The 144,179-nt window shown below is 46.1% G+C and overlaps 3 protein-coding genes across 3 annotated transcripts; all 3 read left to right on the top strand.

The window, feature by feature from the left end:
• The first annotated feature begins 48,660 nt into the window (after positions 1-48,660).
• LOC8028013 (phospholipid-transporting ATPase ABCA3) lies at positions 48,661-117,255 on the top strand. The gene is made up of 6 exons (XM_040217427.1): positions 48,661-48,812; positions 61,560-61,815; positions 65,282-65,469; positions 73,617-73,790; positions 111,288-111,507; positions 116,902-117,255. The coding sequence occupies exons 1-6, from the start codon at positions 48,661-48,663 to the stop codon at positions 117,253-117,255; spliced, it is 1,344 nt and encodes a 447-aa protein (XP_040073361.1).
• Positions 117,256-129,402: 12,147 nt separating this feature from the next.
• On the top strand, positions 129,403-131,523 carry LOC120845841 (MFS-type transporter clz9). The gene is made up of 2 exons (XM_040503513.2): positions 129,403-129,591; positions 130,189-131,523. The coding sequence occupies exon 2, from the start codon at positions 130,193-130,195 to the stop codon at positions 131,450-131,452; it is 1,260 nt and encodes a 419-aa protein (XP_040359447.1). The 5' UTR covers positions 129,403-129,591; positions 130,189-130,192; the 3' UTR covers positions 131,453-131,523.
• LOC115313569 lies at positions 131,513-132,265 on the top strand (the record flags this gene model as incomplete). The annotated part of the gene is made up of 1 exon (XM_040217410.3): positions 131,513-132,265. A coding segment is annotated over one exon (753 nt), but the record flags the coding sequence as incomplete, so codon positions are not given.
• Positions 132,266-144,179: the final 11,914 nt, after the last annotated feature.

The raw sequence follows: 144,179 nt of genomic DNA, 5'->3' as shown, positions 1-144,179 counted from the left end.
TGCGAAGAAGACCCACAATTAGCAGAGTAACTCAGAACATCTTTCTAGGTCGATGATCTACCGCTCGGAGCCGACGATATTGAGGATGCTGTGAGGCTCTACCACACTTCCAGGAACGTCATGAAGCAGGCAGCAATGACACTCCGGGAATGGACTGCGAACAACGAGCAACTGCAGGAGCAGTTCAATAAGGAGGAGCCAAAAATTATGACCGAAGAAAAAAGCCTCTCACCTTCACCAATATTCAAGGTACTTGGATTGATGCGGGATCACGAATATGACTGCTTTATTTACGAAGTTGAAGCTTTGCTTGAATTCCTCTCAGTAAATGTGGACACTAAACGGTTCATCCTCAAGGAAGCCTCAAGAGTGTCTGATCCCCTTGGATTGATCGCGCCCTTCGCCCTAACAGCTAAGCTGCTATTTCAGAAGCTATGGAGATTGGGAATCAGCTGAAATGAAGAACTCCCCGCTTATTCGATCATTGAATGGCACGCTTGAACGGCGGACCTTGCTCAACTGCACTCGTTAAGAATACCAAGACATGTCAAGCGAGGCATCCTGGCAGGAGCCAACAAGGTACAACTACACGTCTTTGTAGATGCTAGCACTAAAGACTACGGATCTTGTGCGTACTTTAGAACAGCCGATGACTAAGGAAAAACAGTTACCATGTTAGTTGTTGCGAAGAGAAGGGTGGCACCGATAAAACCTTTATCGCTGCCTAGGTTGGAGCTGATGGGGGTGAATATTAAAACCAGACTCCTACGATACATAAAGCAGCCATATCATAACGTGGAACTAGATTACATTATGTGGACCGACTCAACGGTTGCCCTCAGTTGGGTGAGAGGAGTCGCAGAAAAATGGAAGCCATTTGTAAAAAAACAGGGTGGCAGAGATACGCGTCATGACATCCCCGGAACAATGGAGGCACTGCCCCGGTCAAGACAATCCGGCGGACTTCTTGGCCAGAGGACTAGGCGTTCAGGAGATACGTACTAACTCTCTTTGGTGGAAAGGGCCCCGTTGGCTCAGTAAAGAACCTTCAGAATGTCCTGAATCTTTAGTGTTTTTGGAAGACACTCTTCAACTCGAAGTAAAAGAAGAGACACATGCGCTGTTGGAGAAAGACCAAGAAGTTCCATCATTTTTCGACACCGGAAGTTACGAAAATTACCAGATGGTTCTAAGGATCACTGCCTGGGTCATTAGGTTCGCTAACAACGCTCGGAAGAGAAGTGACAAAATACGAGGTGGATTAATTGCAGCAGAGTTAGACAAAGCAGAGCAGTATTGGATCAGGCATATACAAAACGAGAGGTTTCAGACGGATATAATGCTCCGCGAGAAAAATATGACGGAGGTTAATCCAAGACTCGCAAAGTATCATCCTTTCATTGTCGAAAACAAAATCATGCGGGTCCGGGGACGACTGCAGAGGTTGACTGAAAGTGTCGATGTGAAACATCCAGTCCTATTACCGAACGACCATAACTTTGTCAAGCTAATTTTGATGCACGCTCATTGTAAGGTTATGCACGGGGGAGTAACAAGCACAATGTGTTATCTACGAGAGAGGTACTGGATAATACGTGCTAGGCATCTGACCGACAAGGTAATAAAAAGTTCCCTCGTATGTTCACGGTTGAATGCCAACAGGAGGCCAACTGTTGTTGAGCAAGCTCCGCTACCGACAGATCGAATCAAGAAGGCAATGCCGTTTGAGATAACCAGAGTCGACTTCGCGGGGCCGCTGTACGCAAAAAGAGACGACGGTAGCTGCAGCAAAGCGTACATCGTACTTTTCACATATGCCTTCACTCGAGCAGTTCACCTGGAGCTCTCAACGGGCCTCAGTGCGGAAGCTTTCTTGCTTGCATTCCGGCATCATATAGCAAGAAGATGCATACCACTGGACATATACTCTGATAATGCACTAGCCTTCAAGAGAGCATTAAAGGCATTCAGAAGGCATTGGGTGCACTTGAGCAAGAAGTATTCAAATTATACATTGCAGAACACAGAATCAACTGGAAGTTCATTGGGGAGGCCACTCCATGGTAAGGCGGGTGGTAGGAAGGGCTCGTTCGGTCTGTCAAGACAGCACTTAAGAAAGTGTTGGGCAGAAGCAGCCTATGCTTCGAAGCACTGACGACTGTCCTTGCAGAGGCGGAAGCAATGATGAACTCAAGACCACTGACATATCTCTACTCGGGAGTCGGAGAGCCATCAGTCATCAGGCCAGCACATTTCTCAGTCGGGCAAAGTTTGACAGTTCTACCAGCAACAAGCTTGTCTAACGACCGCCCAGGATGCGTGAGACAGAAGAAAACAGCTCGCCAGTTCCAGTATCGAAAAATAATCATAGAACATTTTTGGAAACGCTGGAGGTCTGAGTACCTGTTGGAGTTGCGGTCAGCTCATCGATATCCCGTCACCAATACTTGCTCCCTGAAAGTGGACGACGTAGTCATAGTGGAAAATAACAGAGCATTCAAGCTGTTCTGGGAACTGGGAAGAATCGTAGAGATGTACCAAAAACTGACGGAGTTTTTCGCGCCTGTCTCGTGAAAGAGCAAATAGAGAGACCCCCGCAGAAACTTTATTTGCTGGAAATTCGTCAAAGGTCAACTTCAAGCTCGGGAAGATGTTGCAACCGCACGATGAGAAAGAAGAGGAGGGGCGGGAGCTCATGTTTTTTGTGTTTTTTTTTTATCACTGAAAAATGAGCAGTATAGGAAAAGGTCGCACCGACCGATTTGTCTAGCGTAATTGCCTTTGTATTCCTTGGTTCCTCAACAGTTAACTCACTGGCTCGATTTTACCGATCGCATCATAATGCTCGGACGTGACTGGGCCTAACATCGGATAAGTTCGCTGTCTTCGGGAAATTCAGGCATCACGTATAGTTGCAGTTCGGTTCCAGTTGGCAAAATCTTAATACACTCTGAGCTCAAGGCTTCCTTCAAAATGCCTGAAACGACACATGTGAGGATCAATAAAAGAGCGAAAAAAGAAGCGGGCACAACAGGAAGAAAGACACAGAGTCATTTCTGTCCCCGCCTACATGAACCGTATAGTAGAAAGTCCTGCACTATTACTGCATTTAAGTATTTTCTGCTCTGCACCATCATTGTCACTCCCCTTGAAATCCCGCGTATTCGTCGTTTAGAAACGAACAGAACATATTTGTCGGTTAGCTTTGCTTGGGAGTCAGCGTTATTTCGGATTGCTTTTACCTTGAGTAGAACACCAATATTTTATACATGCTGTAAAACTAGGTCTGTGCAACTTCTGCTGCTGGTCGTAGTGATGCCGGGTCGGTTGTGCAAGACCAGCTAGAATCGCTAGTACATCAACCCCGGGAGCCACAAGTGCCTGTGATTCCGGACGTCGATTTTAAAAGGGACGCCCAGGATTATGGGCATCCCGTTGTTCCCGGAGTTTATGCACGAGGGATTCGAGCTCGTCATGCGAAATCGACCCGGCATGTCGACATCCAGGTTGTATGAACATAGTCTTCGGGAGATCGCGCGACGCTTCGCTTGATGTAGGACGTTTCCCACACGGCGGACGGTAACGTCAGCTGTTTCACGTGCTGCCATATCGCGAGGGTGGTTTAGAGGGTGGAGGTTCTTTGCGCCTTCTGTGCGATCCATTGCTTGGTGCGCGAAGTCCTGAGCTCATACACCCGCTGCATTCCTTGCTTGTTAATTAGGAACCGCACCGTGACGTCGGGAAGTTATATCGGGATCTAAGCTTCGCCATTCTGCATCCAGCTGAGCTAAGCATGACTCACGGTTCGCTGCTGTCGCAGAATCCACGAGGCAGTTGCTTTCGCTTCCTTTCGATCCCTAGTTTGCACCGAGCGAAGGCCTCGGGATGCAGATTGCATGGTTCGGTCTTCGATGTCCGGTGCGCCGCTCGGTAAATCACGCTGATTGTTATTATGTGTAATGATTTGTTACAAAGTATGCTTTTATATGCTTTGTGTGCTGGTGCATTGCCTCCCATAGCCTGGTATGCTATGCGATGCCTTGGCCAACGTGTAATGACGTTTTCTAAACTTTCGTGCAAAACCTGTGTCGCATGAGATACAGCCCATGAACACATTTTTTTGCTAAACATCCTAGGTCAAAAGCGAAAAGCTGCATTCGTAGAGCTCAGGAAACAGGATTACGCCAAAGGCATCTGAAGCTGTTCACTTCAGAAGTTCGGAGCTGTAAAATATTGTTTGCTTTGCCAAAATAAAATTACGATACTGAGGGGACAGTAAAAAGCAACGGGATGCTTTCTGCAGCATGTTTCTTCTATAGTCGCCAAGAACTCAGAATCCACCGGTAAACATTTGCAGCCAAAGATATAAAAAATATTTTCGAAATGAATTTACAACTCCCTGTAACGCCGAATTAGAGCGCAGCTCTTGAGAAGGAGGAGGAAAGCGCACTGAGGGTCAGATGTGCTCGGGGGCGGGGGGGGGGGGGGGGCACGTGACCTGGGGGGTCATGTGACCTCCCAGCGAAATTTTTCGCTAGATTTAGCAGGGAAATTTTTTTGCTAGATTTAGCGGGGAAATTGTTCCGCTAGATTTAGCGGGGAAATTTTTCCGCTAGATTTAGCGGTGAAATTTTTCGCTAGATTTAGAGGAAAATTTTTCCGCTAGATTTATCGGGGAAATTTTTCCGCTAGATTTGGCGGGGAAAATTTTCCGCTAAATTTAGAGGGGAAATTTACCCATGATGCACCGCGCGGTTATGCCGACGGCAACGGCGACGCCGACGCCGACAGCGACGCCGACGCCGCTCAAGTCGGAAACGGGTGCCTAAGAGCTGCGCTCTAAAATATTTTCGGAATGAATTTGTGACACCTAAGTCGCACATATATAGGGAACTACACATGGTATGGGTAATAGCAGTGTTGACGAGAGCACGTTACAAGTAACGGCGTTATCGGTAACGTGTTTTTTTTTCGGTAAAAAAGTAACGTTCTCCTTACTTTTTCAAATCAGTAACAAGTAGCGCACTTATGTTACCTATTTCGAGTGACGTGTAATGAAATCGCGTTACTTGCTACATATTCTTCCCAAGACTTAAAAGATTTCACTTCAATTTTTTTCGCGTTTCTAAACACCAAGCCATATAAATATTTGAGTTATTTGCAATTGTCTTTGCGTTATTATTCTCGTGAGTATCTAGGTGGAATCTTGAGAAAATAAGGTAATTATGTTCAGTTTCAGGGTTCGCATAATGTTACTTGAAGTATGGCGCTTTACATACCTGTGGCGTCAAAAGTGTATAACGGGTTAATTTAAAAATGATTAAAGTAACGCAAAAGTAACGTGCGTTACTTTTAAACGATAACGGTAACGCGTTGCTCTTAGTTTGAGGTAACGTAAGCCGTTGATCGCATTCCTTTTGTTTTCGCAAGTAACGAGTGACCTATTTCGTTACTTTTTATTAGGCAGCGCCTACAACACATGGTTAATACGTAGGCGATACGCAACCAATAGAGCTCACAGCAGTAATAAACCAAACAAGATGTAAACAAAAAAAAACTCACAACATATCTAGGATTTTATAATAGAAAAGCTACTAATCAACCATGCTGCAAGTTCAAATAAGCGATAGATGCTATTGCAATCATTATAGTTACTTTATATGTATCTCACGGCTGGTGTTAAACTTTTTATATTTCTTTTAAACACAAACACATGCGCGTGTGTATTTGTGTAAATGCGTGCGTGGGGGTCCCACGTGAAAAAAGATAGCTTAGGATCAGACGCCGAATCGATATTTTCCCGGGCTGGGTGCTGTGTTTTTAATATTAAGACGATGGTGACACACAGCACGCCGCTGCCACGGGAACATGGAAGTGGAATTTTATTTCAACATTCGTTAGAAGTAAGTGAATCCATACCGGGCTGCATTCACGTATTGCGCAGAATTTTGATGAAGAGACACTCGCTGGTCCAGTGGTAATTTCCATCAACGGTTTTTGAAGTTCGGGGCTATCGAAGGTCAGTGTAAGACAAACCGAGAGCCAAACGTGCGTCGTCCGTCCCAGCCATCTTGGTGGTCCTGTTCATGCTGATGCTGCACATGGCCTACTACGAGCAGGCTGAGAATGCTCCGAGCCGGGAACTGCTGGAGGTCGGCATGACGTTGGCCCGCAGCCTCCCGCCCGTGGCCCTGTCCTGGGGCCTGACGCGAGCCATGTGGCTCACCTCCCTCAACGACATCTGCCACCTGGAGAACGACATGGACTTCATTCAGGTGCGCCCGGTAATACTCTGCGCCGAATTGGGCAAAAGCCTTAGAATTAGTGAGTCACCCACGTAACACAACTATTAGAAGACATGTATAACAAATCAGTGAAAAATGGCTCTTGTGACTCGAGTAATAATTATTTTATTCCAGTTATATTTTTTAAGTAATTTGCAAGAAAAATATTTGACCCGATTGAAAGCATTTTACTATAGGTCGAATGAAAAAACCAGCGCGCGATGATAAAGACACAAAAATGGAACACTAAAAAGGCACACGCGTGCTGTGTTTGCTTTGCCCTAATTTATCTACTCTAAGAAACCCTCGGATTTGCATCGGAAATGCGTGAACAGCACACACACTAAGGTAAAAATAAAAGAACCCGCTTTCAACTGCCCAAATGCGAATGAGAAAATTAAACTACCTGACCACCCTTACCTGCAGTAAAGTGCGTTTAGATGATCTGCTACGAGATGAGACCGAGATAGCCGCTACAACAGCATCTTGTAGCGGCCGTCAGTAGACGTCCTAAACCCTCGTCGAGATTAACCTTGAACATTGATGCGGAATGGACGAAGCATACACTCTAAAAAAAAAGGGAGGAGAAAGGGAGGAAAACAACGATGTTCCTCCCTGTCGCCAACGGAAGGGAGGAAATCGCCCTTATTCCTCCCTTTCACTGATCCACATGCAGCGCTACCTAGTGGCGCTTGAAAAAGGGACGAAAATTACTCCTCTATATTCGTGGCGGCAGCGGCGGTCGAACCGCCGCTGCCACCGCAGACATGTTTAATGGCGGTGACGGCAACTTGAGCGCTTGGTAGCTTGGTTGCCGTCACCTCCGCGAGAAACGTATACTCTTGAAATAAAGCGTACGTACCATACAGCGAAAGGTAATCCGTGAGGCGTTTATTTCAGTTCTGTATAAAACAGAACAGCATATCCAGTCGATAGGAACGAGCACTGCGTTGCGGCGAGCGACTCCGTCCGACACACGCTGTAGTCCGTCCACATCGGAAAAACGACCGGCTTGCGGGAACACGCGTTTTTCAAAGACCATATCCCCGCACAAGAAACGACACTGCAATGACGATTCGGGGAAGGGACGAGGCAACGGATCCGGAAAGCAAGGTCAACTATGCATTCGGGAAGAGTCCACTTGGAAGAAAGGGTAGTACAGACATTCCATTCTCGTTGCGGGGCAAAGTGGGGGCGGAGGGCAGATCCGCGGGCTTGAAGAAACGCATGATTCGACAGAGCCCACGGTTCACCGCTGCTTCTTTTTAGTTTGCGCTGCGCCCCCATCTCCTGCTACATGTCAAAACTCGCACTAAAAAAAGAAAAGAAAAACTCCGTTTTTTACGTTTTTTTTTTAATTTTTATTCGGCTGACTTAGTCTATTATCACGCGATCCCTTTTGTGTCGCAAAACGAGCGCAGCTAACCCGGCGTCAACAACCTGGATCTCAAACTCGTCGCAAACGTACTGGACGTACTTATAAAGGAAGCAAACATGAACATAAGCACTCGATAATAAATTTAAATACTATTTAGATAGAGACATGAATAGAAGATTACTAACAATTGCTTTACAAACCTCTATTTCAGCTTTAGTGTCCGAAAGAGTTCCGTTGCGTTATACCGAATTGAGTTGCTGGGCGAGTTGGATAGACATCTTGACTTAAACAGCGCAAATAAGTTACGTAAGGAAGAGACAACAGGAAGGAAAGAGCGTTGCGTTAGCTTTCGGAACGCTCTATTCTGCACCGGGCTGCAAACGCTCTACTAGAACACGAAAACGCGGCTCCGCTACGGTATATATAGCGGAAGCCATAACGGATTGCGTATGGAGTTGCGGGAGTGACTAAACGATCTATTAAAACTCTCAACACCGGCTTTTTATTTTTCTGACTCGGGCAATGTGATGTTTTCAAGCGGTTGCATTATATCAGCAAAGACAGTCTTATTTTAGTTGTCTGCTGAGGATACCAAAGTCATGGTTCGTGGGCCTTTATCACGCCCGGTACTTACTTTTTATAGGAAAAACGCTCCAGATTAGTAAATTAAAACAATTATAAATTTCTGTAACACCGGTGACAAAGCACGAACCAAGATATCTTCTCTGCTGTTTCAAGAAGTCTTGTTAAAATCAGCAATCTTGCTTGGATGAAAATCCGTTGAACTTGTGCAATATTTAAAATGATTAATTACCCCACCAAAACTGAAAATAATTACACTGGCACTGAACACCGCAATCAAGCAATAGCTTGATTGCGATGTTTAGCACAGTGTACTGTATTTCAGCACTGCATTGTCAAGATAATTCATCAAACTTATTGAGAAGAAAATTATTAAATTTTAGTTAATTAGCCTAATGATCTACATTTGCTTTGCTCGGGGTGTTGAATTAAGAGATGGGGGCTATTCCACAAGACAATTCATAAAATGTATTAAGTAAGAGTAATATTTACTCCACCTTTCCGCGTTTATGTGCCAAATGATAGCAGTCACCGAAAAAGTCGGATTCAAAAATAAGACTGCCATATATAGAGCTAGTGCGAACTTGGCGTACGTAGAGAGACGAGGGGGCCCGGTGTTGCTGCGTTGTTGCTGTTGTGTGCGTGGTTGATCTATGTGTGTCCGTGTAGTCTGTATGTTCAGTAATGTATGTGCATCTCTACCATGTGGCGTTCGAAAGTCGGCGAAGCATAAAAAAAGAAGAAAAAAAACGCCTCTCGGACTTTTTTTTTTTTTTGCCGTTTTCAGCGCCATCTGTTGAAAGCTATATCACTTACACGAGGGGAGGAAGTTTCCTCCATTGAGAGAAAAAAAGGTGGCAATTTTCCTCCCTTTTTAGGGGAGAAAATTTCCTCCCCGTTTTGTAGGAGGAAATGTCCTCCCTTTATAGAGCAATATAAGGGACACGCGAGTTCCTCCTTTAAGGGAGGAAGTACTACTCCCTTTTTTTTTAGAGTGTAGATTCAATCAACTTCAAATAACGCAGACTTTTAGATATATGCGATCCAGGGATGGGCAAAATACATGCAAATACGTATCGAAATACAAATACAAAATACTTCGTAAAAAATGTATTTAATTACAAATCTAATTACATTTCCAAAAAGCATTTAAGTACAAGATACAAATACAACCAAATGTATTTGGTCTCCTCCAAATACTTTTCCAAATACATTCCTCAAAATTTGCGTCAGCGACTTCAAGGCACCTGCAACGGGTTTCTGGGTATCTCATTTTATTTTGCATCGCACACTCGGGAGTTAGTGTGCGAGGTTCTATAGTCCGTTACAGGTTAAAAAGGTAGTGGCAAATGCCCCTCAAATGGAATCATGTATCCCTCCGCCACCTCCGCATCCAATAGTGTCCCATCGTTTCCGTGACGTCGCGGCCAACGCGCGAGGAGGGTCTTGCCTTTCTGTACATATTTGCTTTCTCTTTCGACTTTGACTTAGCATTGTGGAAGCCACGAGAGGGAGATTAGAGTTTTCCCCCTCCGATGGAAACAAATACGACTTTCAGGGATTAGCTTCCCCCATCGATGGATACAAAGGCTGCTTTCAGGGGCTCGGTGCCCCCTCCAATCAATACAAAGGTCGCTTTCTTAAAAAGTAAGATCGGAGACAAGTTGGAATCCATTGAAGCGGAACAAGGAGCGTTTCCAGTGAACTCTTCTTTCGACTGCGGAGAGATTTGAAACGGGCGCATCACGCTTGTGGAAGGAGCTTCTCCTACCTTCTTGACTTGTAACCGACTATAGTAACGCAATAGAAACGTTATCATAAAAAATATGTAATCAGCTTGGACGTAATAAATTAAAAAAGTACAGAATTTCAAGCAGCTTTTTTTTGTCGATTACACTTTGGTATAGACCAACAAAGAACCGAGACGACCAAGACGCGCAGCACTAGCTAGAGAATTTTTTTATTGTTGCAACTCTCACCAGTTACAAAAATATGGACGGCCCGTGCATTTACATTGTTCCAGGCAAAAATATGGATGGAAATCAGGCTGGAAAGCATTACAAGTTGTAACGGGCACTTATTTAGCCAGTCTTCTGTGAACGTCAATTTCGTCACTATTCTTGTCCTGGACTAGCACCGTAATCACAAAGTCACTAAACACTCGTGCTTGATTGAGACGAGAGACACTGCATTCGGTGCAAAACGTAGTTTTCTTCCTGCTCTGGACAGCGACAATAAATTTGAGGAATGTATTTTCCTCCACAAAATTGTATTTAATTACAATTGTATTTGAAATTCACACGTTTTAGTATTTAAATACACACGTCAAATACATTACCCAATTTTTAATTAAATACAGATGCAAAATACTCAAAGTATTTGAAATACGTATTTCAAATACTTGTATTTGAAATACTGCCCATCCCTGATGCGTTCACACCTGAAGAAAATGTTAAGATCACAGCAAAATAATTGCTAGTCTCGCTGCCGGCCATTACTTAATTACATTATTCCTCGATACGCCACCATCGATGTTTGCGATGCGCACGGATAATTAACGCGGACATTTAAATTCGCAATTTTGAGGTAACGTGAGGTTTCACTGAAAAAAGTTAATGAAGCTTTAATTATATAAAAGTATGACCTTGATAGTAAAAACTAATGTTTGACGTCGTATATTACAAATATCAAACGACGTTCCAAATCAAACAGGGCGGTTGGGTGGTGCTGCTTACAACCCCTGATCCGCTCCTGCGCTGCGAAATTATACAATCTTACGAGAACCTCAATGGGCGATCCAACCTCGGACGCGACGTTAAAACGGCACCAAAAAGGAGAAACCGCTTACCTCCTCTTGCACAGAATGTGGGCGACCCCCGATACACATGGCGTCTGTACGCCCGGCTGAGTGGACGCCGCAGCCGCCGCACTCCCCCTACTTGCCCTTCCCCCCCCCCCCCCCCCCCCCGCGTTTACATAAAAAAAAGCTCCTGGCTACGCCATTGGTAGGACCGTAAATCAATGTTTTGAATATGCACTCGCGCAAACACCAGTAATTCTGATGTTCGCGATGAAATTTGATTGTCCACACACTGTGTTCGTCCACGCCACACACGGATGTCACGGAACGCTCCACGCCTCCAAACCAAACTTGGGCCCCTTTTGTTACTCGAAAGATGTAATGAATTACAGTTACGAATTACCGAGCCTCATATGTAATAGATTACCGTTACAAATTACTTTCGCTGAAAAGTAACGGATTATTTTACTCGTTACGTTATAAATTAATTTCACGTTGCGTTTCTCGTACACATATCAAGGAGACAAAGGACGCAATTTTGATGTTTTAAAGAACGTTCCGATACTACTTTCCGTTTCTCAAACGCCCATATTATTGTAGTCATTGTAAAGATAACTTATTTAAGAGAAATAATGTAGGTGCACGGCGTTCACCGCCAAGCTGACGAGGCGGCGAAAACTGCAACCGCACCCGCCATCTTACGGCGACCGGAAATAATCCCTGGAATTCCGCAGACCAAGCAAGCGGTGCGCATGCTCAGTAGCCGCGTCTACCTCCGCTAGGAGAACATGAAGACAACTCGGCGTTCTCTTTTTGATTTTTGTTTTTTGCAAGCTTGCATGCCTTGCATGTTTTTTATAGTAATTCTAATAACTAATTATATATAAAAAAAAGTTTTTTTGATAGTTTTCTTTGCACAATGTTGTCTATTTTGTTGAGCTTGCTATCTTTATGCGGCTGAATTGCCTGCTCATTTTGCTCCAGTTTCTCTATTAGGTTCTTATTTCTAAAACGTAACGCGTAATTAAAGTGATCCGTTAAAAGTATTGTGTAAAGAACTTACATTACAAATTACTGCCGCAAAAAGTAAGGCGGCAGTTAGAAAATTACATTAAAAATGACCGCATCTCCATGTGGTAATTGATGTTGATTGGGGCCAACAAAATAGAGGGGCTTAGAGCGATAAACCGGGGTTCTGGTTTGCACTCAAAAGTGACCCCCATAAGGCCGCTGCCATTGTACGCCAATTTGACCACTAGTCACATGACCAAACCAAATACCCAGGAAAGACGGCAGCGCCCAGGCAGCGGCTAGACCCAGCTGGGCCGGAGGTTGTCGGATGCTTTGTTCGTTGTCAGTCGCCTCGGCGAGTTGATTTCAGACGCGGAAGCCGTCATATGAGGGCGGTCGAAAGCGACTTCAGAGTTCAGCGTGGTGTCTGGTGTAGGTATAACGTGAAAATACGGAGGATCCGACGGGGATATTGCCACGAAAGAGACAATCGGCCCTTCGTTGCTCGGACCTCGGATTGATTCGGATACTGCTAAAATAAATTTTAAGGCGACGTTTCTGCGCTCTCGCTGACCATCGGAATCTTCGAGGTCTGCAGTGAAGCGTGTGCAATGTATTTGGATACACAGTTCAGCGACGGAAATTCCGTGAGTCGTGCTTTGCAGTGTGCAATCGTGGTGCCGCTTCGTTCTAATGACCGAAGGCTCACTTTGGTTGTGCGATGCACCGGAGAGCTGTCTTCAAGCTGGTAGTTCCTGTGCCGTGCTTTAGGTGATGCTGTACTGCTTCCTAAATTGTTCTGTCGTAGACGTGCACTTTACGGAGCACAGGTGTAGCAGTTGGTATTGATTCCGCTGGTCTGTCGCACGTTTCGTCGACACAAAAGTTTCATCAACACTCGTTACGCGAATTACAAGCTGTATGGACATTTCATCGCGCGTGTTACCTATTCAGTCCACCCGTTCACGCCGCTTTGCGACGACAGTCTGCAGCGGCTCATTACAAAAAAAGTGGTCCCACATTCATTTCAGTTCAGCTCGTTCACGGCAATTGCCAAACCCTGAAGGCTCCCTTCTGTGTGTTCTGTTATATTGTCACGGATGCTTGCTCCAGCCCTATTTTCTATCAATATTTACTATTCTGGAATATTTACTATTCTGGAAAGTTCCAGGCCATGTTCAGCTCTCATCGTATGTTCTGGTGGAGGTGCTGCGCACTTTACCCATAGCCCTTCATTCTGTGTGGACCCTGGCGGCTCCTCAGCCGAGTCGCCCGATAACAAGACACGGGTGGCAGATTATCCCGCGTATTAAAACACCAGCGAGCCGTGAACAAACTCCCAACACGAGCGCGGCACAAAAACCGCAAGACGAGCCAATACCACCAGGACGAAGCTCGGAAATACACCACGAACAGCCTGAAATCTGAGCCAGTCGCTGCTACCAGCAAGAACCACAGGAATTGTCTTTTGCCAGAATAACTGAAGCTGACAAAGCCAACAATGACATACCTGTAGCAGCAAACCGCGTCCGCTTCCACCATTGTTTGCATGCCCGTCGCACCTCGCACTCCGACGCCATTTCACGCAAGGTGTATGAAGACGTCGAGGGCTGGGTTGAATAACATGACCGTGTCGCCCGGAACAGTGGGTAGATGGATAACCAGCTGCTGCAGAACCTATACTTCTTGTGGAAGAAACCGCCAGGCACTGGTTTGAGAACCACGAATCCTCCTGAACGTAGTGGGAAGTTTGCAAGGTCGAGCTTAAGTGCACATTTATAAGCCAACATTGACGAGAGAGAGCGGAATTCCTGATTCTGTCCAGGACATGGCCCCAACGAGTGCGGCACTGCCTTCGTGAACGATGTTTTGCGCCTGATCGAGCACCCACGCCAACCCTGATGCTACAGGAGACAAGAAAGCTAAGAATCCCATGTCCCTCATGTGAGGGACAACAGCTTCGTCAGCCTTTTCATTTCATTTATTGGTATTCTCAGGGCCCGAAGGCATTACAGAGGGGGTGGGATTATTACGTACAAGTTAATAGAACACTCAAATCACAAATCAATCTTGTCCGCAACCCCGCGACAACAATCAAAGGATTCATATCACCGAGGCTTCCAGCGTTGAATGTACACTGCAGGCCCGAGCCTGTCACTGTCAACAACTTCCCGGCGTCTCGAAACTCAAGTCGTCCAGCTGCAATTTCGGCGCCAGCCCCCCATGTATCCGCGACATCATTCACAACGGTGTCCGGGAGGAGATAAGGAAGTTAGTTTCTGCCATCAATTGCCCGGCTTTTATTATGATTGCCTAGATTGTTTCGGAACAAGTTCGACAGGCATTTCAACTGGAGACTTCTTCGAGCGAAGCGGCATCTGACGAATCGAGGGCGACTTATGCCAGAAGTCACAACAACCAGTACCGGCTACCTGTTACTATTCAATGCCAATTCAACGAGACACCCCAACGCCGAAGCATTCCCGACATCGGGAAGAACCAGTGTAGGTCCGCGCTGAACAAAGTACACCGAGGAAAACGGAGGTGCCGCGAATGGTCGACCGAAAACCACTGTGCTACCACTGCATTAGGCCGACCATGTCTACTGGAGGTGCGCATACCAATGAATTGGCCTGCAAGGATTCGTGCTGAACGACCCTCGACCACGTCTCGACGAGCATCCGCGAAAGGTTGAAGATTATCTTCGGTGGTCTTTGTCCCTGGTGCCAACATTACTCCGAAGCTCGTGATCCCCTTCATCTGGACGGGAGTTAAGCACGACAAAGCAGGTGAGCTGCAATGCAAGGACAGTTGGTTCGGTGTCGATTGTCGTTCAAGGACAATACCTAACAATTTGTTGACACCAATTATCTGTGTCCACACAACGAAGCACACAATTACCAACTTTGAGGGATAATACCGCTGAGTGACTTTAAGAAATAGAATGGTTGGTTGCTCTCAAAAGTGGACTGCAAGCATCACCAGACTTCACTTTGCCACGCAAGACTTACACAAGTTGCAGTGGTCGCGGGATGCAGAATAAATCGCCATTATGAAATGGAAGTGAAATGGCTTGTTTAGCAAACAAACATTGTTGCCAGCTATCAAGTCAACGGTGCAGCAAAAGGCACAGCCACGTAAGCAATACATGCCCGAGCTTGCTGCATTGATGCAGGAAACTACCAGGAAAATTTGCGGATTAGAAGCCATTCCTGCAGCTTCAGTGCATCAGATGTCAGTGGCCGCACATGATGTATGTATTACGAGACGGCATCAGTGGGTCAAAGTTGCCACTCGACCAAACTGAACACCGACATGACAGGAGCGTCATCCGCGGGCTGATTAGCTCACTCGGAAGGGAGACGTTACGGCAGCGAAATCATAGACTGTCAGACTCTCCCCAGATATGGCTCTGCTGCAATGGAAAGATATTCCTACCCTCGTGCTCAGCGAGTGTCGACTGGCGATACAACTCCAGTTCATACGCTCGCTGAACATGAGGGTAGAGTGTACCAGCAGAGGGCAGGTGTCTGGATAAAAAGAGTTTAGTTGGCGCATTAAGAGGCTAACGAATAAAAATGGGTACTACTCTGAGCAAAATGCCGAAAAAGCGTGGATCTAGGCTTGACACTAACAGCGTCACACAGTATCTATTTTACTGACAAAGGGGTGCTAAGTAATTATTTTCAGCTACCTAATCAAACTAAATATTCTTCCCGGCTTGCTTTTTAGGAAAATATCTAAATTTACAAGAACGTTTAAAACAACGGCTAAAAAAAAAAAGCAATGGCAAAACCAACAATCGAATTCGCCTGCCCTCCAGTAGCACATCTATGGCAGGCAGACCTGCAGAATGAGCAAGCAGTTTAAAAAACAGAGTATATTCTATATATAATTTTTTTTTCATGCTGCAAAGCAAGTGCTGGAAGGAGGTTTCACGACATTAACGAAATTTCTTGCAATCAGTTAAGAACAAGTTAGGGCAGTGAACTTGTCCTTGCCCCTGGCATAACGTTTTAGTGTTGCCCATGGAAACTCACATAAATTTGTAAATAAAAACAAAAAAGACTAACCTTCATAAAAAAATCTAACTTTGGCAAAGAAAAGTTACCTTGAACAAAATATGTGCGATACAGTTGTACAGCATCCATTTGTGTGCTTAACCAATTTTGAGGCAAATCGGCGACAATGAAAGGAAGACGTTTAAGTACAATTAAGGGAAAGACAGCAACGATGCAGACCTACAAAAAAAAATTTAGAACGACCACGGGCAGGAAACTTTGGTGAGGCTCTCGGAGCGACTCCCTGCAACGGGCCTGCGCAGACCACAGAACAAGATCGGTCAGAGCTTGCAGCCATAAGGTGCTTCATACCATGAAGTTACAAAAGCGGGTGCAATTGGAAGCAAAGTGCATTTCATTTCTCTGCAGAACAAAGAGTTTAATAGCTAGTATGCATTCATAAGGTGATACAGTAATGAATGTACAGACTTTTCAATGCAGCACTATATCACCAATTTGTTAACTATGCCGGGCAGCACTAAAAACCGAGGGCATTATTCCAAACTATCTCAGCTTAAAGTTAACCACGACAGAACCTTCAAGCCATCCTTGCAAATTCAGAGCACAAAGCAAGCCATGTGACCTTCTAGTTTTACGTCATGGTACGTCGAGCTTATAATCATGTGTCACGCTGTTTTTGCTGCAATGGCTTGTAGTGGTCAAAAGTGGAACAGCTTAAAGAGACGCAAAGTATAGACGTTTGTGAGTGGGGCCCTCACCTAGTCTGCAGCTACATTGCGAGATAGGACGTTCCGACCGGGATGTTTGCTGCCTGTAACCACACGACCAGCTTGTGCCCAGCGATTGTTCGAGCTGAGTATATGTCCTCGACAGTACCATTATTTGACACGCATTTTTATGAATATTAAACATGGATGACTTACAAAGAGACTCCACCTCAAAGACTAATGACTTGGGATACCTAACTCAATACTGATATGTCAACTAAATGCAAAACAATTACCTGGCAGGCATTAAATTATTCAAGAGGCTGGGTCGAGTCCGCATTAAGTTGGAGGAGTCGATGCCTAATAGGACAATACAAACAAAATTATGCCTTAGAATTCCATTGCACCCCCAAAATGATGTGTTTTTGAAGGTAACGTAAACAATGTTCTTGATTCAGAAAGTGCCTCAGCTGTACAAATGCATATGCAATAAGGGCAAAGCCTATTCTACTCAGCTCTGTGCAGGTTAAGCTAAGTTAGAGTATAGAAGTACACGCTCACTGACACCATGAGAAAGGCAGGGAGAATTCTCCGTTGTTCCACTTCCAGCCCGTCTGCTACCTTCGATGACGTTTCTGCGCTTCATGAGCCTGGACCGAGCACATCTGTCCAAAGCGGGATGAAAAGCACAAGCACGTGCTGGAGGACGCCCAGCCATTCTCTTTTTGTCATCAGCTATACTACATATTTTTAGTAAGACATATTTTTAAGTGAGAAAAAGTATTGCAAATATGCAGTCCACCTTAAAGATAACAACAGTTGTCATTCACCATTTTCCAAATAAGTTCCCCCGCCTATCGGAACATCTACACGTGTGGTGCGTGAGTGGGTTCAGGACTGAGAGGCTAGAAAACGAAGCGCTCACAAGGCTTGTCTGGCCCTTCCAACTATGTCGGTAAATTCGTCGCAAATCCCCAATTTCTAGACAAAATGATTTAGAATTAGCAAATTTTTTCTACGCCCGAGGTCGGACATTGAATTGTGATTCCCCCATATTGTGCGAACCATCCTTCAAACAGCGGTACCACCTGCAAAAAAACTATGTTGTGCTGCGGCACGCGTCCATGCTGCCTGCTTCAGAGGAAAACCACTGCTCGTGTTAAAGACGACATCCCACAATCTACAGGCAACAATGTTTAACAAACTAAAATAAAATTGATAACATCCAATAGACGCAGATAGGCTCACAAAGTGTCGACACCATGATTGTTGTTGTTGGTTTTACTCTTGCATACAAAGAAAAGTGACTTCCTCTTTCCTCCGATGTACAGTAAAACCCCTTTATCTTGGTGGCCCCTATTCCTTCTCGAATCGGTCACAGAGGACATAATCGCAGCCACTGAATTCCGCAAAATTAAAGGCTCCGAAAATGAAAGGTTCGATGTAAAAATTAAATAGCGCAGAGGTTAGACAAAGGACAAAGGACAGAACATGTAGACAGGACAAGCGCTAACTGACAACTGGCGTTTTAATAGAAAAGAAGAGAAAGAAGCAGCATAGAAATACGCCGAAAAAGGAAGAAAGATGATTTATAATAAAAGGAAAAAGTGAAAGGTATATACAAGAATGAATAAAAGAAAAGAGAAGAAAATTAAAGAAAGGGGAGCTGCGTAACTAAATTAATTCCTGGGGATATATTGAAATTAAGAAAAGGCTGTAGCTTAAAGAAAGAAGAAGTTGAGAAGACTAGAAATTCCCGCTGAATCAACCTCAAGTTGGCCACCGAAGGTAAGTTAATTCTGAAGGTGCACTCACACAGTCATCTTCCTTGTCTTTGATGGTTAAGGCCTCGTAGATTTCTCGTGAAGTTTTATCGCGGAACCGTCGTAGGATTTTCGTTTTTGTCAGGATCGGTTGGCATTTGCAGTCTCTAAAATGTACTGCGAGATGTCCCGCTGGAGTTGAGTGAGGAGGCGTGTTCCCGCAACCTGGTGTTGACGCAGCGGCCTGTCTGCCCGACGTATATCTTGCCACAAGTGAACGGTATTTCATAAATTACCTGGCTTTGGCAAGGTACATATAATTGCTTGTGTTTGACGGTGCACGGTACTTCTCGATCTTGCGGATTATTTATCTTTGGAAACAGCTTCTTGAGCTTGTTAGGTGCAGAAAATATGACAGGGATGCTATATCTAGACGCCACCTTTTTCAGGTTATGCGACACCTGGTGAATATAGGGTATCACTGCAGGACGCTGTCTTGGGGGTTTTGTATTTTCCTTTCCCTTTCGAGGGCGGATCATTCTTTCAACTGCCTCACACAAGAACATCTACTGCGGAGCCGTGTTTGGTCTCAAGTAACTCTGTGAAGGATTTGAGCTGTGAACTTTCGCTGTTTTTGAAGTTATTTTCTGAGATACCCGATTGGTGGCAATATTTGCTGGATAGCACATCTTCAACGTGCAGTCAAGAAATGTTGCGCCCAACTTACATTATTTAGCCGCATTAAACGGTGAATCCAAGACCAATTTTATTAGATCGCGGTCAAGGAATTCGTTATGAACGTGTTTAATGTCTCTGTCTACTTCTTTCTGCCTTCCACTGTAACATCCACGCAGATAATTTTTTAGACAAAACCGGCGAGACTGGGGGGAAGAAAGGACAGCACAACACGAAGCCCGTACATTGTGCAGGTATTTTTTTTTATTTCAGCTCTTGTCGTGCGATTATATGTACATCTCAAAAGACAAGTGTTGAAACTCATGAGCAGTGCAGTAAAATATAATTAATGTCATTGGGTTCACGCAAATGCAAAGCACATAAAAAGTAAATATACTGCTTCTGGTAGGGACAAAGTTTTTCCTCCCAATCATGTGGAGCCATGCCTTCTGCCTCTTCAGATCGGCTTTCCGAAGCGGGACGGCAAACTTTTTTCTACTACCAGAACTCTGGCTGCACCCAAAAGCGCTATACCTCGTCATCTAACACAAAAACTTACCAGTTGACTTGCCTCGTTACGGTCCAGCAACACAAGGACGTAGAGCTAAAGTCGTCGGCGAGTATCACGTAACACGCGAGCGGACGGAGCAGCCGAGCAGCTTGGAAGCAAATGGCGGACGGAAGTGGTGACAATTCCGGAAATCACGTGACATCGCTCTCCTCCAATAGAAACAGATGTCGGCGCGGCAAAGAATGACGGTACTTGTAAAACGCAGTGAAAAAACATCAAGGGACTTTATCCCGGTGTCTTGCTCCTTGACCTCACCGTCGCCCCCTTCCTCCTCTATGGTCGGCTCTGTCACGTGACCAGATAGAGGGTAGGGCACGCTCCACGCTGATAAGCATAGCCAGATCCGGCTGCGCGCGCGTTGACAGTCGCTTGTTTCTTTGTCTGCTTGTTTTCCGTTGCCACTTCGTTTGTCCTGCCTGCTTCGATCTGCCGCCTTTCCCTGCGGTCTTACGAGAATGTTTCTGGACAACGTATGGGATGTGCACCAAATGTTCGAAAAGTCATACGCGTATATCGGCGACAAGCGATTCTTCAAAGAAGTCAGGAATTCTTGCGGTTTGGCTGGGTTCGGCAGATGACAGCTTGTGCGCCGCATCGTGTTGAAACTTTAACGAGCCTTCCTTCTCGTTTTTGTGTTTGTGTGGTTGTCCTGCTTCGACTGTGACGACAAATATCTATCACGGATTACATCTGTCAAGTCCGCTATTATTATGGTAAGTGCACTGCAAAATACGTGTTGGCAACGATTGACCGCTCTTCTACGCGTACTCTTCCAGGTTATTCGTAGAATTATGCAGCGCCTATTCACGCGGCAGGCGGGAGAATAATTTCCCCGAAAGTGTAGCTGTATAGTCTAGAATTACCTCGGTTCTTGTTTGCTCTGCAATCTTCTCAGTTGTATAAAAGCTTAAAGTGCCTCGCACATTTCACGTTTGTACTTGTCGTCAGAAGAGGCAATAAACTTCGAGGAGAATCGAAAAGAATCCTTTGTGTCTGTTTTCCTGTCCATTTGCAAGCACCTACGCGAGCGCATTTGTTCTACGTGTTTTCTCCGTGTTATAAATACGTTTATGAGTTTCGGGACGTCTTAAATAAGTTTAAAATAACCAACCTCCCAGACGATACCCATTTAGGGCTAGCGAATCCGATTGGCACGTCCAAACGTGTGGTCACGTGCCAGGTCGAACGGGCACCGGTATCAAACGGGCACCTGTATCAAACGGCAATCCGTATCAAATGGGTACCGTTTCGAACGGGTACCGTTTCAAACGGGTACCCGTATCCCATAATAACGTTTGATTCAAACGGATCGACAGGTTTGATTCAAACGGGTCGACCAGTTTGAATTTCAAATGGTTTTTTTCAGTAGGGTCTTCAAACCTCCCTCGTTTTGGGTCAGTTCTGGGAAGTGCAGCTTTAGAAGTCCAAAAGCTGGCCTTCATGGAGCTGTCCTGTTCACTCGGTAGTGACATCAGAGTAGACGCTATGCGTGTTTGAGGTCAATCATGTCTCCGGTTAGGGTCCCGTGACAACTGTCTCGAGGCTGGTGATAACGCTAAACACGGCACCTGCCTTAAGCCCAAGGCCACACATAGCATCCACTGCACTATCCACTTTGGCTCGAACTGTCAACAGGATATAAGTGACACATTCTCGCGTTGTGTTCATTGTTGGTATGCCCCTGAAGATTAATTAGTCTTTGTGATCGCAACCCCGTTCTGCCCTTGAAGGAGCTCTGCTTTTCAATTGCTCTGTTTTCTTTCTCTCCCTAAGCTGAAAGCATTGTAGAAGGTGCGGACTCGGCGGACCAATCAACCGTAGACTTTTTTATCGCTTCACTCCGCTCTCTGTGCGCATATAACGGAAGGAGCGTGATCACGTGGTTACGGATGACGCATTAGCAGCTGCCAATCCCGGAATGAGGCTGCTTGCGGACCTAGTTTCGCGTGTCGTGCGGCCCGCCCCTAGTAAAAAAAGTCATTTGTATGAGAAATTTCTTGTGTCCAATAAACACATATGAATCATACAAGATATATAAGAACATATAAGGACCATTTAAGAATTATATGAGAACTATATAAGAATTATATAAGATATATAAGAACCATATAAGAAACTTATAAGAAACTTCACACTACTTTCTTATATGGTGCTTGTATGTTCTTATATATCTTATACAGTTCTTATATCGTTCTTATATGGTTCTTATACGGTTCTTATATGTTCTTATATATCTTGTATGATTCATATGTGTTTATTGGACACAGAAATTTCTCATACAAATGAGAATTTTCAATAGGGGCGGGGCTGCTGTGGATTTCGCTTCTATGGTAAAAGGCATCCCGATCGAAAAGTCCTACCCGTATGTCGGCAACAAGCGATTTCTTCAAAGAAGCCCAAGACATTCTTGTGATGCGTTCAGTGTTCGATTCGGCAAATGAGAGCTGTGTTACATCGTGGTGAATCTTCACGGATCCCTTCCTTCTCGGTTTTGTGTTTGAGTGGTTCGTCTGCAGTGCCCGTGTCGACGTATATTTTGGATTACATCTTTCAAGTCCGGTATTTTGAACGTAAGTGCGCTGCACCCTACTCGGCGACAATTGACCGCCCATACAAAAATGGTCTATGGTCGGCTATAGAAAATCCTTTGTATGGCCGGCTATAGAAAATTGGCCCAATTAGCTATAGCCGCTTCTATGGCTGTCTATAGCTTTTCCTATGGTCTACCCTATGGTTGTCTATAGCTTTTTCAATGGAAATTTGGCTATCGAATTTTGTATGGTTTATTCTATGGGTCGCTTTAGAAAGGATGCTATAGCCGCCTATGGCTTTTCTTTTGGTTCCTTTGGCCGTCTATAGCTTCTTGTAAGGTCTTCTATAGAAAGCTCTATGGCTTACTTTATGGATCTCTTTAGACACCGTGCTATAGCTGCCTATGGCTTTTCCCGTGGTTTCTTTAGCCGCCTATTGCTCTTTGTATGGTTCGCTATAGCTCATTTTATAGTTCGTCTTATGGTTCTCTCTACCCATCGTGCTACGGCCGCCTATGGCATTTCGTATGGTTCCTTTAGCCGCCTATAGCTTTTTGTATGGTCTGCTATAGAGATCTCTATGGCTTACTGTATGGATTTTTTTAGACACTGTGCTATAGCTGCTTATGGCTTTTCCTATGGTTTCTTTAGCCGCCTATCGCTTTTTGCATGGTCCGCTATAGCTCATTCTATAGCTCGTCACATGAGTCTCTTTACCATCGTGCCATAGCTGCCTGTAGCTTTTCTTTTTACCGCAATCGTATGAAATGTGAAACAAATTATTTGTTGTCACTAGACATCTTTAAAAAAAACCTTGTGAGACGTGCCGAACTTCATAGCCCCATTTAAAACAAAGAGCTAACATTTCAACAAAACAACAACAAAAAACAAATGCACTCACTCAGGTGTTTGCAAAAGCACAGGTAAACAGACACAAGGTATTGTTTTCAAATCTCCTAGAAGTTTATTACACACAGCCCATTCTGTAGACAAGCACACACTAAGCAATCTCTACTATCTGAAGAGGTACTACTGAGCTGTTATGCAACTGAGAATATTGTAAAGCAAACAAGAACCAAAGGCAATTCCTCGGTAGTGTCTAGTCCCCCGGCAGCCGGCCGAATTTCCCCCCCCCCCCTTCCCCCCGAAATTCTAATGCCAGTCGCCACTCATTGGCGCTGCAATCAGTTTATCAAAAGACGTTTCATCGAGATCGTTTCATCAACACGTGACGTTTATAAACAACTCAAAATATGTTTTTTTTTTTTTGTAATGATTTGCCAAGAAGTGGCGTGAACGGGTGGGCTGAGTCGGTGAGCACGCACCTCAGGAATACAGGCGCGACGAAATGTCCCTGCAGCGTGCAATTCGCGTAACGAGTGCCGACTAAACGTGTGTCCATGAAGCGTCTATCCACGAAAAGGTGTCCATGAAACGTCTTTTCACAAAACGCAGAGAGAATAAGAATGTCAGTATTCTAACTACAATTTTCACATGATTTCAGAGAGCTAATGGCAGGCGACTGCGGTAGAATTATGGGGAAATTATTCTCCCAGCTGTCAGAAGATAGGCACTGCCAGGAGATAGACTCTACAGAACGGTCAATTGTCGCCGAGTAGGTTGCAGCGCACTTACGTTCAAAATACCGGACTTGAAAGATGTAATCCGAACTATACGTCGACACGGGCACTGCAGACCAACCACTCAAACACAAAACCGAGAAGGAAGGGATCCGTGAAGATTCACCACGATGCAGCACAAGCTGTCATTTGCCGAACCGAACACTGAACGCATCACAAGAATGTCTTGGGCTTCTTTGAAGAAATCGCTTGTTGCCGACATAGGGGTAGGACTTTTCGATCGGGATACCTTTTAACATTGAAGCGAAATCCACAGCAGCCCCGCGGGCCGCACGGCACGCGAAACTAGGTCTGCAAGCAGCCTCATTCCGGGATTGGCAGCGTCTGTTACGTCATCCGTCAAACCACGTGATCACGCTCCTTCCGTTGCATGCGCACAGAGAGCGGAGTGAAGCGATAGAAAGTCTACGGTTGATTGGTCCGCCGAGTCCGCACCTTCTGCAATGCTTTTAGCTTAGGGAGAGAGAGAAAACAGAAAAATTGAAAAACAGAGCTCCTTCAAGGCCAGAACGGGGGTGCGATCACAAAGACTAATCTTCAGGGGCATACCAACAATGAACACAGCGAGAGAATGTGTCACTTATATCTTGTTGACGGTTCGAGCCAAGCTTGATAGTGCAGTGGATGCTATGTGTGGCCTTGGGCTTAAGGCAGGTGCCGTGTCCAGCGTTATCACCAGCTTCGAGACAGTTGTCACGGGACCCTAACCGGAGACATGATTGGCCTCAAACACGCATAGCGTCTACTCTGCTGTCACTACCGAGTGAACAGGACAGCTCCATGAAGGCCCCCCAGCTTTTGGACTTCTTTCTAAAGCTGCACTTCCCAGAAGTGACCCAAAACGAGGCAGGTTTTTAGATATCATATTTTACGCCGTGTAGCCCACATTATAATTTAAAATGAATAATTAAGGGCGAATACTTTTTCTTTGCGCAGGATGTCCACAAACAAATAAATAAATAAATAAATATACATATATATATATATATATATATATATATATATATATATATTTACCAAGCACTTTTGAGTTATGTGTACACTGTTAGGTTCGCATTTTTAAACGTCAATTTTGGGAATCTTTGCATCGTTGTGGCATCTATGATTGCGTGGTTTAAGAAATTTGTGCCGTAATACGTTTTTCATCCGTGAGTTCAGTCTATATCACTGCCATCAATTACAATCTCTGAGCACCATGATGACTCATGGTGGGGATGTGTGCTCCAAAAAGCTTCAATGAGTTTAATGTCTCATAATTTAAAGAAAAAGAAGAGAAATTAGCCACAGCGCTTGCTGATTTGTTGAATTCGCAGGACAGAGAGATAATAGGACGCACCTAGGGTAGAGCGTGCCTAATGATATTACTTTTTTTTTCGGCTGTTATTTTTGTATATTTCGCCGTTCTCGACATGGGCGTTGACGGACATTGCACCGCTGCTTACGCCCCTGCCGGGGTAAGCTTTTTTGTTGTCCCGACACTCTATCGCGCTATAGACGCGTTGATTTAACGCTCATGAAGTCTCGAGAGAACTGTCAATTGTTTAGTCAGAGCAATGACGCAGCAATCGCGAAATGAGAGACGACTGCGCCTCACTCTGATAAAATGTGAGCGTGGGACTCTCGAGCAGCGTTAACTTGCTGATGATGCAGGGCGCTGCTTTATCGTTGAGATTCTTTGTCCTGCGAACGCCGGCGAAAACGTTCCAGTGCTCGGCGTACCCTAGGCAGCAGCGCCTGTCAGCGATCGCCCGCGCAGCATCGCAACCTTTCTGGAGCCTACTGGCAGTCTGCGAGCGCCGACGATTTATCGTTGCGACTTGAATGAGAGCATTTTATGAACTCCTGCGGTGAACATGAAACACCGCGACCATGAGCTCCCGCGAACATAATCCCCGCGACGGCGAACCGCCGGCGCTCGCAGACAGAGGGTTCCGATGCTGTGCGAGCGGTTGTTGGAGGACGCTGTGTAGGGTATACGCCGGGCGCTGGAACGGCTTCGAAGCCATTCGAAGGGCAAAGGATTCGCGACGATCAAGTAGTGTCTTGCATCTTCAGTAAGCTAACGGGGCTCGAGAGTCCCAAGCTTACATTTCCACAGAGCGAGCGCGGCCACGATCGAGACGCAATCAACACTCGCGTCGCGATTGCTCCGTCGTTGCTCTACCTACACCGATGACATGTGCACCGGCATTCGAAACCGCCCTCTCGAGACTTTATACGAGTCCAATAGACGGCTTTATAGCGCGATAAACCGTCGTGACAAGAGTAAAGCTCACCTCTGTAGTGGCGTAAGCAGCGTTCTTGACGCCGCGTCAAGAACGACGAAATATACACAAATAAAAACATTAAATATATTTAACACAGCAGGCAGAAAGAAATACAAACATGGCAGGGACACGGACAAAGTAGAAGGTGCCCTACGAAATACATATACTTACAAAATACACTGGAAACGACCGATAATTAGAGCTAAAAAACGGAAGATTGTGATGACGTCAACGCCGAATTAAGGCAATGCGCAGGGAAAGCAGCCGGCAAAACTGCAATAGTCCTATAGGCAGCTAAGGACGCTTTTGTGATCGCGGGCGTATAGCCTCGGCGACGTACGCCCCGTTAACCTGGCTGAAGAAAATTCTCGCCCCGGTCGAGCGCATGAATGACTCTCTTCCACCTTCGTACATCTCAATAAAAAAAAAAAAAGGGGGGTTGCGGGCCTATAGCCTAAGCAAACCAGTGAGCCGAGTAAAAAAATTGGATGGTCGCGAGTCTATAGCTCGGGAGACATACATCCTTCTATAGCCGGCTAAAGCACATTGTAAGGTCGGAGGCTATAGCTTTGGTGACATAGAACACTATTGAGTCGGCTAAAGAAAATTCAATGGTCGCGATTCTATAGATTTAGGGACATACACCACTCTATAGTCGGCTAAAGCACATTGAATGGTCGGAGGCCTATAGCTTTGGTGACATAAAACACTATAAAGACGGCTAAAGAAAGTTTGATGGTCGCATTCTATAGATTTAGGGACATACACCACTCTATAGCCGGCTAAAGAACATTGAAAGGTCAGAGGCCTATAGCTTTCGTGACATAAAACGCTATAGAGTAGGCTAAAGAAAATTCAATGGTCGCGATTCTATAGATTTAGGGACATACACCACTCTATAGCCGGCTAAAGCACATTCAACAGTCGCAAATCTATAGCATCAAGGACATACATATTTCTATAGCTCGCTAAAGAATAATGAATAGTCGCGAGTCTATAGCTGCGTAGTCATAAATTATTCTATAGCCAGGTATGGAAATCGGAATGGTCGAGATTCTAAAGCTTTGAAGACATACATTTTTCTATAGGTGGCTATAGCCTGTTTTATGGTTTCTAATGGCTGACCATAGAGGGCCATAGAAGGTGATAGCTCACCATAGGATTTTCCATAGACGTCCATAGACCATTTTTGTATGGGTATAGCCAGAAATAGGTATTGGGACACACAAGCACCCCCCCCCCCCCCCCCCCCCCACGTCTCATACCGCGGTAACCTGGCAGTAGCCTGCTTGCGTTTCCACCATTTTCAAAGTGCACAGAAGCACCAACAAAGGGTTAGCGCAAACAGAAGCCTCGAAACATGACGGAATTATTTCTCCTCCCGAAACCCGCAGAAAGTGAGAGAAACAGCTAAATTTTCTATCTGGCTTCAGTGCGGAAAGCCATCTAACCTAACTGTAGTAATTACTTGGAATATCTACATGAATGGTTGAATGAAATCTGTTTCCAGTTTCCTTCCTTCCATTCCCACTCGCATTGTCCTCCCCTCTACACACAATAGCGAGTTTGAAATACTCCCCGCCGAAACGAGGAGGGTCTCCCTTTTAATTAAAAGGAAAGGAGGAATCGAAAGAGAGTTTTCTTCCTTTCTGCTTGTAGGTCGGCTTTTAAGGCAGCTTTCAGCGAGGTCAACTTGTAAGTTTCTTCTGCAATTCCAGACGTAGCCGACATTAGGTAGTTTTAGCAGGTCGTATCCACACGAACGGTTCGCCCGTGAACGCATCGGCGACGCCACTGTGCATGCGCGTGCGAGTTGTTGGGGGCGTCGGGAGGCTCTTCTCGTTCGTTTCCCCCATTCTGGCCGCTGGAGTCATCACCGCAACGCAGCCAGTACCGTTCACGACTCGGGGGACAAAAACGATGGCGGTCGGTTTGGCGATTTGCTTCGTTAGGCATAGGACAGCGGGAGGAGGTTTTCCATCCTGTTTGTCTGCTTTATTTGAGAGGTTGAACCAAATCATTTTTAGGACTGCCCACAATGGTAAGCGATCGTGAAGGCTGTAAACTGTACATGCTAGTAAATTTTTGCAATATGCGGGCAGACTAGCTGCCATGGCGACCGCGAGCAGACGGAATGATTAGGTTCGACGGCACACAGCGTGGACGATCGTTCGCGCTCAAGATGACGGAGACGCACCATATAGGGAGTATTCACTGAGGGCCATAGCTGTGTGCGCGAATGCTGAGCGCGTGCTGATGGCGAGCTTCCACAGTTATTTTGCAACGTGCCGGCCTTTGCAGGCCGGTCAAGAGTGCCGGCCTTAGCAGCCTATTGATGTGAGCTCGTTCTGAGCATGCGCTTTAAACAGTACCCACAAATATGGCGTCCAGTGAATACTCCCTATACCTTTACGGTTGTTCAGAAACATTTTACTCTATCCATTTATTTCTTCTTTCTTACCTTTATATTTCTTTTCTTCTTTTTCTTAAATCTATAGATCTAGTCTGTACATATTTTCTTCCTTTTCTTCTTCTTCGCTTTTCTTTGTTTCTTTTATCTTTTCTTCACTTTACGTGCGGTCCAATTTTCGTGGCTTCTTTTACCTTCTTTTCTCTTTCGAAATTAATCAGTTGGGAGTCAGTGCTCTTTCGTTCTACTGTCCTTTTCTCTTCCGCCGACTTTTTGTGCGCTGTTTAATATTAGAGATGTACCAACTAGCTCAAATTACCACTTTACTACTCTATCTAGCTTCGCAGTTCTTGAAATTCTGACCGGCATTTGCTACGTCGGTTGTCTTGTTTACATCAGTCGTACGCCGGAAACACAAGCCGGCACGGATTTACACGTTGCAGAATGTTTCACATGTTACTAGAAGATGGCGCCACCGTCAAACACAATCATCATCCTCGTTTACACAGTTGCGCCAGTTTCACGACTCGCTAAAATTTGTCAAATTTCACGTATACGGTTTCACGGAACGGACCAGCTGCACCGTTCGTGATTTCGGAACCGTGTGCTCGAAAAGCGACTCGCTAAATCTCCCTGATACGAGGTAATGGGACCGATCAAGCAGCGTCAAAAGCGCGTCACTGGGCTTTTCTGTTTATGATTCGTTCAGCAACAATAGGATGCGTACAGGAAGATGACGAACACCATGATTGTGCACTTTGAACACCCTCTGATTGGTGCCATCAGCTCGTAGCGTCGGCCACGTCTGCACTTAAGGTAAAACGAAATATAGACGTAACCATGAACACTTTTACAACGAAGCTGTATATGATTCGCAGGTGGGACTTTTTCCGTGTCCGTCGACAAATAACCCACACGCGCGCCTTATCATTGATCATGCGGTTTTGAGACTTGTTTCAATAAAAAAAAAAAAAAATTGTCAAAACCACGTGATAGATTATAAGGCGCGCGCGAACGATGATAAGCACGTTGCGCTCCCCGCATTCGTTTCTCGGTAAATATTGCGGTTGCATGAGCTGCAGCGCACAGTCTTTCATATACAGGCTGTTTTCTTTTTGGTTTCTTTTTTTTCTGTTTAAAAAAAGCCGTGAAATTTACACTTACGCGGTTTCTGCGGCTGAGTTATACGGCCAGGGGGGCACTATGTAGGTGGCCAATGTTGAAGCTCGTATTTGGGGGCGCACCAAACTTATCACTCGTGAAGCAGGCGCAAAGCTTGAAGTGTGGGAACGCGATGGTAAAGTCATCCACGTTTTGCCACTTCTAGCTTTGCGCCTGCTGCATGAGTAGTAACTCTATCGTGTTCCTTAGTTCCCCTCGAGCTGCAAGTCGTTCTAAAAACAGTTGGTTTAGTGGTTTTTGATGGCCCTCAATAAGTTTGTAATTGGAATCATACAACTATTTTCACTAATTAAAAAAGTTAATTAACGAATTTTTAATAATTAGCCGATTTATCGCAAAGATTACCGCCCACATAATGTCCCCCTGACCGTATAAATCAACCGCACAAACCGCGTAAGTGCAACTTTCACGGAATTTTTTAAACACATCTCTAAATATTAGAAAAAGAACGAAAAACTTATAAACAGGTTTCGGTACAGTGCATTTGCTTTTCTTAGGTTATTCATTTGGTATAGACCCTTTTGCTATTTACCAATAGGAACTGCCGCTTGAGTCCCTCCTCATGCCTCCTCACTCAATTCAACTCCAGCGGGACATCTCGCAGTACATGTTAGAGACAGTAAATGCCAACCGATCCTGACAAAAACGAAAATCCTACGACGGTTCCGCGATAAAACTTCACGCGAAATCTACGAGGCCTTAACCATCAAAGACAAGGAAGACGACTGTGTGAGTGCACCTTCAGTGGCTTTAACTGAAAAATAATTAACTTACCTTCGGTGGCCAACTTGAGGTTGATTCAGCGGGAATTTCTAGTCTTCTCAACTTCTTCTTTCTTTAAGCTACAGCCCTTTCCTAATTTCAATATATTCCCAGGAATTAATTTAGTTACGCAGCTCCCCTTTCCTTAATTTTCTTCTCTTTTCTTTTATTCATTCTTGTATATACCTTTCACTTTTTCCTTTTATTATAAATCTTCTTTCTTCCTTTTTCGGTGTATTTCTTTGCTGCTTCTTTCTCTTCTTTTCTATTAAAACGCCAGTTGTGAGTTAGCGCATGTCCTGTCTACATGTTCTGTCTTGTGTCCTTTGTCTAACCTTTGCGCTATTTAATTTTTATATCATGCATATCCAACTAGCCCACCTGAATATCTTAGTGAAAGGTTCGCCAACATTAAGGGGTTTACGGTTCTTCCGTGTGTCACATGATGTTAACATTTCAAGGAGGCTGAAGGTATTGCTTTAACAAAAAATTGACCTATGAAAAAAAAAATGCCCTTCTCCGGGTTAGGCACGCGAGGTTCTTTTGCACTACCTATAAGGTGGCAAGTTTGTTTCGGCAGAGCTTTTGATGAAACGGAGTCACAAAAGTAGCTATACTTGGCGTCAACTATTTTCTGCTGCATTATAAAGCTAGAGTAGATTCCACAGTGCTTCAGCACAGCACTGTTTGTTGCGAGAGCATATGTGGTTTAGTGTTGCATCCCATTTGCATGATCTAGAGAAACTAGCGCTGACAGCGTTGGAGCACTTCAAATAATAACAGCCGACTGTAGAAGCATTGAGAGATGCACACACGCGAACTGTGCATTTCTTAAAAGTGGATTCGAGCAAAGGTAAAAACAATATGTATACTTACGGCGGCCATACTTGCCTTTGCGAAGCACTACCACTTTTCCCTAGGTAGCACCATCCAATAAGAAGCACCAGCAACACGCCCATGAGACGCCGCCGACTCCTGGATTGAATGACGACCCGCCTGAGGTCTTGGAAGGAGATCCGGAACACTGCTTTTAGCGCGAGACACATGTACGACGAAACCTTCCGATCCGACGTGCGGACTGCCGGAATCATCTTGGGGGGCGAGGGTTTTTGTAGCATCGGAGAGCGTTGAAAACCCTCGCCTCCGACCGTCGTATTGCGTGGTCGGACGTCGGATTGGACGGTTTCGTCGTACATGTGTTTCGCGCCTTAGGCCAGATGTTGTATCTGGTAGGGCAGGGACTAAAAGTAAAAATCAAAAAATTTATCTGATGCGCTACATTCCTATAGGATAGCAGTATTTTTTTTAGGACAGTGATGCGTTTTAATTAAACACAAATGGTTGGTTTATATGTTAAACCAGCAGCCCCTATTTTGCTTAAGTGTAACGCAGTGTCTAACGTTACGTCCGACGGAACCCGAAATAAAAAATAGTTACGCCCAACGTAACTGTCAAGCATTCGAATTACGTCCGACGTAACCCAAAATAAACATTAAAGTTACCGTATTTACTAGAAAATAGGTCGAACCCTAATTGTTGGATTCACCGAAAATAATAAAAAAAAATTCAAATATAGGTCAACCCTTTTGTTATTTTTAAGAACAGGGGATATTTTGGGCAAAAGAAACCAATCTTTATTTACATCACTCTCAGCTAAATCACGGGGCGATGCCAAAAACTTAATCACCATCAGAACTTCTGGACATGTCATCGTCATCCGAAGCTTCGTCAGCTTGGTAGACATCCTCGCGAATTCGCAACAATACTTCACTGACACCGTTGTAAAATGACGACAAAAAGAAACGAAATAAGGTGCGAAGCGACGAAAGACAAACTACAAAGACGCAAGCAAAGCCGCCGTGTCGCCATGAGCAACACGCGAGCCGAGCGTTGGCCGAGCCACCTCAAGCAACAAACAAAAGTAACCTCCATTTTATTTTTATTTTTTTTTGCGCGTTTGCGAGGATGGGGGGCAAATTGCATGGCGTATCGCGTTCCTCTCCGTCCCCGTTGCCTAGCAAGGGGAACGCTAGTGGCTAGAGGCGCGATGGCGAAACCAGACGCCCGAGAGATGCGCGCGATAGCGGCACCGGCCACCGCGGGCGGGCCATTTCGGTTGTCTTCATGCACCAAAAGCTTTTTGAAACAAGAAGTGGCGCGGCTCTACGGCAACGCCGGCTCGGTGACTCGATAGCTCCATGCCTCCGGTAGGGTCGGAAAATTTGGTCGCGAATGTAGGTCGAAATTCTTTGGTCACGATTTCCGAAAAAAAAAAGAAGGTCGACTAATATTCGAATAAACACGGTAGTCAGCCGTGCGACGGGACACAGATTATGAAAGCGATTGGTGCGAGCGACCAAGGCGATGAGCGACCTTTTCTAGAAGCCCAAGAACTGAGCGGCGCAAGCAGCGAGAGTGAAAAATCTTCGTCGCTCGGCGCCGGCACTCGTAGCTTCTCGCCGCCGCTCGTCTCGTTGATCGCCATGTTGCTTACATGCCGTTCAGAAAGGCGCTCTAAGTGCTTACCATTGCATTGGGACCAGCCTCGCATCCAACCGTAACCAGTCTTGACTTTTTTTAAAGCCGCCCAGGTAGAAGTTAACATCAAGTACATACATCGTTTTCAAGCATGGCTCCTCGTTCATTGCTCGATTTACATTTTCGGTAAATGACAAACCGCAATGAAGCACAATTATTCTAGTTCAAAATTGTCACAACACTTGGCACACATGCTTACACTGTAGCGCACCTAACGTAATTTAAAAGTAGAACGAAAACGGGACGAGAATTGCTTACCGCTTCACGGAGACAGCCGCCTTCGGATCCTAGGCCTAACGGCCGAACTTGGAAGTCGCCTGCGGTACGGCGATCGGACGAATCGAGCCGGCCTGACCCAGGCTGACCACGCCTGGTTGAACTATGAGAGGCGCCGTCGAGTTGAGAGCCAGAGACGCAGTAGAAACGGACCGTAAAACATCTGTCCCGTAAAACGCAGAACGAGCCAGCGACGCCAAAACCGCTACGTCGCCATCTCCTTGGCGACCGGAAGCGTGGAAGCCGGGAAGTTAGAAAAGGCTCCGCAGCGGAAGCCACTGGGCGGACGTTTCGGTTTCGCCTTTCTCCGACGCCGGCAACGGCTGCGGGCTGGTGGGTTTGCGGCTGGTTGCGACGACGCGAGGGGCCACGAAAATACGCCGAGTTGGCCGAGTACGAGTCACGGCCCACGATACGAGCAACGTGCCGTTTGCCGGTGTCGACCGGCGATGCGGTATCCACGGCTTGGTGTCACGATCGGTTTGTTGCCGTGCACGTTGACTCAAAGCTCGAAGTTATGCAGTTCCGTTCCGGCACCGGCCGCACCACGTATTCCGGTGCATCACACGTGGAGGCCTTGCGACGCATTCAGTGAAAGTAAAGATCGTGCCCGCTGTCTTCGGTGGTGTGGAAGAAGTTGGGAGACGGAAGAAGCATCAAAACCAAGGGGTTTAGGACTCCAGGCCGGGCCGCCGGTTCACTCTGAACGAGAGGCGACGTGTGTGTGCACGCTTTGAGGAAGCCTACGCGTTTTGCTGCGCCAGACCTCGCCGATCGCGACCGGACCAACCGGACCCCGAGTCCGAGAGGCTCTTGCGCAGCCAGGAACGGCACCGAGGTAGGAGCGCCTCGTTGTGCGCTACCATGCAGTGCTCTACAGGGCTCGGAGCTCTCGGTGTCATTCGTGCTTGTACTGAAGCCTTTGTGATCCCTTCGGACCCGCAAGTCGTACTTCGCAAAGGTTTGGACGGGGTCGCCCTCACCGAGCAGCTCCGCTATATTCCGCTTACTTTTGATCGAAATAAAAGCTTGCGTTTGTTTTAGGGGAAAAAAATTGCGGGACCGCTCTCCGCGCCGCCGACGAGGTTGGCCGCCGCCATGTTTTCAGCTGTTCACTCGATCCCGCAGCGAGCGCCTTGCGATAATCCTCCCCGTTCTAAAATACGATGCGCTTTGCGCATTATGCCGTTTACATGACCGCATATTGAATGCGGCAACTGGATTCAATGCGACTAAGTCGCATTCATGTAAACGCGGATTATGTTCTTTTTCGACATGTATGGTTTATGTAACGATACCGGTGGTGAACGATGGACGTTTTTGTTGAAAGATGGCGGTCGTCTTTCTGCATGTATGATTTGGTTATACCGGTGGTCCCGTGGTATAAGCGTTTTGTAGAAAGATGGCGGTCGCCTACGGACATCGGACGCAAAATCATACCAGCCACACCGAATCATATCGGCAAGCAAACTGGCTGCCAGTATAGACAGACCCGGAGCCATAGCGGTGCCGGTATCTCCAAGTTATGCAGACCAAACCAAACTAGCTGCATCAATAATAACAAGAAATTATGGTGGTGTCATACCAGAACTGTACAAGCAGCAGGTTTGTCTCTTGTACGTTTTTCCAATAGGGTCTTATCCAGGTAATTAGAACATTTAAATAATTGACCGACTAATACAATAGACTCTTGATGGAAAAAAGTATTGCTCTAATAAATCCTACGAAAGAGAAAAATGTGCAGTTAATTTATGCATACACCAAAACAGTTGTTCTTATAGCACGTCGAATAGCTTTGAAGCAGGTGCCTGCAACGATTTATTCATCCCCACACTCAATAAAACGTCATCCTCGTAGCTTAAAATAAGTGTGCACTTCGCACTCACAAAAAGAAAAAGGAAGAAAAGTGATGAATGTACAATCGTCGGTCAGCACAAAATGTTAAAGATCACAGGAGCTTCCTCGCTAAAAGTTGCTGTGATTATGCTGTTACATAGGGCTGAAACAAAATCTCGTAGACCTTACATCCGACGCATGCATTTCGCGTCGATTTTCAGGCATTTCAGCGTTCAAACAAAGCTAAGCAAATGCGAAAATTTCATGCACTCAAAGTTCTATCGATTCTCAAGCACATCCCGGAATCCGAGCACCGGTACGGCCATACGGCTGATGCTGTCTCACAGGTGTTAATATCTAGATAATCCAGGGCGATCTTGCGCAAAAAGGGTATAAAGTCTCATTCCTTCATATTTTCACATTATACCTGCGTCAGCGAGCACGAAAAAGCCCGAAGTCGTCAGAAAGCAGCTGCACATAACGGCTACCGCGCACCGAACAAACTCGCATCCGCCAGCTCTGGGCGCTGCCATCTTATCTGTGACGTCACGGCTCTTGGGAGGTCACGTGACGAGTGGTCACATTTGCGTACAACATGGCGGCAACCGGGGGGGGGGGGGGGTGTCACTTTCGAACTTCCGGTTTATCAATCTAAGCCCCTCTACCTCGTTGATTGGGGCGAAGCTCTCGTGGAGCTTCGCCCCAATCACCAAGAGCTTATATTAAATGGGCTACCAGTATCAGGAACGCCGCTGGCTGACTCGTTCAATAACTTTTTTGTATCACTGGCAAACAGCACACATAATCCACTCAGCCTTGAATACTTAAATGCCAGAAATCGTGAAAGCGCGTTTCTAAGTCCTACTGACGCTGACGAAATTCATCAGATATTTCTTTCCTTTCAAAACAGTAGTTGCTGTGATGCCGATGATTTGCAAATTCGCCCAGTTAAACACGTCTTAGATATAATTTGCCCTGTTTTAGAACACGTTTATAATCTTTCGCTTATGTATGGCGTATTTCCAAAACATATGCAGGTAGCTAAGGTGAGCGTCCTATTTAAAGGGGGTGTCAAAAATGAATTATCAAATTATAGACCAATATCAATTCTTCCCGTTTTTTTAAATTGCCTTGAAAAAATTATTAATCTTAGAATGACTTCATTTTGTGAAAAACATATTATAATAACAGACTCTCAGTTCGGCTTCAGAAAGGGTCGCTCAACAGAGGCAGGACTTCTGACTCAAAAAGAACTTATTATCTCTGCAATAGAACAAACATTACTCACACTAGGAGTATTTATAGACTTTTCGAAGGCGTTCGATAGAATAAACCACGAGACTCTACTAAGAAAAATCGAAATTTATAGTTTTCTGGGAATACTTTTAGATTTATTAAGAAGCTATCTTGAGTATCGCTGCCAGAAAGTTGTTATAAACAATAAAACGTCAGGTATTAAACCCATTCATTCTGGGGTACCCCAAGGTAGCATCCTTGGACCGTTGTTATTTAACATTGATATAAACGATATAACCTACATTTGACAATAATACCCAATTCGTTATTTACGCTGACGACACTAGCTTATTTTTTAAATTTACAAATACTAAAGGATAAATTGATCATGCAAATAATGTACTAAGCAAGCTAGACAAATGGAGCATACACAAGTCCTTAACCATAAACACATCTAAAACTAAGGCTGTCATTTTTAGGTCTAGAAACTGGAAAGTAAATGTTGAAACCAATCTTATGATTGGCACCTCGAATGTGGATATTGTTCCTTTAGTAAAAAACCTGGGAGTGGTCTTTGAAGAAAACTTAGTTTGGAATAAACATATTGAGATGGTTGCAAATAAACTTGCCCGCGTTGTTGGAGTTCTGACAAGGCTGCGATATTTTCTACCAACCAGTATAAAATTGATTATTTACAACTCACTTTTTCTCTCGAACATCACCTACTTAGTTTGGGGGAACACAACCGTGACAAACACTTCAAAAATATTCTTGCTACAGAAAAAGCCGTTCGCGCAATCTCTGGTTCAGCCTACGATGCTCACACAGAACCACTTTTTAAGTGTCTTAATGTTTGTGCTGTACAGTTTTTATATAATGACTTGCTGCTCAAGCGATACTATGCGGAAAAAAACAAAATAACAATTTTATTGAGCAATTATCGAAATTAAAAAGAAACGCTAGCAGCTATAACTAGGGTGTGTACTTTCCGGTGTTTATTTGTGAGAAAAATCGGCGGATGTTTTTCGGTGTTCATTTATTTTAAAAACACCGGTGTATTTCGGTGAAACGTCTCGCGACGAGGCTAAAATCGGTGAATATCGGTGAAAAAAAAGCGATTGATCACAGACAGAGAGTTCCAGCTTTATTCACATAGTTCATACACTGCTTCTCTAGGAAGCAACTATTTCTCACACACAGTTATTATAGGGTGATTTCAGATAAGATCGACCAAAGGATGGCTAGTCGACATTTTCAAATCAACTGATGTTTTTATATGTTATTGTCTAGTGTCTGGTATGAACGAATCCAAACTTAGTTTTGACTAGAAAAAATACTTGGGGACAGGAAAAATCGTAAGGCATGAGGTGGTGGACAGTTGCATTAACGCGCACTGATGGAGGGGGCCCGTTTGAGAGTGAATAACTAAAGCGATAACATTAGGAGAACTCTAATAAGTTTTAGGCGCAAACTATGGGTATAGCTTGCATGTAATATGAAGTAATCATATTTATTTAAAATTTATTTATTTTTCTAAAAATTGACAAACATGCCTGCTCGAACGACAAATGGCAAACTTTGGAGGTCTGTATCTCATGAAATAATTTAATCATTATGATATAATTTGCAGATATTATTTTACTAATATATAGCTAATATTTAAAAAATAACTAAGGTATCTGTGTGATACAATAGTTAGGATATATTTAGTCAAACATGGAAAAAAAATCAAACAAAGAAAAATTCCGATGTGAATAAAAAAAAAACACCACCCTCGATTTTTTTAAAATTTAGGTAACCTGTTATACTCTATTTTGGCATTCATTTCCATTAAAAATATGTTGCATCATTTTATTGAGAAAGAAGATACAACTCCCCAAATTAGGGTCCTTTTTCAAAGCCTACACTTAGCAGTGTTTTATACAAGAACTGACTCTGAGTTCCAGTTTCATGAAACCAACACACATCTTTTATATATTTTTATTCAGATGAGGCCAATGATAACTAAAGAAATCGTTCACACACTTAAATTAAGGAGAAACTACTGTGTACAAAGAGGTATCATATTACGGACTAGTGATCCGAGAAAAGATCATGCAGCCATCGGCCACTAGGAACTTTGTTTACTTTATTCTCCTGCGACACTATATGCTATTCCCTCTTCCGCTCTACCTTCATCTCTCTCTCTCTCTCTCTCTCTCATATATATCCCTGATATATATCCAGAACAAAAACATGTTCCAGCATTCCCTTTCTGCGTGGTAGTGTTCCGTGGCTAGCAAAAATCATTTCCTCGCTAAGCTCACGATTATGGCAAAATAGTTGCCGGAAACCGCAGACGACACTCGTCGCTAGTTCTGGCAAAACGGCCGATACAATCTTTTTTTCGCATTTCCCCGCTCGCTGTCAAGGACAAGGGGGTTCGCTTCAACCAGCAAAACATGGCCGCCGACGCCTGTTTACTGAGCAGTCATGCCTGTCGCCATCTCACTCGCTGGCGTCACGGGCGATAATATCAGGCACAAAGGGGCACACCAACCGGCAGCATTATCCCCAAATACTCGAGCCTCGCGTAAATACATAGAGTGTAAACGCTGTCGCCATGTTATCGTAGTAAGACCGCCCCCCCCCCCTCCCCCAACGGGGGACTGCAGTACGCGACGGCGTACTAACACAACGGCGACGATATCGACATCGCGGGCTCCGAATTTTCCCATAGTTCTACTCCACGGGCATTTCTCGAAACGCTTGATATTGTGTACGCCCGCCTGGAAGGATTTCAGGCGCGTAGTTAAGATAAGGCGGTTCTCCGCGGCAAAAGAAAGCAATTTCACAAAAGCTTAAAAGCGGCGGCGACGCGTGTGCGGTGGACGCTTGTAGTTTTGGTGTAGACAGGGTGTGTGTGTTCTCGTTGTTGACACCAGCCGGCGATAAGGCACTGCAGGCGGTAGCTCAGTACAGCAAGGGCTAATCCGAGTGACCATCAACGTAACCCCACCGCCAACCCCTCGCGAACCGGTCGCCGACATGGCTCAGGCTGTGTCATGAACCACGTGGTAGAAGCTCGGGTGCTTTCATATCAGCGCGTGGAGGGACGACAGTGCGATTCCGAAAAGTCTTTTTCGAAGGCCGCTGACCACAATTTTTTGTCTGGAGACTTTCCCTCTTTCTTCCTTTGACGTGGATCAAGCTTTGCCGACAGCCTCAGTTGTGACCTCTCTTTTCAAATGTACGTTTGCAGTGAGAGAGCTCCTCAGCCTCGGACTTGTCACTTGTGCACCCAGTAGTTCTTTCACTTGGCAATTATATGTCATCAGTTGGGGTTTAATTTCTATTATTTATGTATACATTATGAAGACGTTTTGGAGCTCCGAACGAGTGTTTTGTGCAGATTACTTTTGCAAACACAAAAAGACTATACCAAAGCAGCGGAATTTTCGAAGTGCTGGCGAGTTGGACCTAAACTCGTTGAAGCAAATTCTTCCGCCTGACTGTTCCACCAAAGTGAGTGCGACGGACTGCCTGTGCTACCATTGCTTCATGCACATCACTAAGGAGATCTCGATGCGAAGCTCAGAGCAGTGCCCTGACATATTTGTGCCAGCTGAAGAAGCAATTGAAGATCTAAATCGCAGCATACTACCTACAGATGTGTCGCCGCTGAGACAACCAAGCTTCGTAAGAAGTCGGGACAGGCCTGCCTATGTCAAGAGAAAGCAGACAGAACTGGAGCAGGTTGCTGTCAAGAATATACGCTCAAGGCTACGTATTGCGTACGACAGGGACGCACCATCGGGGTCGTCCGAACCAACATGCTCCACATGCACTGAGTGGGTGGACAACTTTCGGCAGGCCTTTGAAACCGCCACCTCTCTCCGGGAACGTTGTCAACTGCTTACACTCCTGCCGTCAACACTGACGAAGAGTGAGGTTCAAAAGATGATTCCACAGGCTTCAATGTACCTCATCAGTAAATCCCGAAAACTCAAGGAAAAGCATGGCGTGTGGTATGAGCCGGATCCTTACACGAGGTGCAAGGTGAGCCCTGAGAACCTGTCTGCTGCCCTAGAGTACTTCACGAAAGACGAGCTACAATGTTCGCGCCAAAGTCCCAACCAGAAGGACGTCATCTCTGTCATGCTCCACGGAGAGAAAACGTTCGTGCCAAAGCGCTTCATGACACGCTCAATACGAGAGGCCTTCCGTATACACAAAGACAAGCATCCCGATTCCGGCGTTGGGCTAACGAAATTTTATTCGTTGCGCCCTAGATGGGTCCAATGTATTCCACACCAGGAAGTGTGCGTTTGTGTGCGCTGCGCCAATTATTATCTTTGTATTGCCGCTCTAGAGAACGTTACAGGCTCAACATTCAACACTGGTGAAATGAACTCGGCATTTCTGTGCGACCCAGCAACAGAACTGTGCCTTCAAGGAGACTGTGATCACTGCCCAAAAGGCCAGTTTCTTACACTCCAGGAACTTGATATCCCGGAGGATGAAGAGATTGTGCTTGCAACATGGGAGTACGGCGACCTTGTGAAAAAAACTTTGGAACCTGAGACTTTCCTAAAAGTCATCCAAGTGACGGTTGGAAGTTGGGTACTTCACAACCATATCCGGCAAACGCAAGGTAAAGCGATCTACGATGAAAAACAGTGCATGCAACGCGGGAGCATTGTCTTTCATTTTGACTTTGCTGAAAACTGGACCATCGTGCTTCCTGACGAAGTGCAAGCATATCACTGGAAAAAAAAACAAGTTTCGATATTTACATGTGTAGTGACGACAAGAAAATCTACAAACAGCTTTGCCATCATCAGTGAGGACCTGTGTCACGACGCCGCTCACGCTTGCTTGGCTCTAGAAAAAAGTGAAGGAGTCAGTTGAAGACAACGTTGCGGTATACTCGTACGTCACGTACGTAAGTGACGCCGCCGCCAGTCATTTCAAGAATCGCTACCAGCTTCACCAATTTGCAAAGGACGATTGCCCACAAGCCCAGTGGTTATTTTCTGCATCTGGACATGGGAAAAATGCATGTGACGGAGTTGGCGGACTCGTGAAGCACCAGGCCACGCTGAACAACCTGAGAGAACGTTCAGTAAGCGCAATTCAGACGGCCAGGACAATGGTGAGCGTTCTATCAAAGAAACTGAAAGGCGTGCATCTTGTATATCTGGACGAAAATGAGGTTGTTCGGTATCGTGAACAAAAAAAAGAAGAGTGGCTGACGGTGCGCGCCTTCCCTGGCATTCAGTCTTGGCACGCGTGGCGGCTCAGCAAGTCATCAACAGAAGGGACCTGTGGCGTATATGTAGCACGGACAGTCGGATCTGCTTGGAAGCAACTTTATTAAATGGGTACAGCGAGGAAAACCTTAGCGTAAAGTGCCGAATTTGATTTCCCAAGGACTGCTCATTTTGAATGCAGGGACATCTTATTTATCACATTTTTCTTCACGGGGTATTTAACCTACTGCTTTTGTTGGTGGTTACTAATAATTTTTATCTGATCACTATAAAAAAAATCCCAAAATGTTATCCTCGAGCAGGATAAAATATATCGGCTTGCCACGATTCATTCATACACCGAGAGCATCGAAGCTGCTCCAGTTAGGCACTATGGCATCCGTCACCTGAAATTGTTTGTAATCGTAAATACACAGCCAACCTAAATATCTTACTATTATATCTTTGTTTTTGTGTGTGGAAGTAAAGTTATTTATTTTACTCTAGATGTAAAATATACCGGAAGGTACAACTTGACACTGCATCATCTTTTCTCAAATCATTAGTCTCTAATATGATACCACTTTGTACGCTTATGTAAAATGCTGTATATAGTTTCTCCTCCCTTTTACTGTGTGGCCGATCGCTCTTTTTATCAATGACCTCATCTGAATAAATTTATATAAAAGATTTGTGCAAGTTTCATGAAACTGGAACTCAGAGTCACTTCTTGTATAGGACACTGCTAAGTGTAGGCTTTGAAAAAGGACCCTACTTTGGGGAGTTGTTTCTTCTTTCACAGTCCAATGATGCAACATGTTTTTAATAGAAATGAATGCCGAAATAGAGTATAACAGGGTACCCAAATTTAAAAAAAATCGAAGGTGGTGTTTTTTTTTTATTCGCATTGGAATTTTTCTTTGTTTGATTTTTTTTCCCATGTTTGCCTAAATATATTGTAACTATTGTGTCACTCAGATACCTTATTTATTTTTTCAATAATAGCCATATATTAGTAAAATAATGTCTGCAAGTTATGTAATAATGATTAAATTATTTCATGAGATACACATTTCCAAAGTTTGCCATTTGTCGTTCGAGCAGGCATGTTTGGCAATTTTTAGAAAACTAAATAAATTTTTAATAAATATTATTACTTTATATTACAAGCAAGTTGTACCCATAGTTTGTTTGTAAAAAGTTTTAAAATTCTCCTAATTTTATTGTTTTAATTATTCATTTTCAAACTTGCCCCTTCCATCAGTGCGCGTTATTGCAACTGCCCACCTCTCCCTGCCTTACGATGTTTCTTGTCTCCAAATTTTTTTTCTGGTCAAAACTAAGTGTGGATTAGTTTATACCAGACACTAGACAATGTCATATAAAAACATCAGTTGATTTAAAAATGTCGACCAGCCACCCTTCGGTCGATCTTATCTGAAATCACCCTATAGTAGATGCAAGCATACTTCCATGCTTGCATCTACACGCAAAGAACGTGCTGCCGTCATGGGAGCACGTTCCTTGCGGTTCGCAACCCGCAATTATGAAAACGCACGCTCCTGTGCGACACGGACGTTGGCAGTGTCTTCCAGGAACCACAGCAACCTCTGAATATATGGCTTGCACCGACATCACTTGGCCAGACACATTAAGGAAAAGGCACGTGAGAGCCTACCCTCCACTGTGTTAATTTTTTTCACAAAAGGGGGCCATGGGAGACACAATAAGGGAAAGGTGTATGAGAGCTTAGCTTCCACTGCGTTCACTAGAGCTTTTGACCCCCAGAAAGGAGGGCGGACTGACGCCACCTGCAAGCCATGTATAAACACGGGAAGAATGCAGGATCCACGAGATAACACGTTTGACGAACCTCTATGGGGAAAGAGTTGCGCTAGGTCGGAAACTAGCAACGACCGGTGTTTTTCGGTTTTAAACAGGGCAAAAATATCCAACCACCGGTGTTTTTCGGTTTTAGCCGATTTTATATTTTCGTAACCGACGGATGTTTATCGGTGTTTTTCGGTTAAAACCGGAAAATACACACCCTAGCTATAACACACGTCACAGTGAAATGTGGAATATACCCTTTGCACGTACAAATTACGGTACTCAATCAATTCTTTACACACTGGCATCATTACTCAATTCCTACACTCATTAGAAAGTAGATGTGTTTTTGATGTTATTATGTTTCCTTTTATACAACCTTGTTTTTCCGGTTTTTGTTTTCACTGCATTGTTGGCCTGACATATGCTAAGTTCTGTTTTGCCAACTGCTGTATAGATTGTTACTTGTTCCTTGTTTACTATTGTATAATAGCCGCTGTCGCTAATTAGATCAATCGGGGGCACAGACCTCGTCAAGCCACACTCCAGTGGCTTTTTGTCTGTGCTCCCGACATCACCATTCTTGCACGATGTGGTGTCAAATAAATTTGATTTTATTTGATTTGATTTGGTGCTGATGATACTGATTTTGTTCATATGTAGTGATGATGGTGCTGATCTTTTTTTATTGCTCATAGGTAGCGCTGAGTTCCGGGTTGCGTTTCGACTTCATTATTACAGCTTTATGGTCGGTCAAATGCAGAGCCAGTGGTTGTTCTAGCGGATCAGCTTGAATCCGCTAGAAGCCATGGGAACGCATCTCCACCGCTTAAGCCAACGGTCCATGTCAGAAAGAGAATGTGTGGTATGGATCCTGGTTATATACGCAGTTGAGCGTTTGACCGCAGCGCCCTCTCGTCTATAAACGTTGAGCCAATGCATTCAAAGTTTAACGCGATTATATACGCATTTGACCGCAGCGCCCTCTCCCGTATAGACTTTGAGCGGCTGCATGCAACGTTTCACCCATGACATCCCCAGCCCTTGAGTTACTACCATATTTCAGATCCCCCTACTCGTCCCGCAGTCGTGGCCTAGTGAGTAAGGCGATGGACTAGAAATTCATCGGGGTCTCCCCGCACAGGTTCGAATCCTGTCGACTGCGCAAACATTTTATTTTTATTTTTTTAAGAAGACAGATGGGATGGCAATCGATGTGAGCACGGACGCCGGACGGACAAGGCTAGACACTAAGGAGCTTCGCCCCTACAAATACTGGATTACAAGGAATCCGTTACTTGTAAAGGATTACTTCCCAAGTCGGCTTCAAACGTGCAAACATGTCCGCCAACCCTTTGTGGCGCCAAGACGGGGGTCCTCTTCGCGGGGCCGTCTAACCGTATCCAACAATCACCTGACAGATCATTTACATACCTGCTTACGATAGGGTGCGCACTATTTGGATCTTCGACAAAACTGAATCCTGCGCTTTCAGTGACTTCATAAGACGAGTGTGAATTGAACAAAGCAATGAAGCTCGCTCCTGCGCTGGCACGCCTCGTTCGAACGTTCGAATTCTACAAAGAAAGACCGTCATGACTCAACCTCGTCGGTAGCCGGTCAGGCGGCTTTCGTCGGACGGGCGCTCGCCCACGCATGCGCGATGAACGACAAGCGCCTCGCGAGTCATACGCGGAGACCAATTAGCAATCTCGTGTGCGCCAATCAAAGCAAATCACAGCTGTCAAAACTTGCGGCACCATGACAGAACAGCACACGGCAAAACAGCACGCGACAAAACAGCACGGTCAAAACAGCACGCGTCAAAACAGCACAGCGTCAAAACAGCACGGCGACAAAACAGCACGCGTCAAAATAGCACGCGACAAAACAGCACAGCTTCAGAACGGCACAGCGACAGAAGAGCACATGCCAAAAAAGCACGGCGTTAAAACAGCAGAGCGTCAAAACAGCGCAGCGACAAAAGAGGACAGCGTCAAAACAGCACCGCGACAAAAAAGCTCAGTGTCAAAACAGGACATTGATAATATAGCTAGGGTTTGGCGTTTTCGGTTTCTATTGTTTTGAAATTCGGCGAACTTTTTTCCGTTTTTATCCAAACAAACGTTTTCGGCTTATCGCGGTGAATATTTGTAGACTCATAAACTTCTCGGTCCTTTTCGGTTTATTGACGAAAATCAGGATACTGACGAAAATTCAATATGTAAAAGCGTTTCTTTGAAATGTATAGTAAGTAAACTAGGTACTGGTTTTGTTCTTTGTTGCTGTCTGTGGCAGCCGACGCACTGGCAGCCGACGCACAATCACGACAGGGCGCAAGACGCACTTGCGCCCTGTCGTGATTTGACATTATCGTCGTATGCTCATATTTGTATAATGGACTACCACTTCGGTCGGAGAGGCAAATATCAAAATGCAGAAATTTTCAAGCATTGTACTCAGTGCGTTTTTTTCCCCGATTTTCACGACTGCGAGAGGTGGTAAATTTGTGCCGACCACAGAAACGACAATAAAACAATCGTATTTATGCCCTCCTCTAGTAGATGGAAGCTAGGAGTGTCATAAAATGTGCGGCATTTACGGATGCCCTTGATTTTCATTTTTCAGTTCACGAATAAACTCTTTTCTTTGAACAAAGAATTCGGCACACAAAACTCAGGTGAAAAGATTTCGCCTTGAAGACCCTTGCGCCTCCGGAGCTTTTGTTGAGAGTTAAACTGATCTCGGAGACAAGCTGAAAGCTGCGAAAGGAAGTGGTCATACGGTCATTAATAAGTCACATCCCCCCACCCACCCCTCCGAACGCCGTAGAAAATAATAACCTTTTTCAGTTAAAACCGAATTTGGAAAATTAATTCGGCGTACCTTTACCGGTTTTATGCGGTAAACGCTGAACCCTAAATATAGCGTATGGAGTTAAAAAATACATGTTTCAAAGTAGGTACTGTAAAGAAATGAGGGGTCTCGGCCGATTCGTCGAAAGCCAACACGTCGACGGCCAATTTGTCGAATCCGTTCTGTTGGGAGCAAGTTCGGAGTGGGGAGTATACTCGATATGGTGGCACGTGAAGGCTTTCTGGGCAGTACCGAAGCCTCCGCTGGTGCGTATTCTGGCTATTTCTCGAGCAGTTCCGCTAATTTTGGCGCGCAAGTTTGCTGGTGATGTCGTCTACAGTAAATAAATCATTCGCACGGCATGTTGCTCTCGTTAGTTAAAAGAAAAGAGAAACAGAAAGCGTCTGCGGCAACGATGCGCTCAGCACATGCTGTAGGGCAACAGCATTGAGGCTGTGGCATGTTTCTGCTTCACCGGTTTTCACTTGATCGATGCCTTCGGCGGCAATAATCTGTGAATTTAACTCAAAGTAACTTCTCGCCTGCAAGCTGGAGCCGCGTGTTTCGGGGACATTTTATTCACGGCGAATGAACCCTGCAGAATCAGTGCCCATGTCCACCTTGAATACGCTCAACATTAAAGTGCCTTATCTTACCGGTTGTACCAATGCACCTGCAATCAACGCATCTCCCACTTTTCTACTCTTTTGTTGTTTTTTGTGTTTTTTTAAGGGGGGGGGGAGGGGCGTTTTACGCTTAGGTGGTAATTATGAAACAGCGAGTACTACGGAACCTCACCGGACCGACGCAAACCAGGCGGTTCATAATTTGAACTTATGGATTTCTTTTTCCCAATAACTTTTCCTCTTTCGCTAATTCTACAAAAAAAAACAAAACAAAAAAAAACAAGACAACGCGGCTAACATCGCCACGAAGAAATCACCTCTAACTACCCAATCTCTTCAGAGATCACCGTAGTTAAGTAGTGGTAGTAATAGGCTCTCATCCTTTACAACCTAGCGACAATAAATGAAAGCGTCAAGGAGGTTCGAAAGTATTCGCGCAGAGAGAGGTGAAGAGCGAGCTCGAAGTTGATAAATGCGTGCTGTTTTGTCTCCGTGCTGTTTTGGCACGTGCTCTTCTGTCGCTGTGCCGTTTTGACGCTGTGCTCTTTTGTCGCGTGCTCTTTTGACGCGTGCTGTTTTGTCGCCGTGCTGTTTTGACGCTGTGCTGTTTTGACGCGTGCTATTTTGACCGTGCTGTTTTGTCGCGTGCTGTTTTGTCGTGTGCTGTTCTGTCGCGTTCCCAAAACTTGCACCCTTTGGGAGGTAATATTTTGCTTACTTTTAGAGCCCAGGTCACGCGACACCCCCAGGTGCGGGCGTCACGTGACCCCCTCCACCCCCCCTCCCCCCGCGAGATCACGTGACCCCCGTGAGGGGAGGAGGACGGGGGGGGGAGCAGGGAGGTTGAGCAGGGGGGACGAATCGGAATTTTCATTACTCCGAAAAATGATGTTAAAAGACTTATCTCTTGTCCCTCGGCCGGCTTCCAACCGGAGCCCTTTCGTTCAGGAGTAGCAGGCAGGATCACGAGGGAGGAGAAGGATGGAGGAATATACCCTCCCCTCAGTACCCTTCAACCCTCCTCCTCCGCAAGAGCTGCGCTCCAATTCGGCGTTACGGGGAGTTGTAAACGGTTTTCATTTTTTACTTCGAGCGTTACGGCGGTAATGGACGCTAAGAGGTAAAAGTTCGCCTTCCCCTCTTTTTCGTACTCCTTTAAAAAAAAAAAAAATGAAGCAGAGCCGAGAAAACGAGCTCATTCGACAATTTTTTAAAAGCAGTTCTTTCTAAAGGCTTTCCAAGTGCCCATAAAATAGGTGTACAGCTTTCCCGTTCGACAGGCTTGTTAATTGACATGTTGGCACAGAAACTTACAACGACTAAACCGAGACACGCTGTCCACAGGAACCTCTTTGTGGAGGCGAAAATCTTTTTCATAAAACAAGTTCATATAAAGTAAGGTCAAAAATGAAAATGATCGAGACGCAGCCTTCATCAAAGCGCACATTGAGAAGGAAGTGGGCTTCTGGCAGGTGTGCCGCATCCTGAACGTCTCCGACAGCCAAGTGCGTGTCGCGCGGCGCTACTGGTTCCTGGCCCGCTGCTGCAACCGGCGACTGGCGTGCATGTCGGGGGCTGCATGCCACTGGCCCCGGACCTACCTGCTGGGTTGGAGCCCCAACTCCCTGTGGCCGGAGATCTTTAGCATGTGCCTGATCGGGATGATGGCCCTAGCCGCAGTCTGCCTCGCCGAGACCGACCTCTGGAAGATGCTGAGCCGCGTCTTCTACAGCACGCCGCACCTGTACGTGTCCCGCACGCCCCTGCATTGCCTCCTCTCCACAGAACAGGAGCGAAAGTGAGTATAGCGCAGACACGCTTTGCGAGAATACGCGTGCGTATACCTGCCAAAGAGGTCGAAAAATAATGCAGGAACTGAAATTGCACACCTTTTTATGTAATGTTTTTAGTTTACCAGTCACTTCGTACTAGCCATGTCTTACAGATGTCTGCAGCTCGTGGCTGCAGGATAGCTAATTGAATGACAATCTCTTAAGTGGCTGCATAATAGCTAGTTGAATGAGTGTGTCCTAGCCTAATAAAACAGTTTTCGCAAATTCCGTCCACCGACCGCTTAAACGTCATCCTTTCGTTCCTACGCATGACCTTAGAGAGAAGGCAAAATTGATTCCATTCTTCTGCAGGCGTCCAAAGAAAAACAAAGTCAAGGCGGGCAGAATGAATTGAGTTTCGTCATAGGGCACATTGCAATATTCATTGACCGCCCAATTTTCGGTTAATTGAAAACTAGATAAATGGGTGACTCCAATTGTACACGCGACGAGTGATATAATGGAGTGTCAGTGAGAAAATAGGCAGATCTGTTACCGCCGAAACCTCATGGCCATTGATATGTCGGATTTCCCCCTCGCTGGTGATGGCGCTTAAAGTAAGCATTAGGGATTTTCATAAAAGTGGACACTATTTTAAGAATATTTTTTTTTAGAAAAACATTTATGTATTGTGGTTCCACACCCTCTAAGTCGACAAGACCAGCCATGAACACCCAGTCGTCGCAGACCTTGACCGCACCATCTGTCGTCTGTATGCCCGCCGCCCCAAGAAATCTGACGCCTTTCCATGATGAGGCCCACGAGGATGTGGAGGACTGGCTTAAACATTATAAACGCATAGCCCGTCATAACGAATAGACTACGGAACAGCGCCTACAAGATATTTACTTCTGCCTGGAGGAAACTGCGAGGCACTGGTTCGAAATCCACGAGTCTTCGCGGACGTCGTGGGACGGCTGCGTCACCGAGATGAAGCAGAACTTCATGAATCAGCATTGTATGCAGACTGCCACATATCATCTCCAGGCGAGGTCTCAAGCACCCAACGAAAGCGTCACGAGCTCTCTTAAAGATATTCTGCGGCTGAGTACCCGTGCAGGTCGTTAAGCCACCGAATAAAAAATACTGCGCGTCCTTATAAGAGGCCTCGTCCGAAAACCTCCAACGGCAGTCGATGGGCTTGTTTCAGAAGCAAGAAATATCGAGCGGGCGCTAACGGTCCCAGCTTACCACTATCGTCGGCTCAACGACGTATCAGCTATGGCTTCAGCCCGCTCAGAGCTCAGCGCCAAAGCCGACGAACTTTGCGAGATCATCTGCGACGTTGTTCGCGAGGAACTCAAGAAACGTCTGTTGGCAGTGGTCCCTCCAACATCCTTGCTCATCGCCGAAGTCGTGCGAGAAGAGCTTCAAAGAGCCAACGAACCACAAGCTCCCTATCAACCCTGCGCCACTCGAGCGACCGGCGCTCAGCTACGCCACCATGGCACCACGACCGCTGTCTGCTACCCGTAAATACCAGTCGCTGTCCCGACGGGAGAATCCAACACTGCAGTGCCCGCGACACCAGGAAGAACAAGTCTTGTGCGTCTGACCAGAGCGTCCTTCACCGAGAAAAACCGACACGTGGTGAACGCCGACAAGCACCCGCTTTTCTACCATTGCGGGAAAGTCGACTACATCTACATCCCATGCCCCTAGCGACCACGGGGCTGCGCGTATTCCACCCGAGCGACCCGCACCCAAGTTACGGCGAACGTCCTCGCGACATCCATGAGTACCTCCGACGCTCACCACCCCTAGCCCCGTCTCTCCGCCGTGAATCCAACTCACTATCGCAACGACGTTCAGCGTCTCTAGCGCCACAAACCGTATACGAGAAAAAACTGCCTCCACTGCGGCACTGGAAAAACTAAGTGCGACAACGCCTGGAGGTGGCGTTGCCGATTACGATCGAAGAAAAAAGTGAAAGCCGTTTACAACTCCCTGTAACACCGAATTAGAGCGCAGCTCTTGAGGAGAAGGGGGGGAAGGTTACTGGGGGGGGGGGGTGAAGTGACCTTGGGGGGGTCAGGTGACCTTGGGGGGTCACGTGACGATGCCGATGATGTCACCAGTGACGTCACTGATGACGTCATTAGTGACGATGACGATGCGGACTCCGATGACGTCATCAGCGATGATGACGATGACGATGCGGATGTCGGTGATGTCATCAGTGACGTCACTGATAAAGTCATCCGTGATGATGACGATGCGGATGCCAGTGACGTCATTAGTGACGTCACTGATGACGTCATCAGTGACGATGACGATGCGGATGCCGGTGAGGTCATCAGTGATGATGATGATGCGGATGCCGGTGAGGTCATCAGTGACGTCACTGATGACGTCATCAGTGATGATGACGATGACGATGCGGATGCCGGTGACGTCATCATTGACGATGACGTCACCGGGGAGGTCACGCGACCTCGGCGGGGGGTCACGTGACCCTGGGGTGGTCACGTGACCTTGGGGTGTGTCACGTGACTTCGGGGGTGACCTTGGGACCACCAAGGTCACCCCAAGGTCACGTAACGCCCAGAGGTCACGTGACCCCCAAGGTCACGTGACACCCAAAGTCACGTGACCCCGAGGTCACGTGACGCTGGGGGAGGGGTCACGTGAACTCTGGGGGTCACGTAACCTTGGGGTGACCTTGGGGGCCGCGTGACCTTGGGATGACCTTGGTTACGCCGACGCCGACGCCGCTCAAGCCGGGAACGGGCCCCTAAGAGCTGCGCTCCAAAAACTGCCAAGAACACCGGAGCGCTCTCACACTCTCTACTCCACGCATCAAAACGACGTTCCTGCAACGGTGCCCAACAACCTAAACGTTGTTATCGACGGCCACGACACATCGGCACTCGTAGACACCAGAGCAGATTATCCAGTCTTGAGTGGGAGGCTCTCTCGCCGCCTGCAAAAAGTTACAACGGCCTGGGATGGACCACACATTCGAACCGCCGGAGGACACCTTATTACAACCGTCAGAAGGTGCACTGTCTGAGTCCAAATTCACGGCGAGACGTGTGATGTGAAATTTCTCGTTCTATGTGACTATGCCAGAGACGTCATTTTCGGCATGGACTTTCTGTGATTACGGCGCCGTCATCGACCTTCGAGAAAACAGGTTAACGTTGCCGACACCTGTTATGCCTTTACAGGAACCCCAAACGACGTCAGTTGCCACCCGAGCCGCTGCCGAACACGTAAACCTGACGACGTGATCAAGTGCTCTTCTACCTGTCGTAACCCATGCAGTTAGCTGCGGCAAAGTTGTTAAGAAAGTCAACATTCAATTGCTCCAAGGAAGAAGAATAGGTGTCGCAAGGGGTGTAGCTGAACTTCAGGATGGACGCACTGGGGTCCTCGTGACGAACGTTAGACAAGAAACGCAATACCTCACGAAAGGTGCCGCTGTGGGCCGCGTCGAGGAACTCCGGAACTCCGCCGAAATCGCCGGGATTGCTGGAAAATCCTCGCCGCCTAAGCAAGAAAACAAGTCGCCGGCGCAGCTTGACATTGAAGCTTTTGGGCCCGAAACGACGGCAGCTGATTAACTTCCTCGCCTAATACAGCGTCTGCTTTGCGACATCGTTGAAGGTGCCCCAGACCGCAGTTTCGAAGCACCGCGTCGTTACCGAGGACGACGCATCAACCGCCGCACAGAGTTTCCGTAAAAGAAAGGGAGGTCATTTCAGAGCAAGTCCAAGAGATGCTGAACGACGACAGAATCCAGCGTTCAAGCAGTCCGTGGGCCTCCCCAATCGTATTCGTTAAGAAGAAGGATAGAACGCCTAGGTCCTTCGTGGACTACCGGCAGCTGAAAGCGGTGGCTAAAGAAGACGCCCATCTAACTACACCGCTACACCGCGGCACGTCTATTCACCTACACCGCTACACGCTACACCGGCTGCGCCTCTCTCGGTACTTTTCATCCACGAACTTGAAGAGCAGCTACTGGAAGATCAAAGTCAACGAATGGGGGACCGAGAGAAGACAGCCTTCGTCACGCCGGAGGAACTGTATGAGTCAGGGTGATGCCCTTTAGATTATGCACGGCGCACCAACTTTCCAAGACGGTGCCCTTTTAAAGTGGGGAGTAATGTCACGCGCGTTTCAGGGCAAGCGTGCCCGTGGCTGAATCATTATCGTGCTTGGCTGCCACGCAAAGGCCAAGGTTCGATGGCTGGTAGCAAAAGCACATTTTTGTTATTTTGGTAAATGTCGCGTTCTTGTAAATTCAAGGACATTGTTGCTTATTCGAGGTTCTACACCCCAGCCTTCTACGCCGCTTGTTCCAGAAGCCCTCACGTGGGCAAAAGGATTTCCGCGTGGCGAGCCGGGGGCAGTCTCGCCCCGGCGTCCGATTCTGCTGGTTTGCCGACATCGACGGCTGCAACACTGAACTTCTATTTAGTTTTGGGCACAAGATCGCCCCATTAAACGTCTAGTTACTCGAGTTATTCGCCGTCTCATCAGTTGTCACTCGTGACAATATGTAACTGGACTCCTAGAAATATTTTCAAGATAGTGCTCTGGCACAACTCCATCCCCAAAGGAAGGTCCATTTGGCGACAGCCACGCGGTGGGAAAAACGATGGGCGCGTGATAACAAAAAAAAAATAAATAAAAAGCTATTTCCACACGAAGCTGGGCATTACTTCTGCAACCTCCACACAACAAAAATACAAACATTTCTTCCCTAATATAGGTGACACCCTCAGTATACACTGAAAAATGATACGAAAGGTAGGACAGTCACTATTGAATATCCCTTTGTCAACGTCATGTAAGTAGCCGCATTGGGCGTTACACACCGGTGTTCCACGACTCCAGCGCTGTTCTCGTGCCAAAGTCGTATCATTGTCCAAGTCGACTGAGTGCCCCGTCATCCAACGGTGTTCGACGAGTTCAGTCTTTGTGCTTGTTGTGCGAGTCGTTTTTGTCATGTCTCTTTTGTGTTGTCACACTTTCCGTTTTGTTCTCGAAATGTGTATAGCGTCAGAATCCCCACACTGTACTTTATATTCCACCCCACTTCTAATGCCCCCATAGGTAGAGCCTTTTGGATTTGTGAAAACATTCACCAAAGTGTAATATGAAACAGCTGTACACCCCATGAATGTAAGGCTCTTCTAACAGTGAATGACACTTGCTAGACATATGGAGTAGACACAGTCGATGTTCTCCTTCCCTCACTCTTTTTTCCTAGCTTCCTGGCTGCACCTTCACGTGTAGCAAATAACTGAGGATAGTGATGCTGACCTACTAGCCTGATTTGTGAAGTTTTGCAACCGCGGATGTTCGCTGGATGAGACGTCTCCAGATTGAAGAATGGGCGTTGGGAAGCCAACTGTTCTTAGAGCGCAGCTCTTAGGCGCCCGTTTCCGGCTTGAGCGGCGTCGCCGTCGGCGTCGGCGTAATCACGCGGTGCATTATGGGTCAATTTCCCCGCTGAATTTAGTGGAAAAATTACCCCGCTAAATATAGCGGAAAAATTGCCCCGCGAAATCTAGCGGAATATTTTCCCCGCTAAATCTAGCGGAAAAATTTCCCCGCGAAATCTAGCGGAAAAGTTTCCCCGCCAAATCTCTTCTAATGAGCTCACTGACCTTTCCGCAGTTACAGAACTAAAGCAGCTGTCGGTGTCAGTCAAACCACCCTGTAGGTTTGATGCACCAACCAAGTTATAATGGTCATCGCGCAAGGCAGCCATCTTGACAGGCTTCACAGTCCTCCTGACGTCTAAGGTCTTTTTTCCGAAAAACTATCCTCCATCATCACGAACCAGCGCAAGTAGACAGTTATTAAAAATCCAAACACACAAAAAAATACACTCACACAGCGCTGAACTATCAACTGAATTGTATTTCAAACTTCCTCTTCTTCGACCCCAAGGAATAGGTTGCCAAGGAAGAAAAGGGGAAAGAAAAGGCAAATGGGGGAGGGCAAAAGAAAAAGAAAAGGAAAACAGATGAATAGAAGACAAAGAAAAGGAAAATAAAGGAGAAAAATACTAATGCATCAGAGTCCAAGAGTTACAAAAATTACAAAAATAATTACAAAATTAATCACGCACAGGTATAAACCAGGTGATATGCCGGCCTACTGTCGACTACACTCTACCATTCAACTCTGCACATTCCAAGCTTGTAAAAAGAGGTATAGTGAGGTCATGCCTTAAGGACTCTATTAGCAAGTCATGCTTACATTCAATGCAGGCAAGCTTCGACGCTCAAGTATCAAGGCTAAGGTCCGCTGGATATCCTCTACAAATATTGACGTCGGTAACCGAGGTTCTCCTCAGAGAAATCAAGCTCGGTAGCGCCGCAAAAATACCCAGAGACAGGACAACCAGACCGATAGTCGTGCCATATATGCATAATATATCGCATGGTCTAAAGAAAATAGCGAACAGAGTAAATGTAAATGTAGTGTTTTCAGCACCACACAAACTTCACAGCCTCTGCAAAAAAGTAAACACCTCCTCAATCAGCACCGTCAGCTGCGCAAAGAAACACAGATCCAACTTTGTCCCATGTGTTGAAGGGGTAGTCTATTCGTTTCCCCTTTCCTGTGGAAAAGAGTACATTGGACAGACGGGGCGGTGTTTAAAGGGAAGATGGGGCACTTCTAGATTTGAGAAAAAACGCTTGAATTGCGTTCATTTGGCCTTTAGAATAACATATATCAAAATTATATTTCAATGCGACGCGCCGGAGAGCCATAAGAGCAATTTGAAAATAGGGCTGAAGCCCCGCCTCCCTAGCCTTGGCAAGCCAAAAGATCCGTCGATGACGTCACGGACAGCGACTCTCTTTCGCGTTTTTCTCCCGTTTAACAATACTTACGCGGCAAATGGTTTTGGTATTCGGGTTCACGAGGTAAAAATACACTTGAATTCACTTCTAACTAATTTTTTTCAAGAAGCTCCGTAGCTTCCCTTTAAACGACCGCCTGCGAGAGCACAACAACAACATTGCCAATGCCAACTCCGGTCACCTAGGTATTCACTGTAGGGATTATGGCTGTTTTGCGCGACTGGACAACTGTGCTGTGTTAGGCAGGAGTAAAAACCAGCTCACCCGAGAAATTATAGAAGCGGAGAACATTGCAAGACGAGAAGCCCAGTGCGTTAGCACTCCGTCCTTAGCTTTATCGGAGAAAGAACTACATTATTTAGACAGAAGGTGTTTAAGACAATAAGCCAGTATAACCACTGATTTTTGTTTACATCTTATATTATTTAACAACTAATTTCTGTAACTCTTGGACTTTTTGCATCACTCAAACTATTTACGCCGAGAGTGTAGTCGACAGTAAGCCAGCATATCACCTGGTTTATACCTGTTCGTGATTAATTTTGTAATTATTTTTGTAATTTTTGTAACTCTTGGACTCTGGTGCATTAGTATTATTCTCCTTTATTTTCCTTTTCTTTGTCTTCTATTCATCTGTTTTCCTTTTCTTTTTCTTTTGCCCTCCCCCATTTGCCTTGTCTTTCCCCTTTTCTTCCTTGGCAACCTATTCCTTGGGGTCGAAGAAGAGGAAGTTTGAAATACAATTCAGTTGATAGTTCAGCGGTGTGTGAGTGTATTTTTTTGTGTGTTTGGATTTTGAATAACTGTCTACTTGCGGTGGTTCGTGATGATGCCTTACCAACTCGCCCAATCTGCAGTATCCTCCATCATTGTGTCACAATCCATGCGAAACCTCCCACAACTATTACGCGTTCCTTATCGCTATCCACTCGTGGATACTCTTTATGCTTCGCGCACCATTGGGTAAAAGTCCTCAATATTCTGATGGTCACGTGAAACGAAAACGCAAAATTTTCGTGCGAGAATTATTTGAGATATTTGAGCACGACATACGTCGGCATCTATGTCAATGTCTGTCACATCTCGCGCGATACGTGCTGAGCCATAGCCTTTATTCTAGAAGGCCTATCAATTCCTTGACGGAGGCAATGAGCGCGCGGCCGCTAGAAAAAGGCTATACAGCTACTCTGGGTTACCCCTATAGGGTAATCCAGAGGGGTAACTTATAAAGCATATACAGCTACCCTGGGTTACCCCTCTGGGGTAAGACAGGGTAGCTGTATAGTTTTTGCTTAAGAGCCAGAGTAACGCGCTCCTTTTTATTTTGCCGCCAACTCCGTATTGGCGGAGAGGCGGTCACGTGCACCGAGCTGGATTCGACGTTTGTGCGATAAAGCGACCTTGCAGGAGCCGAGTTTCGGGCGGATCATGCTTCTCGCTTTGCAATTCCGAAATATACAACCTACACTAAAACAGAAGGGACTGGAAGCTTTCTTGACCCTTCAACATTTTGTGTTGCCACTGGATACAGTATAACTGCGTTGTTTTATAATGCGAGCGATGTTTTAAAACATGTTTTCAAAGTCAGGGAAGAAGACGACATGGAGGACGATCGCGTAGCTCTCACAGCCGGGGCTCTTGCAAAAGTGAAGGTCGCTTCCTGCAGTGGGGCCTTGGATTCAACATGGCCGTCCTGGAATCACCATTGCGGTACTCTGCTCCGCAAGGCGCAGTATATACAGTTACTCTAGAGGTGACCTTTCAGCCAGCGCCAACAATAGGCGCGGTGGTCTCTCTGCGAAACAACAAATCAGAGCGGAGAAAAAACAAAGGAGGCTGTCGGTGCGTGGACAAACGGGAGAGGGGCGGAATAAAAATTAATCGACGCAAAATGTTCCCGTGTTCCGAAAAAAAAAAAAAGGAGTGCTTTTGTGTTTGTCTGGTTTTTATCGCTGTGCATTGTTTGGCGCCACCCGAGACAAACCCCGTGAGCGCCCTCTCCGTTGATCTCCTTTCCACTTTACAGAGGCCACGCCCCTTTGCGATATGACAGGCTTTCTATTAAAACAGAGGCTATATGGCAAAGCAGGTTCCATTTATTCGTCGTCTGCCCAGGCAAACGTGGCATACGCCACAATTTCTCATTAATCAGCTCCCACAGAACGGTTGTCGCGGGTAAACGCGTCTCGCACCGCTGCGCTCGGCCCATTTCTGGGTGCAGCCATGTTGACGTCACGTGACCACTAATAGGGTATTGTAGTAGACCGTTCCTGCAGCCCGCTAAGCACCCGGATAGCGCTCCGTAATCCGCCACAAGACCTTGAACTATGCAGACAAGGCTGGCGGCGCAGATGCGCAGCTGCGGCGTTTTCTTCGGGGATACCGGAGCGGAGGAGAAAAACGATCTACTACAACTCCCTAATATGCCCAACGGGAAAGATATCGGAAACCGGTAAGTTGCCATTTTTGGCCGCCGGTGTGCAGCTCTAATTTCCCGAGATGCTCGTGACGCATTGACAGGTAGTCGTCGTGAAGGGTGTCGATGGAGCTATAATGAGTTAGAAGGGTAGCTCTGGCAATCACTCGCTCCTGTTAGCGGCCGAGAGCGGTTTTACGCTTCATATGAGTCACTGTCAGAACCAACCACAACGTCGCAGCTCCACCCCGCTTTGCATGCGCAGTTCTGAGCTACTCTCGCCCTTATGCCATCTCCCTCAAACACTTAGACTCTCTCAGAAGCTCGGCGAAAGGATGGCCTGCAACGCCGGAACTTGATGCATCTCCTCTTTTCTAACCTTGAAATATTAACGTTTTCAAATTCATTGCACTAAACCTTAAAAGACACGTGCAAAGGATTTTTCAAACAACCTACAGGGTGATTCAAGGAGACGCCAGGCTCTTTAAATCTACCGCAAAATTCGGTTTCTTAACCTATCGCGCTACGACTTTGTGCAGTGTTGCCCACAGATGGTGCATTTTTTTGTAAAATTTGCAAAGAGCGAACCTACCTGAGGAAAAAGTGAGCAAAGAAAGAAGCCTTAGCTCTTATGGAAACGCAGCGACGCCACCGGTCTTCAAACAACACGGCACCGTTTCGCACGGAGACAAGAGATGGCGCAAGTGGTCGCGACGCCAACTGCCGCCAACGAACGAGCATACGACGCATAGAGCCGGCGTATTTAGCAGACAAGGAACTGCAGTTCCTTGTTGTTACCGCGCCTGTTTTTGTTTCTGTGACTGTCGCCGCCTGCAGAACGCGCGCCGCTTTTGAGTCGAAAAGATCGTCTGCTAAAGACGCTGGCTCTCGGCGCCGCATGCTCGTTCGTTGGCGGCGTTCGTTGCGCCATCTCTTGTCTCCCGTGCGAAACGGCGCCGTGTTGTTTGAAGACCGGTGGCGTCGCTGCGTTTCCATAGGAGCTAAGCCTTTTTTCTTTCTTTACTTTTTCCTCAGGTAAGTTCGCTCTTTGCAAATTTTACAAAAAAAAAAAAAAAAAAGCACCATCTGTGGGCAACGCTGCACAAAGTCGTAGCGCGATAGGTTAATAAACCGAATTTCGCGGTCGATTTAAAGAGCCTGGCGTCTCCTTGAATTTCCCTGTAGATGAAAAAAGAACGCCATAAAACAAAACTTACAACGACAAAACTATTTTAGAGCTATATTTACGGCGCGAAACGAATTCGTATTTGGCGCCCCCTGGCGCTCGTGGAAAAGTGGCCGCTATGGTCACGTGACTGGCCACTATGGTCACGTGGTACTTGCGCTCTTTCGGGAGCTTCATATGGACTCTAACAGTTACTTATTAATCTTCGTTTTAAGTACAACAAAAACGAAAAAAAGAAGATTAATAAATAACTGGGTATGACGAGAAGGCGTCCGCCGATCACGGAGGAGCGGTCATGTTTCATGGGGGATCGGGAGGCGGAGCAACTCCGTTCGGGTCGCCTGCTCCATGTCGGATTTGGCCTACTGATCTAGGCGCGCTCCCAAACGACCAATGGAATTCGCCATTAGATATGTTTGCGCATGCGTTCGCCTCCTTCTCACCGCGCCGGAGCAAAGGCTCGCAGCGCAGCATCGTAAATCGCTAAAATCACAATATTTAGGCTTCATTTTCACTAAGATTAAAATACAATGATAACGTATCCTATTCAGTTTCCTGTAGCCTTATTCATTTCTTGCTATCGGCTTTGAACGCATTGCGTGGCCTTGACCTGCTGGTTACGGGTTTTCGTTTGTCTTAAGGGATGGATCTCGCGCTTGTCGCGTGAGCTCCCAGCCCAAGTTATGTCCAGCGACGAAAATCACCAGATAACGAAATAAAAAAAGAAAAAAAGAAAAGGAAAGAAACAAGTTCAAAGCTAGCTACAACCTCCTTCTGAATGCCACGGAAGTGAACATATTAGACAGTTTTAGTATAGCGTTGCTGGCTCTTACGTACGCCATAGGCAATAGTATAGCGTACGCTAAAAGTGACCTGCTCGGACTGAATTTATTTGTGCGTTACATTTTCGAGTGAACACCGCGCATGATTTTGGTTAAATTTGCAAGAGCCGTAGAATTCCGCGTGCTTATAGCGCAGCCATGCTCCTGGAAAGAAATATTGAAAATGAAAACGTGTCAATCATTTTATTTCAAATTAAACCAAGCCGCAGCTGCTTCGTCAAGCGCGCTTTTCTGCGGGGTACAGAGGCTACGAGTACGAGTGCGTAGCCAAATTCGATCACAGAGCCTCCCTCAGTCGTCCCGTGGAAACGGCACTTTTATCAATGCTATCGCGAATGAAATTCATGACCTACTGATGTCCACTGCATAGCGAGAAATTCGGCGATTTCTTTTAGAGTCGTTCGTCCGTCGGCGATGAACTATGCGAATAGGCTTAGCGTTCAGCAGATCGCACCGTTGAGGCACATTCCGAGCGGCGAACATTTTCACTGTTCACTCCTTCAGCTGCACGGCGATCTGATTCGACTGCGGTAGGTCCCAGAAAGCATTGCCGAGCTGAACACCACGCAATTTCACGTAACACAGAACTTCGAAAACACCACGTTGCCCCCTTGTTGCGCCAGTCGAGGTAACCGCCACCTTGAAACTGGCGCTCTCGTCGGGTCCGAGATCTCTCGAGAGCGTCCCGAAAGCCCGCTAGCCCGCCAAGCAAAATCCCCAGCGTTGCGTTCGTACGCAATACGCTAGCCTTTCTACTGCGTTCTGCGCACGCACACTCACGACCCGCAGTCTCCTCGCGTACGCAAAGCTATAGCGTACGGTCCACTAAAACTGTCTGTTATGTATGCTGACTATTCAAGGAAGATCAAGCAAAGTAAAGCGTAAAAGTTGCAATGCGGGAACAGTAATTCATTTGACTAAGCCCCTTCTTCAAAAGGCCAGGTGATGTCAGCGCGAACCAGCTGCGCGCAAAGAGGTTAGGCGCTGTCGCGTGTACCTGGAACAAGTGGTGTAAGCACATAGCTGCGCGCTCGCAATGGCCTAATGTAGGGGAGCTCTTAGCAGCGGGCGAACAATCTCTAATGACGGACTCTGAGCCAAGGTTGGATGACTGCGCTTAACGTTTCGCCTGAGCTCGGCTCGGCTCGGTAGAACACGGGTGGTGTGTAAGCGCGCGGCGAGTACTCACATTCTTCGTGCCAGGATGGATGAATGAATGGATGGATGTTGAAAGTTACACCATTTGTAGCGGGCGGTAGCTTGCGCCACCTAGCAGAAGTCTAAAAAGACAAGCATACGATTTCTCCCGCCCTTCTAAAACCAATTTTCTTTTCCTAACAAGAAATGGTGACCACCAGTGTTGGTCGATAAAATTTTGAAAAGAATCTACAAGGAAAGCATTTATGAGCTCTAAGTCAAGGCCGTACGTGCGTTTCCAGACTCAGGCGTCAGCTGCCTTCCAAGACGCTCGCGTGCGAAGACACGCTGTACGTGAGCCACCTGCGGCAGGAGGCTGGGCCGTACGCGCCATTGCACGACGTCACCCTGTGCCTGCACCGGCGCGAGGTCGTGTCCGTCCTGGGCCCCACGGGCTGCGGCAAGTCGCTCCTGCTCGAGGTGTTGGCCGGTCGGCAGCTCGTCACCGACGGAAACGCCTACCTGCTCGGGCTCAACCTTTTCATGCACACCAACCAGGTACACCTTCTGCCGGATGGCCGTCATCCCGGCGTAGAGTAACGGCTCCTATACTTTGTTCACCCTTAAGGTGAGACTTGAGCCAAGTCTACGAGAGCGACAGAACGGTATCTGGGCTTTGAAAGGCTCTTCCGCAAAACAAGCTCAAGCGCCAGCAAGGCACGTTTCAAAACAAGGTGCATGGGTTAGCTCCTGCTTACACCTTTAACTGCAGCCTCACCTTAATGGTGAACGGAGCTGAGGTGGCGTCGTGTGAAGTCATGTAACCGTGTTATCGCGTCTCCCATCTACGGGGGCAAGGAAGATAGTGGAAATGACAGACTTTTGTATCGTCAATTTAGTATACTTTTGTTTTAGTGCTCATAAAATCCTGGTTAATTTTGGAATTCCCCCGGGAAGACTCTTAGCGTCTATTTTATTTTTGTTATTAAAATCTAATATTTGGAATAAAATTTCTTGGAAGCCGCGGTTATACGTCCAATGACCGCGCAATTGATAAGAAAGGGAACGATTTAATCAAGCAGTACCATTCGAATCGGAAAATTTGGGTTCGATTGAGAAGTATCGTAACTCACGAGAGATGGGCATAACTTATGGAAGAGCGTTATGTCCCTAGCCCACGAATTGAAGCACACTCGTGTTGGCTACATGCTTGGAAACCCGAGCCTTTCGGAGGTTTCAGATTTTAAATATTCTGAGTTATACATAGTCTACCTTTTAAGCTGCATTAAGCATATTACCTGCGTATGTCAACCTCCTCCTAAATTTACCAAAAACTAACTTTATAAGATATAATATTAAAAATATATGTTCCTAAATTATGAATATATTTTTCGGCAGTTGCGGGATGATGCTATCGGGCTTCGGGGAGCCGTTCACGAAACCAATCTCTACGAAGTTAAAAAGGATTGAGGATAGAATGGGTAGGTTTGTATATCACTAACCAGATGACGTCAGTGGCTGATCTACTTCAGGGAGCTGGTCTGCCATCAGTGACGAAAGTAAATTGAGTATTCCAATAAAAATGCTTACGTCAAGTCACATATAGGTCTTTATACAGGGGGTGCGAGTGCTCCAAAATGCTTGTTTGGCGAATGCAAGGAGGAGCACGCCTATCAAACGGAAACACACGGAAGGCGCAGCCAATCGCGCACCGTTCTTGGTTCAGGTCGAGGTGCTCAAGGAGCAGACGAAATTGCACGCCGTATAGTAGTGCCCAATAGTGAAAAGGAATACCTGTTCTTTTTACCCGAATAGTTAAAGTATACGCACCACAGAAATCTACAACTTCGTGTGACGCTATAGCGGTGCCGACAGAATGGAAGTTTGAGTACATAACATTAACAGAATCGAAACATTCAAAACAAAGACATTTCTCGTGAGCGGACGTCGAGTTATTGGTAAAACAAACTTTCAAGAAATGTAATTGTCGGCGCCTGTGGCATTAATTTCAGCTAAAATAACCTCGTTTCATCACGAATAGAAGCAAGACTGTCCTTTTTGCCGCAAACCCAATGATCGAACAAATCCACTCGATTCATGAACTGGAAATTTTTTTTTTAGTATGGGTATACGCGAAGGCGTCTTCCCACTATATTATGGACATTAGCTTAATGCTTCCTCTACAGCAAAAAATAAAAGAAAAGAAAGCGCTGTCACATTTTCCGGCTTTAATATCCCATAAACAACATCAGCGGCAGTAACCTATGAAGTTCCAGCTCTATCACAATTGAACTGCCATTGAGCTTCATTCGCGCAAGTAGGAGTCGTTGTGGTTGAACTTTAATTACAATGAAATTCTAACGACAACGTCGGAAGTGCTCTGAAAATGGGAGCTAAGGACGAGAGGAGGAGGAAGGGTGTTGAGATATATATTCAGCTTTCCGAAAATCAGCTATAACAAAAACTAAATATTTTCGTCTAAATGCAGCCAATCTACTTAGGAGAAGCTAAGTTTATGGTAGCCCTCTTGCCTGAAAACGGCACGCGTTTTGTCGCCAAAATCATGAGACGCATGGAATGCAGTACTAACGCATGAAATGCTTTTTAACAGAACCCCCAATCCCAAAGTTGCGTCCGTCTGTCCGAATGTCTGAGCATTTTCTGCTACATTTAGCTTGAAAACTGAGATCACGTGACCGATATACCAACTGAGAAAATTAACATTACGTGAGCTATTCATCAAGTCAATTTCCCTGCTAAATTTAGCGGGAGTAAAAAAAAACAAAAACTAAAAAAAAACAAGAGGATATTATGATAATGGAAATATTGCAAAGGTGCAACCGAACTGGACAAGAATTACGATAATAATCCCTGGAGAAGGCTAACAGGAGGCACAAGGGACAGACACTAATCTCCAAGCACAGCTAGGGGACTGGTGCGCGACCGAAAAAATCCGCCTGGTTTAGGTATCGAACAAGGCACCTCTCCGTTTCCAGTGGCTACCAACTGAGCTAAGCAGGAAATAGACGTCAGTAGAGCAAACGGGTTTTATATAGGGAGCCTTCATGTGCGCTTTGCTGGGGTGATGCCACTTTTTGTAATACCACTCGCCGACAAACCAGCAGCCATTTTGGTCCTCGGCGACAATCTGTGGACCTGTAACCCTCCCGGAAACAAGCACCTTATCTCACAAGTTCGGAGCAGCGTTGTGGAACCCACGGAGGGAGGATTAGCACTTCCCCCCTCGGATGGGAGGACCGATGGACACAAAGGCCACTTTCCGGCGCACGGGGAAACAATGAGGAACAAAATGGCGGTGGACGAGGGTGTGGGAAAGGGAAACAGGCAGTTGGCATCACCTTATGCGAAGCGCACATGGAGGCATACTAGTTTTATCAGCTGCCACGAGTCTACCACCAACAAGGTTTGTTGGTGTTAGATTGGTGGCAGCTCATAACACCCGTTTGCTCTACTGACGTCTAACTCCTAGTTAGCTCAATTGGTAGAGCGCTCCACTGGAAATAGAGAAATCCTTCGTTGGATACCAGGACCAGGCGCGTTTTTTCGGTCGTGCACCAGTCACCTCGACCTGTTTGGAGATTTATGTCTGCCCATCGTCTCCCTTGTTCCTCTTCTCCAGGGATTATTATCATCGCCAAGAGGCCCTGGGTTTGATTCCTGGTGAGCCAGTGTTAATTTATTGTCTGAAAAAATGATTTTCCTCGTTGCCTTACTTATGTGGCTGTGGTACCCAAACCGGTCGTGCTGGCAAGCCCTACCATGGTGTACGTGCGGACGGATGGACGGATGCCGGTACGGACGAATACATTTTTGGCACTAGAAGGTTCTGCTTTAAAGCATTTCAAATTATAAAATACATGTGTCGTTCAAGTTAAGGTGGCCATCGCTATCACGTGAATTGCTTGAGCACGTTCTTGAGTAATATAAAATTGTGGCAGAAGTATTTCTGCGGCTGTACAAGCTAACGCAGAGCGTTTGGTTAATCGCGCCTTTTTTTGCGCAGTTTGTGCGTCAGCTCGGCTACATGCCCCAGGAATTGGGAAAGCTCTCCTGGATGACGGGACGGCAGCTCATGCAGCACATGGCCAGGATGCGCCGGATTCCTGCAGCTGTCATCTATAACGTCGTGAACCAGGTCATGTACATGCTGGATCTTTTCGACGATGCCGACAAGCCTATCGGACATTTCAGGTATATCTTTTATTTCCTCATCTCTATTTCCGCCACCAATCAAATAAACACAGTATAATAGATAAAAAAACAGTGTATATTTGCGATGCTTTGCTACAGACTACGTCGAAAGGAGAAATCATTGCTTGTCTCCCGTAGTCAGTGACAGGTTATGGAATTTCCTCCCACCTCTTGCAGAGCAAACGCTGGAGAGGACGAGACCTCCTCTCCGACATTCGCTTTAATAAAGTGGAAAGAGGTGGGAGGAGCCTCTAGTTTACTCTTCACTTGCCACCGACTAGTGTACTTGAACAGCACGCTTGTTAGGACTATTTTAATGATATTTTCTGGCGGCCCTCTCGCGCGTCGAGCACAGTCACACTGAGTAAGTTGGCGCTTCCTTTCAGCCATTTCCGCGCAGGTGGGCAATAAGGAGACGTGAACGGCACATTAACTTGACTTTCCCGCGACCCGAGCATATGTGAGCTATAATGGGAGCATGTCTCCGGCAGCGCATGTACACCCGCCGGCAATATGAAGATGAACACTTTACCTGGTTTCTTGCCTGTTTTACGGGTCCCTAAAGCTCTTTTAACTCTCAGCGTCTCAAATGGTACGTGGCCAAGGGTCTAAACTTTGCGTTCTAGCCCTCTTCTGGGACAGAGCTTGTTCCAAAACTTGCAGGATGTCAAAAACAAGAGGGCTGTTCACCTTCATATCGCTCACGGGTGTAAGGGCGTTTTGATGTGGTGATCGAAGTTTTGGCGGGGAAGGGATGACTAGACAAATTGAGAAGAACGAGAAAATTGCTACCGCCTTCCAAAGAAAATCGAACTCAGGGCACCAACGTTTTGAGCCCGGCGATGAATCACTACGCCGACGGGAAGTCTCGGGATGCGGTATTTATTATGTGCCCCTAGCCTTATAAAGTGCGTGTCGGGCCAAGGTCCGAGGCGCTTTCTGGACGTGTCGCAGACATCTCATCTGGAAAGAAGAACGAACGGTGTGAAGATAAGATGACTGAGCAGAAGCTGCGCCGTGATGAGTTTGTCTATCTTGAATGGGTGAAGATGTACAATATTCGACAACTAGTTGCCCGATTATGGGTTTGTCGCAATTTAATAGAACTCATATGAATGTAATCTACAGCAAAGAACTGTAGAAATACAGTCGCGATTTTATAATCTTTATTTGTTCTTGTTTCCCAGTATATACAAAGTGCATTTGGTATGATCACTGGAATATTTATTATATTTATTACCCATTTTGTGTTCGTTTTGCAACCGTTTAATAATGACATACCCCTAAGAAAAAATTCATCGTACAAAGGACGTACCATATTGATTTACCATTTATTTTTACGCTTCAGATACCGGTCACTTAGGGGTCTGTACATATGTCAACATTCTCAACAGACTGACCTTGGTGCCCAGTGCCCTTGCACTATCTGTGTAGCTGCCTCTCTATGCCTTGCTGGAACCACTTTTCTAAGTGCCTTGCACCCATGCCTGGAACGGTGCTTTCAGCTTATTGATCACCTTTAGGTGTTGTCTTTGCAGGGAGTTTTTTCATGCCACTGAACGGGTAAAAACACGTGGGGGCTGTTGTGCCGGGCTGTGGCCGGCGGTCAAACCGCACGGCCCACCAGCGACGGCAAGCAAGCAACTGAGCCAACTGAGCGTCCAGAGCCGGGAACCAAAAAGCATGTTTATCTCACGAGGCAATGGCTTTTTACAGAAGACGTGGGCACAGTGTTCGCAACCCAATTATCGAAAGTGTCCTAACTTGGCACTCACGCCGCACACAACATCTCCCCCCTTAAAAATGTCCGAGAATGTCCCGGGCATTTTAGCTGTGAAAAAAAAAAAAAAACAGTTTTACAGATAGTGTCTTTTGGGAGCAACCACTTGTCTCCCAGAATGGGTCGTGTAGGCTTGGCCTGTGTCATAACCACGAACACCTGGTGGTAACGCCGGACGAGGCACATCACAATGAGGGGAGTCGTCAGGTCCCCCCGAGGCCGAACCATCGCCGGAAGCTGGAGTAGCAAAGGGCGTCGAAGATGCGCTCCTGTCACTGCGTCAACGACATAAGACCTCGGGCGTTGAGCCGGGCTTAAGGCAGTGCCACGCAGCCTCTCGGGTTCAACCCAAACTCAAGTGCCCTGTTAAAGTCTTGGAAGAGCACGGGCTCGATGACGGCTGTTGAAGTCTGCTGTCTGTTTCCTACAGTAGTCGGAGTCTCGTGTGACAACCAGGTCTCGTCCCGGATTAAGAGGCTGTAGCTGCTCCTTCCTCTTCTGAACCCGCGTTCGAAGCTGGCGGCCCATCAACAGCTGTGCTGGGTTGTAGCCGGTGACACCTTGCGTGTCTCTGTAACTGAGGAGCGCCAAGTACGGGTCCTTGGCCTTGCGAAAAAGGTCCTTAATGGTTCGAACCATTCGTTCAACTTCACTGTTTGACTGGGGGAAGTTTGGGCTACTGGTCACACGTGCGAAGCAGCAGGAGCTTGCGAATCGGCCGAACACCAGAGACAAAACTGGGGGACCGTTACCAGACCGGAAAGTCTTGGGGATTCCGTGACGATCAAACATACTCTTGAGGACGTCAATGACCTTCCCTGCTGTCGTGCTTCGTAGCGTCGCCCGGGGTACCGGGAACAGTAGTCAACTAGAAGAATGAAGGTTTTGCCGTTCAAGTGGAAGAGGTCGACACCGAGGACTTCCCTCAGAAGGCACGGGCTCTGGACTTGCAGCGGTTGATACCTTGATGGCCTTCGTGGATCAAGGCTAGTATCGTCGGGCGGAGTGCTGCTGAGATGACGATACGGGTTCCCTTCAGCAGAAGACCATTGCAGACTGAAAGTTCTTCCAACACGGGTGCATACATTGCAACGTGCGTAGGTAACTTTCCCTTGGATGCCAACCGCCCTGGAAGGATGAGATGTGGGTACTGCATTCACCCTCGGATGTTTGAGCCATCTTGAGATCTTCTATGGAAGCTGAAAGCACCTCAGAGGAGCCGTCCACTTTTTCTGCAGCGAAAAGCTCGATGGCGTCCAGCTCTCCCGGCCCGACGATGGCCTTGCAAGGGATTCGAGACAGTGTGTCGGCCGTGACTAGTAGTTTTTCAGGAACGTGCAGCATTCGGAATCGATACGGCATGAGTTTCTGCCGCAACCGTTGAATCCGCGGTGGCACGACGTCGAGCTACATCTTTCCGAAAAGGGAGACCAATGGCAGATGATTCGTCTCAACATCAAAGGAGATGCCATGCCTATACTCACTGCATCTCTGTACAGCCCAGGTAACCGCCGAAGCCTCCTTCTCCACCTCTCTGTAGTGCTGCTCAGTTGTTGTCAGGGGTCTGGGCGCAAAGGCGACAGCTGGACTTTCTCCTGTTGGTTGAGTCAGGAGCAACACCGCGCCTAGGCCGAAGGAGCTTGCATCCGCTGAGACCGTAGACGGGTAGGCTGGGTGGTAATTTCCCATACAACGGTCGGACGTCAGCAGCTTCTTGAGAGCATCAAAGACGACTTCCTGTTCGTACGATCAGGTCCACTCCGTGTTCTTGCTAAGCAGAGCCCTGATCGGCGCTGTCACTTGGGCCACGTGTGGGAGGAAGCGGGCCAAGTGATTCACCGTGCCGAGAAGTCGGCGTACCCCAGCGACGTCCGTTGGTGGGTCCATGTTTTGCACGGCGGACAGCTTGCCGGGATCAGCCCTTATCCCTTCCGCTGAGACAACAACTCCCAGGACTGACACTTGGGACACTCCAAAACTGCACTCCTCCCTTTTAAGGGTAACGCCGGCTTCGGAGAGACACAACAGCACCTGCTGCAGGCGTTGGCCTTGTTCCTTCTTCGTTCTGCCAAAGACTAGGACGCCGTCGACCATGTTAACTGTTCGGTCTAGGCCCTCTGAAATCCAAGCCATCTGTCGCTTGAAAAACTCTGGGGCCGACGTGATGCCAAATGGGAGGCGGCAAAAGCAATAACGCCCAAACGGCATAATGAATGTCGTAAGCTCTTGCGGGTCCTGGGGAAGCTTGACCTGATAGAAGCTTCAAGTAGCATCGAGCTTCGAGAAGACTGCTGCATCCCCCAGAAGTCCCAGGACTTGATCAACAGTGGGGAGCACATGGCGGCCTCTCAGGACAACTTGATTTAGCTTGGTAAGGTCAACACAGAGGCGGGAGCCTCCCGACGACTTTGGAACCACGACCAGTCCAGCGCACCAAGGTGTGGGGTTGGTGACACGCCAAATGACTCTGTCTTGCTCCAGTTTGGCCAGCTCCGTTCGCACCCCCTCGCGCAGGGGTATTTTAATGTCGTCCAAGAACTTGACCACACCAAGAGCCTGGATGGCTTGGACCCCAAACTGGGGCACGGGGAGGGACTTGATCACGTACAGACGCTGACGACGGGTCTTGCCTCGCCATAAGAGGGTAGCCAAAAAAAACCACGACTAGCGACTGGTCTCCCGGTCCTGCCAGCAGGTCGTCGACCATGTGCAGATGACGAGGTCAGTTCGGAAAGGCTTTCGAAACAGCAGACACGTCCGCGCCGGAATCTACCTTGAATCTCGCCGTGTAGTTGTCGACAGTGACCTCGACGTACTTGGCCTTGGCTTTCTCAATCTCGAGGATTGCGTGGAGCTGTAAGGTCGCCACCTTGCTCTGCTTTCGTTTACGAGCGCGAATGACATCCACGAAGTGGCCCTTCTTCTTGCAGTAGTTGTACGGAGACTGCCGAGCAGGACAGTCGGAGCGTGCGTGGGGGGGCTCGACCGCAGTAGCTGCAGGAACCCCAGTCGTTATCGCCACGTGAAGACACGGCTGACGCGTCGTCTGACCGTTTCGTTGTCTTGCGCTGGTGCGTCGGACCACGACGAGACTTCGTAGCGTCAACGTTGACGGTAAGCTGGCCTGACTCACGCCCACGAGTAGTCTTTTTCTTTTTTTGGCGTCTTCGGCCTGTCTCGCCTACGTCCACGAGTCCTTGAGGCTCAGCTTGGCGTTCTGGCAGAGTTGGTCGGACAGGCGTCCGTCGCAAAGACCGACAACGAACCGGTCGCGAACCAGACGTTCTTCGACATCGGGGGACGGGTAGTTGCACGGCTTGACAAGCTTGCAGAGCTCGGCGTGGTAACTGTCGACGCTCTCTCCCGGCTGCTGTACCCGCTTGTGGAACCTCGATGACTTGTACACCTCGTTGAGGGGGTGCACAAAGCGTTCCGAGAAGCGTTTGACTACCGTGTCGTAGTCGTTCAGGGAGGCGGCGTTCAAGCCGAACGTGTCGAGAAGGACCCGAGCTTCGGGGCCCATACAGTAGAGAAGTGTCCGCACCTGAATGTACGGTGGTGCCTGGCGATGTCCGGAGGCATAAGCGTAGCCCTCGAATTGCGTAAGCCACGCAGTACAAGAATCGGTGTTGTCGAATTTGAAAGCAGCGGGCTGACGTAGGGAGACGCCCACCCACGTTGGAGCTTCTTGCGAGTTCGCCATGAGAACATGAGACTTAGGCCTAATGCGCTGTCATGAGGACCGAAGGTACATATGCCTAGTGGACTGCTTCTGGCACTATGTCGTGCCGGGCTGTGGCCGGCGGTGAAACTGCAAGGCCCACCAGCTACGGCAAGGTAGCAACTGAGCCGACTGAGCGTCTAGAGCCGGGAACCAAAAAGCATGTTTATCTCACGAGGCAATGGCTTCTCACAGAAGACGCGGGCACAGTGTTCGCAACCCAATTACCGAAAGTGTCCAAACTTGGCACTAGCTCCGCCCACAACAAGGGCCAGGCCATGCCATGCCATATCCATGCACAACTAAATGTTCTACTGGTCGTACAACGCGTCAGAAAGACGACCGCACTCGGTCAGGTGCTGGTCAATCACGGCCTTACTCAATGCACATGACAGTGATTGGCGGGAGCTTCATCGGGTGTGGCCGTCTTCCTGACAAGTCATACGACCTGTCGGGTGTTTGTTCGTACATAAGAACGGCCTGATCGGGCCCCCAGTGGTTATAACCTGTGACGTGGCATCAAACAAACCCTGCGAGAATATGATTTTGTTAGGTATAGCTGTCAGCTCGAACATAAACACGAAAACAAAAAGGATAAAAAGGGACATGCACACCGATGCGTACACACCACTGTGCAAACAGCGGTGTGTATGTCGCTTTCTAACCTGTGTGTTTTTTTAGTTATTTTCTAGCTGACACTTATACCTAGCATGTACCAGCTAGCTCAACTTACGACTGTATTGCACAGTAAAAAAAAAAAAAAAAAAAACGTGCTTGACGTTTTTGATTACAGATCGTTAATACAACAATATGTGCAATACAGTAAACAACCCAGCACAATGCGCCACACAATGTACGAGTAAAAAAGATAAAATGAAGGAAAGAGGGCTCATTCCGGAGCGGATTCAGCACGGTCAAAAAGCCTGCGCTTGTGACGCCAGAACTGGCCGCCAGTTTGGGAGACAGAACGACAGATTGTAAAATAAAGAGCACAAGAATAGTATTGTTCTCCGGGAGAGGCGGACACATTCCGAAACTCATTTCTATTCCTTTCTTTGTTTTTTTAAACTAAATTTTTCTGAAGCTTTTTTTACTTACGACGTATCATCTCTCACTACAACTTCGCATCCATACACTGCCACTAGGAAAGAAGGATAAGGATTAGGCCTTTTTAGAGCGCATCTCTTAGGCGCCTGTTTCCGGCTTGAGCAGTGTCGCCGTCGGCGTAATTGCACGCGTTGCGTATGGGACGTCACAGACCTACACAGCAACTCAATTTCCCGCTAAATTTAGCGAAGAAACTGAATTGGTGGGCAGCTCTGTGACGTCCCATAACGCAACACTGCGGATTCAATATCCCCCGCTAAATTTAGCGGTAAAACTAACGTCGCATGAGCTCAACCCCAATTCAAAGTCCCCGGTAAATTTAGAGGAAAAATTAATTTGTGTTTAAATCATGTCGCGTCAGTTTTTCCGCTAAATCTAGTGGAGGAACTGAATTTGTTCATAGGTGACGTGACACAAAGTCATAAGACGTCATTTTCCCCGCTAATTAAAACAGGAAACTGAACTGGGGTTGTAATGACGTGCCATCAATTTCTCAGCTAATTTTAAAAGGGAAAGTGTGGGCGGAGGGGAGGGTATGGGAGGAGGAGGGGAGGGTACGGAGGAAGATGGGAATACCCTCCCCTCCGTACCCTTTCCTCCTCCTCAAGAGCTGCACTCTGATTTCGAATTCCAGAGATAGGTAAACGTCTCATTTTTTTAGAGCGCAGCTGTTAGGCGCCCGTTTCCGTCTTGAGCAGCGTCGCCGTCGGCGTAACTGCGCTTTGCATGCAACGCGCATGCAAAGCTTGCAAGCGGCGTAACCGCGCGTTGCATTATGGGCAGTTTCCCATAATGACGTCACGAGGGTTACCCTCGTCAGGGTTACGAGGTTTACTCTCACGAGGGTTACCCTCACGAGGATCACGAGTGTTACCTTCACGAAGGTCATGAGCGTTAACGCCACGAGAGTTGCGAGGGTTAGTTACCCTCAAAGGGGTTACCCGCACGAGGGTCACGAGGGTTACTCTCACGAGATTCACGAGGGTTATGAATTACCCTCACGTAACCCCCGCCTGAGATCACGTGGTTCCCCCTGAGGTCACGTGACCCCCACCCTGGTGTCACCTAACCTCAGCTATTTTTCAGTACCTTTCCATCCTCCTCCTGAAGAGCTGAGTTCTAATCTGGCGTTACAGGGAGTTGTAAACGGCTTTTATTTTCTTTGTTTCCCCCACAATATGCAAAACCAAACGAGAAGTGGTTCGCCTTGCGACACCTATGCGGCACTGCCTTCAATATGCTCTCCTTTTTACCTACCACATCCGCCTCCCCTCTTTTCTTGCAACTTGGCTGTATAAAGTACTGTCACCGAGGGTGCAAGCTTTCTCTCTTTGTGGTAGGCTATGGCACGGTAAAGCGGAGCATAATCCTAGAAAAAGTGGTGACGTTGAGGGCGATTATTGGTCAATTTCCTCTGTAGGTACATATCATTTAGAAAAAACGACAGCTGCACCACAAAAAAAAAGCACTTTAAAAGAAAAAAAAATATCAGCTTCATTGTATTTCTTAAAACGAGCCAAACGTGCTCTCTGTTTGCAGCTCGGGGGCCCTACGCAAGCTGTCGATGTCCTTGGCAGTCTTGGGAGCCCCACAGGTGCTGCTGCTCGACAATCCGACCCAGCATCTGGACCCCGTGTCGAGAAAGCGCTTGTGGCACACCATCATCACCTTCGTAAAGAAGACGCACGCATCTGTGCTCATCGCCACAGACGAGTGAGCTTTAACCTTCGAGACCGGAGGTTGATGCATTTAGGATCTGTCACGACTAGGGATGTCGTGATTGTTCGTAGGACCTTGAGGTTCGACTGGTCCAGCGACTTTTCACATGCTTAGCAAACGTCGACAAATTTAGGCTTCAAAGAAAAAATTTGACTTCTTGGGGAAACAAAAGGTTGGAACATGCTTAGAACTTGAGATAACAAGAAAGAAATTTACACAACATAAAAACAAAGAAATAAGCATTTCCAAATATTGCGGATTTCAGCGAACTAAGGAGGGCACTCTGGTTAGGCAAAATGTTGGAAGAAAATAGGTCAGTTTCATCATTTAGCACGCCAAACAGCTTAGACGTCTAGCGTTGCATCGTGCAGTAGATTTTCGCTATAAAAATAAAGTGCTTTCTGGGCGGTAAATACCTTGCTTTTTGCGTATCTGTTACCCGAGCCGCCACCAGTCGACGCGTCCTCCGAGACACCATTGCTGACCTCCACATATGATCGCGCGCCTGCTCTCCCAGTTTACAGAGCCATCGTTTGCGGCCGCTAGCGTCCGATACGCGACAGCAGTAGGACGCGTAGACTGCGTCTAGCGAGAAAAAAGTGATCAGTGCTAGTAGCTTCCGAAGACTGCGGTGACGACGTTGGGTTCAGGAACCACGATGCAGCGCCCATGGACTGTCCGGGGCTCTCAAAGAAGGCCGTTGTCGCAGCAGCACTTTTCTGTCTGAGCCTTTTCTTCATATCTGCACTTGACACAAATTACAATTGCCAATGTGTCAAAAAAAAAAAAAAAAAAATCCTGAATTGAGTTTATGTTTTACGTTGGGGAATAATACCTTTTCACGATGTCTTCTCAGAGCTCCTCACGGAATTTTGCGGCCAAAACAACCTCGGGGGCGTAAGAACTAGCAGCAGCACCCCCTAGCAATTCGAATTTGCACGGGAGCTGCTGTGACGACACAATCGAAGAAAGAAAAGGAAAGCTGAGGCATTTTCTGCTGACGGAGAAACGTCTGCTTCGATCGTCCGACTGTGTCGTCACAGTCGCTCTTTCTTGTGTTCATGCATTAAAAGAAAAATAATGTAATCATTTTACTTATCTTGTTCTTCTTTCTGTCTTTTTGAGACTTCTCTCAGTAGTGAACATGCAGAGTAAACAAAAGTTTTAAATTGTATTTGGTGTCCCTTAGGTTACTATATGCTAAAGCCTTTGTAATCAATTACTTACCAAAATCATAGAAGTTTCAGTAACTGATCGTATTGTTGTTGCATTTGAACAATAACGTTTACAGCTCCACTCAGCACAGCCATGGTATGCTGTAGTAAACAAAACCTGCCAAACAAACATCGAGCTGTTTATTTATGTTCTTATTTGTAACTAACTGCAAACCCCTGGATCTTAACAGGATGGGCACAAAGTAGGAGAAAGAAATCGCACAATCAAGCTAAACAATCAATGCCGCTATAAAAAGCAAACATCGTTATCTGACGCTGCAAATATTAGGAAGTTTTAGGGACCCGTTTTCGCACATCCGATACGGTACGATAGGCCCTGCGGTAGCGCATGCGCAGTTCGTACCGGAGGGCCCATCGTACAGTATCGGATGTGCAAAAACCGGTCCCTAAAACTCCCTATTACGATTGTACACTTAGGCAAACAACGCGTAAGATATAAAACATCACTATCCAATAGGTTTACAAGGTATTGGCAGTGGCGAAATTATATGACAGTTATAAATCTTTATCTTAAACAAAAAAATGCACACAAAAGCGCACTCAAGCAAACAGCGCAGTACATTAAAAAGTGTAATAATATAATCACATTTCAATAACGCTTTCTAGTGATGATGCCAAATCTGAAACATGAAACAATTCAGCCGACGTTGCTAATGGAACAAACCAAGCCGCATCAAATCTACAAGTCACTGGGTCTTTTTTTTTTTAAAGAGTGGTTCAGAGATGGTAAAACATGTACAGAAAAATGGCAAACGCCATGATGGTGCCCTTTTGACGTATGATTGGTCCTATAAGCTCGTATTGTCCGCTGCATCTAAACTTAAGGTAAAGCAAAGCATAGGGGCAATATATACCACTCATTTTCTCTCTGCGGAAAGTATGAGAACATAAATATATTAGTACGCGCCAAATATGAAGTTAAAAAATAAGGCTCCAGTCCACGCTGTGATGGTGGTTGGACAGCGAATCTGTGGTATCACCTGCAACGATTGCCCACTGCACGATAGACCCTTTTTATGGCAAACGTCACCAGGTGGTGCTCCAGCCTTTGACGTGCCAGAGAACTTCCGGTTAAAAAAATTAACAAAGCCGCTTGAACACCACCGCTTGAAACGTCGATGAAACGTTTAACCGCCGATTCTCCAGGACAACACCAAAAGAACGAGAAAGTGCGAGATCTGTTAAAATGTTTCGACTGGTCTTGTAAGTCAACTTGCCTTCCCCAAGATGCAATATTGTACAGGCGAAAACCCTCGTTAAATCTCAAACTTCGTTGTTCGTCTAGAATTTATGCTTTCCAGCACTGGTGACATAAGCAAGCTCAACAGGTTTGCAAAGACGGTGCGACCGGAAGTCGCCTGGGACTCAAGCGGCAGTTCATATTGGTAAACGGCAAAAGGGTCTATACCAAATGAATAACTTAAGAAAAGCAAATGCACTGCACCGAAACCTGTTTATAAGCTTTTCGTTCTTTTTCTAAGATTTAGAGATCTGTTTAAAAAATGCCGTGAAAGTTGCACTTACGCGGTTTGTGCGGTTGATTTATACAGCCAGGGGGACATTATGTGGGCGGTAATCTTTGCGATAAATCGGCTAATTACTTAAAATTCGTTAATTAACTTTTTAATTAGTGAAAATAGTTATGTGATTTCAATTAGAAACTTATTGAGGGCCATCAAAAACCACTAAACCAACTTTTTTTAGAACTACTTGCAGCTCGAGAGGAACTCAGCAGCACAGCAAAGTTACTACTAATGCAGCAGGCGCAAAGCTAGAAGTGGCAAAACGCGGATGACTTTACCATCGCGTTCCCACACTTCAAGCTTTGCGCCTGCTTTACGAGTGATAAGTTTGGTGCGCCCCCAAATACGAGCATCAAGTCGTTCTAAAAAGAGTTGATTTAGTGGTTTTCGATGACGTTCAGTAGGTTTCTAATTGGAACCGTATGTCTATTTTCACTAACTGAAAAGTTAATTAACAAATTTTTATCACTTAGTCGACTAGTCGCAAACATTGGCCACCTACATAATGCCCCCCTGGCCGTATAACTCAGCCGCAGAAACCGCATCAGTGTAAATTTCACGGCTTTTTTTAAACAGAAAAAAAAAAGAAACCAAAAAGAAAACAGCCTGTATATGAAAGACTGTGCGCTGCAGCTTATGCAACCGCAATATTTACCGAGAAACGAATGCGGGGAGCGCAACGTGCTTATCATCGTTCGCGCGCGCCTTATAATCTATCACGTGGCTTTGACACTTGTTTTTTTTTTTTTTTTTTATTGAAACAAGTCTCAAAACCGCATGATCAATGATAAGGCGCGCGTGTGGGTTATTTGTCGACGGACACGGAAAAAGTCCCACCTGCGAATCATATACAGCTTCGTTGTAAAAGTGTTCATGGTTACGTCTATATTTCGTTTTACCTTAAGTGCAAATGTGGCCGACGCTACGAGCTGATGGTACCAATCAGAGGGTGTTCAAAATGCACAATCATGGTGTTCGTCATCTTCCTGTACGCATCCTATTGTTCCTGAACGAATGATAAACAGAAAAGCCCAGTGACGCGCTTTTGACGCTGCTTGATCGGTCCCATTACCTCGTATCAGGGAGATTTAGCGAGTCGCTTTTCGAGCACACGGCTCCGAAATCACGAACGGTGCAGCTGGTCCGTTCCGTGAAACCGTATACGTGAAATTTGACAAATTTTAGCGAGTCGTGAAACTGGCGCAACTGTGTAAACGAGGATGATGATTGTGTTTGACGGTGGCGCCATCTTCTAGTAACATGTCAAACATTCTGCAACGTGTAAATCCGTGCCGGCTTGTGTTTCCGGCGTACGATTGATGTAAACAAGACAGCCGACGTAGCAAATGCCGGTCAGAATTTCAAGAACTGCGAAGCTAGATAGAGTAGTAAAGTGGTAATTTGAGCTAGTTGGTACATCTTTAATATTAAACAGCGCACAAAAAGTCGGCGGAAGAGAAAAGGACAGTAGAACGAAAGAGCGCTGACTCCCAACTGATTAATTTCGAAAGAAGAGAAAAGAAGGTAAAAGAAGCCACGAAAATTGGACCGCACGTAAAGTGAAGAAAAGATAAAAGAAACAAAGAAAAGCGAAGAAGAAGAAAAGGAAGAAAATATGTACAGTGGGATCTATAGATTTAAGAAAAACAAGAAAAGAAATATAAAGGTAAAAAAGAAGAAATAAATGGATAGAGTAAAATGTTTCTGAACAACCGTAAAGGTATAGGGAGTATTCACTGGACGCCATATTTGTGGGTACTGTTTAAAGCGCATGCTCAGAACGAGCTCACATCAATATGGCTAAGGCCGGCACTCTTGACCGGCCTGCAAAGGCCGGCACGTTGCAAAAGAACTGTGGAAGCTCGCCATCAGCACGCGCTCAGCATTCGCGCACACAGCTATGGCCGTCAGTGAATACTTCCTATATGGTGCGTCTCCGTCATCTTGAGCGCGAACGATCGTCCACGCTGTGTGCCGTCGAACCCAATCATTTCGTCTGCTCGCGGTCGCCATGGCAGCTAGTCTGCCCGCATATTGCAAAAATTTACTAGCATGTACAGTTTACAGCCTTCACGATCGCTTACCATTGTGGGCAGTCCTAAAAATGATTTGGTTCAACCTCTCAAATAAAGCAGACAAACAGGATGGAAAATCTCCTCCCGCTGTCCTATGCCTAACGAAGCAAATCGCCAAACCGACCGCCATCGTTTTTGTCCCCCGAGTCGCGAACGGTACTGGCTGCGTTGCGGTGATGACTCCAGCGGCCGGAATGGGGGAAACGAACGAGAAGAGCCTCCCGACGCCCCCAACAACTCGCACGCGCATGCACAGTGGCGTCGCCGATGCGCTCACGGACGAACCGTTCGTGTGGATACGACCTGCTAAAACTACCTAATGTCGGCTACGTCTGGAGTTGCAGAAGAAACTGACAAGTTGACATCACTGAAAGCTGCCTTAAAGGCCGACCTACAAGCAGAAAGGAAGAAAACTCTCTTTCGATTTCTCCTTTCCTTTTAAATAAAAGGGAGACCATCCTCGTTTCGGCGGGGAGTATTTGAAACTCGGTATTGTGTGTAGAGGGGACGACAATGCGAGAGGGAATGGAAGGAAGGAAACTGGAAACAGATTTCATTCAACCATTCATGTAGATATTCCAAGTAATTACTACAGTTATGTTAGATGGCTTTCCGCACTGAAGCCAGATAGAAAATTTAGCTGTTTGTCTCACTTTCTGCGGGTTTCGGGAGGAGAAATAATTCCGTCATGTTTCGATTCTTCTGTTTGCGCTAACCTTTTGTTGGTGCTTCTGTGCACTTTGCACTTTGAAAATGGTGGAAACGCAAGCAAGCAACTGCCAGGTTACCGCGGTATGAGACGTGGGGGGGGGGGGGGGGGGTGCTTGCGTGTCCCAATAACTATTTCTGGCTATACGGTCTATGAGACGTGGGGGGACGGTGCTTGCAGGCCCCTATAATCCTTTCGGGCTATATCGGCCAGAGTCACTCAAGCCGAACAGGCCGGAGGAGGTGGGACAGACAAGCAGAAATACCTGGGCAGAAACCCATCGAAGCATCCCGTGCGTAGGATTATATTGCAATGCGGGGGAAAAGGCATTTTGGCGGCAGAGCTGTCCCTGATGATGATTTGTACCATTCAGAGCCCCTCGAAGAAGGCAAAACTCCGGTTTGCACTTGGTGCCCTAGATGCTGGCCCTTCAACCATGTGCTATTCGGAAGGCATTCTACTTAGTAACGGTTAAGAGTTGAGCTTGTTGGTACATACTTGTAGTTATATCAGCTTGAACTTTAGAAATATCTAGAACACAAAGACAGAAAGGACAGGATATGTAACACAGCTGACTACCAACGATTTTTTAGTTTAAACTTCTTCTTTGCGCTTTTGCTCCTTCTTTTTGAGTCCCAAGTGGAGCACAATAACCTATTATACAAATTACCCTATTCCACTAATAAAGATCACTCCCGATATTTACACTTATACAAAAAATATGTACAATTCATTTGCACAGTATTCCCCGCAAATTATTGTTTTTGAACTAACCCGCCACAAGCTCGTGCTGTTGTTGTTTGGGGCGTGACATTCTTTAGGTACTGTCTTTCTTTTTTGTGGACGGTGATTGATGGCGTGCTGACACACTCCTCCGCGTGCTCCTCGATGGCGAGCGCCTCGAGCATTTCGCGTGCATGAGGATTGTTGTTTCTTCCAAGAATGGTGGTGCTGTTCAAAGCTACACTGCACTGGCATGTCCTCCAATGAGCTGCCAGATGTCCTGCCGCTGTTCCCTTTAGAGACGCTGCATGCTCACGGGCTCTGTCGTTGATACATCGGCCTGTTTGGCCGATGTAGCATTTCCCGCAAGACAGGGGAATGTGGTAAACCACTCCTGTTGAGCATGGGAGATATTGCGTTCTGTGGGCCGTGTTGCAGAATTTTTTCTTTCTTTTTCGGTTCACTTCTCTGCACATATAGTATGCTTTGTTGGGCGCGGAGCATACTACTTGTACGTCATTTCTTGCTGCAATCTTTTTCAATTTGTGGGTGATCCCATGGATGTACGGTAGCACCACGATCTTCCTTCGAGTTTTGTCTGCGTCTTCGTTTTCCTGACTTTTATGCTTCAATTTTTTGCAGATGTTTTCACAGACTTGCACCATTAGACTAGTTGGATATCCCGATTCTCGTAGGCGGCACATCTGTTTTTCAAAACTTTGCCCTATTTGGTGCTCACACGATTTGTGTAGGGCAGAGATTAGAGCCGTGCTCGCGACACTCCTCTTTATGGTTCTTGAATGTCCGGATGTGAACGGCAGAAATCCTTTCGCTGACCGGGGTTCGTACCTCCAGCACACGTGTCCTTGATTGAAAGTCAGATTGAGATCTAGAAATTTTATATTTTTTTCGACAGGTGCTTCATAGGTGAAAACCAAGTCGGGGCAACTTTCTTTGAAGCATCTAAGAACTGTGTCTCTGGTTCCGTTTGTCTGGTCGTCGACTTCCGTGGCACTTAGTATTAAGAAATCGTCCACGTAACGGAAAATCGCCTGGACGCTTGTATGTTTCAAGTTGTCTTCGATGATCTTGCTGCATGCCGCCAGGTACATATCACATAGCTGTGGCGCCACTCGAGATCCAATGCATACTCCGCTTTTTTGCACCATTGGTTGGTCTTGATATACCACCACAGTCGCGTTTAGATATGCACATAATAGTTCTAAAAAGGTGTCTACATTTATTCCTGCGGCGTTCTGAAAAGCTGTGGTGCCTTGCTTCTCAATTGTAGAGCGGAGAATCGCCATAAGGTTTGTGTGCGGAATCGAATAATACATGTCTTGAATATCTATTGAAAATCCAGATGTGACACCAGTTCCTTTTTCTTGAAGGTATGCAATTAATTGTTCCGAATTCTTGATTTTGTATGGATCATCCGATTGTATCATGGCTAGGCGAAGGGATAGGAACGTCGAGAGATGGATTTGCCAGGTGTCTTTTTCCGACACAATGGCCCTAAACGGTGTGCCCTCTTTGTGGGTTTTCGCTGAGAAAAAAACTTCCAGCTGTCCTTTCTTCGTTTGTCTTATTTTTGTGCATAAACTGTTCATGTTGTTGTTATCAAGGAGCTTCAGAACCGCTTGTTTTGCTTTTTTGTGTGTTTTTGCGTCCACATCAATGAAGTTCTTTGCCATGGCGGCAGAGGCTTTCTCTTTGTATGTGGCTGAATCTAGGACGACGAATCCGCCTTCCTTGTCGGAAACGCATAAATTAAGATCTTTGGTAATTAGTTCTTGTATTGTGGGACGAAAGCTCATACCTGGTGTTACTGAGCTTCTTAGGCTCGCGATGCATTCTATTCCCTCGTTGATTACCTGTGCCGCGTTTTCAACATCAGCCTTGGATGCGATATTTCTGACAAGGGCCACCTTGTCGATGGGTTGCAGCCGAGGTGGCAAAGCAAACTTTGGTCCTTGTTCAAGTACTTTTCTTGTCTTAACTGAGATGGTGACGTCTCCAATGACCTGCAGGGCTCGCCGTTCTGGGAGTTCTTTGGCTTTCCTTGCCAGGTGCTGTTTCAAATATGGAAGGTAATATTTGGTCCACATGGTTTCTGTTGTGTATCTTGCCAATGTCAGGTAATTCATAAAAACGTTATAGTGAGGACATTTGGCTCGTAGAAAATCTGTGAGGAGTCGTTGTTGCCTCCATGTCTCGGACCTGAGAATCTTGCTCACTCTCATAGCGTGCCCTTGTGACGGTGTTATAAGTCCGAAAATTTGCCTGACATCTTCCAGGATGATTTTCTTGTTGATGCTGCGCGCTAGTAGTCTTCCCTGGCATGTAGTGGCGGCAATGTAAAAACTAAGCGTTTGTGGGTCCAGTAAATGAATAGATAGGAAGGAAGGGCTCAAATAACTAGAAAGGAACTGAGTAACGGTTAAGAGTTGAGCTTGTTGGTACATACTTGTAGTTATATCAGCTTGAACTTTAGAAATATCTAGAACACAAAGACAGAAAGGACAGGATATGTAACACAGCTGACTACCAACGATTTTTTAGTTTAAACTTCTTCTTTGCGCTTTTGCTCCTTCTTTTTGAGTCCCAAGTGGAGCACAATAACCTATTATACAAATTACCCTATTCCACTAATAAAGATCACTCCCGATATTTACACTTATACAAAAAATATGTACAATTCATTTGCACAGTATTCCCCGCAAATTATTGTTTTTGAACTAACCCGCCACAAGCTCGTGCTGTTGTTGTTTGGGGCGTGACATTCTTTAGGTACTGTCTTTCTTTTTTGTGGACGGTGATTGATGGCGTGCTGACACACTCCTCCGCGTGCTCCTCGATGGCGAGCGCCTCGAGCATTTCGCGTGCATGAGGATTGTTGTTTCTTCCAAGAATGGTGGTGCTGTTCAAAGCTACACTGCACTGGCATGTCCTCCAATGAGCTGCCAGATGTCCTGCCGCTGTTCCCTTTAGAGACGCTGCATGCTCACGGGCTCTGTCGTTGATACATCGGCCTGTTTGGCCGATGTAGCATTTCCCGCAAGACAGGGGAATGTGGTAAACCACTCCTGTTGAGCATGGGAGATATTGCGTTCTGTGGGCCGTGTTGCAGAATTTTTTCTGCAATGGTGCAAAAAACCAATGGTGCAAAAAAGCGGAGTATGCATTGGATCTCGAGTGGCGCCACAGCTATGTGATATGTACCTGGCGGCATGCAGCAAGATCATCGAAGACAACTTGAAACATACAAGCGTCCAGGCGATTTTCCGTTACGTGGACGATTTCTTAATACTAAGTGCCACGGAAGTCGACGACCAGACAAACGGAACCAGAGACACAGTTCTTAGATGCTTCAAAGAAAGTTGCCCCGACTTGGTTTTCACCTATGAAGCACCTGTCGAAAAAAATATAAAATTTCTAGATCTCAATCTGACTTTCAATCAAGGACACGTGTGCTGGAGGTACGAACCCCGGTCAGCGAAAGGATTTCTGCCGTTCACATCCGGACATTCAAGAACCATAAAGAGGAGTGTCGCGAGCACGGCTCTAATCTCTGCCCTACACAAATCGTGTGAGCACCAAATAGGGCAAAGTTTTGAAAAACAGATGTGCCGCCTACGAGAATCGGGATATCCAACTAGTCTAATGGTGCAAGTCTGTGAAAACATCTGCAAAAAATTGAAGCATAAAAGTCAGGAAAACGAAGACGCAGACAAAACTCGAAGGAAGATCGTGGTGCTACCGTACATCCATGGGATCACCCACAAATTGAAAAAGATTGCAGCAAGAAATGACGTACAAGTAGTATGCTCCGCGCCCAACAAAGCATACTATATGTGCAGAGAAGTGAACCGAAAAAGAAAAAAAAAAAAAAAAAAAAAAAATTCTGCAACACGGCCCACAGAACGCAATATCTCCCATGCTCAACAGGAGTGGTTTACCACATTCCCCTGTCTTGCGGGAAATGCTACATCGGCCAAACAGGCCGATGTATCAACGACAGAGCCCGTGAGCATGCAGCGTCACTAAAGGGAACAGCGGCAGGACATCTGGCAGCTCATTGGAGGACATGCCAGTGCAGTGTAGCTTTGAACAGCACCACCATTCTTGGAAGAAACAACAATCCTCATGCACGCGAAATGCTCGAGGCGCTCGCCATCGAGGAGCACGCGGAGGAGTGTGTCAGCACGCCATCAATCACCGTCCACAAAAAAGAAAGACAGTACCTAAAGAATGTCACGCCCCAAACAACAACAGCACGAGCTTGTGGCGGGTTAGTTCAAAAACAATAATTTGCGGGGAATACTGTGCAAATGAATTGTACATATTTTTTGTATAAGTGTAAATATCGGGAGTGATCTTTATTAGTGGAATAGGGTAATTTGTATAATAGGTTATTGTGCTCCACTTGGGACTCAAAAAGAAGGAGCAAAAGCGCAAAGAAGAAGTTTAAACTAAAAAATCGTTGGTAGTCAGCTGTGTTACATATCCTGTCCTTTCTGTCTTTGTGTTCTAGATATTTCTAAAGTTCAAGCTGATATAACTACAAGTATGTACCAACAAGCTCAACTCTTAACCGTTACTCAGTTCCTTTCTAGTTATTTGAGCCCTTCCTTCCTATCTATTCATTTACTGGACCCACAAACGCTTAGTTTTTACATTGCCGCCACTACATGCCAGGGAAGACTACTAGCGCGCAGCATCAACAAGAAAATCATCCTGGAAGATGTCAGGCAAATTTTCGGACTTATAACACCGTCACAAGGGCACGCTATGAGAGTGAGCAAGATTCTCAGGTCCGAGACATGGAGGCAACAACGACTCCTCACAGATTTTCTACGAGCCAAATGTCCTCACTATAACGTTTTTATGAATTACCTGACATTGGCAAGATACACAACAGAAACCATGTGGACCAAATATTACCTTCCATATTTGAAACAGCACCTGGCAAGGAAAGCCAAAGAACTCCCAGAACGGCGAGCCCTGCAGGTCATTGGAGACGTCACCATCTCAGTTAAGACAAGAAAAGTACTTGAACAAGGACCAAAGTTTGCTTTGCCACCTCGGCTGCAACCCATCGACAAGGTGGCCCTTGTCAGAAATATCGCATCCAAGGCTGATGTTGAAAACGCGGCACAGGTAATCAACGAGGGAATAGAATGCATCGCGAGCCTAAGAAGCTCAGTAACACCAGGTATGAGCTTTCGTCCCACAATACAAGAACTAATTACCAAAGATCTTAATTTATGCGTTTCCGACAAGGAAGGCGGATTCGTCGTCCTAGATTCAGCCACATACAAAGAGAAAGCCTCTGCCGCCATGGCAAAGAACTTCATTGATGTGGACGCAAAAACACACAAAAAAGCAAAACAAGCGGTTCTGAAGCTCCTTGATAACAACAACATGAACAGTTTATGCACAAAAATAAGACAAACGAAGAAAGGACAGCTGGAAGTTTTTTTTTCTCAGCGAAAACCCACAAAGAGGGCACACCGTTTAGGGCCATTGTGTCGGAAAAAGACACCTGGCAAATCCATCTCTCGACGTTCCTATCCCTTCGCCTAGCCATGATACAATCGGATGATCCATACAAAATCAAGAATTCGGAACAATTAATTGCATACCTTCAAGAAAAAGGAACTGGTGTCACATCTGGATTTTCAATAGATATTCAAGACATGTATTATTCGATTCCGCACACAAACCTTATGGCGATTCTCCGCTCTACAATTGAGAAGCAAGGCACCACAGCTTTTCAGAACGCCGCAGGAATAAATGTAGACACCTTTTTAGAACTATTATGTGCATATCTAAACGCGACTGTGGTGGTATATCAAGACCAACCAATGGTGCAAAAAAGCGGAGTATGCATTGGATCTCGAGTGGCGCCACAGCTATGTGATATGTACCTGGCGGCATGCAGCAAGATCATCGAAGACAACTTGAAACATACAAGCGTCCAGGCGATTTTCCGTTACGTGGACGATTTCTTAATACTAAGTGCCACGGAAGTCGACGACCAGACAAACGGAACCAGAGACACAGTTCTTAGATGCTTCAAAGAAAGTTGCCCCGACTTGGTTTTCACCTATGAAGCACCTGTCGAAAAAAATATAAAATTTCTAGATCTCAATCTGACTTTCAATCAAGGACACGTGTGCTGGAGGTACGAACCCCGGTCAGCGAAAGGATTTCTGCCGTTCACATCCGGACATTCAAGAACCATAAAGAGGAGTGTCGCGAGCACGGCTCTAATCTCTGCCCTACACAAATCGTGTGAGCACCAAATAGGGCAAAGTTTTGAAAAACAGATGTGCCGCCTACGAGAATCGGGATATCCAACTAGTCTAATGGTGCAAGTCTGTGAAAACATCTGCAAAAAATTGAAGCATAAAAGTCAGGAAAACGAAGACGCAGACAAAACTCGAAGGAAGATCGTGGTGCTACCGTACATCCATGGGATCACCCACAAATTGAAAAAGATTGCAGCAAGAAATGACGTACAAGTAGTATGCTCCGCGCCCAACAAAGCATACTATATGTGCAGAGAAGTGAACCGAAAAAGAAAGAAAAAATTCTGCAACACGGCCCACAGAACGCAATATCTCCCATGCTCAACAGGAGTGGTTTACCACATTCCCCTGTCTTGCGGGAAATGCTACATCGGCCAAACAGGCCGATGTATCAACGACAGAGCCCGTGAGCATGCAGCGTCTCTAAAGGGAACAGCGGCAGGACATCTGGCAGCTCATTGGAGGACATGCCAGTGCAGTGTAGCTTTGAACAGCACCACCATTCTTGGAAGAAACAACAATCCTCATGCACGCGAAATGCTCGAGGCGCTCGCCATCGAGGAGCACGCGGAGGAGTGTGTCAGCACGCCATCAATCACCGTCCACAAAAAAGAAAGACAGTACCTAAAGAATGTCACGCCCCAAACAACAACAGCACGAGCTTGTGGCGGGTTAGTTCAAAAACAATAATTTGCGGGGAATACTGTGCAAATGAATTGTACATATTTTTTGTATAAGTGTAAATATCGGGAGTGATCTTTATTAGTGGAATAGGGTAATTTGTATAATAGGTTATTGTGCTCCACTTGGGACTCAAAAAGAAGGAGCAAAAGCGCAAAGAAGAAGTTTAAACTAAAAAATCGTTGGTAGTCAGCTGTGTTACATATCCTGTCCTTTCTGTCTTTGTGTTCTAGATATTTCTAAAGTTCAAGCTGATATAACTACAAGCATTCTACTTCTTTCTTCCCTTTTACTTTTTCCTTTTTCACTGTCCTATACAAAAATGGTCTATGGTCGGCTATACAAAATCCTTTGTATGGCCGGCTATAGCAAATTGGCCCAATTAGCTATAGCCGCTTCTATGGCTGTCTATAACTTTTCCTATGGTCTCCCCTATGGTTGTCAATAGCTTTTTCTATGGAAATTTCGCCATCGAATTTTGTATGGTTTTATCAATGGGTCCCTTTAAAAAGGATGCTATAGGCGCCTATGGCTTTTTTTTTTGTTCTTCTGGCCGTCTATAGCTTCATGTAAGGACTTCTATAGAGATCTCTATGGCTTACTTTATGGATCTTTTTAGACACCGTGCTATAGCTGACTATGGCTTTTCCTATCGTGTCTTCAGCCGCATATTGCTTTTTGTATCGTCCGCTATAGCTCCCTCTATAGTTCGTCCTATGGTTCTCTCTACCCATCGTGCTATAGCCGCCCATGGTTTTTCTTTTGGTTCCTTTGGCCGTCTATAGCTTCGTGTAAGGTCTTTTATAGAGATCTCTATGGCTTACTTTATGGATCTTTTTTAGACACCGTGCTATAGCTGCCTAAGGCTTTTCCTATGGTTTCTTTAGCCGCCTATTGCTCTTTGTATGGTCCGCTATAGCTCATTCTATAGCTCATCCTATGGTTCTCTATACCCATCGTGCTACAGCTGCCTATAACATTTCCTATTGTTCCTTTAGCCGCCCATAGCATTTCGTATGGTCTGCTATAGAAATCTCTATGGCTTACTCTATGGATCTTTTTAGACGTTGTGCTATAGCTGCCTATGGCTTTTTCTATAATTTCTTTAACCGCCTATTGCTCTTTGTATGGTCCGCTATAGCTCATTCTAAAGTTCGTCCTATGGTTCTCTATACCCACCGTGCTACAGCTGCCTATAGAATTTCCTATGGTTCCGTTAGCCACCTATAGCATCTTTTATGGTGTGCTATAAAAGTCTCTATGCTTTACTCTATGGATCTTTTTAGACACCGTGCTATAGCCGCCTATGGCTTTTTTTATGATTTCTTTAGCTGCCTATTGCTATGGTTTGCTAGGTTCTTCTATATCTTGTCTTATGAGTGTCTTTACCATCGTGCCATAGCTGCCTGTAGTTTTTCTTTTAGAGCGCAGCTCTTAGGGGCCCGTTCCCGGCTTGAGCGGCGTCGCCGTCGCCGTCGGCGTCGCCGTCGGCGTAACCAAGGTCATGCCAAGGTCACGTGACCCCCAAGGTCACGTGACCCCTCCAGGTCACGTGACCCCTCCCAAGGTCATCTCAAGGTCACGTGACCCCACGTCTCCCAAGGTCACGTGACCCCTCCCAAGGTCATCTCAAGGTCACGTGAGCCCAAGACCCCACGTTACCCTTTGAAGGTCACGTGACCCCCAAGTCACGTGACCCCTCTGAGGTCACGTGACCCCCGAGGTCACGTGGTCTTCTCCCCAAGGTCACGTGACCCCTCCCAAGGTCATCTCAAGGTCACGTGACCCCAAGGTGACCCCCACGTGACCCCAGGTCACGTGACCCCTCTGAGGTCACGTGACCCCCCTCCCCGAAGTCACGTGACACCCCCCCCCCCCCCGAGGTCACGTGACCGCCCCCCCCGGAGCATATTAAAGAATGAGGGGAGGAGGAGGGGTCTACCCTCCCCTCAGTACCCTTCACTCCTCCTCCTCAAGAGCTGCGCTCCAATTTGGCGTTACAGGGATTTGTATACGGCTTTCACTTTTTTTACCGCAATCGTATGAAATGTGAAACAAATTATTTGTTGTCACTGGACATCTTAAAAAAAACCTTGTAAGACATGCCGAACTTCATAGCCCCATTTAAAACAAAGAGCTAACATTTCAACAAAACAACAACAAAAAACAAATGCACTCACCTAGGTGTTTGCAAAAGCACAGGTAAACAGACACAAGGTATTGTTTTCAAATCTCCTAGAAGTTTATCACACACAGCCCATTCTGTAGACAAGCACGCACTAAGCAATCTGTACTATGTGAACAGGTACCACTGAGCTGTTATACAACTGAGAATATTGCAAAACAAACAAGATCCAAAGGTAATTCCTGGGTAGTGTCTAGTCCCCCGGCAGCCGGCCGAATTCCCCACTTCCCCACGAAATTCTAATTCCAGTCGCCACTCATTGGCGCTGCAATCAGTTCATTAAAAGACGTTTCATCGAGATAGTTTCATCAACACGTGATGTTTATAAACAACTCAAATTATGTTTTTTTTTTTTTTTTTTTTTTTTTGTAACGAGTTGCCAAGAAGTGGCGTGAACGGGTGGGCTGAGTCGGTGAGCACGCGCCTCAGGAATACAGGCGCGACGAAATGTCCCTGCAGCGTGCAATTCGCATAACGAGTGTCGACTAACCGTGTGTCCAGGAAACGTGTATCCACGAAAAGGTGTCCATGAAACGTCTTTTCACAAAACGCAGGGAGAATAAGAATGTAAGTATTCTAACTGCAGTTTTCACATGATTTCAGAGAGCTAATGGCAGGCGACTGCGGTAGAATTACGGGAAAATTATTCTCCCATCTGTCAGAAGATAGGCACTGTCAGGAGATAGACACTACAGAACGGTCAATTGTCACCGAGTAGGTTGCAGCGCACTTACGTTCAAAATACCGGACTTGAAAGATGTAATCCAAAATATACGTCGACACGGGCACTGCAGACGAACCACTCAAACACAAAACTGAGAAGGAAGGGATCCGTGAAGATTCACCACGATGTAGCACAAGCTCTCATTTGCCGAACCGAACACTGAACGCATCACAAGAATGTCTTGGGCTTCTTTGAAGAAATCGCTTGTTGCCGACATACGGGTAGGACTTTTCGATCGGGATGCCTTTTACCATAGAAGCGAAATCAACAGCAGCCCCGCGGGCCGCACGACACGCGAAACTAGGTCCGCAAGCAGCCTCATTCAGGGACTGGCAGCTGCTAATGCGTCATCCGTAACCACGTGATCACGCTCCTTCCGTTATATGCGCACAGAGAGCAGAGTGAAGCGATAAAAAAGTCTACGGTTGATTGGTCCGCCGAGTCCGCACCTTCTACAATGCTTTCAGCTTAGGGAGAGAAAGAAAACAGCAATTGAAAAACAGAGCTCCTTCAAGGCCAGAACGGGGTTGCGATCACAAAGACTAATTAATCTTCGGGGGCATACCAACAATGAACACAACGCGAGAATGTGTCACTTATATCCTGTTGACAGTTTGAGCCAAGGTTGATAGTGCAGTGGATGCTATGTGTGGCCTTGGGCTTAAGGCAGGTGCCGTGTTCAGCGTTATCACCAGCCTCGAGACAGTTGTCACGGGACCCTAACCGGAGACATGATTGACCTCAAACACGCATAGCGTCTACTCTGCTGTCACTACCGAGTGAACAGGACAGCTCCATGAAGGCCAGCTTTTGGACTTCTAAAGCTGCACTTCCCAGAAGTGAGGGAGGTTTGAAGATATCATATTTTACGTCGTGGAACGCACATTATAATTTAAAATGAATAATTAATGGCGAATACTTTTTTTTTCGCAGGATTTCCACAAATAAATAAATAAATAAATAAATATATATATATATATATATATATATATATATATATATATATATATATATATATATATATATATATATATATATATATATTTTTTTTTCTTTTTTTACCAAGCACTTTTGAATTATGTGTACACTGCTAGGTTCGCATTTTTAAACTCCAATATTTTTAATCTTTGCATCGTTGTGGCATTTCTGATTGCGTGGTTTAAGAAATTTGTGCCGTAATACGTTTTTAATCCGTGAGTTCAGTCTATATCACTGCCATCAATTACAATCTCTGAGCACCATGATGCCACATGGTGGGGCTTTGTGCTCCAAGAAGCTCCAACGACTTTAATGTCTTATAATTTAACAAAAAAGAAGAAAAATTAGCCACAGCACTTGCTGATTTGTTGAATTCGCAGAACAGAGATATAATAGGACGCACCTAGGGTAGCGCGTGCCAAATGATATTAATTTCTTTTCGGCTGTTATTTGTGTATATTTCGCCGTTCTCGAGATGGGCGTTGACGGACATTGCACCGCTGCTTACGCCCCTGCCGGGGTAAGCGTTTTTGTTGTCACGACACTCTATCGCGCTATAGACGCGTCGATTTTACGCTCATGAAGTCTCGAAAGAACTGTCAATTGTTTAGTCAGAGCAACGACGCAGCAATCGCGAAGTGAGAGACGACTGCCCCTCGATCTGGCTGTCCGCCTTCACTCTGATAAAATGTTAGCGTGGGACTCTCGAGCAGCGTTAGCTTGCTGATGGTACAGGACGCTGCTTTGTCGTTGAGGATCATTGCCCTGCGAACGCCGGCGAAAACGTTCCAGTGCTCGGCGTACCTTAGGCAGCAGCGCCTGTCAGCGACCGCCCGCGCAGCATCGCAACGTTTTTGGAGCCTACAGGCAGTCTGCGAGCGCCGACGATTTATCGTCGCGACTTGAATGGGAGCATTTTATGAACTCCTGCGGCGAACATGAAACACCGCGAACATAAACTCCCGCGAACATAATCCCCGCGACGGCGAACCGCCGGCGCTCAAAGACGGAGGGTTCCGATGCTGTGCGAACGGTTGTTGGAGGACGCTGCGTAGGGTATACACCGGGCGCTGGAACGGCTTTGCAGCCATTCGAAGGGCAAAGGATTCGCGACGACAAAGTAGTGTCTTGCATCTTTAGTAAGCTAACGCTGCTCGAGAGTCCCAAGCTTACATTTTCACAGAGCGAGCGTGGCCGGCCAGGTCGAGGCGCAGTCGGCATTCGCGTCGCGATTGCTACGTCGTTGCTCTACCTACACTGATGACATGTGCACCGGCATTCGAAACCGCCCTCTCAAGACTTTATTCGAGTCCAATAGACGACTTTATAGCGCGATAAACCGTCGTGACAAGAGTATAAAGCTCACCTCTGTAGTGGCGTAAGCAGCGGGTTTATGTTCGTTGACGCCGCGTCGAGAACGACGAAATATACACAAAACATAACATTAAATATATTTAATACAGCAGGCAGAAAGAAATACAAACATGGCAGGGACACGGAAAAAAGTAGAAGGCGCGCTACGAAATAAATATTTACTTACAAAATACACTGGAAACGACAGATAATTAGAGCTAAAAAACGGAAGATTGAGATGACGTCAACGCCGAAATAAGGCAATGTGCAGGGAAAGCAGCCGACAAAACTGCAATAGTCCTATAGGCAGTTAAGGACGCTTTTGTGATCGCAGGTGTATAGCCGCGGCGACGTACGCCCCGTTAACCTGGCTGAAGAAAATTCTCGCCCGATCGAGCGCGTGAATGACTCTCCTTCCACTTTCCTACATCTGCAGGAAAAAAAAAAAAAATGGTCGCGGGCCTATAGCCTAAGCAATATACCCCATTCACAAGGTCAACATAAAGGTACCTTTAGCATGGGTCCCTTTGCTACCGGCGAATCAGCCCGTCGTCTTGTGTCGCGAGCACACGCCACGTTCGGAAGATCGTTAATTGATTGGCCGCAGAGCCTAAAAGTCCCTTAGCTAAAGGTACTTTTACAGTAGTGTGAATAGGGTAAACCATTGAGCCGGCTAAAAAAATTGGATGGTCGCAAGTCTATAGTTCGGGAGACATACATCCCTTTATAGCCGGCTAAAGCACATTGAAAAGTCGGTGGCTATAGCTTTGGTGACATAGAACACTATTGAGTTAACTAAAGAAAATTAAATATTCGCGATTCTATAGATGTAGGGACATACAGCCCTCTATAGCCGGCTAAAGAACATCGAAAGATCGGAGGCCTATAGCTTTGGTGACATAAGACACCATAGAGTCGGCTAAAAAAAATTCGATGGTCGCGATTCTATAGGTTCAGGGATATACACCACTTTATAGCCGGCTAAAGCACATTTAATAGTCGCGAATTTATAGCATTATGGACATATATATTTCTATACCTCGCTAAAGATTACTGAATTATCGCAAGCCTATAGCTGCATAGTCATAAATTATTCTATAGCCAGGTATAGAAATCGAAATGGTCGAGATTCTATAGCTTTGAAGATATACATTTTTCTATAGGTTGCTATAGCGTGTATAATGGTTTCTTATAGCTGACCATAGAGGGCCATAGAGGGTGATAGCTCACCATAGGATTTTACGTATACGTCCATAGGCTATTTTTTTATGGGCTTATACTTCCCCTTTGCCACTAGACATCCAAAGCTAACCTTGTTTAGGAATATCATCGTCTTTTGTGACGATTATGTGATGGGTCATACCTTTTGCTAGCTTGTTTTTTTTTAAGTATCGCCTCTTCTGGCAAGGTGCACTCGAGATGCACCTTTATTGAACTCCATGCTGGGTGAGCAAAGTCAGTGGTGAAGTGAACTTACCTCTTTTGACAATATCATGCCAAACCCTCATGACAGGAAATCACTTCGGACAGAAGAAGACGAACTAGTCGAACCTAAAAAATAAATGTACACAACGTTTTGAGAAATAACGAGCAATGAGCCGTATTATCCAATGAGTAAAACCTCAGCATTCCTTAAAAGAAAGTTACGAAAAGGAATCCCAACTGTCACAAACATCAAGAAAATGACCACAGGCGACTTCCCTCTGGGGGCATCATCCGAGGCGGCAGGCACGACGTTCCTGAAAGCCAAAGTTCTCGAGTATATCCCGGCCACTGTTGCACGCCATCGCACTCTCAACTCGACCTGAGGGGTGATGCATGCGTAGAACCTCCTAGACAACTCCTCAAATACAATTCTCGAGCGGCCCAATACTTGCTCATCTTCCAAATACTTGACTCACCTTTACTCACCAAGCTTGTCTACCTAAGATATAAAATTTCGCCATACATGAAGCAAAAAAAAAAGGGGGTGTTGTATAGCAACGCATTCATTCTTTCTTGAAACCAGTCCGATAAGCTTTTAATTTTGGAATAACACTATATAGTAATAAAGTGTCCGGGTTAAAAGTTTTTAGGGCTTTTAATAATTATTTTCGAGATCTGGTTAAAACATCAAATTATACTACAGACCTGCTTGTAACATCGTGATTAGTTCTTAATGAATCTATACCCTTTTTCGTACTACAGAATATAAAATTATTAGTACTTTTTAATTCTTAATCACACCCAGATCGCAATACATATACAAACTGCAAATTAAACCAATTAAATATGATAATTATATGTTTGCTTCATCTCTTACGTACATTTTTAACCTTGCCTAAACGACCAGTGATTTTCCAAGGAATGCAAAAAGTCAAAAATAATGGTGCTACGTAAGGGTGGAGATAAAAGTAACCTAATTAACCATAGTCCAATATCAATTTTACCCGTACTGTCTAAGGGTCTTGAGAAAATAATTATTGTAAGACTTACCAGCTTGCCTAAAAACATAATCTTCTCTATAACTCACAATTTGGCTTTCGAAAACACAGATCAACAGAAACTGCATTATTAACACAAGATTAACTCACTGCTGACGCATTTGAGGGTAAAAAGCTTGTTCTAGGAATATTTATTCACCTCACTAAGCGCTGGACCCTATAAACCATGAGAAACTAAACTTCAACTTCCACTTTATTGTATTAGAGGAAGTCCAGCGTTACAAATTCAGTCTAACTCGGAGTACCGGTCTCAATATGTTTGCATAAATTCTATTTTTTCTCCGCTTGAAACCATTTCAACCGGTGTGCCCCAGTCAGCATCTTCTTATACTTATACTTTTTACACTTTACATTATCCTCTTATTTTTAGAGCGCAACTCTTAGGGGCCCGTTCCCGGCTTGAGCGGCGTCGGCGTCACCGTCGGCGTAACCAAGGTCACCCCAAGGTCACGCGGCCCCCAAGGTCATCCCAAGGTCACGTGACCCACAAGGTCACTCCAAGGTCACGTGACCCCTCCCCCAGTTTCACTTGACTGCCAAGTTCACGTGACACCCAAAGTCACGTGACCACCCGAAGTCACGTGGCACCCCCCCCCCGAGGTCACGTGACCACCCCCAGGGTCACGTGACCCCCGCCGAGGTCACGTGACCTTCCCGATGACGTCACCGGCATCCGCATCGTCATCATAATGATGACGTCATCACTGACGTCGCTGATGACGTCACCGGCATCCGCATCGTCATCATCATGGATGACGTCATCAGTAACGTCACTGATGACGTCACCGACATCCGCATCGTCATCGTCATCATCGCTGATGACGTCATCGGAGTCCGCACCCTCATCGTCACTGATGACGTCATCAGTGACGTCACTGATGGCATCATCGGCATCGTCACGTGACCCCCCAAGGTTACGTGACGCCCCCAGGTCACTTCACCCCCCCCCCAGTACCCTTCCCTCCTCCTCCTCAAGAGCTGCGCTCTAATTCGGTGCTACAGGGAGTTGTAAACGGCTTTCACTTTTTATATCTTCTTTTTATACTTTACGTAAATGACGTTTTCAATATAGTGACTTCAGCAGGATTACTACTCTAGGACGCCGATATAACTCTTTTTTTTTAGTGGTACAGACACGACTACGGTTTGAGAGACGAACAGTTCATTTTTTTATTTAAAACAATAAATGGATGCAAAGTATCTAAAAAATGGACCATACCAAAAATATAGCCATTTTTATAGACGTAGAAATGAATTAATTAGTGTACAAAAATATGTCCCCCTTGACAACCAGAAAATAGAAAATTAAGAGAAATAATCTCTTTCGGCGTTCATTTTTCCGAACACCTCACATGGGACATTCACGTTAATCACGTCTGTACAAAAATTAACAAAATAAACAGCCTGATGCATAAACATACATACAGCCTACCGTTTAATATTATAAAAAAAATATTGTACAATGCCCTAGTTATGCGACACCTAACTTATTGCCATATTATATGGGGTACAACTTCAAAGCAAAACAAACTTAACCTTCTTCCTACGAAAAAAATCAATTATAATAATAGCTAATCTCACATGGAACGAAAGCACAGTAAACTATTTTCAGCGGCTACGCGTTTCAAATATATATATTTTTTTTTCTGTTCTAGTTCAAACTCACCTGGCCTTAAAGATATGTTTTACTCACAAAGTCTCGATACCCTATTGGAAAAACGTACAAGAAACAAACCTGCTGCTTGTACAGTTCTGGTCTGACACCAGTATAATTTCTTGTTATTATGTATGCAGCTAGTTTGGTTCGGCTTTCTGCATAACTGGAGATACCGGCACCGAAATGGTTCCGGGTCGGTCTATACTGGCAGCCAGTTTGCTTCCCGATATGATTCGGTGTGCTGGTATGATTTTGCGGCCGATGACGTAGGCGACCGCAATCTTTCCAACAAAAAACGCTTATACCACACCACCACCGTTATATCCAAATCATACATGAAGAGACGACCGCCATCTTACAACAAAACGTCCATCGTTTACCACCGGTATCGTTACATACACCATACATGTCGAAAAAGAACATAAGCCGCGTTTACATGAATGCGACTTAGTCGTATTGAATCCAGTTGCCGCATTCCATATGCGGTCATGTAAACGGCATAATGCGCAAAGCGCATCGCATTAAAGTCGCTAGACAGAGGTGGATCGAGATGTCGAGTGCGCATTCATTCAGCCCATGTAAACGGAGATCGCATCGCATTTTGGAACGGGGAGGATTATCGGAAGGCGCTCGCTGCGGGAGCGAGTGAACAGCTGAGAACATGGAGGCGGCCAATCTCGTCGGCGGCGCGGAGAGCGGTCCCGCAATTTTTTTCCCGAGAAAAAACGCAAGCTTTTATTGTGATCATAACTAAGCGGAATATAGCGGAGCTGCTCGGTGTGGGCGGCCCCGTCCAAACCTTTGCGAAGTACGACTTGCGTGTCCGAAGGGGTCACAAAGACATCGGTGCAAGCACGAACGACACCGAGAGCCCCGAGCACTGTTGAGCACTGCATGGTAGCGCAGAACGAGCAGCTCCTACCTCGGTGCCGTTCCCGGCTGCGCAAGAGCCTCTCGGACTCGGGGTACGGTCGCGATCGGCGAGTTCTGGCGCGGCGAAACGCGGAGGCTTCCTCAAAGCGTGCGCACACATGTCGCCTCTCGTTCAGAGTGAACCGGCGGCCCGGCCTGGAGTCCTAAACGCCTTGGTTTCGATGCTTCTTCCGTCTCGCAACTTCTTCTACAGCACCGAAGACAGCGGGCACCATCTTTACGGTCACTAAATGCGTCGAAAGGCCTCCACGTGCGATGCACCGGAAAACGTGGTGCGGCTGGTGCCGGAACGGAACTGCGTAACTTCGAGCTTTGAGTCAGCGTGCACGGCAACAAACCGATCGTGACACCAAGCCGCGGATACCGCATCGCCGGTCGACAGCGGCAAACGGCCCGTTGCTCGTATCGTGGGCCGTGACTCGTACTCGGCCAACTCGGCGTTTTTTCGTGGCCCCTCGCGTCGTCGCTACCAGCCGCAAACCCGGCGTCGGAGAAAAGTGAAACCGAAACGTAAAGCTTCCGCCCAGTGGCTTCCGCTGTCGCGCCTTTTCAGACTTTCCGGCTTCCACGCTTCCGGTCGTCGCGGAGATGGCGACGTAGTGGTTTTGGCGGTTTTGGCATCGCTGGCTCGTTCTGCGTTTTGGGGGACAGATGTTTTACGGTCCGTTTCTACTGCGTCTCTGGCTCTCAACTCGACGGCGCCTCTCATAGTTCAACCAGGCGTGGTCAACCTGTGTCAGGCCGGCTCGACTCGTCCGATCGCCGGACCGCAGGCGACTTCCCAGTTCGGCCGTCAGGCCTAGGATCCGAAGACGTCTGTCTCCGTGAAGCGGTAAGCGAATCTCGTCCCGTTTTCGTTCTACTTTTAAATTACGTTAGGTGCGCTACAGTGTAAGCATGCGTCCCAAGTGTTCGTGACAATTTTGAACTAGAATAATTGTGCTTCATTGCGGTTTGTCATTTACGGAAAATATAAATCGAGCAATGAACGAGGAGCCATGCTTGAAAACGATGCATGTATGTACGATGTTAACTTCTACCTCGGCGGCTTTAAAAAAAAAAGTCAAGACTGGTTACGGTTGGATGCGAGGCTGGTCCCAATGCAATGGTAAGCACTTAGAGCGCCTTTCTGAACGGCATGTAAGCAATATAGCGATCAACGAGACGAGCGACGGCGAGAAGCTACGAGTGCCGGCGCCAAGCGACGAAGATTTCTCACTCTCGCTGCTTGCGCCACTCGGTTCTTGGGCTTCTCAAAACGTCGCTCATCGCCTTGGTCGCTCGCACCAATCGCTTTCATAATGTGTGTCTCGTCGCGCGGCTGACTACCGTGTTCATTCAAGTATAAATCGACCTTTTTTTTTTTTTTTTTTTTTTTTCGGAAATTGCGATTAAAGACTTTTGACCTACATTCGCGACCAAATTTTGCGACCCTACCGGAGGCATGGAGCTATCGAGTCACCGAGCCGGAGTTGCCGTAGAGCCGCGCCGCTTCTTGTTTCAATACGCTTTTGGTGCACGAAAACAACCGCGGTGGAAGATGGTTGTTTCGCCATCGCGTTGTTTCGCCTGGTTTCGCCATCGCGCCTCTAGCCACTACCGTTCCCCTTGCTGGGCAACGGGGAAGGAAAGAAACGCGATGCGCCATGCACTTTGCCCTCCATCCTCGCAAACGCGCACAAAAAAAAAAAAAAAAAAAAAAAAAGTTACTTTTGTTTGTTGTTTGAGGCGGCTCGGCTCGCGTGTTGCTCATGGCGACACGGCGGCTTTGCTTGCGTCTTTGTAGTTCGTATTTTGTCGCTTCGCACCTTGTTTCGTTTCTTCTTGTCGCCATTTTACCACGGTGTCAGTGAAGTATTGTTGCGAATTTGCGAGGATGTCTACCAAGCTGACGAAGCTTCGGACGACGATGACATGTCCAGAAGTTCTGACGGTGATTAAGTTTTTGGCATCGCCCCCTGATTTAGCTGAGAGTGATGTAAATAAAGGTTTGTTTCTTTTGCCCAAAATTTCCCCCGTTTTTAAAAATAAAAAAAAGGTCGACATATATTTGAACTATTTATTTTTTTTATTTTCGGTGGGTCCAACAAATAGGCTTCGACCTATTTTCGAGTAAATATGTTAACTTTAATTTTTATTTTGGGTTACGTCGGACGTAACTCGAATGCTTGACAGTTACGTTGGGCGTAACTTTAATTTTTATTTCGAGTTCCGTCGGACGTAACGTTAGACACTGCGTTAAACTTAAGCAAAATAGGGGCTGCTGGTTCATCATATAAACCAACCATTTGTGTATGATTAAAGCGCATCACTGGCCTAAAAGAAATACTGCCATCCTATAGGAATGTAGCGCTTCATATAAATTTGTTAATTTTCACTTTTAGTCCCTGCCCCACCAGATACAACATCTGACCTAAAGCAGTGTTCCGGATCTCCTTCCAAGACCTCAGGCGGGTCGTCATTCAATCCAGGAGTCGGCGGCGTCTCATGGGCGTGTTGCTGGTGCTTCTTACTGGATGGTGCTACCGAGGGAAAAGTGGTCGTGCTTGGGAAAGGCAAGTATGGCCGCCGTAAGTATAGATATTGTTTTTACCTTTGCTCGAATCCACCTTTAAGTAATGCACAGTTCGCATGTGTGCATCTCTCAATGCTTCTACAGTCGGCTGTTAATATTTGGAGTGCTCCAACTCTGTCAGCGCTAGTGTCTCTAGATCATGCAAATGGGATGCAGCAATAAACCACATATGCTCTCGCAACAAACAGCGCTGTGCCGAAACACTGTGGAATTTACTCTAGCTTAATAATGCAGCACAAAATAGTTGACGCCAAGTATAACTGCTTTTGTGACTCCGTTTTACCAAAAGCTCTGCCGAAACAAACTTGCCGCCTTATAGGTAGTGCAAAAGAACCTCGGTGTGCCTAACCTGGAGAAGGACATTTTTTTTCATAGGTCAGTTTTTTCTTAAAGCAATACCTTCAGCCTCCTTGAAATGTTAACATCATGTGACACTCAGAAGGACAGTAAACCCCTTAATGTTGGCGACCCTTTAATTTTCGTGGCCTGTAATTTTGCGGAATTCAGTGGCTGTGATTATGTCCTCTGTGACCGATTCGAGAAGAAATAGGGGCCACCAAGATAAGGGGGTTTTACTGTACATCGGAGGAGAGAGGAAGTCACTTTTGTTTGTATGCAAGAGTAAAACCAACAACAACAATCATGGTGTCGACACTTTGTGAGCCTATCTGTGTCTATTGAATGATATCAATTTTGTTTTAGTTCGTTAAACATTGTTGGCTGTACACTGTGGGATGTCGTCTTCAACAGGAGCAGTGGTTTTCCTCTGAAGCAGGCAGCATGGACGCGTGCCGCAGCACAACATAGTTCATTTGCAGGTGGTACCGCAGTTTGAAGGATGGTTCGCACAATATCGGGGAATCGCAATTCAATGTTCTACCTCGGGCGTAGACAAGATTTGCTCATTCTAAATCATTTTGTCTACAAATCGGGAACTTGCAACGAATGTACCCGCATGGTTGGAAGGGCCAGACAAGCCTTGTGAGTGCTTCGTTGTCTAGCCTCTCAGTCCTGAACCTACTCACGTACCATATGTGTAGATGTTACGATAGGTGGGAGCACTTACTTGGAAAATGGTGAATGGCAACTGTTGTTATCTTTAAGGTGGACTGCATATTTGCAGTACTTTTCCTCACTTAAAAATATGTCTTACTAAAAATATGTAGTATAGCCGATGACAAAAAGAGAATGGCTGGGCGTCCTCCAGCACGTGCTTGTGCTTTTCACCCCGCTTTGGACAGATGTGCTCGCTCTAGGCTCATCAGGCGCTGAAACGTCATCGAAGGCAGCAGACGGGCTGGAGGTGGAACAACGGAGACTTCTCCCTGCCTTTCTGATGGTGTCAGTGAGCGTGTACTTCTATATTCTAACTTAGCTTAACCTGCACAGAGCTGAGTAGAATAGGCTTGGCAAGTGCCCTTATTGCATATGCATTTGTACAGCTGAGGCACTTTCTAAATCAAGAACATTGTGTACCTTACCTTCAAAAACACATCATTTTGGGGGTGCAAAAGGAATTCTAAGGCATATTTTTGTTTGTATTGTCCTATTACGCATCGACTCCTTCAACTTAATGCAGAGTCGACCCAGCCTCTTAAAAAATTTAATGCTTGCCAGGTAATTGTTTTGCATTTAGTTGATATATCAGTATTCAGTTAGGTATCCCAAGTCATTAGTCGTTGAGGTGGAGTCTCTCTGTAAGTCAATCATGTTTAACATTCATAGAAATGCTTGTCAAATAATGGCACTGTCGAGGATATCTATTCAGCTCGGAACAATCGCTTTGCACAAGCTGATCGTGTGGTTACAGGCAGCAAACATCCCGGTTGGAACGTCCTATTTCGCAATGTAGCTGCAGACTAGGTGAGGGCCCCACTCATAAACGTCTATACTTTTAGTCTCTTTAAGCTGGACCACTTTTGACACTACAAGCCATTGCAGCTAAAACAGCATGACACATGATTATAAGCTAGACGTACCATGGCGTCCAACTAGAAGGTCACATGGCTTGCTTTGTGCACTGAATTTGCAAGGATGGCTTGAAGCTTCTGTCGTGGTTAACTTTAAGCTGAGATACTTTAAAATAATGCTCTCAGTTTTTAGTGTTGCCCGGCATGGTTAACAAGTTGGTGATATAGCGCTGCATTGAAAAGTCTGTGCATTCATGACTGTATCACCTTATGAATGCATACGAGCTATTAAACTCTTCGTTTTTCAGAGAAATGAAATGCACTTTGCTTCCAATTGCACCTGCTTCTGTAACTTCATGGTATGAAGCACCTTACGGCTGCAAGCTCTGACCGATCTTGTTCTCTGGTCTGCGCAGGCCCATATCAGGGAGTCGCTCAGAGAGCCTCACCAAAGTTTCCTGCCCGTGGTCGTTCTAAATTTTTTTTGTTGTAGGTATGCATCCTTTCTGTCTTTCCCTTAATTGTACTCAAACGTCTTCTTTTCATTGTCGCCGATTTGCCTCAAAATTGGTTAAGCACGCAAATGGACGCTGTACAACTGTATTATACATATTTTGTTCAAGGTAACTTTTCTTTGCCACAGTTAGAGATTTTTTTTTATGAAGGTTAGTCTTTTTTGTTTTTATTTACAAATTTATGTGAGTTTCCATGGGCAACACTAAAACGTTATGCCAGGAGCAAGGAGTTCACTGCTGTAATTTGTTCTCAACTGATTGCAAGAAATTTCGTTAATGTCGTGAAACCTCCTTTCAGCGCTTGCTTTGCAGCATAAAAAAAATTATACATAGGACATACTCTGTTTTTTAAACTGCTTGCTCAATCTGCAGGTCTGCCTGCCATAGATGTCGTGCTACTGGAGAGCAGGCAAATTCGATTGCTGGTTTTGCCATTGCTTTTTTTTTTTTAGCCGTTGTCTTAGTAGTTCTTGCAAATTTAGAGATTTTCCTAAAAAGCAAGCCGGGAAGAATATTTAGTTTAGTTAGGTAGCTGAAAGTAATGATTTAGTACCCCTTTGTGAGTAAAATAGATACTGTGTGCCGCTGTTAGTGTCAAGCCGAGATCCACGCTTTTTTGGCATTTTGCTCAGAGTAGTACCCATTCTTATTCGTTAGCCTCTTGGTGTGCCAACTAAACTCTTTGTATACAGACACCTGCCCTCTGCTGGTACACTCTACCCTCATGTTCAGCGAGTGTATGAACTGGAGTTGTATCCACAGTCGACACTCGCTGAGCACGAGGGTAGGAAAATCTTTCCATTGCAGCAGAGCCATATATGGGGAGAGTCTGGCAGTCTATGATTTCGCTGCCGTAACGTCTTCCTTCCGAGTGAGCTGATCAGCCCGCGGCACAGAGCAAGAGGCGTGAGCGCATGCGCGTGAACTCTAGGCTGCTCCCAGCTGAGCGGGGAGGGCCGCCATTTTCATTCATTCGCCCGGCATGGGATCGATATTCAAATTTCGGTTCTTTCCTTTTATTTGGCAGGCTCTGGCAATAAAATGATATAGTGTTATTCCTCGGTGGCTTAAAAACCTAAAAAAAGAAGTTCCTCTATGTTTGAACGCACTTTTATTTAGACAAAAAAAAATAAATAAGCCCGTAGCAGACGACTCGTAGCCTCAACAGTGCTCCGTGCCGACAGCTTTGCGTCAAAATGGCGGTCATCTCTTTGCCTCTTTGCTGCCTTCTCTATCCCTCCTTCGGCGTTCTCCTCCCTTTCCTCCTCTCCGGCGCCTTCGTTGCCACACCCGCTGGCTAAACTCTCCCACTATACGGCTTTGCATTGCAGTAGTAGTTTTATTTGTAGTCTTTACAGTTGAATGTGAATATTTGACAGAAGTCTCTCAGGTTGGGGCGAAAGGGGGTTAAATGAATGCATTTGATCATTCGCCTAAATTCGGTACCCATCATTTTAACGCCTACGTAGCCTTGTCCTGGTGGGTGACTATGACTAAAATAAGAGGATCTATGTGCTGATCACGAAAGAATATGCTAGCCATTCTAATGTAGCTCTGCCAAGTACTTGATTGTGATTTGTTTTTATTTTCAGCTACTTGGGTGCCTCGAGATCTGGAGATCCTAGTGGCCACAAGCTTGGACTCAATCTTTTTCTGTGGTCTGGCCAGGACCATGGGGGAGGTAATCCCAGCAACAAGAGCATTGCAGTATCTCCCTGCCTGTGACTTTCGATCAGCGTCACGACAGGGGAGTCCTCGTGCCACCAGGCGTTAGGTATGCCACTTGAAATAAGCATTTTTCTTACCTATTAATAGAACAGCAAAAGCACTACTAAGCCTAAAATGCAAAAAAAAACATATTCAAATCTTGGGTTGGATGAAATTCCAATTACAAAAAGGAGTCTGCAGACATGATTATCATGTGAACTTAAAGCCCGCAGATGTAGGTTCGACGGTGTCACAGAAATAACTTCTCGCAGATCGCCTTGCTCGTGCTATACCCAAACAAATTCTTAAAATAATCATTGTGTTTCGTTGGTGTCATCAATCTTATGTCCCTACCACACCCACCAGTCGGGACATGTGAAATATAGAAAAACAGGAACTTGCACGTTGTCAGCTCTGCAAAGATTTATATAGTAAACAGAGCATAGCACGTTCAGCTTAAGAAAAAAATTTAGTGCAGGCCTATATCCATGGTTCACATATGTGTGATTGCTCTTTATAATGAAGTGAAAACTGCTTAAGTTGTGGCCCACTACAGGCTTTCCATTAGTGTTAAAAAGTGCGGTAGAAAACATGATTGAGCTTTGAAGACGGGGACATAGGAAGGACAGACACAACAGAGCGCTAACTTTCAACTGATTTAATTCAAGAACCTCAGCGTAGAAACGGACTGTGTCACCGCACCACATCTCAACCAATCAGTGGCCCTGCCACGGACCGCAAGTACGCCAACTCCTTATCCGCCAAGTCAATTGACGCCACACTGACACAACTTGTGCTGGAACTATTTATAGTGTCAGCCTCCATAATCTCGCTAACAGTCCTATCTTTGTGCCTCTCAAGAGCAGTAGACGAAGCAAATAATGGTTTGCACCCGCAGTCATGACAGTGACACGACAGATCATGACTGCGAGTGCAAACCATTATTTGCTCAGTCTACTGTTCTTGCTAGGCACAAAGATATGACTGTTAGAGAGATTATGGAGGCTGATGCTATAAATAGTTCCGGCATGTGTTGTGTCAGTGTGGCGTCAATTGACTTGGCGGATAAGGAGTTGGCGTACTTGCGGTCCGTGGCAGGGCCACGGATTGGTTGAGATGTGGTGCGGTGACGCATTGTGTTTCTACGCTGAGGTTCTTGAATTAAATCAGTTGAAAGTTAGCACTCTGTGGTGTCTGTCCTTCCTATGTCCCCGTCTTCAAAGCAAAATCATGTTTTCTAACGTAGTCAGCACTTGTTAAAAAGTGCTCTTGTGTTTTAAGCAGCTCGTACCAAATATTTTCTTGAAATACATTGGTTCATGCAAATTATTATGTAGATGTTGGCAGACAGTCATGGTGAGGCCAATCTTTAATGCCAAGTGGTCCACTTATTCAGAGTTAATTGAGTTTGTAAATATTGTAGGTCGCAAATTAAATTTTTATGGTACGCAATGGGCACAATCATCCGTAATGACTAGCTCTACCTAGGGGAACTTCATACGTTTACTACGGCAAGATGGTTTCGAAAAACAAAGTATTTAGTTTATTCAACTCCTGCACTAACCTTGTCTTTAGAAACTTTTTATATTCTTTGCGATGCTGAGATAAGATTCTGGAAATAGTTTTTCTAGAACTACTCTAGATATTTCCAGTTCATCATTTTTCTCGCAAAGCATTCGAGAGAGCCAAACCCTGTAATGTACGGAGGGAACTCACAGAATGATGCGACTGACAGTTTGGAACATTCGGCACTGTAACAGTAATAATGACATGTCACTTATGTAATGCTCATTATCGCAGATCAAACTGCTTTTTCCGTCTACACTCATTTTCAGTAGACTCATTCAGCGAACTCCCACCTGAGACTGCAGCGCTGGGTTCTGCAAAGTAATTTGAATGAATATAGATGCAACAGGTTTCTTTGAGCGTGCATCTAACACACATTCTTCATATTGAATCTGCTAACTGTATTCATGACCATGTCCATAATTGTATCCACATTCCAGCTTATTTTTATTTTGACATTTGAGTTTTCTTCAGTACTTTTCTCAACATCTGTGCTTGCTGAGCCGTACTCAAGTCCATACATCTTGTCTTTCGCTATTACATTAATATATAAAACTGTTGATGCCAAGTGAGAATTCAAGGTACCGAATCTGTCGTGCGAGCTAAATAAGAGCCAATAAAAAGCTCTACAAAGGAAATTTTGTTAAAGGATGCTGTATGAGCATTAGAATAGTACATGCCATGCTAAAAAAAAATACAAATTCTTGTTAGGTATGCGAGGATGACAGTGCTGTGCTGTTTCTGATGTGTCACAAAAAAAAAAGAAATCAGTGCCATACAGTGTTCCTTATGGGAGTACAAACTGTTGAATTCGAAGCCCAGAAGTTTTATTCAAGAATGTTCCTCAATACAAATGTATTTAGAGATCTGAGCTACTGACTCATACATGACTATGTGGCAAACATTCATTTTCATGTGGATTATAGTTTACAAGGTCTAGTCTGCATTGATTTATTGCATTCATGCTGAAACTGGGAGGGGTTCTCTGTGTATGAATAAAGAGATAAACATTTCTTGAAATCAAAACATTTGAGAACGGACAAAAGGAAGGATCTGAGAACGGTATCTTAGATTCTCTTCTTTTTCTTACAGTATCTCTAATGTTCACTTTATTTCACCTGATGCATTTAGTTTTTAGCGCAGCTCTTAGCACCCGTTTCCGCGTTTTGCGGCGTCGCTGTCGGCGTAACCGCCCAACTAAACTTGGCAGGAAATTGAATTAATGTTGTGGTCATGTGACGTTAATATTTCCGCTAAGTCTAGCTGAGAAACTGAATTTTTTTATGGATGACGTGACACGGTCATGCGACGTCATTTTCCCCGCTACTTTTAGCGGAAAAACTGCATTTGTGTTGAGGTCATGTGACATCAATTTCTGCGCTAAATTTAGGGGGAAACTTAACCAGCTAAATTTAGTGGGGAAATTTTCCCGCTAAATTCAGGGAAATTTCCCGCTAAATGGGAGGGAGCAGAAGAGGAGGAGGGGAGGGGGAGGAGGGGCATACCCTCCCATCCTCCTCTTCAAGATCTGTGCTCTAATTTCACGTTACAGAGAATTGTAAACGTCTCATATTTCATCTCATGTTTATTCAACTTTTATATTGCAGGTGCGCTCGCAGCACAAATCTGGGTTGTGCTGATCCTCCACGCACAAGTTAGGAACTCCTGAGTGGCAAGAGTGGGAGTTTGGTCTGACAGCTCAAGGGACACCATTGTTCAGTATTGAATTTTTAATAATCTTCTTTTGAGCAAAGTTAAGCTTTGCTGCATGCAGTTCTTGTAAAAATAAATACCTGCAACCAAATTTACCAGGTCACGACATTTCGCCTCTGCTCTTAGTGCTCTTGGTGAGCCTCGGATAAGAGCTTACTGGTGTGCAAACATCATGCTTGTTTGAAACCACTCACTGATGTAGAGACTCGCTGACATCCAGCATTCCAATGAAATGCTGGATGTCCACAAGTCTTTCTTGAACAATGCAAGCGGGGAAGGAACCATACAATCGTATCGTATTGGGGGACATTCTACAGTGTTTTTTTCTATGTTTTACAGATTTTTTTTTAAAAAAGCCGTAAAAGCTACATTTACACGGTCTGTGCACGTGAGTTATATGGCCAGGGCGGCATAGTATAAAAGGCTAATTTGTAATGATCCGTCGGCTTATTACAGAGATGTGCCAGACTTCTTTCAGAAAACTAGATGGAGGTTCATTCTAGCGTAGTTTTATCCCGCGAATCTGAATATCCCGTTCGTTTTCCTCAAAGATATAACTAAACGTCAGAAAACACACAAAAACATCCTACCAACAGTGACATCGTAAGAAGACCTTTCGGCCGCCAAGCGTGTGTCGCTTAAGGGCCGCTCGTCCAATCGCAAGTTTTCTAGGTATATTCTCCGGCATTGGCACCAGTCGTGACATATTTTTCTGCCCTTTTAAAAAATAGCATGTGCGTGCATAGCTTTGATAGGCGCTGAAGATGCGTGAACAAAGATTTTGAAAGCTGCTCTTGTGACGTCGCTCTCTAGGGAAGTGCTTTCACAGCGCTTTAAAAATGACTATGCAGCCTCGATTAATTAAATTAGCAAATAATTTTGATATTTGAGATTCTGGAGGTCGAATGAAGAAGATTTAAGTGTTTTCTCAAATAGAAAACTGCTTCAGCCTCTCTCTAAGTATAGTATGTTCGTGAAATTTTTAATCAGTTAAAATAGACCCATGGTTCCAATTAGAAACTTGCTAAGCATCATCAAAACACACTAAATCAATTTTCTTTGTAAAGATATAAGACAAGAGTAGCATTTTATGGCGTTCTAAAAAAAATGGTCAATTTGGACGCGTTTCCAGACTTCGGTTTCTTACCAGAGCGCATCTTTGCACCTGCGGTCCAGCTGCCCAGTGGCCACAGTGCGAAGCCGCCCCCTCGCCTCCCTCGTAGGATGAAGGGAAGCAAGGCGCACGTGTGTTGCGTGTCTAAGCCCCTGGGGAACAGGACCGTGGGCGCAGAGATGAGCTCTGGTAAGAAACTGAAACCTAGAAACTCATCCAAATAAAGCTTTTTACAGAATGCATAAAACGCTACCCCTGCATTATATCCTTCTAAAAAAAACTTGATTTTGTGGTTTTCAATGACTCAGCAAGTTTCTAATTGAAACCATATTTTCATTTTCACTAATTAAAAAGTTGATTAACAAATTGTATTTAATTATCTGACTGATCGTTACGACTAGGTCCCTATACTACGTACGCCTGGCCGTATAACTCGCCTGCACAAACCGCATTAATTTAGCTTTCACGACCTTTCTAAACATATATGTAAAGCTTAAAACTAAATCGCCCTGTACAACAGTGAAAAGGCGAAACCAACATGCTGGAGCCATATGGCTCCACCATGCTGGTATCGCCTTTTTGCTGGTATAGGATGTCCCATATTACGTTATGCATGTATGGTTCCGTCCACCTCCATGGTTCCGCCTTAATCCACTATGCTGGTATAGGATGTCCCATAATACGACACGCTTGTATGGTTCCGCCCACCTGTATCGTTCCGCCTTATTTCACTATACTGGAGCCGCCTTTTTCGCTTGTATAGGATGTCCCATATTACGGTTACGCTTGTATGAGCCTTTTCCGTCATCTTTCCATCATCAATATTTTCCAACAGGGTACTTTAAATTCTGAATCTGAACCAGCATTTCACACTTCATAATACACGACATAAATGGTTTGTCCCGAGATATCAAACAACATATGAACACCAATAAGTGAAACAAAACCTACCTGAATTACTAAACGAATTGGTACAATATCATTTCATACCTAAAGCTGTCACAAAGTCGCAAATGATTTCCCTAGGGTGCCTACATGTTTCCGCTCCGCTTTAGGGTGGCGCCAACTTCTTGTTACCCTTTCCCAGATCCACTCCCACCACCATTCTTTCCCACTTCTTAGTTCGCTAAACGTACACAACGTTGAGTTTCTGTAGTCTCGACACACCGGCAACACTGAGGCCACTTCCGTTTCCGTTCATAAGAGGGGTCGGAGGCTCAGCGGGATTACGGTGTCCACCGTAGCGGGATGGCGGTATTCGTGGCTGTCGCTCTCTTTATTAGGGTGTTTCATATTTTGAAGCTGCGAGCAAGAAGTGTGCATTGCTTTTATCGAAACGCGAGTTTCCGCGACAAAATGGAACGCCACAGACCGGCATTGAACGCCGAAACCTCGCCATTGGAACGAGAGCGGTGAGCGCTCCCTAGCCCTAACGAGGATTAGCGGCGTAGTCCGAGCGCACGACCGGCGAGGGAGACAAAATGGTCGACCAAAACAGCGGAGCTTGCCATGGTAACGAGGTAGGCAACACTGGTTTGTCGGCAACAGGTACCACAAACGTTGTCTCCACCCTAAACAGCGGACTGGCGGAAATATGTAGGCACCCTAGATTTCCCTATCTGTGATGTTCAGCCACTAACGCATTCGAACCCACTTAGCTTTTTTTTTATAAATGCTTCATTTTATAGTGTGTATAGTTATATTTTTGCTCGTTTTCTATGTATGCATCACTGCGTTCCCTACCCTTTGAACTCGGGCAGGGATCTCGTCAAACTACTGAAGTAAATTTTTGTCCCTGCCCTTCCACTCACTGGAGAGGAAATAAAAAAAATAAAAAAAAAAAAAACTAGTATAGCCCACTTCGTTGCTTCAAGTGAAATCGGCGCGGCAACCAAACTGCACTATGTCGATGATTGGAACGCTCTGCAGAGTGCTCCAGCAATTAACATTATTCTAAGTAGTGCTCTCGCTCTTTCCATTGTGTAAACTGCGGGGGTGAACGCCTTATCTACGCGCGCAGCAGCCGATCCAGGCAATATAAGAATAAAATTGTACGGCTCAGGCCCTACAAAAGCTGAGCTACCGTGATGCACAGAAAGTAGTATCCCCACCTCTTTTTCGGAAATCCTATGCAGACGCACTGTGGAAGGAGGTACAAACTGCCAGTATTGGAATTGAGACCACATTTGTTGACATCCCGCCCCAGCTACGTTGTGGTCATAAACCGAGAGCGGCCATAGACAAGGTGTCGAACCAAGTGGTTTACTGCCAAGAAGATGAAGCCCACCAATTGACTGACTAGATTATCACCTAAGAAAACAACCACGTTTATACACTTTTTTAGTCGAAAGTATAAATGTGGAGATAATTCATTGTTTATATTAAGCAAGTTAGTTTTAGCAAGGGTTCAGTCAAAAATTACAACAATTCTCCTGTGAGAACCCTTTTATGGGCAGCCGATGTATATGTGTTGTTTAGAGCGGAGCTGTTAAGGGCTAGTTTCCCGAGGATCGTGTCCGTCCTCAAATGACTTGATGACACAGAACTATTGACAGCTACCGCCATTTATGCGCGACGGCGACAACCAGGAAACCGGGAAGCCGGTTGTCTGGTTGCCGCCATCGCTCATAGATAGCGGCAACCTTTCGAGCCTCTTCACTCTGGCTTGCCGACTTGCGGCCAGCTTCGCTGGTCTTCCTTCTTACCAAAGTAGAAAGGCTAAAAGATTTTTCTCTCGGTTAGCTTATATGTTGTATTGCATTGAGCAAGTATTTTTATGATCTATGACCGGATGCATAAATCGAAGACCCGCTCGCAGCATCGAGGAGGCCGAGGCCATCGGAAAGCGCACCATGTTCCTGCACCGTGGTCGCGTGCGACCCTCGACGCTGTACGAGACGCGCCACGCCGAGACGGGGTACGAGCTCACGTTCTCGCTGGCGGGGCTGGAGGGCCTGGCTGACGCCGCCGAGCAGGCGATCGCCGACGAGATGGAGGGGCTCTTCCCTGAACGGGACATTTTTGAAACGAGGCTACAGGTGAGCTGGTCGAACATGGTTCATGTAGTCTTGCAGACAGCTAGGGCTTTAAAATTACTCCTAGAGTGCCCTTAAAACAAGGTTGCAGACAATCACGTTAAAATGCACAGTGCTCACCTAATTTGCATAAAACGCGCGAACTTTCTTTTTTTGGAGGAGGGGGAAGGAGAGGGGGAGCGCTCATTTTGTGCGCATAAGCTCACGCTACGTAAATCCTGGCATAGCCGAGCTAAGCCACCGCAATTTTTGTATACAATATTGGCATAGAGGTTTCACCGTTGGCTGAACCAACATTGGCATCCAGCGCTCCCGCGGCAGAAGTGAAACTGGTTCATGACGTAGCGCTCAATGAGTGAGCGGACTCTTCTGCCCAAGCAGAGAGTCCGCTCTCTCAAAGCCGGAATCGACCCTGGAGCCTGAGACACATCAGCGATTTTGCCGGCCGGGCAATTTATGCTTATCGCCACCCCGCCGCACTACGATGATTAGACGGCTACCGAAATCCCGGTGTTTACCGACCAGCCGCGATTACGACGATAAGCGGGCACATATCCGCTAGGGATGCTCCATTGAATGCTACGTCTAAAGGTGTCTTTCGATTGCCGTTAGGTTCCACGAGATAAGATACAATACGCGTGTTTCGTACAAGGTAGGAGAGAACTGTACCTCAGGTACGCATCGAGGCACTCATGTCAAGGCGTACATAAATACAGACGTATATACATATGTCCGAGTATCTTGCTACGTATACTCCGTTTCACTTTGAGTGTGAGCGTAGCAGAAGATACAAGAGCGAGCTCCGGGCATTCAACGCCCCTGCCAAACGCGCGCTCTCGTGCAGTGCAAGCACTGCCATAGCCTGCTGTATTAGCGGCGAGATGTTTCGGTGGCGCCCTCGTTCGGTTACCTTTCGTGACGTCATTACCTTGTGAACAACAAGTTCGATGGTGTTTGTAACGGGCATGGTGGAAACCTGAAATCATAGCGCTCTTAAAGCAACACTGCCAACACCGTAAACATTGAAGTTCTTACAATCCTCTTATTTCTGTCGATGAGAAATCCTTTGTTGACGTCATAGTCAGCATTCGGCCAATCCTGAAGGGCCGACCACAGCGACGCTTTCGATCGCTCACGTCGCCTATACTCACAAAGACTGGCAGTTCGACGAAGGAGGCATAGATTGCACGGTCGCAGATTTGGAGAGCGAGGATCGGATAGCACAGAGCATCAAAGAGCCATTTCTCGGAGAACCTGGATGTCAGCGCACAACTTTTGCAGCGTGAGGACCCGAAACACACTTGTTCGCTCGCGAGAAGTGTGTTTCGGCGTCTCGCCGAAGCTGGGCGCCAGTCAGGTGGCTCTCCTCTCATCAGTTGTCTGCATTCCACCTTTTCCATTTCGGTGGCCGCTTCTCGAGGCGATCTGCCAGGCTTTGTCAGTATAAAAGAGGCTATGGCACTGTGCAGGGTCATATGCCCGCGCATGTAGCATCGGCTGCGTCTGAACTTAAGATAAACGAAGTGTAGACAGCACGAAATTATATTTGAATATCTATTCATCACAACTTTCTAATAATTAGAAGTATAATATTGAGGCTGAATGTCGAAATTGTGACATTCATGCGGATAGATCCTACAAGTACAGCCAGTGCCTCCTATATAAGTTACACTATGCCTGTCGGCTTCTCTCCACGAGATGTGCGAACGGGTTATAAGTTACGCGATGCCCGATACTCCATCCCACGACACGCACGAACGGGTTAGTGACACCTCCAAGCGACTGTTTGAATGTTTTTTTTTATTGTGGTGTATTTGAATTATTATTACAAAAAGAAATGGTTTCTAACTTGTGCAATGTTTCTACAAATGTGGCCGCCTTGTTTCCAAGTGAGTTCGGTGCGACATAATACCGAAACATAATCAATCGCGACCAGGAAGCTCTGATGCAGTGCAAACTAGCGCGAACGCTTGGTCGTCTGCTTCGTGCGTCGTGCGTCCGTCGATACTTGGCTAGTTGGTGATTCAAGCTTCTAAAATATGCCAGCTAAATGCAGGAAGAAGTACGAAGAAAAGAGAGAGAGAAAGAGTATAAACACACTGCTGGTCTAGCAACCATTCACTGATGATCTTCTCCCACACCCATTAGTCACATATCTCGGAACGAATGGATGAGGAAGAAGACGAGGTTTATCTTCAGTAAATGGTTGCTAGGTTAGCAGTTCCGAGCATGTTTCTCAAAAAGAGGCAGGCACCTCAGCCAATCCGAAGAGTTTACGCGAAGCGGAGACGAAAGGAGGTAAGTATTGCCAGTTGATCGCTGGCGAGTTGCTTCGTAGCTTGCGTTGGGCTTCACCGCACAACAAGTTTGCGAATGCTTCTTTGGCTCCACCACACGGCAGCGACACGTATTCTTTGCCCCCTTCCTTACGCTTGCCACTACTACTGTTCGCAGCCCACAGGAATAGTGTAACTTAAACAGGAGGTGCCAGTACAGCGCGGGGTTCCCGTAAACTGTTACACATATTTCGATCTCAAGTGACCTAGAGACAAAACGTCGGCACTACAGCAAGAAGTTTAAATTTAGCAACCATTCCTCTAACAGCATGGAACCCTAAACATTTCTATGCGTTCATTGAGCACGGTATTTATTTGAGGTTTGGAATCCCCTAATGAAGCATTACGTGGCGCCTTGAGACATCTACAGAAAAACGTCCCATGTCCGCTTTAATACGTTGCGGAGTTGCTAACTTTCAGTGCTAAGAATCTTCCATCAAATGGAGGACGTTGGGCAGGTGACCTCGTCAGCGGGGCGGTAGACACCTAACCTTATCAGCTAGCTGGTAGTCACGCGCTGTCATAGCATTACCTGAACACGTGACTCCAACCAGCTGACCACGTCACGTTACGTCACTCACGCCACGACGCGACACCATAAACATACTGTAACCCCGTCTATCTGATGACGTCACGTGGCCACCATCCGCTAACTTTGGCGGTCTTCGGGTCAGCGTCTGTCAAATTCAGCAACACCCAGCGCACCTGACAACACGCTGCGCATTTAAACTTTCGCCCTGATCAGTAGGACAAAGATACATATAAATTTTCACGTAGAATGTCTTTAAAGGGATCTTGAACCAAAATTTGGATTTCAGAAAACAATGCAAGAGCTGTAGGCGGGACGCTACAATCCCTAGAACACTACTCGTAAGGCGATATTTCGTGTGGCCGGCCGTATTTTCAGAAAAAGAGGTCGAAATTAAACGACGCCGACGAGGCGACGAGGCGCGTGATGTTAAGAAATCTCATTTCCTCTCCTCTTCGCTTCGCCCCCTCAAGGCGGCGAGGCGTACAAGACGCGAGGCCGTTCTCACTCCTTCTCGACTCTTCTCGGAGAAACAAAACGTCCATATATCTGTCAAATGCGCCTCCTTTTTTTGAAAAATACGGTGATCTGTTTGAGATATCGCTGTACGAGTTATGTTTTGTTGTTTTTAACATCCCGGTAGCACGCTTTTGCCTCCGTGTCTTGTGGAATCCAGATTTCGGTTCCGCATCCCTTTAAAGGCTGGATTCTAAGCGAAACTAGTAAAACTAAAGCAAAACGAGAGACCGTTACACACCCGCCAAGGACCACATCAAGCATACATAGCCAATACTGCTAGGCTTTACGTAAGTGCACGGTGTCAAAAAAAAGAAGAAATATAGGGTTTTTCTCACCGCAAAAATAAACTAGGCATCGCTGAACGCTCATTCTCCGCCCAAAGGTAGCACTAGAGGTCACAACCAGATGCCAAAGTTTCGGCCCGATGCGATAACTTTTTCAAAAGTTATGCGTGCTTTTCTGAGTGTTTCAATGGGAAAATGGAGCCTATTTTGGCCCGTTTTCTGTTTCTGGTGCTATAGAGACCCATGTATACGAAAACTCAGTGGGCCGCCATCCTCCCATTAAAATTTTCAAAAAATCACTAATAAATTTTGAATAACTTATCGGATCGGGCTGAAACTTTGGCATTTCGTTGTGACCCCTAGCGCTACCTTTGGGCGGAGGATGAGCGTTCAGCGATGCCTATAGTTTATTTTTGCGGCAAAAGAAAAACCTCGTAATTTTTCATGTGACACCTTGTATACAAAACATACTGGAGGCATACTTAGACATAGTGATTTACACTGAATCATATAGAAGCGAATTAATCATACCTAAACGTTGTTTGAGGTAATTAATTACATTTACGAAGCGGTTCAGCGGGAACCAAAACGGAAATTCGCAGCCCAGTCTTTTCACGGCTCCACGACGGGAAGAGGGGGGGGGGGGCGGAGGGGGGGGGGGGCGGAGTGCAAGCAGCTGGACTAAATATGACTGACGGGAGGCGCACCTTGCTGGCTCTGAATCACAAAGCGTAACCGCACACGTTCTCTCAAGATGTCACGTTGCGGATCACGCACCAACGCTATTAGATGAGCTCAGTTACGGAACTGCCCATAGACTAAGCATGCACACGAGCAATACCCCACCCCTCTCCTCGCTGCTTGCCTCCCGTCGTTCGACAACCCCCCCCCCCTTTTTTTTTGGGGGGGGGGGGGACGGCTGCTATAGTAACTGCAGTGTAGCCTATGGAATAGGCACGATTCGAAGCACATCGTTTAGATGGCGTTACACCGTACTCTATGGAACACACAGTTTTGAAACGAAAGTCAAGATGGCGCTTCAAACGGCGGGAGGCGGACTGAAGGGAGTGAGGGGTGGTACCCTCCGCCTTAGTTCCACAACTAAGGTGATCTCATAACGTCGTCACGCACCAAAGGATAGAGGAGGCATCTGACGTTACAACTCTCCATCACATCAAAAAAGTATTTTTTTATACCTTCGTTTCCTGCCACGTAGTTGGGAAATCCGGGATAAGAAAAGCAAGGCTGTACAATTTAGAACAAGTAAAAATATATTAAAAAAAAAAAAGAAACAGTCGCGATTAAAACCTGAGCTTCTCCCAGTCATGTGGCCGGAGCAAAACAATGTTTTCCAGCCTGTCGGAAGTTCCGCGTTTCAAGATGGCGGCGCCCGTGTAGAAAAGTTTTATAGGGAGCGTAGCGAATGGGGACAAACCTCATCCTACCGCTATACGACGTCGCGTGAATCAGCCACGTCGCTTCCCTGAACATCAAATACTCGCATCATTCGACGGGATGCCCGGTCGTTGAACGCATTCACAACCACGCTAAGCTGCACCAAACCGAACATAACAAAATCAAAACGCACGCAAAAAAAAACGATAAATCGCAGTGAGTAAAAAGTATGGAAACAAGTGCGATTTTTACACAGTACCCCACTAGGTGATGAAAGGAACTTGGCCTAGAATATCTAGATAGGCAACCAGGCGCGCTGGCTTCGCGCACGCAGACTCGCGTGAGGTTCCGCGTCACGGACGACAAGGTGGACTGGGAGCGGATCATGCTGTGCCTGGAGGAGCTGCGCCGCCAGCTGGGCATCGTCGAGGAGTACGTGCGCGTGACCACCACCCTGCAGCACGCCTACTACCGCTGCCTGCTGTCCCAGCCGACCCCGACGCCGTCGCTGGCCCTGTCGCCCGGCGCGTCGGGCGCGCCCTTCGTGGCCCCCGCCGACGCTCAACAGCTGCCCGACATGTACCGGGCCGAAAAGCCGCGCTCTGCCTTTCCCCAGGCCGCCGCCTACGGGAGCCCATCCTCATACGTCCACTCTCCGCCTCCCCCAAAACACCCCATTTCCCAATAATAAAAAAAAAAGAATTTATATTTGGTTATTGGCAGAACAGCTCGCATCAAAATTGAATCGCGACCTTGACCAACACCGGCTATAAGACCATTCCAGAAAAGGGCTTCTGGCCGTTGCCATCTTCTGGGTTCGTTACCTATACGTACCGTATGCTTTGCTCGCTTCCCGAAGCCACGGATACGTTCGCTCTGTGGGGTCGCACGCTGGGCCGTCGATTTGAAAACAGTGAAAATGCCTCTACTCGGCGTCAACTATTGTGGCACGTTTTCAAGGCTAGCTTATATTTCTTAGTGCTGCAACTGTCTCCTTCACGCGAGAGGGTGTCCCTGCAGCAGAATAGAACTGCAGCACCGCGGGAGCTAAAAAATGCATTGACACGAAAGGAGGTGTTTGGAGAGTAGCATCACCACGGACCACAGCCACGCTGGCCATCATACCCGCATGCAGGGCTTTAATAGGTGCTTGGTGAGTGGCGTCAATACAAACCCCGAGCCTTGTGGGTTCGCCCCCCCACGTCTGGCTGGGCGTGGCTTAACCCGTGTCCGGGAAAAAGGGGATCCTGGTTGTTGAGCTGAGCATGGGGTACCCTCGGCCCCTGCTTCTCGTAGACAGCTTGGCCTGACCAGGATGGTTGAGTCAGTCGCCTTTCTTCTCTCCTATATCTAACCTTCTTCTTATCATCTTCCTTCCTATTTCACCTTCTTTGGCGGCCACAGCTAATCTTCGGTGGCAACAGAACATACAGAGACAAGCCAGAACTGTTATGAGATGTTACCTATCCTATCGTTGGATTCCGTGGTGGGTGGTTCGCTAGATGCCGAAATTTCTGCCCTTCATAAGGCGCCCCTTCTCTCTAAACCCGGTTTAAGGCAGGCTTCCAAGAGGCCTCGCCCTGAGCAGCAACTCATTGGGGAAGCCCCTGAAATGGGGACATTTACAAAGCTTTTTTTGTGATCCACTCGAACCTCGAAGACAAACCAGTGTCCAAACTGTTCCCCCTGTGGTAGCCAAGGTGCTAGAAAACCTCATCAGGTTCTTATACAAAGCAAAAAAAAAAAAAATTTACTCCGGCGACCTTCTTGTTGAAGTATACACGGAAGTCCAAAGTGAGGCACTCTCCAAGATGACCAGCATAGTTGACGTCAAGATGTCCGCGAGTCCTCACCGGAAGCTCAACACGATCCGTGGAGTCATTTCTGAAGACGGCTTCCTCGACGCTAGCGAGGAAGAAATCCTGGAAGGACTGAATATGCCGGTGTTGTCGCTTTTAAACGTATCATGTTCCGGAAGGATGGCAAGGAAACCTCATCAAAGCACGTCATCTTGACTTTTAAGAGACACACCCTCCCTGAAACTGTGAAGTGTTGTACCCGTCCCTATGTCCCCAACCAGCAACGCTGCTTCCGCTGCCAGTGCTTTGGGCATGCGACATGCAGTTGCCGAGGGAAAAAAACTTGTGCGATATCTGTAAGCCTGGAACATGTTGTTGACATCTGTGAGGCAGCGGCCCGCTGTAGTTACTACAGTGGGCCCCACCCAGTTTACTCCCGCACCTGTCCCATTTGGTGTCAAAAAAACGAAATTCTTTCCCTAAAGGCAAAGGAGAATATCCCCTACTTGGACGCTAAGAAGAAGCTATCCTTCCTCGCAAAAGGAGGTTACACGGAGGTGGTGCACAGGGGCCCTGCACCACGCTTGCAGACTAGGGCCACCCAGGCCTCTCCTGAGAACTTGGCGGCTGACCTAAAGGCCCCATCATCGCAACAGGAGCAGCATGCTCCTGTTGCGATGATCCCTATCTTCAAACCGGGAAAAGACAGAAGTAAAGCCTCCAGCTATAGGCCTATAGCCCTGACTAGCTGCCTGGGAAAGACATTCGAGCGGCTGGTTAACAATAGGCTTATCTTCATTCTTGAACGGAACTCGCTTTTAAGCAATTTACAGCGTGGCTTTCGTGCCGCCAGGTCCAGTGCCGACCACCTCGTACGATTGGAAAAGGCCATCCGAGAGGCCTTTATAAACAAGCAGTTCTGCCTTTCAGTATTTTTTGACCTTGAAAAGGCTTACGATACCACTTGGCGGTACGGTACCCTTCAAGACCTTATCAAGATGACTATTGGCGGGAATATGTTTAATTGCATCGCAGACTTTTTGCAGGATCGCACCTTTCAGGTGCGATTGGGAACAACCCTTTCGTCATGTTTCATCCAGGAGAATGGAGTCCCACAAGGATGTGTCCTGAGCGTTACCCTCTTTCTTATTAAAATCAACTCTCTGTCCCGAGCAATACCACCTTCGGTCTCCTACTTGCTTTATGTCGATGACGTCCAGGTCTGCTTTTCGTCATGTAATTTAGCTATCTGTGAGCGCCAAGTCCAAGTAACCATTAATAAAATGAGTAAATGGGCTGATGAGAATGGTTTCAAGTTTTCTGCTGACAAGACCGAGGCTGTTTGCTTCTCCCGGAGAAGGGGAATGTTTCCCGAACCATCGCTCCACATAAATGGCACACCCCTTCCCGTCCGACCGGAACACAGGTTCCTCGGTGTGACGTTTGACAGCAAGCTTACTTTCGGCCCCCCTATCAAGGCACTGAAACTGAAATGCCAGCAGAAACTAAACATTTTAAAAGTTCTTTCACATCGCACCTGGGGCGCGGACAGGGTATGTCTTTTACGAATTTACAGGGCTGTAGTGCGCTCTACCCTGGATTATGGAAGCCTTGTTTACGGATCTGCGAAACCATCCGCCCTCAAGATGCTTGATCCTATTCACCATCAGGGGATCCGTTTGGCAACGGGGGCATTCCGTACGTCGCCGGTACTTAGCCTGTACGCTGAATCGCACGAGTGCTCGCTCGAGAGACGTAGACTTTTTCTCGCTGGTCAGTACTTTCTAAGACTCCGTTCTTTTCCGCAAAATCCTGCTTATGAAATAATTAAAAATATAAACTATTAGCGCTCATTTCAGCACAAACCATCTATAACCCCTCCCTTTGCACTACCTGTAAGAATTGCTACAGAACAATACAATTTTGATGACCTCTCTCCTGTCCTTGAAATTCAACAAAGAACTGCACCCTGGAAAGTTGCCAATAATTGTTGTAATCTTTCTTTGACCAAGCACAAAAAAGATACAGTTGACCCTAGTGTTCTCAGGCAAGAATTCCTAAAGCTGTGTACCTCGTACAATGGCTACAAGCATTTCTTTACTGATGGATCAAAAACCACAGACTACGTTGGCTGTGCTGCTATCGGCGAGGGCTACAGATCTGTAAAAAGGTTAAACGAAAATGCCTCAATTTTTACTGCCAAGCTTTATGCTCTGATAACTGCAGTTGACCACATTGTCAGACATCGATATAGAAAATCTGTCATTTTCTCCGACTATCTGAGCTCACTGAAAGCACTCAACTCTCCAACATCTTGGAAGCACCCTCTGCTTGTGCAACTTTGTAATACACTAACACAAGCACTGGCAAAGAAAATACAGATAGAATTCTGCTGGGTCCCTAGCCATATTGGCATTGAAGGCAACGAGCTAGCTGACCGTGCAGCTTCTGCGTGTGTAGATAGGACAGTTGACCATAACAGCATCCGTGCTACTGATTACGGAGTACCACTAAAAAGGCAAATAAAATATGCCTGGCAGAGGGAATGGGATTCCCAGCTGCAAAACAAACTCCATATGATTAAGCCCATCCTGAGCGAGTGGCGCAGTGCCAGACACCGAGAGCGTTTTTATGAGATAGTTTTATGCCGATTGAGAATAGGACATACCCACCTTACCCATAGCTACCTCTTGCGTAGGGAGAGTGAACCGACCTGTGACTTCTGTTCTGAACCATTAAGTATACTTCACATTTTGATAGTTTGTCCACACTTTGAAGAGAACCGTCGAACCTGGTTTTCTATATTCTATCGGGAACATGTACCATTTCACTTGGCACTCTTACTGGGTGACGAGCCTCTTGTCCCAGTCTCACAAGTTTCCAATTTTTTGGAAGAAATTAATATTCTGCGGAAATTATAAGTCTAGTTCCTAGTAAGGTCCGCTTTGAGGCTTTAGTCTGTCCTTAAAGAATGTAGGCTCCCTTTACACAATGTTTCTAGCACACTATGGCCCGATGCTGCTGCGCCGAAAAACCCCAAAACCAAAACCAACCTGTCGAGATAGAGAGGTCATCGGCCCGTGTCATCGTTGACTAGTTGCCACACACGTCACTCAAACCGTAGCAGGACTTGTTTCGCGAATCCCCGTAAATGCTGTAATATCAAGCGAAAAAAAAAAAAAATACCCGAGACTGTGGTGACGAATACAAAACGACGGGTATGAAGATAAAAAAAAAAATAAAAAAAAAAACCACACACGCACGAGAGCAGCAGCAGCAGTGTGGGACGAGCGGCTTAAAGGGGCCCTGCAATCATAATTAAGCGTCTACCTTTTTTGCGGTCTCCACGTCTCTCGGGGTTCGAGCAAGCCAGCGGGCACGGAGAGAGTAACGAAACATCAGTGCGTCATATTTTAACCGGACGAGGCCGAAACCTCCTCCACCTACGATGGCGAACCGCGTTGCCGAAAGCGCGCAATATGTGACGTCTTCGGTCCTGGGCTTACTACTGGTCAGAGCCGCTAAAAGCTTTTCTTTTTTTTATTTAGTCGAGATACAAAATATAAGTGTCGCGAACCGTTTCGATTATGTATGAAAGTAGTTTTTGTTCAGTATTTTAGACCAGAAAAGAAGCAAATGCAGTTTATAAAGCACCGAAACAAGAAAAGACCCGTCGACAAACCCGCCACCAAGCGGCAGAGATACAAGGCGCATACTAAAAAGTGCTAGTGGGATGAGGCTCCGACGAACGGCGCGCGTAGAGAGGTCCCGGACATTTGCGGCGGCGCTGCGGTCGTATACCGGCTCGAGGATCCGACCGGTTCCGAGCGTTCCGAAGGCCTTCGGCGCAAGTTTGGTTGGCGATTTAGCCATTTGCCGGTATGACAGCGCGAAGTGGCTCCCGTTCTCAACTAATCTTTACCCCGTCTTTGCTGTCGTTTGTGGCCAATGAAGTGTTATGCCGAATTAGTTTTTAATCGCGCAGCAAATGCAATGCGAGCCGCCCTGGCCGCCCGCTTCATACAGCCTATCTAACACGTGCTTTAGTGGCGCCCTCTCGAGCCGTCGACACGGAGTGCGGCAGCCGTGAGCGCTCGATGAGCTTACCAGTCCTCTAGTTCACCGCCACTCAAGCCAGGACCTACGACGTTATGAAGGAGGTTATTTTTTGCTCGTTTTTGTAGTTCTAAATTGCCTATAACTTTTAAAATAAAGCGAAATTTGAGAGAAAAAAAGTTTCTTAAAGTTACTACGTTCAGTGCGCTCAGGCTCGGTGCAAATTAAAAACCCATCAAAAAGTTGCTGCAGGGCCCCTTTAACATTGTCGACCCATTTCTTCTCGTGTGCGCTCCCTGCGGCGATGACTGGATCGTTTCGGTTCCTTTCCCTTCTGAAATGTCTCAGGGTTCCTTTTCAGACAGTCAGCAGCTCGCACACGACGTAAATTTACCAGAATCGGAGCCCGTACCAGAGAAAATGCCGCATCGGAAATTCGGAGCCGGTTCATTCAAAAAGTGCGGGGAGCAGCGGGAGTGCGCGTAGTCCCGCGGTTACGGGGATGATCAAAAATATAAATTTAGTCAAATTTATATATATTGTATATTGTAATAAATTGTAATAAAATATAAATTGTACAAGACTGCGCTTTTAAAGCGTATATTAATGTCGGATAAACGCGCACGAACACTCCCGCGCCTTTCGAGAAGAAACATTTTTTTCACGTCAATATGCGTCGGTAGCAGACATTTTCTCACGTAGTTCCGCGATGGCCTTCCTTCCTCCGACATTGTGACGTAATTAATCGGAGCGCTACGGCCTTATTTTTAAAAGGTGTTGGTCCCCAGCTCCCCTCCCCTACCCCTCCCAAGAATTTCCTGCGCAAACTACACACAAAGCTATACACCCCCTTCCTCCTTCTTCTCGTCCCCCCCTCCCCCTCTCTCCCCCTCCCCCCTTTCCCCGAGTTAAAATTTTGGATAAACCCGTGCCCTGGTGGGTGTTGGACCGGCCCTGGGCATCGTTATCGCGGTCGTGGGGACGGTAAGGTAGATCTCGACTGTCTCGCCCTCAAATCACATCGCTCCTCACTCAGCCCCCCCCCCCCCCCCCCCCCCTCCACCGGCCTAAAACGCGAAGGAAACAGGAATTGTCATACTCCGCCCACCATTGACTCCGTAAGTGTGACGTCATGGGTCCAAACAAACCGTTGCTAGGGTCGTCGTTATGGACAAATACATGTGGCTAGGTTTCGCTACGAAAACCCGACCGTTCAAATATAAGGAGTACGATTTAAACTTCTAAAAATCACAAATATAGAAAACTTGAATGTTTTATATGTTTCGATAGAAGTGTACCGGTAATCGCTTGTTTCTGCAATATTTACGACTGCAAGTTCCGGTCCTCAAGATGCCTGCAGCAGACGACGAATGCAAGAAGTATGCCGTCTGCCACACGCCTGCCGGCCAATCCGGCGCCGTCGTTTGGATCGTGTGAATAAATACAATATTCTGATACTGCATTTGTTTGAAATATAATGAGTTTCAGACACTTTAAGAATTCATAGTGGAGTGTGATGCAAAATATGGTTTATCGAAAGTCCGGGCGTCGATCAAGATGATCGTCTACTAAAATATCGCATTGCACCCGTGAGAAAAGCACTTCAGTCGATCGGTTGAGATCCCGAATTTGGTTTGCGGACTCGTGCTATGGTAGGGTGCTCAGTACCTGGCTGTAACTAAAGGTTGTAACCATCCCGCGGAGAAAGATTCTTCAAGTTTCTTCAGACTTTCGCAAGACCCCAAAGCGCGGAAGGACTGGATAAAAAGCATAAGGGGAGTACATGTAGCACTGGCGGACAGTTGCATTTATGTAAAAAAGGGCCAAACTATTGCAACCAAGAGAAAACCAAGCGAGAATCAAGGGAAAAAAGCGAAATACTGCAAAATCTCGATAGACATGCAAATCTTCAATAACCCGACAACCTCAATAATAATAATAATAAGCGACTTACCTCAACGGCGCACGATTTGTTTCTCCCGCTGGACTGCACTACGCCGGTAATGCACTTCAGGTCGTCGTCGTAACTGACATGCATGACGTAGCTTGATTTAACGGCATTTTCACCCCCCTGAACTAAGCTGGGTTCTTCACAGAAAAAAAGAAAAAAAAAACGCACATTGCGGAGGCCTCTACGGCCATGGCGATGCACTTGTTTTTGTCGCTCGTTTACGGACGCAATTCAGTGAAGACGCCCGCTGGAACAGAAGCCAGCAAATCTATCGTGTCGTCTGCCACCAACGCGAAGCGGAGAGTAATACTTCAGAAATGGCTTTCATCGTGGCAATACGACACTGAGACGACAAGAACATCTTCATAATTAGATATGAAGAAGTTAGTTTGTTTACAAAAAATTATTTACTTACTTGGAAGCAAAAATCTAGCCTCATGTGGAGTCTCCATGCATTCGTCCATAGCAATGCCCCTAGCAACAATTTGTTTGGCCCCAGACACCATGTTGTGACGTAGTCACTTACGGGGTAAATTACTTAGTCTACTGGTTACTTGGCTGAAGTAGGGACTTCAGACCCATGCAAGCCACCACGACCACTTGCCGTTACACAAGGTCAGCCGTAGGCATGAATACGCGAGAGGCGCTCTCTTGAGCTCTCTGAGTGACGGGCCGCGCTATCAGTTCGCTCGCGACGAAATACAACACAAGGGCTTAAATCAGGTTTCGTGAGAACGTTAAACGGCGAACGGGAACTCAGAAGTGCGACCGTCGTCATCAAATACGAAACATCTCGGCTGAAAAACTCCGTAGTTTTTTTTTTTTTTTTTTTTTCACCCCTACGGGAACCCGAGTTTCAGAAAGGTGGACCCGTACCTCACGTACAAAACCAATATTTACGCGCAGAGAAACTCACCGTTTCGATCAACAGATCGGCCTTTTCATCTTGAGGTTCAACACCGAGGACGTCTAAGCGAGACCACGAGAAGACCGACGCGAGCGGGAAAACCCGGCAAACCAGAGTACGGTATGGTTCAAAAAACAACCGCATCTCCACGTAGTGAATGATGATTGGGGCGAAGCTCTGGTGGTGCTTGTCTGCGTAGACGCTGGGCCGCAGCATGCCCAGCCTTTCGTTCGTTTTCGTCCGTGTCACGCTGCGGTCAAATGCTCAAATGCGTATTAAACCACATTCCATACCACACATTCTCTTTCTGACATAGATGAAAACGAACGAAAGGCACGGCATGCTGCGGCTCAGCGTCTACGCAGACAAGCACTACCAGAGCTTCGCCCCAATCAACATCATTCACCACGTGGAGATCCGTTTTTTTTTTTTACCCTACACGAGCACGGGAGCACGTGCACCCGACAGCGGACGGACATAAGGACATGGCTAGCCCCTAAGGAGCTTCGCCGCCAATAAATAAGTGATAGTAAGATTCTACTAGACCAACACCGCATCTTCTTTTGCTTATAACTAGCGCCACCTATTGCTTAAAGTTATCAAAACGGTTTAAGAGTATGTTAAATGATTTTTTTTTTCAAACAGGGGATGCGTTGTATAATGTTCTACATCTAATAGAACGCTTTTAAGCTTATCGTGGGCTCTCTACTAAATTGTTCAGATAATTGTAATTCTAGACGAACAGACAAGTTGTCCTTAAATACGATTACGGACGAGTTCTCATTAGCGGTAACGGAGAACCTATCCTTTTATTTACGGAACTTTCTTAAAGTGCACGCGACTCCCAACAGGTCAATGACCGACACCTCACTGAGCTTCTTTAGGTGATCATGTACCAACTGGCCCAAATTGCTACCATAACGCAGTTTATTTCTTTTACATCCGGCTCTTTTCTATGTTACCGCGCTAATCATCTTACTGTTTACGCCCTTATTAACCTCACCGCTTTGGCATGTTGTCGCTCAAGGGAATACACCTTTGCCATTCGTTACGGATGCTACCCCTTACAAAAATGGCATATCTGAACTGATATTAAAAAAAAAAACAAAAAAACGGATATGGTTATATAAAAAATTGGGCAGATCTAGCCATATCAAGCATATCAGTTTAAATAAGGCATATCTGCCCAGATATGTCTAATTTTTTATATATCCATATCTGGGTCTGCCAAATAGGGGTATATCTGCCTCCATATCAGGCTGCAGATATGTCCAAATCAGGTAAGGCAACCTTTATAAGGGGGATTTTTTTGTTTTCATTCTTTCAGATTTGTTTAAAAAAAAAAAAAACAGTGAAAGCTACACTTATGCAGTTTGTAGAGGTGAGTCATACGGCCAGGGGGACATAGTATAGGGAGATAGCTGCGACCATCAGTCGGCTAGGCTAATTAAGTAAAGTTTGTTAATTAACTTTTTAATTATTACAAATAGTTCCAATTAGAAACTTGCTGAGCATCATTGAAAACCACTAAATCAACTCCTTTTAGAAGGATATAATGCCGGGGCAGCCTTTTACGGCATTGTGGAAAAGCGCTCTGTTTGGACGCGTTTCTAGATTTCAGCCTCGTATCAGAGCGCATCTTTGCGCCCGCGATCCTGCTCCCCAGTGACCTAGACGCGTAACACACGTGATCCCTACTTCCCTCCATTCTATGATTCTATTCTATGGCTGTGCGCCGCGATTACCGGTGGGCAGGACCGCGGGCGCAAAGATGCGCTCCGATAAGAAAGCAAAACCTAGAAACGCGTCCAAATGAAGCGCTTTTTTTAAAACACCGTAAAATGCTTCCTTGGCGTTATATCCTTCTAAAAATAGTTGATTTCGTGGTTTTCGATGAGGCTCAGCAAGTTTCTAATTTGAACTATATGGCTATTTGCACAAATTAAGAAGTTAATTAAGAAATTTTACTTAATTAGCCGACTAATAGTTGCGACTATCTCCCTATACAATGTCCTGTTGTCCATATAACTGTCCTGCACAAACCGCATAATTGTAGCTTTTGCGCTTTTCTATTAACAAATCTGAAAGAATAAAAAAACACCCTGTATATACGTTTTCTAGAAATATCTACCAAAAGTTCCTTCTCATCCATATGAAAAAATATAAATTGAATAATGAACATGTACAAAAAATATTTTTTAATTTTTACACAAGCTGCTTGACACCGCACCTCATCTCGCTCAGCTTCGTTCCTAGGGACAGGAGAATCACCTTCTCATTGTAGTCCCACCCTCTAGTCTGGCACATGGCCTTCGTGTGCGCTGCAATTGAGATAAAAAAATGTACACACTTCAGCTTTGAAAAACTAAGTGACTGCAAAAAGCACTTACTGATGGAGTTATACCCTTTATATCTTAATTCTGCAAAAAGATATTCGAATAGAAGTAATAGTGCACCTGCATGCCTTTTTTACAGGGCCGTGCAACGATTCTAACATTGCAAGAATCTGCACAATGTTAATATTCCTTAGATTAGCTTAGCACCGTGTATTGCAAAGTAAAAAGATTTGAATTTCCAGATGTACAGTAGCAAATGGCTGTCAAGGATTCATGCGACTGTGAGAGACACTGCAGAGAATTAGCAAGTCGACAGATAAGTTTTGAATTTGTGCCAGTTTAACGTAAGCAAACATGCCAAGAGCCTTTTATTGTCGTCAAGATTCATTGGACAGAGTGTCAATGGTTCAATCTGCCAGACGTCAACAAAACCATTCCACAACTGCTCGTTCCATAATGAACGGGCAAACGCCTGTTAACACTCGTGCTTTCCTGCTCGACCAAAAACGGATACAAGCTGCGAACATCAGCAATGCTGACTAGTTGTGGTTTTCCGACACGATAGAACCAGAGCTTGAAGAATGTTCCGATTTAAGCCAAAAACCTTCAGAAACAGAGCAGACTAAAATAATGCAAAAACTTACACAAAATAGCCGTGACGGCTAAGACGTCCAGTGGGGGCCGCTGCTCAGATGGCCCATGGGAGCCCTTGGCCCGTTGACCTTTGACCGAGCAGATCACAAGGGGCTGCTGTGTGAGAACTGCGGCGAGCAATCCACGCGCCGTGGCTGTCGCGGTCTTCGAGTACGTCTCAATACTCCGGAGCTGGCTGCTTTCGATGAAAATTGCAGAGCCAGGCCCTAGCTCCACAACCTACAAAATCACACCACAGAGAAGAATGTTTGAGAGAAAACTCAAGAGCATAAAAAGACGTGATGAACTGCCTTAAGATTGTCTGAGCAGGAATTAAATAAAAACACAGTCGCTCTAGCTCTTTAGTTTCTATTTTCCGTAATATTACTTCTGTTGTAGCAAGAAAACAAGCCACTATCATAATTGTGCTAGTCACACGACTGATAATTTCTGAAAACGATGGGTTGATAATATGCTAATGGTTGGTGTCAAAATGCTTTTCAACTGTCAGAAAAAAAGCATTAATATTAAGTGGAGCCAACTTACACTGTAATACAACTGCCACATAGATATTTGACCCCTTAACTGCTGATGTCGAGGCATCTTGTTACGTGGGTTCGTGGGCGTGGGCGGCCACTGCGAATGACGAGAAAACCCGTCACTACACTTTCTGACCGATGAAAAAAAACTCTGCAAAGATTTTTTCAAGGAAAACATAAGCCGCCGAATGTGGATCCATGTCCTCGAAATCACCACATGCAGTATTTCATTACGGGAAATTTCAAAAGTAAAGGACATGATGCAACTGCAGAGAAGTAGAGGACATGTTCTAAATTTAGCAGGGTCACATGGTCATGTTACCTCGATTCACCAACAAAACTTTAGGACTGGGGTTTTATAAAGTGCACTCCATGCCGAAAATCAGACTATCATAGAATACCGCGTATCTGCCCATTACACACTAAGCGCCCATTCCCAAATTTGCGAGATCTGAGAAAATACGTACAGTACATTTATGTTATCCAAAATTGATGACTGGACAAGCGCCCATCCCTCATTTTCTTGTGATTATCTCAAAAGTATGAATGGGCGCTTGCGCAGTATTTTACGGTACTCACACCAGCATCGTTCCAAGAGTGAAGCAGCTGTAGGGGAGAGTCGGGAGGTTTGGGACGGTTGGAGGAATGGGACAGCTCGTTTATCTCTCCAGGAGTTAGTTCAAACACGTTCATCGGCTGCTCACGAGGTGGCGCTAGCATACCGATAGCCTGGCTGTAATGGTGGCCGTCTTCACCGGACGGAGCTTTCTTTGACTACAACTCTCGTTTTTCACGTGTCAAAAGTAAGTATCCGCTTACTCAATTACACCTCTCTCAGTTTTAAACCACCCTGCCTATGCTGATACCAATTTTTCTTCGAAAACACGCGTTAGGGTCGTGCTTCATGCAATAACAAGTTTAGCCCTAACAAGAGAATTTTCGCCATTGAATGTATTTTTCGTTGGGCGAACCACCTGGGGAGGAATGGGACATTTGAGTCGCGGGTGGAATGGGACAGTGTCCCATTCCTCCCCACCATACGGCTGGTGCTGTGTCTCGCGAATAAGCTACAATGCTGCGCCGCTTTAGATCCGAAAGCAGTTATTTTTTTATTTGTTATTAAAAGTGTACAAATGCTTGGTGCCGTGATGTTAAATAACATACAGGCTGTTTCTGCGACACTTGACGTTAAGACGCGCTAAACCAACGGGGCATCATAAAATGCAATGTTTCTCCACTAAAAAGGTGTGATTACTGTAGACATTTGCGAGAAACCCGGAATAAGCACGTGAATAATAGGCAGCAATATGAGTGCTGCTACGTGCATGCAAAGACGTTAAGCGTGCTTGGTGTGCGTGAATATTTAAATTTGCCAATTTTTGATCCATTTCCATTTTCAGGAAGATGCCGCGGGTTTACAAGAGGAAGCATCCCGACAGAGCTCAAACATCGAACAATTTGATCCTGGATGCTGTGAGATTGGTGTGCGATGAAAAGAAAAGTATAAGAGACGTAGCAGAAGCTTTTGAAATATCAAAATCATTGCTTGGCCGAGCAGTGAAGAAGTACAGAGAATGCGGTGACACAGGTGGCATCATGTTCAAGTCCAATTTGGTCTGCGGAATGGTCTTCACAACAGAAGATGAAGTACTCTTGAAAGAATATTTGCTGAAAGCAAGCAAAATGCATTATGGGCTTACGAGAATGCAAGTTCGTTCACTGGCGTACGAGTTTGCAACAGCCTTAAAGAGGAAGTGCCCGGCGTCATGGGAACAGAAGAAGGTAGCTGGAAGAGACTGGTTTATGGGCTTTATGGACCGACATCCCGAGCTATCGCTTCGATCGCCAGAAGCGACCAGTCTGGGTCGGGCAACAAGCTTCAATAAGAACAACGTCGATGCTTTCCTTTCAAACCTGAAAAGTGTCTACGACCGATACAAGCTAACTCCGGACCGCATCTACAATTGTGATGAAACGGGCTTCACAACTGCACACAACCCACCAAAGGTAGTAGCAGCACGTGGGGAAAAGCAAATCGGTCAGGTTACATCCGCAGAACGCGGCGAACTGGTGACTGTTTTGTGCACTGTCAATGCCATCGGAAACGCCCTGCCACCAGTGTTCATTTTCCCACGCGTGAGGTTTAAAGATTTTTTTCTGAAAGGCGCCCCGGCAGGAAGCCTCGGTTTGGCAAGCAAGTCGGGCTGGATGTCGAGCGAACTGTTTTTGCTGGCGTTAGAGCACACTGTGAGACATACGAAGTGCTCGAAGGAGGAGCCAATTCTCTTGATACTCGACAATCATGAAAGCCATGTGAGCATCAACACCATCAACAAGGCCAAAGAGAGCGGAGTCATCCTGCTGACCTTTCCCCCACACTGTAGCCACCGCCTGCAGCCACTTGATGTGTCCGTGTACGGACCATTTAAATCTCGGTACAACGCTGCTTGCAATGATTGGCTCATAAATAACCCCGGGAAGACCATCTCCATCCACAATGTTGCACAACTAGTTGGATCCGCCTACGTATTAACGGTGACACAAAAGAACATAATCTCGGGCTTTCAGAAAACTGGAATTTGGCCTTTCAATAGCGAGCCCTTCACTTCGGATGACTACATGATGTCATCAGTCACTGACAGACCCTTAACGTCCGTAAGCTGAGAAGTGTCACGACAGACGGCCACCACCACCGAGAAAACGGACAGCGCAAGCAGACTGGAAAGTGATTTGAACTTTGAGACAAACGGCCATGGAGCTTGCAACGTCTCTACAGATGTCTTCCCACCTACTGTCGCCAACGCAGCCTCGACGTCAACTGCATCTCCCAGCCGGATTGTTCCGAGCGACCTAAGGCCCTACCCTAAGGCTGCACCGCGTAAGACAGGGCAAAAAGGAAGGAAGAAAGGTAGGACAAAAGTCCTTACGGATACACCCGAGAAGCATGCGATTGAACAAGAAGCTGCAGAGAGGCTGGCACGACAGAGTCTGAAAAAAAGAGCGCTTATCACAGCTAAGACTGTCGCCACTACCCGCCCAAAAAAGAAACGGCGACTTCAGAAGGAGTTCAGTTCTTCAAGGGAAGACGACACTGTTGCCGTTGCATTTGATGATTCAGACAGTGACATGTCGGGTTCCGATAATGAGAGGCGGGACATTTCTGAGGCCGATTGCCCAAACAAAACTTTTCAAGTGACAAAAGGCGATTTTGTCCTTGTCAGATTTGGTAAGAAAAAATCTGACGTTTATTACACGGGTAGAGTCGAAAGTAGTGACAATACTGACGTCAGTGTCCAGTTCCTTCGAAAGAAAGAAGAGAGCTCAAAGTTTTACTTTCCTCCGCAGAAAGATATAGGGACTGTGCCAATAACGGATATTGTGAAGAAGCTGCCAGCGCCAAAAACTATTGGGGGAACGAAGCGCCTGCAAGCTTGCTTCAAGTTTGATGTGGAACTATCGGCTTTTAATGTCCGCTGAAGACGTTGGGACCGATATTTTACTGGCGTCCCATTCCTCCCAAAGGATGTCCCACTCCACCCGAAGGGACGGGTGGAATGGGACAGATTTTAGCTGTTAGAAACTATTTTTTTGCAGTTGCTCTAGAAGTGGCAGTAACCTGTGTTTCGCAGAATTTGCGCAGCTTGTTTCGACTTGTACTATAATCCATCAACCATCTTTTTTGCGTTCAAAATAAACAAAACTAAAATGCATTTGTGAAAAGCGTCCCATTCCTCCCGACTCTCCCCTACCGCTCAAAATGTGTGGCTGTGTGGCCATCTAGCTGCCTAGTTGTGTGGCCATCTAGTTTCCCTATGACTCCCAGATACTCCTGGGGGACATGTTGGGCCTCCCTGGGGGCTTCCAAGAATTGTGTAGCCTCTCTGAGGACTGGTGGGCATAGGTCGGCATTTTAAGTTGTCCTCACTCAAACTCACGATCACCATTTTTTCCTCAATCAGGACTCACGCCCACTCATGATTACGATTTATTCAAAATAGGGTCATCACCAGGACTCACCCTCACGGTTCAACACAGAACCAAGACTCACTCGCCGTCATCATCACGGTCGTCACGCTCACAGATTATCACGGTCATCACGCTCACAGGTCATCGCGAATAATCAGACTCACAGGTCATCACTCACAGGTCATCACACCCTCACAGGCCCTCAAGGTCCTCACACTCACAGGTCATGACGGTCCTCGCACTCAGGTCCTCACGCTCACAGCTGTTCACGGTCCTCACACTCACAGGTCCTCACGGTCCTCACACTCACACAGGCCCTCACGGTCCTCACACTCACAGTCATCACGGTCCTCGCACTCATAGGTCCTCACGGTCCTCACTCACAGGTCATCACGCTTACAGGTCGGTTTGTCTTCGCGTGAGTCGTGCGGCGGGGAAACTACCCCAAAACAGTAAACTATTGAACCGCTTACCCAAATTGAAAGAAATGTACTATGTTTATGTTTATGCTCTGCACATTTCTATCAAATTCCGTTCACCTGGATTAAGTACGAAATGAACTAATTGCAAGCTGACGAAATTGGGTGTGTTGAACTTTCGCCTGTTGACAAGGGCAGCGAAAGTTCAACACACCGAATTTCCCTCTGTTTCCTCCATTCCTGTATCGAATGGGAAATAAACTTTATTATTATTATTATTATTATAAAACACAAACGCGCCTTCCGACAGGTTACACAGACAACGCCGCAGTGATTAGAGCATCGCCTCGCTGTGCATACCTCGCTCATTTGTACACAAATAAACGATTATTACATTTATCACCCCCGTTTCTTTTTTTTTTTTTTTTTTGTGCCACCCACACGTACTTCTGCGGAAGTTTATGCAGGATATATACACAATAAACATATGCATCGACCAAACTTTTTTTCTTTTTTTTTTTGGGGGGGGGGGGGGCGGTAATATTAGGTAGAGTGATGTACCTCTGGTTTGAAATCTCACCATAATCCCTGTTGGCAGCGGTGTCTGTCAATCGTATGCCATTCTATGAGGAGACCGTTAAGGGCCGAGTTTTCCTTCTCACTCGAGTTGTTTCTGCTTTTGTTGATCGACCGTGCTTGCCGGAGTGGGTTGCGATTTAAGGAATCATCAGCCGGCATGGTTTTTAGTCATCTCGGCCTTTATAAAATACTGTCAGCATTTATTATCTTGATACGTGCAGCCGTCCTTGGATTGGTTTTATTTGGATTGGTTTGGCATGGCTGTGCTTAATTTGGTTTGGTCGTTTGGGGTCGGTCCCCATGTGTCTCTTTGTCGCACTCTCGATCAGGTACGCCACTTTTCATGTGGCAAGCAGCGTCATTCTTGGCGCGCAGTTCATCGAACAAGGTTTCATAGACAGATCGTTTCATCGAAACTGCGATGTTTCATCGGCAGGTCGTTTCTTCGACATTCGATGCTCGACAGAGTTTGCTACATTTCGCCGACACTTTTTTTTTACTTGGACGTTTAGACGACATTTCTCTTTCTCTCTCTTTCATCGACGCGGCGTCGGCTTCTTGACGTCTCGCGTTCTTCGCGTGCTCGCAGCGCACTGCGGTTTGGACAGGGCGCAGGTGGGGCAAGCGCAAATACTCCTCACTCTTTGTACGCTGTGCGCTGTGCGCTTACGTTGCTGGAGTGGTGCGTGCGGCGTGGCGGCCTTTTGAATACGTTTGGCCGTACGGGCGCGTGCTCGGACTGTCTAGCGGATATTTTTTTACGTAAGAAGCTTGCCCTATGAAGCTGAGGCTCGGCGCTCGGCAGCCAGACGGCCGGACGTAATTGTTGCTTTCTATCGTGCTTTTGGCTGCGTGCAGACTCGAAGTTCGCGAGATGCATAATCGTTCCAAACTTTTTCTAAAGGGTTGTTTTGTGCCCAGTAATGGACGCGAAATAGCAAAACTGACGTTTTGCATTGTCGTCTTGCAAGTGTTTCGAAACAGGTAGTGACGTAGAAATTAACCTGACGGTTTCAGTAGCCTTTAAGAGTCGATATACGAGGTATTTACATTGTGGTAGTAGAGTCGGAGCTGGCGGAGATCTATCGTCTGCGTCGTCGTCACAAAGAAGTGGTCAATGTCGAGGTTGTTCTTGACAACGGCTCCCTGATTTTCTGGCAAGTTTGGAGACTGCATCCTTTGTTTCCACCTTCTCCTGGGCTCTGTTTATACCACCGTACTACTCGACGCTCAGAAGATCCCTTCCTGGGTCAAACTGGGTACCTAGACCACTAGATATGACCTCGCCGGAGGCCGACCCAATGGATGACCAAGAGCTGGCCGCTGAAAAGGACACCACAAGCAGTGCCACCTTAACAAGTCAGCGAGCTTATATACATGGGAAAAGGCGATTTGACGATCAGGATGACTTCGTGCAACCAGAGACAACACCAGCGAAGCTGTACATCAAAAACGGTGATGCAAGGAAAGAAACCCAGGCAGACGATGACGACGATGGTTTCACCCTTGTCCAACATCGTCGAAAGAGGACAACAGGTATACCCGTGCTGCTGACTCCAACACAAGAATCCAGCCGTTTGCAACACCTTAACCCCCTCAAGCTAAGTGAAGAACTGAAGGCAGCCGCTGGCGCAACTTTTGTTCGCCATCGCTTCACTGCTAAAGGAGGACTCCTCGTCGACGTAACGGAGCCGGCAACAGTTAACCGACTGTTGAAGATTCACTCTATAGGAGAAATCGCAGTTCTGGCAACAATCCCCAAGGCATATATGCAAAACAATGGACTTATCGAGGGAGTTCCTGACTGGTACTCAAACTCACAGTTGACAGAATTTCTTGGACCCATTGGCGTCATCGCAGCTCGTCGTCTCTACCAGAGATATGGCAAGCCTGGTGAAGCAGCTAAGCCCACGGATCGAGTCGTGATCACTTTTCGCCCGAATACGGAACGCCCTACCAAGGTAAGCCTTGGCTTTACTCGACATGAAGTGATCGACTATGTCGAAGCGCCACCAAGGTGTTTCAATTGCCAAGCGCTGGGCCATGTGGCTAAATATTGCAAGGAAAATGCGAAATGCAAGCATTGTAGTGGGACTCACTCCACAAAGGACTGCAAAGGCGAATCACCTGTCAAATGTTCCAACTGTGGTGGGAACCATCCAGCCGATTATGTTAATTGTAAGGCAAGACTCCAGGCGCTTGCCAAGAAGAAGCTTTTTGTCCACGGCCCAGATCCTATCAAAAGCACAGAAGGTCAAATTGTTGAGCCCGGTATGCCGTCCTCGAGCACAGCTCATAAGGAGGACGAAGTCACCGTTGAAGTGGACACACGCTACCGACCTCCAAAGTACAAGGCGAAAAAACAGAGAGCAAGCCCAACCTCAACCACTGGGCAGCAGAAGGAAGCTTCTTTAGAGACCAACGACATGGTAACATCTTCCCCAAAAACAGCAAATGCATCCGCTGCCCAAGTACCAAGCCAAGGTGCTACGGGAAGGCGCTTGTATAGCAAAGTGGTAACAGATACCAGACCCCCTCAGAGTACTACCAGATCTCAGCAAGGATCCATGGCGATTGGAGACATAATAAGTTTCATTTTTTCTGTATTGCCGAAATTCGTCGCTATCCTACCGCCAGGTATTTTCAAGACCATACTCCAAGGAGCTATGCTTCTACAACCAGCCATAGTAGAGATGACACGAAACCTGCAAGAGTGTCATGACTGACTCTTCAAATTGTCAACTTAGCTCTAAAGCCAAACAAAGACAATTACCTTTTCTCATGCAATGGAACTGTGCTAGTCTTCACCTTCGCCATGCGGAACTTTCATTGTTTTTAAAACGTTCGCGAATTCCGATACTTGCATTTAGTGAGGCGGGTCTGCCAAAGGATCAGAGTATATCAGGGTATTTTTGCTACCGAAACCCTACAATGACCGGTTTTCCAAATGGGAGCGCGGCCCTATTTATAAGAAAGGCCGTCCCTCACCTTCAGATTGACACCACTGACTTATGTACAGAGGATTTGGAGATTATAGCAGCTCGTGTCAAATTCAACAATCAGATTTTGTGTGTGGTAACAGTGTATGTCCGTGCTGGAAAGGGCGGAATCAAAGTTGCAGATTGTGTAAAAGAAATCTGCCAACGCTGCGAGGATCCGATTTTAATGTGCGGCGACTGGAACGCACACCATGGCCTTTGGGGAGCAAACAGAGATGATACGCGCGGCCGGGCTTTGGTAAGAGTTTTTGAAGAATGCAATCTTGCTGTGGCGAATGACGGCAGTCCAACGTTTTTTCGACCACCTGACACTTACAGCGCCATCGACATCACTGTCCACTCACCAAGCCTGTGTGTAGATAGGAAACGATACCCTGACACAATGAGCAGTGATCACTATCCAATATTTATAGATCTACATGGATTTCGTGGGACTCGACAGTGCACCAGAGAGGTCACCCATTGGGACTCTTTTAGAACAAACATGGAAACGTCGACAGAGCCCATACTACAAGCTATATTGACAAGCGCGGAGAAAGCTACTATAAAGATCCGACTACCAGAGCACTACCCAGAACCTGACCTCAAGTTACTTAATCTTTGTGCAGCCCGAAGACAGGCCCAACGACAGATCCAGCGAAAATACTCAAGCACTGGCAAAACTAAGTTAAACAGAATCAATGCACTTGCGAACCGCTATGCCAAGAAAACAAAACGAAAGCACTGGGATGACACATGTGCTACAGCTGATGCCAACAAACCTGGAACTGAGATTTGGAGAATACTCGATGTTTTTACAGGCAAACGTGATTTACGCCTTTCACATGCTTCGATGGCATTTCGCCTCGGAACAAATCTGAGGGAAGCAGCGGAGAAATTTGCGGACCAATTTTTTTCGACCCAAGACCAGAGCGACAAGGTGTATGAAGCTGTGACCAGATCGTCTCCCTTGGACACGGACTTCAACATTGAAGAATTAACGTTCGCGTTAAAATTAACAAAGCGGAAAAGTGCCCCCGGACCAGACGGGATCACAAACCAGATGCTGCAAAATTTACCAGCAGAGCGTCTACAAGAGCTGCTAAAGTTTTTTAATTCTGTATGGGAATCAGGTATCATACCAGAAGAATGGAGAACAGCTTGGGTTGTACCCATACACAAACCAGGAAAACCACACGACGCACCATCATCCTACCGCCCCATTTCTCTCACCTCCTGTGTGATGAAGCTCATGGAAAGGATGATACATGCTCGACTCACATGGTGGCTTGAAACTAAAAATCTTTTGCCGCACGAAATGACAGGATTCAGACGCGGGCTATCGACTCAAGACAGCATCCTAGACCTAATTAGTTCGATCGAACACAACCAATCTAACAAAAAATCGACTTTGGCGGTATTTTTCGATATCTCGAAAGCATACGATAATGTTGAACCAGCGGTAGTTCTCGAAAAATTGACAGACATCGGCATAACAGGGAAGTTCCAAACATTTCTGAAAAGCGTCTTCACCAACAGAACTCTCAGGGTTCGGCTTGGTCCGGCTCTCAGCACTACTCGCAGATGTACTAGAGGCTTACCACAAGGAAGCGTTCTATCGCCCATTTTGTTCAACATTGTTTTGGCAAGATTACCAGCATGCCTTCCTAAGTACACTCTTCCCATTAATATGTCAGTGTATGCGGATGACATATGCGTCTGGGTTTCAGGGTACAGGCACCATGGCCTTCGAAACGCCGCTCAAGCAACCATCACCGCAGCAAGCAATTATCTCAATGATTCTGGCCTACAATTCTCACTCGAAAAAACTGCATTCATACTGTTCCTGGGAAAAAACCGACGTAATACCAAAATTGATCTCACACTTTACAATACACCGATACGTCGCGAACGACAACACAGATTCTTAGGAATCACTTTGAACTCTAGGCTTAACTGGCATGCACAAGCTATGATGGTAAAAAAATCTACACTGACAGCAAGAAACGCAATTCGTAGAGTCGCAGGACAGTTGTGGGGAAACTCACCAAGATCCATGATGCGTCTGCATTCAGCCCTTATTGTAAACCGTATATTATATTCTTTGCCATTCATTAAGCTGTCATCAACAGATTCCCAAATGCTCGAGTGCATACATAGACAAGGCCTGCGCACTTGCTTGGGGGTTCCTAGGTCAACAAAAAATGAAAATGTATACAAAGAAGCTTGCGCTTTCAATTTACCGCTGCTAGCAACCAAGAGCCTTCTTTCTCAGCACGTACGTTTGAGTACCACACCTGCAGGAAGAGACCTGTTGCGACGACTTAAAACAAGGCAACAATCGCGTCTTCATATTACTGGACAAACTCTACAACACCTTGGATGGACACCTGACCTTTCTCATGATCGAAATGGTGTTAAACCATCGCCCCCCTGGAACAACTACTGCCCAAAGTGCACCTGCCGCATTCCGCGTATACGCAATAAGATGAGCGAAAATGTAACAGTAATCAAGCAAAAAACAATTGAATATATCTCGATAACATACGCTGACTGTCTACAAGTATACACAGACGGGTCAGTAAATCGCACCAGAAGAAGCGGCACTTCCGCTTTCTATATGCCTAGTTTACAACTTGAATGGAGTGGACGACTCGATAAGATGGTATCGTCAACAACAGCTGAAATGTATGCGATTGTAGAAGCTCTTAGTATGATAAGTAAGCTCACACCACAAAATGTGGTTTTACTAACAGACTCTCGTGCTGCTCTCCAACAGCTACAAAGACCCCAAGAAACGTCGAAAGCAGCAACGGCAGCTAAATTAACTACAAAAACACTGGAAGCGAACGGTTTCAAAATTTACTATCAGTGGGTACCGGCACACATCGGGCTACGAGGCAACGAAAAAGCGGATCAACTTGCTTCCGCCGCTCATAATTTACCCGCTAGCATTAAGACCGCAGAAGATACTAGAAATTTCTACAAAACTATATATGACCATATATGCTCGTTATCCATAGGCCACTCCTCTCCGGTTCAGCCGTGCTTAACCCGAAATCTCCGCCGCGCAGACGCCACTCTGCTTTTCCGTTTACGTACAGGGAGTGCACGTACAGGCCAACTGCTGCACCGCTGGAAAAAGCGAGATACCGATACCTGCAGCAAATGTGGAGTAACCGAAGACCTCAATCACATGCTGGACGATTGTCAAAAGTTTGAAGAGGAAAGAAAAACATTCTCGGCTGAGTTGAGAAAGCACAAATTTGTGATACAGGACACAGCACAACTTATATTTCCTTCTGGTACTCGTGCTACGAGAAAATTACTTCAGAGATTATTTTTGAATTTCCTACGAGCCACTGGCCTACACACTCAACTGTAAAGGACCCGTATACTACAAATGTGACAAAGACAACAGTGGAAATTTCTGACCACTAACTTTAATACCTCCTCTAATCTTCTCATATCTATCCTTTTTCTTTTTATCTTTTCATTAATTTAATTTTATATTTTTCCTTTCGCGCGTGGGACAATGTCGGCCTAGTGGCAAGACTAACTCCAGCCGGATTTCCGATTGTTTTAATAAACGATTCATCTCTCTCTCTCTCTTATGCTGGAAGCGTAATCCTATTTATATAGTATTCAACAGTGTTCATTCGTGTGTACTGTGGTGAACATTTCAGGCACGAGATATCAATAGTTTCTTGTTATTAACCAGAAAAAAAAAAAAACGCAATATTTGTAAACACCTCACGACAAATAATAAAAACCAGAGCTCGCCGTTCGCTTTGACCAATAGACCTATCTCACACACTTTCACGGCTACCACAATAACAATTGTGGTAGCCGTGAAACGCGAACTTAATCGCACCGCCGCTTCGCGGCGACGCGACAGACTTGTGTGAGTCATATGAATCTGAAAGAGACACAACTACCAGCTAGATTGCGCGCGTCGCTGTTTCGCAACATGTGACTTAAGCACCAATTCCCATATGAACTATGATCTGCCAACCGCTCCACGTTTCCTCTCCTTTTCCCTCACATGCGTTGATTGATTGGCACCCTTCGGCATATTTGCGGCCAACTATTTTTAACAAACCCCTCACATCTTTTTTCCCCCTTCCCCATTGCATATTCGAGTCTTTCCTTTTTCTGGAGGATAACAATCTGCATAGGCATTAAACTCTTTTTTCCCGTCTTATACAACCCCCTTTTTACCAACCGTCTGGAGCGTGCGTGACGCAGCCCTAGTTGTACTTAACAGGAGGAAGCGGTAGTGCACGAGACGGCTCGTGATCGACATGCGCAAGCCTTCAGCGGCGTTGACCCTCGTGCGGAAAGACTACAGTTCCCGGAAATGCATTGCGCCAGAGGAGGCGTAGCGAAACTGGCGGTGGGTCGGTCTATTACCTCAAGCCCGGTTCATAAATCTGCGTTCCGAGCGACAGAAACAACACAAACGATATGACGCCGGGACGATTCAGTTCGCATTACAGAGCGTGAGAGATAATGCAAAGAGCAGCTTTATCAAGTAATCATGTGTCACGATTGTCCCGGTGTCACGTCGTTTGTGTCGTTTGTGTCGTTTCTGTAGCTCGGAACGCAGATGTGTGAACGGGCCTTTAGAAGCCTACTCTGATGTTACGCTTGAACGTGAACGTTCAAGCGTAACATCAAAAAGGCGGGAAGACGCTTGAACGTCTTCCCGCCTTCTTTTTGAGGCGTCGCCAAGGGTACAAATACTAGCGGGTCTATTTAAGTGATTTGCTCGGCACACAAGCGTCAGTACAGGTTATGACTATACTCCGTTTCACCTTATGTTGTACTGCAGCGAAGGCTAGAAGCGCGAGCTCATAGCGTTGGCAGCTGCCCTTGCTGCACGAGAGCTTGTGCCGCCGAGATGTGCCCTACAGCAAGGAGCTCGCGCTTGTAGCCTTTCCTGCGGTACAGAACAAGTTGAAACAGAGTATAGGGATGCTGCGAACTTTTTCGAACCGAAGGTTCAATGATCGATTCAAGCGGTTCGAAAGGGTCAAAAATTTTCGAGTTTTGGAATTTCTTATATTGAGAAATTCGACGGGAGTCGAATTTTCGACCTTCTTAAGCTAAGAAGTTCGACGCTTTTCGAAATTTCGAGCTTTACACGTTCACAAACACAATGTTTTTCGAACCTTCGACCTTATTACGCTAAAAAGGTCGATCCCTTTCGAACTTGCTACGCTGCGAAATTCAATGCTTGTCGAACTTTCGAATTTGATAGACTAAAAAGTCGATGACTTTCGAACTTTCGAATTTCTTCCACTAAAATGTTCGAAGCTTTTCGAACTTTCGAACTCCCTACTCTACAAAATTCGATTATTTTCGAACTTTCGGAGTTCTTTATCTAAAGAATTCGAAAATTTTCGAACTTTCAAATCTTGAAAAGTCAAAAGGTCGAAGAACTTCAAACTTTTAGGGTAAAAGTTCGAAGTTCGTCGAACTTCGAAAGACGGGACGATCATTGGGATTCAAGCCGTGATGTACATTCGTAATTTTTGTTTTCGAATTTTTACATGCGGTGCCGCATTCCTTGCGAAAAACAATGTCGTTTATTTCAATGTTCTGGCATGCTTAGTTTCAAAAAAATAAATTCCCGAAGGAGCAAGCAAGGACGACGGCTTTTTAACGATTGTCGTTTGTGCCATATTTGAAGCGCGCTATAGCCGAACCTATTTATGGTAGAGATGTTAAACTTTTTAAGACTTATCTATGTATAGCCTAGGTAAGAGTCGTTTCAAGATAAGAATATTCCTGTTCAAGATGAGTTTCGAAGAAATGTCCAAACATGTATCTTCGGCAATTATACCCTAAACTTGGTAACTGTTTTCGTCTAAATTGTTTGGGGTGTCGCAATTAAATTAACACCACAGACTACATATTATTGCCATCTGCAGAATACTAAATAATGTATTTATTGTTTTTTTCACGTTGAGAAAAAAAATAACTCATGGGAAAGGATTTCAAATATTGTTCAAGTTCAACGCGCCAATAAAAAAAAACATTTTTTTTTACTCGTTTTACGCTTTTGGGACGTGTTTCTTTTAGCATGTAAACATTTTGGCAGGAAAAGCTTGTTTCTAAGTTCTGGGCCTCTGAATCTGCAAGAATACAACACCTCCGGCAGATTCTTGCTAGTTTCTTTTTTCTCGCCCGCTTTTATTTTCGCATTTATTGTGATGCTTCTTTTTTTTTTTTTTTATTAATGGCACAGCTATTTAGGTCGCAAAGACAGAGCTTTGAACTTTCGAACCACTAAGCATGTGACGAGTAGTAATTCTGACAACGAGTTTTTAACAATGACCATCTACGCGATCTTTTATGCAGTGAAGAGTGACAGCAGCTATACATATGCATAAATAATTTAAGATTAAAATAAGCTCGACCATGCCCTTTGTCCCCGTATTGTTTTCTTTAACAGTCCAAAATACCCCACTCCCCACTTTTTTTTTTTTGTCCCCCGTTTTTTTTTTCCGACGCCACTTGTATGTATAAAACGCTCCTCGACCTCGAATTGTGTCGGCTTCTGTGCTTTTTGCTCTGCGTTCCTTCCATCCGGGAAAATAAACCTCCAGAGCAATTACAAACCAAAAAAAAGTCAAGGTGCAGGCGAGCTGGTGTATGTTGATCATGATGCAAAATCCCGAGACTCGGAATGAAATTCTAAAAAAACAGTGTAAGGAGAAAGAAAAAAAGGGGACAAGACAACGTCTCAAACTCAGCTGAGTTGAGTTGAAGACGTTGTCCTGAGCTGAGTTTTCAGCTGAGTTGAGTTTGAGACGTTGTCCTGTCTGTCTATGCTGGTGAAACCTATAAACTAAGTTCATCGTGACGTGGCCATGGGGGAGGAGCCATAACTTCACAAGCACCCAACTTCATCGGGCGGCATCTTCACAACGACGTCACGGTTCGCGGCACTTGTTAACTTGAAACTTCACAGATTTTTAGGAGCGAGGAAGTCCCGAGAGGGAAATCTGGGGAGCACGCGCTTCGTCGACTGCGGTGCTATTTTTTCGGAAAAAAAGCAGAACAAATATACATATTAAATTCAGAGATATCCGTATTCGAAATACATAAATTACATCCGTTATTTTATTATAAATAGTTCGCGTTTATATGTAACTCTAAAACGACATTCGAGGTTCGCACCGTTCCTGCTCCATTGTTTTTCTCTGACAATGGCGGAGAACAGCGGCTGCGCTTCGACTCCCGCGGCGAAAAGAAAGAAGCAAGGGGCTCGCTGCTCGGACCGACAGCTCGACATGCTCATTGATTACATGTTTTCAAATCGAGTGTTGGTCCGGGCAGCAACCGAGTCCACGCTGACCACGGCGGAGAGGACAGCCCTCTGGGACGTTATTACGGGCCGCCTCAACGCGGAAGGACCAGCCTGGAAGGAGAGGGTTGAAT

The sequence above is a fragment of the Ixodes scapularis genome, unplaced genomic scaffold (assembly GCF_016920785.2).
Source record: "Ixodes scapularis isolate PalLabHiFi unplaced genomic scaffold, ASM1692078v2 ptg001986l_1___fragment_3__unscaffolded, whole genome shotgun sequence".
Lineage (NCBI taxonomy): Eukaryota > Metazoa > Arthropoda > Arachnida > Ixodida > Ixodidae > Ixodes > Ixodes scapularis.
This window is presented reverse-complemented; position numbering and strand designations above follow the sequence as displayed.

Coding starts and splice junctions, on each gene's coding strand:
- LOC8028013 (XM_040217427.1), top strand. CDS start 48,661: ATGTGCCTGATCGGGATGATGGCCCTAGCCGCAGTCTGCCTCGCCGAG. Junction 65,470..73,616: donor AAGCCTATCGGACATTTCAG/GTATATCTTTTA, acceptor CTCTGTTTGCAG/CTCGGGGGCCCTACGCAAGC. Junction 111,508..116,901: donor TTTTTGAAACGAGGCTACAG/GTGAGCTGGTCG, acceptor TCGCGCACGCAG/ACTCGCGTGAGGTTCCGCGT.
- LOC120845841 (XM_040503513.2), top strand. CDS start 130,193: ATGCCGCGGGTTTACAAGAGGAAGCATCCCGACAGAGCTCAAACATCG.